This window comes from Hirundo rustica, chromosome 22 (genome assembly GCF_015227805.2).
Source record: "Hirundo rustica isolate bHirRus1 chromosome 22, bHirRus1.pri.v3, whole genome shotgun sequence".
Classification (NCBI taxonomy): Eukaryota; Metazoa; Chordata; class Aves; order Passeriformes; family Hirundinidae; genus Hirundo; species Hirundo rustica.
In genome coordinates this window covers 754,140-895,114 of record NC_053471.1, presented here as the reverse complement: position 1 = coordinate 895,114, position 140,975 = coordinate 754,140, and the positions used below count along the sequence as shown (strand labels likewise).

At 48.9% G+C, this 140,975-nt stretch overlaps 5 protein-coding genes across 8 annotated transcripts; 1 reads left to right on the top strand and 4 right to left on the bottom strand.

The window, feature by feature from the left end:
* Window positions 1-31,606: 31,606 nt before the first annotated feature.
* LOC120762435 (guanylin-like) lies at window positions 31,607-36,718 on the bottom strand. The gene is made up of 3 exons (XM_040084858.2): window positions 36,644-36,718; window positions 33,328-33,517; window positions 31,607-32,467 (listed from the first exon to the last, which is right to left on the bottom strand). Exons 1-3 carry the CDS (start codon window positions 36,716-36,718, stop codon window positions 32,403-32,405), a joined length of 330 nt encoding a protein of 109 aa, XP_039940792.1. The 3' UTR covers window positions 31,607-32,402.
* An 11,583-nt stretch (window positions 36,719-48,301) lies between these two features.
* On the bottom strand, window positions 48,302-94,452 carry CCDC30 (coiled-coil domain containing 30). Its single transcript, XM_040084319.1, has 23 exons — window positions 94,393-94,452; window positions 93,037-93,157; window positions 80,493-80,668; window positions 76,582-76,735; window positions 73,619-73,734; window positions 70,909-71,001; window positions 70,097-70,203; window positions 69,137-69,329; window positions 65,056-65,154; window positions 64,224-64,364; window positions 62,698-62,835; window positions 61,765-61,922; window positions 60,217-60,457; window positions 58,656-58,829; window positions 57,822-58,031; window positions 56,467-56,624; window positions 55,877-56,024; window positions 55,262-55,383; window positions 53,676-53,817; window positions 52,080-52,216; window positions 51,688-51,796; window positions 50,872-50,939; window positions 48,302-50,266 (listed from the first exon to the last, which is right to left on the bottom strand). The coding sequence occupies exons 1-23, from the start codon at window positions 94,414-94,416 to the stop codon at window positions 50,047-50,049; spliced, it is 3,249 nt and encodes a 1,082-aa protein (XP_039940253.1). The 5' UTR covers window positions 94,417-94,452; the 3' UTR covers window positions 48,302-50,046.
* A 2,754-nt stretch (window positions 94,453-97,206) lies between these two features.
* On the bottom strand, window positions 97,207-100,638 carry PPCS (phosphopantothenoylcysteine synthetase). Of its 4 annotated transcripts, none has more exons than XM_040084325.1 (3): window positions 100,096-100,638; window positions 99,329-99,432; window positions 97,207-97,843 (listed from the first exon to the last, which is right to left on the bottom strand). In XM_040084325.1, the coding sequence occupies exons 1-3, from the start codon at window positions 100,604-100,606 to the stop codon at window positions 97,520-97,522; spliced, it is 939 nt and encodes a 312-aa protein (XP_039940259.1). In that variant the 5' UTR covers window positions 100,607-100,638; the 3' UTR covers window positions 97,207-97,519. The 4 variants fall into 4 exon arrangements, with proteins under 4 accessions (XP_039940259.1, XP_039940260.1, XP_039940262.1 ...); XM_040084326.2 differs by having other exon boundaries at window positions 100,535-100,604; XM_040084328.2 differs by having other exon boundaries at window positions 99,329-99,405; window positions 100,096-100,201.
* Window positions 100,639-100,779: 141 nt separating this feature from the next.
* On the top strand, window positions 100,780-115,119 carry ZMYND12 (zinc finger MYND-type containing 12). The gene is made up of 8 exons (XM_040084683.2): window positions 100,780-100,864; window positions 101,916-102,057; window positions 107,061-107,232; window positions 108,597-108,766; window positions 110,809-110,931; window positions 111,754-111,874; window positions 113,426-113,571; window positions 114,876-115,119. The coding sequence occupies exons 1-8, from the start codon at window positions 100,782-100,784 to the stop codon at window positions 114,993-114,995; spliced, it is 1,077 nt and encodes a 358-aa protein (XP_039940617.1). The 5' UTR covers window positions 100,780-100,781; the 3' UTR covers window positions 114,996-115,119.
* Window positions 115,120-117,180: 2,061 nt separating this feature from the next.
* Window positions 117,181-130,001, bottom strand: SLC2A1 (solute carrier family 2 member 1). The gene is made up of 10 exons (XM_040084692.1): window positions 129,933-130,001; window positions 125,281-125,373; window positions 121,877-122,037; window positions 121,490-121,730; window positions 120,989-121,151; window positions 120,722-120,909; window positions 120,526-120,630; window positions 120,322-120,423; window positions 119,887-120,090; window positions 117,181-118,891 (listed from the first exon to the last, which is right to left on the bottom strand). Exons 1-10 carry the CDS (start codon window positions 129,948-129,950, stop codon window positions 118,694-118,696), a joined length of 1,473 nt encoding a protein of 490 aa, XP_039940626.1. The 5' UTR covers window positions 129,951-130,001; the 3' UTR covers window positions 117,181-118,693.
* Window positions 130,002-140,975: the final 10,974 nt, after the last annotated feature.

Here is a 140,975-nt window from a genome sequence, read left to right as displayed (position 1 = left end):
TAGGCTGCATGGTCTGGGACTTATATCCAGGGAAGGGGCTGGAGGCAGGGACAAGCCACTACCCAGTCAGGGATAAGGTGGGAGTGGAACAGGGTTGGATTACATTCCAGGAAGGGAACAGTGTGGGAGATGGGCTGGGGGAATGGCAGGGACAACCTTCAGGATAGTACATTTTCTAGGGGAACAAGGGGTATGGAACAAACCATTATAAAACCCAATATAAAAATGAAATACAATATGAAACCAAAGAACACACAGCAGCAAGATGGGAATAGGTGATAGGTTTGGAATTTACCCTAACCCTCACCCTAACCCTAATTGGGGTGGGAACAGTCCAGGGAAAACATTTCAGGGAAAACATTGCTCCCGAACAAAAAAAAAAGCTCCCAAATCCTGCCTAAAATCCATCCCCAGTCCTGCTTAAAAGAACCTCAGCCCAGCCTAAAAGCTTTCCCAGGCCTAAAACTCTGCTCAGTCCTGCCCAAAAGCCCCCCAGCCCCATCTAAGAGCTTCTCAGTTCAGCTGAAAAGCTTCACCAGGCCTAAAACCTCTCCCAGCTGAGCCTAAAACCTCTCCCAGTCCCACCTAAACCTCTCCCAGCCCTAAATACACCACAAGTCCCACCTCAATCCCCCCGTCCAGCCTAAGCTCCTCGCCTCCTCACAGCTGGGCCTGCATCCGGCACGTCCCGACCCCGGATCTGGCACCTCCCAATTTGTGATCCAGCACAACTCAATTCTGGATCCAACGGAACCTGACCACAGCTCTGGAATATTCTGATCCCGCAGCCCCTCGAGCATCCCACCTGCATTCCCGGGGTGCTGCACTCATTCCTGGGGTCCTATGCACATTCCCAGGTTCCCCCCACCCCCCACATTCCTGGGATCCCACAGTCTCCCCAAGTGTCCTGTACCCATTCCGGGGTCCGCAGCCAGGCTGGTGGTCACTGATCCCAGTGCCAATCCCAATCCTGGAGCCAAACCTGATCCCGGTGCCAATGCCGATCCCGATCCCATGGATCTGCTCCTTGTCCCTGAAGGGGAGGAGAAGTCCCGGGGCTGCCCCGGCCCCAGCACATGCTCTGGGTTCCTATTGTTGTCCCAGGATGAGGCCAGCACCTGTAATTGGTGATGGAATTATTGATGGGTTACCCTGGAATGCGGCAGCTCCAGGAAGGAGCGGGAATTTAGAATGGGAATTTGAGGGGGGCCCAGGATGAGAGGGGGAGTTCTGCCTCAGTTTCCCTAGGAGTTCTGCAGCTCTAGGAAGGAGCAGGAATTTGGAGGGATCTGGGGAGGGGGGACGGGTGGGACTGATATGGGAGACATTTATGGATATGAGAATTCAGAGTTTTAAAGCAGATTATTTAGTGATGTGAAAAATAAGGTTCACTTTCCTGGTAAATTTTAAGGAATAGGTTTAATAAAATAAAAATAAGGCTATTAGGGGACAGATTAAGCAAAATTATGGCCAGCTGGGTGACTTGGCATTCAGCCAAGTTCACAACCTGCTATTTCAGAGATACTCTTTAAATACTCTTTCTACTGCATTAGTCTGTTGCATATTCATGTTTCTTGGCTGTGTTTTCATTATCACCTCCAGTCTGGACCTTGGTCCATACTTTCTTCAGATAGTCAATGCTGATTGTTGGTATATCAATAGCAGGGTCTTCTTTACATGTTCACTGGATGTTATCCCAACCAGACAGTCAGTTTAAGCATACTATATCAACTACTACCACTATGCCTAATTTTTTACTAATAGCAGAAATAAAAACTTATATCCTTACAACGAAGTTATTAATTATATAGCACACATCTTGCAAAAAGCCAGCTTTATAATATACACTTATAACAGCAATTATGTAGAAGCAGAGAAACAGCCTCTACCAGAACACAAGCAAGGATTCAACTGCCGAGCTCAGTTGCGGGGCAGAAGTCACAAAGACAAGGTGTGTGTCGGTGAGACTCAGCCCAGCAGGACTGGGGCTTTGCCAAAACCCAACAATGCGGAACCAGTGGTTTGAGGAGCCAGCGAGCACTGGGATCCTGGTTTTGGCCAGGACAAAATGACCTGGGAATCAGCCAAATCCCTGCGGCGTCTACCCAGCAGGAGAGGTCAAACCGCCAACACCTGGAGGAAGACTCCTTATTTCATCAGGAGACGCCTGCCCACAACCACCAGAGAGTGCTGCACAGTCACAGGAGGATCTTCCAGCTCATTTTAATACGAGGCGAGGCAGGGCCAGGTGATGAATATGTAGGAGTGTATTAAGAAACGTCATGTGTTGTAATGCACCCCTTAGCCCCGAGTAGGCATTTCTGTATAAGGAAAAGGGTTTCAGTTTACCTGAAACATATAAGGAAACCAAACTAGAAAGTTCTATGTCATTTTGTAATTGGCTCAATGCCAAGAGAAAAGCACCTGTTGGACCTTGTCACTGTCCTTTAAAGTCTGTACCTTTCCTTATTGGCAATTTCCCAGTGAAACCCACCTAGACTATTAAGTACTAAAGGGACTATACAAAAGACCCAAAGAGCTTTTTGGGACTGCCATAATAGTGTCAGGATGTTCCCTGCACTTTGTTCTACCTCCATTTCTTTATCTGTTTATGTTTATTATTTTCCTTGTTGTTAAAACCTTTTATTTTACAAAGTATTTCTGGGGAAATTGTCTCACTACATGATTTAAGCCATTTCTCTGAACGGGCTGTATCCTGGGAGGTATTGGAAACTACAGTAGTCATGCATATGGAATTCTTTAGAGGATAAACAGGGAGATAGAAATCGTGAGAGGCACATGTGCCTTGGGAGGAGCAATTCCCCCGTGCCCAGCGTAGAACAAACAAACTGGCTTGACACCTCTCGGGAGTTGTGGGATCTTTTACTGCAGGTCAGTTCCTCCTCATCATCCCCATCCCAGAGAGTTCCCAGCTGCTGAAGCTCTGCAAGGCTCAGGCTGATCCCAAATTCCAGCCCCACTCTGGGATTTCCCAGCTCAGGGATCAGAGTTTGGCATTCCTGGGATTGAACCCCTCCGGGATCTTTTCCCACCTCAGCTATTCCAGAATTCCCAGGGTTTGAGCACCAGAGGGGCTTGGAGAGCCTGAATGGGGAAAAAACAGGAAAGGAGGATCTGGAACCTTTGGAAGGAGCCTCAGGAAAAGCCCCCAGGAAGCACAAACTGGGATTCAGCCCCCCAAACATTCCCTGAAGCTGGGACTGGATTGGAGGAGGAGGAGCGACCTTGGAGCTGAGGAGTAATCTCAATGAATTCCCAGTGACCTCCCCATTCCCAGCCCCCAGGCGCTCCTGGGATTTAACCCCATCCTGGCTGGAGCCAGCAGGGAACAGGACGGGAAAAGCAGGAAGATTTGGCAGGGCTGAAGTTTAAATCCAGTTTAATGAAGGCAACTGTGAGAGGCAGAAAAAGAGGGAAAACATTCCAGGGAAACATTCTACGCTGCTGGGAAGCACTGCTGGGCTCCAGAGCCTAAAGCCCCTCCCAGTCCCACTTAAAATTCTCTCAGCCTGGCCTAAATGCTTCACCTGGCCTAAAACCTCTCCCAGCTGAGCCTAAAACCTCTCCCAATTGTGAAAAACAAGGTTCACTTTTCTGATAAAACTGAAAAGGTTTAATAAAAAGACAAAAAGACACAAAAAAGCAGAAAGGTTCCTGTGCATTTTCATTTGCATTTGCATTTCCATTTCCATTTCCATTTTCTTTCTTTCTTCCTTTCTTCCTTTCCCCTTTTCTTCTTTCTTTCTTTCCTTCCTGGAACATGGTGCCCTTGCCCTCCCAAAATCACTGCCATTTCACCTTAGCCCTCCACAGCTCAGGATCTTTACCTCAGCCTTCCCCATTTCACTGCAACCTCCCAGAAGACACTTTTAGAACTGTCCCAATCGTGCACCCCAAAACTGCTAAAACCACCAGGAGCTCCTCAAAAGTGCCTCTTTCTCACTTTCTCTTTCTTTCTTTTCTCTCTTTTCTCTCTTTTCTCTCTTTTCTTTCTTTTCTTTCTTTTCTTTTTCTTTCTTTTCTTTTCTTTCTTTTCTTTCTTTTCTTTCTTTATTGTCTTTTCTGTCTTTCTATCTTTTCTTGCTTTTCCTTTCTTTCCTGTCTTTCATACTTCTTTCCTTCTTTCCTTCTTTCCTCCTTTTCTTCTTTCTCTCCCTTTCTCCCTTTCTCTCTCTCTCCTTTGTTCCTTCGTTCTTCTGTTCTTTCCATGGGAAAAAAACCTTAGTTCCCCAGGTTCCTGATGTCCATTTTTAAAGGTGTACTTGGCACTCCAAGGGCAGCCAGAATCTTAGGTACTGACAGATTTGCTCTAGGAGAAATCCTGCACCATTCATAATTTTCACAGGAAGAAGCCCACTCCTGGCCATGGCACCCTGGACACAAACAGTGGCTTTTTTCAATGGGAAATAAAACTCACATCCCCAGGTTACTTGTTAGAAATGACCAGGGCAGGAGAACAAGTTCACTCCTTTCAGCGCCTTTATTAATCAGCTCTTTTTTGAAAGGGGTAGCTCGGGGAAGGCCTACGCCACCGCTGCTCCCGATGGACACCGCTGAGGAGGAGGTCTGGACGAATCTGCGCAGCCGCAGAGTTGGGAGCCTTGCCTCACGGGAGTCCCTCAGGTCTCGTTCCCAGTGTGTTTTGGGCCAGGGGGTGTCTCCCAGTGGGTGCTTCTCAGGTCAGGGTGAGAACATGGATATTCGTCTGACCGGGCCTGCCGGTGTCTGAAGGTCTCCCTCACCCGTTGGTACCTTTCATTTGGTTGGAAATTATGCCGGCTCATTGTGATTAGGGGTTGTTGGTATCTACCGCACTTCCCGCTGAGAAGTGCACCTTGGGAGTCCCCCTTATCTCCGTATTGGGTGGTACTCGATGGAGGGTGGTCGGTCTCTGGGCGGTGCCTCTAGGCTGATGGACAGTTGAGGTGGAGCTGATGGGAGGCAGGCGGTGTCAGTGTTTCGGTGGGTGTAGACATGTGGTGTTGCTGACTCAATGGGCCAATCGGGGAGCAGCGGATACTTAACTTGGGATAAGGTAAGGGGAAACTGGGACTGAACAATGGAGTTTAGGGGCCTCACTCGGAATAGGGTAAGGGGAATGCACAAAACTGGGGTCTGGGGTACATAGAACAGGTTTCTGGGGTACATAGAACAGGTAACAAAAACAGATAACATTAATGCATAACACTGGTAACAAGAACAAGCAACACACAAACAACTGTTCAACTTAATACGGACTCCTAATACTCTGCACTTTGTTTCATTTTATTCTTCACATTACTGATGTCACATTGGAGGAGGCATGGTGAAAGAAAGTGGTGACCATGAACGCTGGCCCTTTTCTTTCTTTTTCTCTTTGTTTCTTTTCTTTTCTTTTCTTTTCTTTTCTTTTCTTTTCTTTTCTTTTCTTTTCTTTTCTTTTCTTTTCTTTTCTTTTCTTTTATTTTCTTTGCTTTTCTTTCTTTGCTTTCTTTATTTATTCCTCCTTCCTTCCTTCCTTCCTTCTTCCTTTCTTTTCTCCTTCCTCTCTTCTTTTCTTATCTATTCCTCTCTGCATCTACTTGTTTTCTTTCTTTTTCGTCTCTTCCTCTCTGTCTTTCTTTCTTTTCTCTTCTTTCTTTCTTTCTTCCTTTCTGTTTTCCATATGGAAACAAAACTTACACCCCAGGATCATGATGTCAGTTTTTAAGGAGGTGTTTGGCACTCCAAAGGCAGTCAGAGTCCCAGGTTTTGGCAGCTCGTCTGGGAGAAATCATGCACCATTCCTAATTTTAGCAGGTTCATAATTTCAGCAGACAGAATTCCACTCCTGGCCACAGGCCCCTGGACAAGAACAGTGGCCCTTTTTAATGGGAAACAAAACTCACCCCCCAGGTTCCTGAGGTCAGTTTGGAGGAGGCATTTGGCACTCCAAGGGCAGCTAGAGTCCCAGGTTTTCACAGCTTTGGTCTGGGAGAAATCCTGTGCCATTTGTAATTTTAGCAGGTAGAGGTCCACACCCAGCCACAGGTCCTTGAACAAGAACAGTGGCCCTTTTCTGTGGGAAACAAAACTCACCCCCCAGGTTCCTGATGTCAGTTTGGAGGAGGCATTTGGCACTCCAAGTACAGTGAGAGCCCAAGGTTTTGACAGCTTTGGCCTGAGAGAAATACTTCACAGTTCATAATTTTAGGAGGCAGAAGCCTACTCCCGGCCATAGGCCCCTGGACATAAACAGTGGCCCTTTTCCATGGGAAACAAAACTCAACTGCTGTTGCACTGCATTGGGTAGATGTTTTCTGTATAAGGAAAAGGGTTCCAGTTTAACCTTAGGACTTTTAAGTAAAAAACACTAAAAACTTCTTTGCTCTCCTGGCACCAGTTGGCTCAATGCCAAGAGGAAAACACTAATAGGTGTCTTTAGCTGTTCATCAGAAGTCTAACTGTTCCCTATTGGATTGTTTGTGGAAAAAAAAACACCTAAATTTTTCGATATTTAAGGAAGAACACAGTGCATTTTCGGGGTGTTGTAGCAGGTGGATGTTATGGAGGGGCTTGACAGCTGGCCTGCAAGCAAAACTGAGTTGGTAGAAGAAATAAAAATTAATGATTTCCAAGTGTATCCCTAGCAAGGAAGGAGACAAGGCTGTCAGCATGGAAACTGATTTTAAAAGATACATGAAAGATTAGTTAGGCTACATGCATAAGTAAACATGTATACGTGCCTTATTAACTTTTTGCAAAACTTTTGCCAATTATATTGGTGTTAATTGCTTTGCACCAATGAATATGTTATTGTGATGTAGTCAATGACTTAAGATCATGCTTTGTTAAGACTATATAAACTGGAGAACACACAGAATAAAGGAAGGAGACGCCATTATTTTCCTGATTTTGTGTGTGTGTGTATATGTCACATCCAACCTGACAGTGACATTTGGTGCTACCCGATGTGATGAACTGCTGGGCAAGGGGCAGTAGGATCAGAGCCAGCAAAGCTGAGGAGTAGCTGGGGAAGCTATTGGAAGTCCGGACCTGATTCTGACACCTGGAGAAAAGGTGAGCCACTGGGAACAATGGGAAATAATTTAACAAGCGCAGAACAGACTGTTTTATCTATATGGAAATCTTTCTTAGAAAGAAAAGGAGTTAAAACTGCTTTTGCTGATTATGCTCTTCGTAGTATTTTTATCTGGGTGAAGTCTCAAAATTTTAAGACTGATGCAACTACTGCTTTTAGTGTTAGAGCTTGGAAAGAAGTTTGAGAAAGATTGGGATGTAATTCAGAAAGGGGATAAAGCAGCTGCAGATTTATCTCCTACTTGGAGGTTGCTTTATGATACCCTAAAGGAATGGAAAACGGAGCAGGATAAGAGAGACCTGGAAGAGGTGGTAGAAGGGGAATCAGAGCAACAACTCAAAGTATTAATTCTTCTGAAGTAATGTAATTAATTTGTGTTATTAATGCAGATCCCTTAGCTCCTTATGATATTATGCATTTGGCTACAATTCTGTTTCAACCTGTACAACATGGAGTATTTCAAAACTCCTGGAGGCAACTAGCTGAAAGAACAGCTTTGAATAACATGCAGTTACTCCCTCAGGACTGTCAACATGCTGTAGGAGTTGATGTTTTTCTCAGTAATGGGCCTTTTTCTAATCCAGATTTACAGGCACAGTGGGATCCTCTGGTTTTAACACAGACTCAGCAATTAGGTATGAATTAAAACAATGGAAATGGCAGCTCCAAAACCAAGATATGTCACTGTAAGACAAGGTATTAAAGAGCCTTTTTTGCAATTTGTAGAAAAAAATGATGTAGCAATTGGAAAACAGGTAGATGATGAAAATTTAAGACAAATTCTATGTAAGTAAATAGCCAGTGACAATGCAAATGAAGACTGCCAAAAAAATTGAAGCTCTGCCAGGAGATCCCTCTGTCCCTGAGATTTTTCACTCCCCTGAGATTTTCACAGCCTGTTCAAAGGTTGGCACAGTCCTGTATGTCTGCATTGGCAGCAGCCCGGAGACCTCCTCAAAAATGTTTCTCTTGTGGGGAACAAGGACACTTAAAAGCACAGTGTTCTAAAAATGTTCAACAGAAAGTGAAATCTAAAATTAATCCGGGTAATAAATTTACTTGTAATCGTTGTGGTAAAATTGGGCACTTTGCAAAACAATGTAAATCAAAATATCATGCAAATGGACAATTATTGAAGGGAAATGGGAAGAAGAACTCAAAGGGGCATGTGTGGACACAAATACCTCAGCAACCACAGGCTCTCCCAGCACTACAAATTTACCATTTGCAAACAACACTCAGAGGCAAGAATTGGTTCAGCAGGAATTGATATACCCACTGCAGACACAGTAACTCTTAATACTCACGATATTGTTAAAGTACCCTTGCAAGCAAGGGGTCCTATTGGCAAAGGTTTCACTGCTCTTTTGATTGGAACATCTAGTGCCACCTTACTGAGATTTAATGTACATATTGGAGTAATTGATGCTGACTATACAGGACAAATTTGTGCTATGATTTCAACTAACTATCCACCAGTCGCTATACCTAAAGGAACTTGCCTTGTTCAATTCGTTCTTTTTTTTGAGTTGCGTTCCCAAAACAGAAAATCAACTATGTTCCACTGGAGGCTTCTGATCTACTGGGACGCCTCAAGTTTTCTGGGCACAAAGAATGACAGCTCAGCAACGTATGTTGACTGTGATCGGGATACGCAAAGCAATCACACAGAGACGAGAGATTTCACAGGGCAGAGTTGTTCCTCCGAGAGAGCCCAAGGCTGAGCCAAGGCCGAGAGCCCCTCTGCTTGTTTATTTCTTACTTTTTATACATTTGTGGGTCTGGCTGTGGATTGGCTTCTGGAGTTTTCACCTACCAGCCGAATGGCCAGACCAACTGTCAGTTACAATTGTTTTCAGGTTAGAAATATGCAAACAAAGGACAGAGAATGAAAAACAAAGGGTTTGTTTATGTTACATGTGTGAGAAAAGGCAGAAACTGCTCCTAATATTGTACAGTAGCTAAAAAGTCTGACTCCATCTTATGAACGATCAAAAGGCTTTAAAAATCTCAGAAAAACCAGGGTGACAGTTGACCTGTACCTTGACTTCCGAAAATGCAAGATCTCGACAGATACAATTGAATTGTTTGCTGGACACTGGAGCTGATGTGATAGTTGTGTCTTTACACTCATAGTCCCCACAATGGCTGGTGCAACCAAGTGACACTGGGGTGGTCGCTCTGGGGAGCACTACAGTGGGTGGAATTTCAGTTAACACTATTTTGATCACAAATCTTGAAAGGCAAAAAGCAACTGTAAGGCCATATGTTATCTCTGCTCCTTCGAATTTATGGGGTCAGGATTGCCTCAGTCAATAGGGAGTGAAAATTACTACAGATTTTTAACAGGGGTCACTTTGTTGCAAGGTATTAAACAACCCACTCTTGCCTTAACCTGGTTAACCACCCGTGTAGTTTAATTGGTTTGTGGATTGATTAATTGGTGGCCCCTGACTGGTGAAAAATTGATTGCCCTGCCAACATTTGTTCAGGAACAATTAGCCACAAGTCATATTGTACCTTCACACAGTCCATGGAACACTCCTGTGTTCGTCATAAAAAAGAAATCTGGCAAGTGGAGGCTTTTTCACGACCTGAGAAAAATTAATGATGTAATGGCTACAATGGGAGCTTTACAACCTGGTTTACCATCCCCTATGATTCCTATGGAATGGAATATTGTTGTGATGGCCTTAAAAGATTGTTTCTTCACATTTCTTCAATTCGTTTAGCAGAACAAGACAAGGAGAAATTTGCATTCACAGTGCCAACTATTAACCATTCTGAGCCAACAGAAAGGTATCAGTGGAGATACCTTCCCCAGGGGATTAAAAACTTCCCCACTATTTGTCAGTGGCTTGTAGCACAAGCCTTATCTCCAGTAAGAGAAAAATATCCTGACTGTTATTGTTATCATTACATGGATGATATTTCGTTAGCAGCTAAAGAACAGGAGCAATTGACCGATTTGCAATCTTTTGCAATAACTTCTTCACAAAATTATGGCCTGTGTTTAGCCCCAGAGAAAATTCAAACTGTTGAACCTTGGAAATATTTAGGTCTCACTGTATCTCTAAAAAAAGTGAGACCTCAAAAGGTACAGTTACAAAACAAGGTTAAAAATTTGACAGATATGCAGAAGTTAATGGGATCAATTAATTGGACAAGACCTTATTTGGGACTTATTAATTCACAATTACAGCCTCTTTTAGAAATGCTGAAGGGGTCAGAAAATCCTTCTGATGTCTGTAAGTTGACCCCAGAAGGTCTTTCTGTTCTTGAGATGGTTGAGAAAGCTTTGTGTGAGAAATTTTTCTCTGACATTGATCTGACACAAGTAGTACAACTATTTATTCTGAATGACAAGATGATTCCTTTTGGAATTCTTGTGCAATGGAATGATCAGTGGAAGGATCCTTTACATATTTTAGAGTGGTTGTTTTTACCTTTCAGACCCATAAAAACTGTTCCTGGTCTTTTTTAATTAATTGCTGAAATCATTATTAAGGCTTGAAAACAAAGTGTTGAATTAATAGGCCAAGATCCTGAAAGAATTGTTTTGCCTGTTCAGAATTGGTATTTTGAGTGGTGTCTTGCCAACAATTATCAGTTGCAAGCTGCTATGGCTGCTATCACAGGGCAGGTGTCTTATCATTTACCAAGTCACCCCTTGTTGAATTTTTTTCAGGAAGTGCCAGTTGGCCAAAAACAGTTAAGTATGGAAAGCCCTGTTGATGGACCCACTGTTTTTACAGGTGGTTTTGAAAAAACAGGGAAAGCTGCAGTGACTTGGAAAATCAATTGTGATTGGCAACATGTGGTCAAATTTCAATCAGGCGACCACTTTAGGAGTCTCCAATTCACCAGTGACAGAGGTCACTTCTTCTGAAGGCACCTTCTGGAACACCCAGAGTTGATGTCACAGTCCTGTGCAGAGCTTCATCAGATAATAAATGTTAACATTCCTCAGCCCTGGCTGCCAGCATGTTGCTGGAATGGATTTGTTATTTTTATGAAGGAGAAGATGAAAGACTGGTTGGAGAGAAAGCCTCAATAACCTGGATACCATCTGACTGAACACTCACATCCTCTCATAAAACTTCACCTCAAATGAGAGTGTTTTATACCCAGCCCTTTGTCAGCTTTGAGTGAGCCAGCCATAGGAACCAGGATCTGCAATTGCCCCTATTTCACACGGAACAAACATTATTCCTGCCATAAACTCTTTGAGGCAGAGTTCATGTTTTATTTGCACTCGTTTGTCCAGCCTCTTTTCCAAGCCAGCTGTCTCCTGACATCATGTACTCACAAACCTCAAGAGTGCTTTGTAGTGGTTTTAATTTAATAAAACCAGGCATAAACACTAATTAATGTAGGGAGTTTAGTATTTATTCTCTTTTTGTGGGAGGGAGAGATTAGGAGAAAAAAACAAAGCAGGCTTAAGCTTAAAATGAACAGAAATAGTTTTATTAACATACACTAAAAGAATGAAAGAAAAAAAGTTGAGAAAAAGAAAACAAACTAAAACAGAATAACACTTTAAAACACGCTTCTCTCCTCTTACAAACTATTAATTTTCTTATTAAACAACATAGAAAGACACAACTTAAGATTTTCAGTCAGTTTCACTATTTAGACATAATTACTCATTATTTTTTAGGAGAAGAGTCTCTCTAAGATTTTTTATGAAGACGTTTGCCACAAGACAAAATAGTCCAGTGCTCCCAATGTCACACATCTGCTGCCGCCTGGAGTTTTCACAGACTGTGATGTTCTATCAGCAAAGCTTCTCAGTGTATCTGGGGTACTATCTATGAATACTTCTAGTCTAAAATCATCTTTGTCTCAAAGGCTGCTCCTTTTCACTTAGGAGCAGGGCCTTTAAAGTTCCCAAATAAATCTCAATTACTTCAGTTCTCAATTTTTATTAGAATAGCATTCTACCCAACAACACTAAGATGCTGCAAAGAACAGTCCATTTCTCCACAGTTTACCTTAGAGAAGTCCGGTTAAAAATGTCCACTTCTTCAATCCTATTCCAATATTGGTTCTTTCACTTCTAATCTAACTGACTTCATTCACTGTCTGTTCTACTTACCCTCTGTTTTCTTTCTTCTTTCTCTTAAGGAAGAATTGTGCTTTAAAAGTTCCATGTTGCTAGGAAAGGGTTAAATCCGCCTGGGTTTGCAAGGGCCACGTGCAAGCACCGGGCTACAGGAGCTGAAGAAAATACAAAGCTGTGCTGATGGAAGAAACTGGTAGATGTCCTTTTTTCCACTCCTCGGTCTCATCTAGGGCGGCTCAGCTTAAAGTTGTTATGGAGCTGCAGGCTTTCTTTCTCTGCTGCTAGAGGCGATTAAGCTGGGCCATGTTTTGGCCCCTTCTGCTGCAATCTGAGCACGTGGACAGCACTGCTGGACTGCAGCCACCCCTCCTCCCTGCTGGCAAGCAGGGAAAAGGGGCTCATCCAGCCCTGGCCCTCCCTGTGCTGGCGGCGGCCCTTGGAGGCCCGGCTGAGCCGCCTAGAGGGACAGCAGAGGCCCGAGCCAGCCTGCGGCCTCCAATGTTACCGCATGGCTGATTCCAAAGCAAGAGAGCAACCGATCAGCAGCAAATTAGTTTTAAATGTCCCCTCCAAAGTCACGTCAGAATTTCCCATTGGTCAACTTAGCTGCCAATATCCCAGCCAGCTTTTTGATCGGTCCCTGTCCTTCCCCCCCAAACGACTGCACAGTCAGGGCAGGGAAAAAACATCTCACATTTCTCTATAACCAGAAAACAAAATTGTGCCAACCTATGATACACCTCTAAGAGATGACAGTCCCTGACTGATTTAACTGATGGCTCTTTTTTGATGTTGCTTCTCACGGGGAGCTGCAGAATCTGGGACCCCAACAAAGGCAAGGCTGCCACAGGCCCACCAGGCTCAGCAACACTGAGTATCTCCAGTAGCTGCACATCAACCCAGTAGCTCCTCCTGGATCTTCCATTGCCCCCAGAGACTCCAAGATCTCTCCAGCAATTGGCCAGGGCCCTCTGAGCCTCTGGCAGTCAAATCCTCTGTTTTTCGTATCCTCACGCACATGTAGACTCCTGTCTCCCAAGGCTCTTACCCAGATGGTCAGCTCCTCTGGCTGGACACTCCCTGGGATCACATCCCTAACACGCACACAGTTCCAGCCCCTGGCACACAAGCCATCCACCCACAGTCCTGCTTTGTGGGGGCTCTCATGCCTCCATTCAGAGGGAATAAACAGTCCCTGACCCGGGAAAGGATTTAGGAATGAAGGTTAATGAAAAGCCATGTCAGTGTGCTGATCAGGATCAGGATCACACTACCCAGTAAACTCTTCACACAGCATTGGCCATTCTTGTCCCCTGAGCTGTTACCCTGGTTTTTCTGAGTTTCTTTATTAGCCTTTTGATTTTCATAAATGGAGTCAGATCTTTTAGTTACTGTAGAATATTAGAGCATTTTTTCTACCTTTCCCACAGAAGTAATATAAACAAATCCTTTGTTTTTCATTCTTTGTCCTTTGTTTGCATATTTCTAACCTGAAAACAATTGTAACTGACAATTTGTCTGGCCACTGAGGCTGAGGGGTAGAAACCCCAAAAAGCCAATCTTCTGCTAGACCCACAAATGTATAAAAGTAAAAGAATAAACAAAGGGGTCTCTTCTCTCCGCCCTTTCAGCTGGAAGCTGGATCAGAAGAACCTCTGCAGAAATCTCTTGTCTGCGTGTGATTTCTTTGTGTTTCACAGTGACATCTGGTTACCCCGAGTGTGGGTGAACAGTTTGGTGAGGTTTTTCCTTTCTCCTTTTCCCTGTTTTGTGTTTATCATGGAGGATTCTTTAGTTTTGGAACTTTGGGGAGATCTCTTGGAGCGGAAGGATGCTCAGATATCCCAGGAGGGACTACAGGATCTATTTGCATGGGGCAGGCGGCATGGGTTCTTTCCCACGCCTGCGTCTGTGCTTAGTCGAAAGGAGTGGCGCCTCCTGGGGGACTGTATGTTAGACTCCCTTGATATAGAATACGATGAAGACATTGCGGAACTCTTATTGCAGTTGAAATTATTTGAGAGAGCTGTATTTAAGTCGGCTCCTTACAGTTCGAAGGCTGAGAGCCCCAGTCCAAAGCGGGACGGAGAGCTGGGAGGGGGCGGGGTCGTTATGTCAGACCCGGAATCTGAATTTCAGCGGCTTTGTGATGTGGATTCTTCCCCTTCTTCCCCCGTTCCTGCGTGGGGGGCTTCCCCCCCCTCGGGTTCTGGCGCTGGTCTCGGGCAGAGGGGGGGCAGAGCCCTGCCGAGCCTGGGGCCGGCCCCGCCGGTCCCGCCGAGCCCCGCGCAGCGGAGCCGCCGGAGCGGGGCGGGGCCGCCCCCTCTCCAAGCCTTTCTGGCGTTGGTGGGTGAGGGCGCCCCGGAAAAGCGGGCCCCCCTGTCTTTTGGCCGCGATTCGGTCACGGTACATTGTCTGTTTTGTCGCACGACCATTACGTATCCGATGGGGTCGGGCGGTGTGGAGTTCCCCGCTCTGCCGCCTGGGCCGAGCCCAGAGGCAGCTGCATTGGCTGCCTCTGCCCCTGCGCCACCAGCAGCGCGGGTCGGGGATGTGGCCGAAGGCAGAGCCTCGGTCAGTCCCTCAGCGGGCGCCACCTCCCTGCATGGGCTGACAGCTTCGCCCCCCTCCGGGGTGGGGGGGGCTGCGGGCTCCCGGGCCCCCGCGGGACCCCTTCTCGCGGGGGTTCTGGACACTCCGCCTCCTGCGCCAGCCCCATGGGCTGCAGGCGGTGCTCGCGAGGCGGGGAGAGGCTCTGATGCAGCTAGTTCTAAGGGGCTGCCAGCGGGGACTGGCGCGGCACCCCCAGTCATGGAGGCGCCGTCGCTGCCTCCTCCTGAACGCAGCACAGGCTCCTCAGGCGCACAGGGATGCGTGTCTGCCGCGGAGCCGTCGGACCGGTCTCCAGCAGCTGGTGCGGGCTCCAGCGACGCTGAGGATGCGGCGGGGCCAGCGCCAGTGGCTGGTCCGACCCCGCCTCCGCTTCCTGCTGCTAGCGTTGCGCCGGCTGCAGGCGCCGAGGTGTTTAAGTTCAGCGCAAACGGGGACACGGCCGAAATGCAGCCGGTCTTTGACAAGGGCAGAAATTCTCGCGCTGTTGGCTCTTCATCAACAGTTTGGACGCTACCCCCTTGTCAGGTGACCATAAGGCTGAGAGACCGCGGCCAGTTCTGGGACGAAGTAAAGGCTAAGGTTGAAGGACTAAGTGGAGATGCTGATGCTGGTGCTAGACTTGCCATGTCTGATGTTCAGCTAGTTCCCAGTCGAGTGCCTGCCTCTGACCCTGTGGGGTCCACAGGGCAGGATAGGGCGGGTGCTGCTGCTTCATCTGAGGGTCTTCAGGCCTTCCCTGTCCTTCAGGGTGCTACTCATAACACCTATCAACCCTTGGCTTGGCAGGCCTTGTCAGAGCTGCGTGATGTAGTCGGGAAATATGATTTGAGCTCAGCCGAGGTGATGCAGGTTCTCCGTTATTTTAATGCCAGTCTTTTGACACCCTTTGACATTCGGAGCTTGGCTCGGGCCCTTTTCCCACCGGTTGAATATGACTTCTTTGAGAATAGATGGACTCAGTTGGCAGTCAGAGCGGTGGAACAGAATACGACACTGGGTCCAGGAGATCCTAGGCGTATGGTTAATATTGATATGCTAATGGGAACAGGCAATTATACCAGGGCCGAAGGGCAGGCTGGTTATGAGCCCTTGGTCCAGGAGCAGTGCCAGCAGATAGGCATGGCAGCCCTGGTTCAGACCTTACAGCTGGCTACTCCACAGCAGCCCTTTGTGACTATTGTCCAGGGAATTGATGAGCCTTTCCTGTGCTTTGCAGGGAGGTTAACTGCTGCGGTTGAGAAGCAGGTGAGTGATCCGGCAGCAAGGAAGCTCATGATTCAGTCCGTTGCTCAGGGCAACTGTAATGCTGCTTGCAAGAGGATAATTGAGGCGCTTCCCGGGGAACCATCCATGTCGGACATGGTTGGGGCCTGTGCAAAGATATCCCCTTCCAGCCAACAGGTGCTTGCCGTGCATACAGCTGTGCAGCCAGCTGTGGCTACGATTGTCCAACCGACGGTGGCTACAGCGGTCCAGCCAGCCGTACCTGCGGCCGTGCAACCGGCTGTGGCTGCTGCTGTGCAGCCTGCTTGGGTCGTTCCCCAGGGGGTGCAACAGCAGCAGTGGGGTGCTAGGGCCAGGAAGAAACAGAGCGGTAAGGCACAGAAGCCTACGGCTGTCTTGTTTTATTGTGCACGATGCGGAAGGCCGAATCACGCTGCGAATGCATGTAAGGCGACCGTGCATGTGAATGGTCAGCCATTGGACAGTTCGGGAAACGCGACGCAGAGCGCGAAGGTGAGACGCGTGCAGACACAAATGTCTCTGCCTCAGCCCCAACCAATGGAGATCTGCTCAGCAAGCTTGCAGCCAGCACCCGCGGTTCAGCAGGTGTTGATGTCTGCACAGCCGAGTCTGTCATGATTGATTTGGACAAAATACACAAGGTTCCCTGGATGCCTTTGGTCCCTTGGGTGATGGCATGAGTGCTTTCCTGATGGGGAGGTTCAGTGCCACCATTCAGGGTATCATAGTGCACCTGGGACTGACTGATGCAGATTTTTCAGGGCAGATTCATGCAATGGTCTCCACACCCACCCCCCCCCCGACTATCCCAAAAGGCACACAAATTGCTCAACTTGTTCCTTTTAAGTCTTCTGTTTCCAGGACCGAGGACCGGTCACGGGGAGACGGTGGCTTCGGCTCTACAGGGCCACCTCAAGTGCGCTGGACTGCTGTCCTGACCAAAGACCGTCCTGAGACGCTGTGTACCGTGTCCATGGTTGGTGCCACGCCATCAGAGATTCACCTTCGTGGCCTCCTAGATACGGGGGCCGACGTGAGCATTCTCTCCCTGGCTGCTTGGCCCCCGCAGTGGCCTTTGACCCTGGCAAAGACATCGATCTCGGGCTTAGGAGGAACGAAACAATGCTACGTGAGCCAGAATCCCGTGGCCATCACGAACCCGGAGGGACAGATGGCCATCATTTGGCCTCATGTTACTGAGATTCCTCAGAACCTCTGGGGGAGGGATGTTTTGGCCGCGTGGGGGGTGCGATTGGGGATGGATTTTTGATTGGGGCCACTGTGATGAAGGGCACAGAGTGTCCCACGCCTCCTTTACGGTGGCTGGTGGACAGACCCATCTGGGAGAACCAGTGGCCCCTCCCTCATGACAAGCTAGTCGCCCTTCGTGAACTCGTACAGGAGCAGTTGGATCAGGGGCATTTGGAACCATCTACCAGTCCCTGGAATACTCCTGTCTTTTGTATCAAAAAGAAGTCTGGGAAATGGAGGTTGCTACAAGACCTCCGAAAGATCAATGCCGTGATGGAAGGCATGGGGACATTGCAGGCTGGTATGCCATCACCTACCACGCTTCCTGCGGACTGGCCGGTCCTCATTGTGGATCTGAAGGATTGTCTTTTTACGATCCCTCTGCATCCTGATGACAGACCAAAATTTGCCTTCACGGTGCCAACAATAAATAATGCCGAGCCCGCACAGCGGTATCAATGGAAAGTTTTGCCTCAAGGAATGCGGAATTCGCCAATGTTATGCCAATGGTATGTAGCCCGTGCCTTGTCTGGAGTTCGCAGGCAGTTTCCTGATGCTCACGTCTATCATTATATGGACGACATTTTGGTGGCTACGCCCACCCAGGATGAGCTGCTGAGGATACAGCCTCAGTTGTTGAATGCTCTGCATTCACATGGACTGCAGGTGGCTCCAGAAAAGGTACAACAACAACCTCCCTGGAAATATTTGGGAGTCAAAATTCTGGAACGGACAATCCGTCACCAGGAGGTGCAATTTGTGCAATCGGTGAAGACACTGAATGATGCTCAAAAGCTGGTAGGTGTTATCACTTGGTTACGTCCTTACTTGGGACTGACCACAGCACAACTGTCTCCCTTGTTTGAATTGCTGAAAGGGGACACTGATTTAAAGTCACCTCGTGAATTGACCCCTGAGGCACGAAAAGTGCTGGAGGAGGTTCAGCAAGCTGTTTTGGCTTGCCAGGTGTACCGCATTGAACCTTCCATTGATGTCACTGTGTTCATCGCCACTCCTGATTTACATCCTACAGGTATCATCGGCCAGTGGAATGATGATTGGACTGATCCTCTGCACGTCTTGGAATGGGTCTCCTGCCTCATCAGCCACATAAGACGGCGACAGCGCCATTTGAATTGATTGCGCGCTGGATAATCAAGTGCCGGCAACGCTGTTTGCAACTGATGGGTGCAGATCCCTCAAAGATCATACTCCCGGTTCAGAGGGAGGAATTTGATTGGAGCTATGCGAACAATGTTTCGCTGCAAAGCGCTCTCGAGGGTTTTTCAGGGCAGATCACTTATCATCTGCTTAGCCACAAGCTATTGCAAGTGGCCAAAAATACTCAATTTTCTCTACGACCCAAAAGTAGCCAAGAGCCAGTGCAAGGTCCCACCGTCTTCACTGACGGTTCAGGCAAAACAAGAAAAGCCATTTTTACCTGGCAGGATGGATCTGAGTGGCAGGTTTTGGAAAGCTATGAGGATGGGTCAGCCCAACTGGTTGAACTAAAGGCTGCTGTCATGGCATTTGAGAAATTTTCCCAGGAACCTTTCAGTTTGATCACAGACTCCGCCTATGTTGCCGACATCGCACAGTGATTGAGTTGTTCAGTTTTGAAGGAGGTCAGTAACCCTGCCTTACTTAATTTACTGAAGGCCCTGTGGTGTGCAATTCAGGCCAGAGTTCATCCATATTATGTTCTGCATGTACGGAGTCACACTAACTAGCCAGGGTTTGTAGCGGAAGGTAACGCGAGAGCTGACAAGTTGGCTAACCCAGCGTGGGTAGCCCCTCAGCCTGACGTGCTCGCGCAGGCCAAGGCATCGCATGGGTTTTTCCACCAAAATGCGCATACGCTGCAGAAGCAGTTCCAACTGACGGCCACTGAGGCTTGTGGAATTGTCGAGTCGTGTGTTGACTGTCACGCCCTTGGTGCGCCATTGCCGGCAGGGGTTAACCCCAGAGGCCTTAAAGCCTTGGAGCTTTGGCAGACCGATGTCACCCAGGTCGCCGAGTTTGGCCGGCTCAAGTATGTGCATGTCACGGTGGACACATTCTCATCTGCGATGTGGGCTTCTGCTCACACAGGAGAGAAAGCCCGTGATGTCATTGCCCATTGGAGGCAGGCCTTTGCTGTTCTTGGCATACCTTCTGCTGTGAAAACCGACAATGGTCCTGCTTATGCCTCACAGCAGGTACGGCAGTTCCTACAGTCATGGGGTGTGTCACATAACTTTGGCATCCCTCATTCTCCGACGGGACAGGCGATTGTAGAACGCAATCACGGTACACTCAAACATGTTCTTCAGAAGCAGAAACGGGGAATGCAGGGTGAAACCCCACACAGTCGGTTGGCAAAGGCTTTGTACACCATCAATCACCTTACGGTGCCGCAGAACTCAAATAATCCTGTCATTTTGAACCATCATCTCTTGTTGCAGGCTTTGGACGGTGAGCAACAGCCTCGAGCGAAGGTACGGGTCCAAAATTTAGTCACCAAGCAATGGGAAGGACCCTATGACCTAATCGCTATGGGGCGAGGGTATGCGTGTGTGTCCACAGACACTGGGACACGCTGGCTACCTTCAAAGTGTGTCCGTCCTGACCTGCGACCACAGAGGCAGAATTCAGCTGACAGGCAAGGTGGAAGCCGTGATCAACTTGAAAGCCACCAAGTGGATGAATCCTCGAGTGATCACTCTGATGATTCCTCCACAGACAGTGATTGAACTTGTATATATTCCCTTTGTAAATTTGTTCATTTTTCTTTTTCTGTTTTTTCTTTTTTTAAAGTTAAAAGGGTGAGATGTTACCCTGGTTTTTCTGAGTTTCTTTATTAACCTTTTGGTTTTCATAAATGGAGTCAGATCTTTTAGTTACTGTAGAATATTAGAGCAGTTTTTCTACCTTTCCCACAGAAGTAATATAAACAAATCCTTTGTTTTTCATTCTTTGTCCTTTGTTTGCATATTTCTAACCTGAAAACAATTGTAACTGACAATTTGTCTGGCCACTGAGGCTGAGGGGTGGAAACTCCAAAAAGCCAATCTTCTGCTAGACCCACAAATGTATAAAAGTAAAAGAATAAACAAAGGGGTCTCTTCTCTCCACCCTTTCAGCTGGAAGCTGGATCAGAAGAACCTCTGCAGAAATCTCTTGTCTGCGTGTGATTTCTTTGTGTTTCACGGTGACACTGAGCTTTATTTTTGTCCTTTGTTTGCTCCTTGTTACAATGTGCAGGGGCAGCCACAGGGTCCTAAAAAGCAACTCGTGCCTCTAAGCCTGGGATCATGGGATTGTAAGGGCACAACTGTAATGACACTGACAAAGTGGCGAAGAGATAGGTTCTCATTTGAATATCCAAAGACTGTTTATTCAGGAACACAGCCAGGGAATATCAAAGGGATCAAGGGATGTCAGGGATCAAAACAGCTTTGAATAGAATCCAGGGACAAGAACAAGGAGGGGACTGAGGGCACAGGGTTATAAATGAAATAAATGGGGTGGATCTGAGGGTCAAGGTCCAATAGGGATAGGGAAAAGTGTTGCAGAGAGGTAAATAGGAACCAGGGGAGACCAACAGGGCAACAGGGGTGGAGTACTGTGGCAAAACAGATCCAGTGGGGTTCAATGGAAGGAAGAACATTCTAAGAGGTGTGCATATAGGGTGAACAGGGGCTGAACAGGGTAACAAACTTAACAAACCAATAGAACGGTGAAACCCAAGAGATATTAACATGGCTGCCAAGACCCATGGGTGGAAGGCTTTTCTCACCCTAACCTAGAGGGGTATTTACACCTGTTCTCATTGGTCTCTCCAGGACTGAGATATAGCTGCCTTGGTGGCAGGCCCCTGGGCCTCCATAGTTCCTCTCCAAATTTCATCAACCCCTCCATTTCCCCACCTTTGGTTCTTGCCCTAAGCTTCCTACAGCAAATCTAATAGGATCCTGTGCTTTCCTTCCCCCCACATTCATAATATTTCCTATATAACTGTGTAGGGAGAAAGGGAGAAGAGAGAGTTTGGCTGGAGGGACCTTAAACTTCACCCAGTCTACCCCTTGCCATGGGCAGGAACACCTTCCACTATCCCAGATTGATACAAGCTCCATCCAACCTGGCCTTGAACATTTCCAGGGATCCAGGGGCAGCCACAGCTCCTCTGGACAACATGTTCCAGGGCCTGAACATCCTCACAGGGAGGAATTCCTTTCCAATATCTCATCTAACCCTACCCTCTGACAGTGGGAAGCCATTCCTCCTTGTCCTGGCACTCCAGGACTTGTCTAAATTCCTCTCCAACTCTCCTGGAGCCCCTTTAGGCACTGAGAGGAGCTGTGAGGTCTCCCTGGAGCCTACCCTTCTCTGGGTGAACACCCTCAGCTCTCCCAACCTGGCTCAAGAGCAGAGGGGCTCCAGCCCATAAATCATCTCCATGTACCTCGGAGACCTTTGTTGACTGGCAATTACAAGGTTTTGGTCACATTTCCAATGTGCATGAGATGTCCAAAGTTACCACAGTACACTCCCTTGGCACCATCTGTTTTGTTCCTGGAATGCAACTAGAAGAGAGTCCTTAGTGTGATGTTCTGTGAATTTTGCACTCTCTGGCAAAGTTATCTGAGTTATCTCTGCTGTTGACTTACCAGGTCTCAGACCTTCCACCCTTCCCAAAAACAATTTATTCAACCGCTGGATTGCTGGAGTGGCACTTTTGTTATTCCTGCAAGTCTCTGTTGTCCTCTGTGCTTTGTGTGCTCACTCAGCCACATTTGCTGACTTCATTCAGAGCTATCACAAGAGCTCTGTTGAAGGCCCTTGTGGGAAATCCAGGCACAGAAAATTCTCAAAACCTTGTGCATGCAGGCCCAAACATGGAAATGAGTACCCTGTTTGACCTGAGACCTTGGAAAAGGCTTCCAGATTGAGAGACCATAAGAAGAATGTGGATTTGCAGTTTAGATAGAAACATATTAAGCTAGGTAGTGGAAAGTTTTAAGGTTTTAAAGTTTGGATTAAAAAAAAAGTAGTTCAAAAAATAGTGAAAAGTTTCAAGGTGTAGCAATTAGGTTTGTGTTTCAATATATGATTGGTTAAGAAGGTCCACACTGCAGCAAGATGTGCGATACAATTTAATTAGCCATTGGTGTGAAAGTAGAAACAATCTTTGTGCCAGTAGTTTATTGGCTACTAAACCTTTAAAACACCTTATAACCAGTGGTCTTGTGACTGCTGACCACAGACTACTGAGCTCCAACTTAAGCAGTGAAGACGTTCTCACTCCTTCATGAGACTGTAGAAGAAAACAGAAATAAATCATGCTTTAAAACATCTCTCAGTGGTCCCGTCTCTCTTATGTAAGCCAAACAGAACCTTGAAAGTCTGAGTTAACAAGAGATCAAAGATAAGGAGCAGCTTTACAGCATAAAAAGCCAAATGACAAGGGGAATTTAGTAAAATGATCAGGCAGCGGGTTCAGAATAATCATAAGTATTCCTTTTTCACCAACAGATATGCACCACACTGGGCACAAGCTTCCAAAATAATAAATGTCTTCCAGACCTATTAAAAGCCAGTGTGGCTCATGAGCAAACTGAGACGTGGATCCTTGGAAGTGTAACAGAAGTCTCACTGGATGTGCCCTTGTGAAGGGTCTGAAAATGAGAGACCCATCCATGATTAACCTGTTTCTCACAATTGCCCCCTTCACCCTTTTCCTCTCCTTGTTCCCAGATTAAAGTTCATCTTCCCCCACCCGATGTGCCACAGACCCCTCATCACCTCAGTCACCCTGCATTGGATTTTCCAGTTTTTACACAGATATGTCCCAGGAGAGAAGTTAGGCATCTATCAGGGGATATCAAAAAGTTAAAGAAGTCTGGGACAACTGGCAATTCCCAGCTGGGAGACACCAAACTGTGGGGTATTTGCTATTTAAAGCAGTTGAATGCTAACAGGGATATTGGGGTTCACTGTGTCACCTCATCCACTGAAACAGCAAAGCAGAACTTTTACTGATCTGATCAGAAAATGTCTCACCATGACAGGAATGAAAACAGCAATAAAATACTTTTATCAGCAATTCTGATTCCAGTACCTGATAGTGTAAATATCCCAGGAAGAGGAAAACATGGGATTTGTCTTTCAGATTCTTGGGAGGGGGAAAAGAAAAAAGAAAAAAAAAAAAAAAAAAAAAAAGGTTAAGCTCCTGGAAAGTTCTAAGAATGTTTCTATCTCTACCCTGCTATTTTTTATCAGAACATGCAAAATATTTAATGCAAATTCTCCCTGGGTGTGTCATTGCTTTTATGGACTTCTTATTGCTTATAAACCAAATGACGTCATCACTGGTACTTTCTCTGACCCTTTAGTTAAAATGTTACCCCAAGGACAATCACATCTTTGTGTGCTCAGTGTTTGCTGAGAACTCCAGGATTCTTGGATTTGCCCGGGGTGGGAGCAGAGGCCCAGCCAGAGGTAAGACCAACCCCATCAACACTGCCTGCAAACATTCCGCATTTTTTCCAGGAAAATTATTGACATTTTCTCAAAAAAGAACTTCATTTGAAATTAGCAAATACTTCTGTTCTTGTTTTCTAGGTGAGGGTATGTCAGAAATTCACTGATATTACACAAAAAGACAAAAAGAAGGTTGACTGAGCACTGGAATGGGCTGCTCAGAGAGGCTGTGGAGACAACCAAAAGTTATCTGGAAACAGTCCTGGGCACTCGGGTCCCAAGGAGGTAAGAGTGGATGACCCAGTGTCCCTTCCAACCTCAATTACTCCAGGATTCTGTGAAGAAATGAGTTTCAGCCTTCATATCTTTGTACATTTGAAAGGAAGAAAGTTTTTTGGGGTTTTTTTGCTGTTAAAACAACTTCTTTTCCTGCTCGCCTCAAATACTGTCTGGATTTATTCTTTTATGGAAAATTAAAATAAATAAACAAATAAATAAATAAAGGTGGGGGGGGTGGGGAGAAAAAAAGCAAGAGTTAATAAACATTATGAAATGCAGGAAGAATATGGGCAAACCAGGATGTGATAAATGCCAGATGGGTGGAAAGCCAGTGATTAATGGCAATAGAAGAAGATAAACACATTTCTGGATAGAAGGGATACAGGGTGGGAATTGGAAAGAAGCAATGGGATTAGTATTTTAATAGGATCTAAAGCTGGTTGTTTGAGAACACTGGTGGCTAGGACTAGAGAAGAAAGTAAAAATATGAGAAATATGTAGAAATTATATATTTTAAAGTAAGAAAAAAATTATCAGTCCAGGGAATTTTGAGTTTCGGCAAAATAGAGTGAGAAATGGGCAGGGAAATCCCATAACGACCAAGAGAGTTATGGAGCAGGAATGGAAGAGGAGGAAAAATGAAAGCTGGATAAAGAGCCACATTATAGAATCAAGGAAGAAAAAAAAAAAAAAACTGAACTCCAAAAATTAGAGATAAGAGCCTGGGGATGGTGCCAGTAGGAAGGAACAGAACTGGCAGCCAATAAGCAGAACAAATGGATGAATCAGCCAGGCCTGGATAATGTGGAAATGTGGAAAAGCCAAGCAAAGTGAAGAGAAAGGTAAGAGAAATTCATGGGGGGAAATGAGGCAAATTTAAGGGAGAACAGGCACAAAAGTCTGTGCATCCAGTAACGGTGAGAAAGGGGAAAATCCCACCTTCCTGATGACTGTGAACATCATAAGACAGAATTACAGAGTGACAAAAAGACGAGGGGCACCAGGGGCTGGGAGTGGCAAGTGCTGGACAGAGGGAAGAGCTTCCAGAGTCTGGATTAACCACTGCTTCGAGGAGCTCTTGGAATTATGGAACTGATGGAATTTGTCATCTCAGTTCTCAACAGCTGTAAAAAAGGAGTTAGGAGCTGACAATAAAGGAGTGTTAGGGTGAGTGAAATCTCATATGAGGCAAGGAGAAATAAATCAGCACCTGGCTGACGTCTGTCCTCTCATTAGTGATTAAACATTAATAGCAAATCATAAAATCAATCATATCAGAGAATCTCAGATTGGTCTGGGCTGGCAGGAACCTTAAACCCCACCTCATCCCACCCCCGCTGTGGGCAGGGATACTTTCCACTCCAACAGGTTGCTCCAAGCCCTGTCCAACCTGTTCTTGGCTCTCCATTCCCACAAAACACTGGGATTCTGGAGTCACTTACAGAATACAAGTGGAGAAAAGTAATTAACTTTTTAATAAGTGGAATAGGGAAAATAATGGATTTAGAAATAAGAAGGGGGTGTGAGGTAGCACAAGCCTGATGATTTGGTGAAAAATAAGGGAATCAACATGATCTTTTCTCAAAATACAAATTAGCCAGCTGAATTGCCAGTGAGACAATTCATTGTAGCTCATTTTCAGGGATGGAGGTGTTGAGGAATCATTGTCTGAAAAAGCCCTTTTAATTTTCTATATTATAATAACTCAGAGGGAGGGGATTGGAATTCCCCCATTCCTAGAGAGGCCCTGCCCCTCCCTAGCAGATACCTGTCTTCCAAACTTAGACAGGAGGAAATCTCCTTTAGGCGTTCCCAGTTCTGCTCCTCCCTGCTCAGATGAGGACCTCTGGAACTGGGGGACCTGACACCTCGATCTGCAAGGACACGGGAATATCTCTCCATGTTGTCTTTCTTTATTTCTGCTTCTCTTTCCACCCCCTGGAGATTTCACCAAGATCAGATGTGGGTGTTATCTACTCTCACCCCCTCTTAGCTCCCTGAGAGCCAGGTTCACATGCAGGCAGGACAAGGTAGGACTTTGGAACTCAGTCTTTGGAGAGGGGCTCTCCTCCCCACATGCGTCCAGGATGTAGGATAGATATTGCTGCCAGGCTTATGTGCTAGAAGAAAAGCCAGCTTCAGTTCTGTACTCTGGGGGCTTTAAAAATGCCCTGTTCACCCAGAGTTGTGTTTCTGTGGGCTGTGAAATGCCCTAAACCAGGCAGCAGGTTCCAGGCGGAGAATGTTCCAGGGTTCTCATGCATCAGGGCCCACTGACCAGTGCCTGGGATTTCCCTCTGATGGCTTTTCATTCATGTGAAGTGATGCCTCCACTCTCACCTGTAGCAGCGTGGCAGGATGCTGAAAGTGCTGCTATGTTCTCTAAATGTCTGCTTCAGAGGCTGCTCAAATAGGCCACAGGAACAATCATTTCAAGTCCATGCACACACACATGCCACAGATAGCTCAGCAAAGGTCAAACAGGGAGGACCTTCTGTATGAAAAATTCCAGGGAAGGTTTATTACATCCACCACACAGAAAGGATCAAGGAGAAAAGACAGAGACCGCGTGGTATTCAGTGGTTAAGGGGTCAGAGGACAATGACCTGAGGGCACAGGGGCGGTACAAAGGGCAGGGCAAAGGGCAGCAACCTATAGGGGGTATTAGGGATGAACAATTGCAGCAGACAAGGTCATCTGGCCAATGGGGAAGCAATCTGAAGTAGACTGGCAAATAGTGCTGCAGGGCACCATGGGGGAGAATCTTTTCTTTCAGCCCAGGCAGAGAAACTCTATGGTAGATTCTTCCAGGGTAAAGTCCTGGAGGTTCCCCTGAGGGGTTCAAGGGTTTCCACACTCATCAATCCTGATCCTGGCCCACCAGTTCTCAGCTTTCCTTAAAATTATAAAATTCTGACATTATTTTTCTCCAGTGTGTGCTCAAGACACAACCAGAACCTTCCATCCCTAATCCAAAATCTTAAACCCTTTGCTTTTTCGTATTCAAGCAAAGTAAAAATCCTCTCTAGACCCATGGATTCAGGAGGTGGATCTTTCAGGAAAACCCCAAATCTCAATGGATAATTGACAAGATCACAAAAGAGAAAACTCCTCAAACCCATGCACAGAAGGCCATGTATGACCTGTACCCAGTTTGGGTAATCCCAGGTTCTCGAAAGATTCTTGCATTTTTATAGAACAGCACCAAAATGAGTATTTCTTGGGTGCTCTCTCATTTTTATTTTTAAATCCACTATTGGACTAAAATTTAAATCCCATATTAAGCTCAGAATTAAACAGTGCAGTAAAATCTGTTCTTGTTCGATTATCCTTTTTTCTGACCTAGAGACAGCGTTCTTGAGAGGCATTTTAAAGACCTTTATTCAATTTTCAGTCTCATGTGAAGGGTGAGATGGTAAAGATGTTACAATTCACACCATCAAAATCAGAAGCTAAACTATTTCCTAATTACAGTACATTATAAGCGTTTCTTGGCCTATCGACTTTTGCCACACAATACTGCTAATGCCTTTTAAGCCAATCATCTAAAAATACCTCTTGTGGGTCCTACTACAATACATCTTTTATAGTTCTATTTCTCTAAAATATCTAGTCTATTTGCAAGGTCATAATTTGAAACTAGTTGCTAGTTCCATTTCTCTCTCAACAATGTCTGTCCTATTCCATGGCCTTTCTAAGTCAGCATGTTTCATCTCAGAGTTTGCATACAGATGCATACCATGTGAGCCTTCTGTCAGGTTTTCAGAATTCTCTACAAATCCATTTGCCACACTTAAAGATTGTGAACATTAAACAGAAGCATGAGAAATTCATAGAATTCGTTCTGTGAATTCTGTAGAATGGTAGAAGAGTTCACTGCAGGAAAATCCTGAGTTAAATTCACCTTTCACTAATGAGTTTCCATCTCTGCTGTGTGCATTGGCATCGCAGGGAGCAGAGTAAAGGAGAAAATTTCAATTCTGTAAGAACCATTAATAGGAAAGGAACACAGAGCTCTGACAAAACCCACTGTGCAGGCCAGCAAGTCCAGCCCTGTCACTGGGCTGCTCTAAAGGCTTTTAGTGGATCTTTGTGAGGCCCTGCATGAAACTGCCCATGCAAATATCTTCTGTAAGCCAAGAGTGGTTGAACTGGGGGAAAGGCTGGGGGGGAGTGGTGGGGGGAGGAAATACTAAAACTCAAGAGTGAACTTACCTGACTATTGTTAATTCTTTTAAACTGGTTTTATTTAAGCTCTCATACTACATCTCACACTGTTGTGAGGTTCTGGCCTTGATCCTGAAAAGTCTCTTTAGGATTTTCTTGTTGTTTTTGTTACAAGTCTATTTATTTCCTCTCATGGATGAGGATACTGGGACCAGTTCATAATATTGTTCTCTACAATCTGTGGTGCTACAGACTCATCTAAAGAGAGAACAGGTGGTTTTAATGTATTTTATTTCAAACTCAATTAATTTGCTTATATATTCAATTTAATATTAAATTTAGTATCAGGCTCCTGTGTCACAAAGGTCCTCACAAATTCATGCTCTAAAAATTATGCTTTTGTCCCTTGAGAGTTGCAAATCAAAGAGAAGAGAAAAAGTAGCTGACGTCTGACTGTTCTTTCCTAAACAGGATCAGTATGTTTATAGATGAAGTTGTGTTGCAACCTGAACTTGAAATGTGCTTTTTCAGAACACAGTAATCACCTCTTTGGAGTTTCTTTATGTTAACCAGAAAATTTGAATGATCTTATACATTTGCTTAACACTTGTTACTTTACCCAGGTTTCAATCCAAGAAATCACGTGAAAATTCAGTTTTTACACCAGTCTATGGAATTCCCAGCTAATAGTGGTCCAATAGTGGATTTAAGAAGAAAAATGAAAGAACAGCCGTGAAATACAGATTTTGATGCTGGGCTATAGAAATGGAAGAATCTTCCAAGTACCTGAGACTTTGTACCTGGGTCTCACAAATTCCCAGCTTGGTCTCAGGACTCTGATCTGTTTTCCCAGCCTGGTCTCTGTGCTTTGGAGCAGGCAGGGATACAAGGTAATTCCCATGCCCAGACTTTCCAACAAAGGTTGTTTATGAGCACCTCTGTGGCTCGGGACAGAGCATGGGGCTCTGAGAAAGCAGGTTTGCACAGATTCACAGACATCAGCCATAAATCCATGATGGTCCTTGAACTACTGAGAGGTTAAGGGAGAAAAAAATAGACAACAAATACACTGCTGATCTCAGGGTACCTGACAAAGCCGGGGGAGGCTTGCTGATGCTCCAGTTCAGGGTCTCCCCTGGCAAGGGACAGTCAGGTGAGATAACAGCCAGCAGCTAAGCTAAGCCAGCAGCTCCTTGCTGTGAGCTGTCATAGCTGAAGGCTTTGTCTTACCTCTGAAATAAAGGTAGGGAAAGCCAGCAGATATTTCCTTGAGATTCATCATCACTTTCCTTCCCTCGGTGTTCATGTGCATTGAAGGTGATGGTGGTGGGAACAGGGTTGGAGGAGGGCCAGCAACTTCCCTGTGCAAGAAGCACTTTTCACATTTTCCTAAATAAGTAGGAAATCCTAAATAATAAATCCTAAAGCCAGAAGTTACTTCTTAAAGCAAATAAATCTCCTTCAAAGCAGCAATAACCAGTTGTTTAACACAGATACCCCTCCAGAACCTGGTACATCCTAATGTTGGACTCACTATCCCTTCCAGCTTGGGACATTCTGTGATTCTATATCCCATGATTAACATTAGCAGTTGATCACATCAGCCTGGCACTCCTGCACAGAATGAGACCTGCAGGGTGTGGCTGGTGGTGGCCCTGGCAGTGCTGAGTTAATGGTTGCACTCCATGATCCCAGAGGGCTTTTCCAGCCTTAACAATTCCCTGATTCTGTGATTCTCACAGGCTCTGCAGGTAGCTGAGCTGGTAACCAGCCTGATGAAATCCCTGCTCTGCTCTGAGCCACAGCTCCAGTTCCCAGAGAGAGATGGGAAACACAGCCCACAGTGTTTGGGTTCTGGAGAGGCTTTCTAAGCCTAGTGTGAAATTAGATCTCCACTCCTGGCTTTTGGCTTTCTTTATTTGTCATCCTTTCCATATTTTCTTTATCCAACCCGGGCCAATCTATGTTTGTTTCTTTTCCCCCCACCCCTTCTTCCCCAGGGACACAATCTCCAGCTGTTAAACCAACTCCCCAAAATCACAAATCTCAGCCAGCAGGGACAAAATGAAGGGGTTTTGCCCTCATTTATCCCCCTTTTTTCCCTCTGCAGTGCTCTACACACCAGGCTAAACAAGGCTAGGGTGTCACTGGGGATGGCCCAGGATCCAAAGGGGCAGAAGATTCGTGGGAAGGTCACCAGACCAGTCCCCTTGCCCCACCTGAGCACTGGCAGTGTTTCAGCAGGAGATTGGTTCTAATCCTGTTTCCAACAAGTGTCCCTTGCAAAATTCATAATCTCTTTCTCTACAGGAGCTGGTCCAAGCTGCTGTGCTGGGACCTGAGGATTTGTCGCATTAGTTCTAAAGGAAAATAGTAAGTCCCTTCTCTATTTGGAGAAATAAGTTCAGGTTTAAAAGAAGCCCCTGCAGTGTTTGAGTCAGGAAATCTCATTTCCCAGAGGTGCCAACTTTAAGGCAGCAGGAAGAGCCTTAGTGAGAGACTCTCTCTTTGGAATTTGCTCTGGATGTGTTTTGTCCTGGGGTAATCAAAATACTGGATGTAAGGAATCCTCTTCTACACCCTCACAGTTTTCCTGACAAAAGAAGTAGGAATTTATGCACCTCATGATAATTTTCTAACATCAATTCTGGATATACACTCCAAATGCTGGGGATGAGGATACAGATTTGGAGCACTGAGAGTCTTGGTGGAACTTGGTTGCTGTGTTGAGGGCTCAACATATTATCTCCATTTCATATATAAAAATGGAGATAGTTGTTCAACAGTTACAAATAGGAGGGGAAAATTTTAAATCTCTGATATGGACTTGTATTACTATGACAAACCTGAGGGTACTCAGCCTGGAGAAAAGGAGGCTCGGGGGTGAGCTTCTGCCTCTCCACAACACCCTGACAGGAGCGGGCAGCTGGGGAGGTCAGGCTCTGTTCCCAGGGAACAGGGACAGGAGGAGAGGGAAGAGCCTCAAGGTGTGCCAGGGGAAGGACCTCAAGAGGCTGGACACCAAGATAAATTTCTTCATGGAAAGGGTGGTCAGGAATAGGAAGGTGCTGCCCAGGGCAGTGGTGGAGTCCGCCTGCCTGGAGGCGTCCAAGGAAGTACTGGGCATGACACTCAGTGCTCTGGGCTGGGTGACAAGATGGGGATCAGGCGCAGGCTGGACTCAGTGATCCTGGAGGGCTTTTCCAACCCAAACAGTTCTGTGATTCTGTGACTACAAATTGGTTTAAGTTCAGGACGTTATTAAAAGATATCTTTTATTCAGGGAAGCCACAGACATGAAATGCCTTATATGGGGAAAAGAAAAGAGGCAAGAAGAGTATCCTAAAACAAAATCCACCCCAAAACTCAGCAATAACAAACAAAACAAAACAAAAATCAGAATTATTACTAGTTTTTATTGCCTGTACAGCACATAAACATGGGCAGATCATTTCTTCACAATCTTGCCACCAATAAATAAAACAACAGGCAATGCTTTCATTTCGCTGTGACTCTAGCACTGCACTTTGTAATTCCTTTCTCCCAAAGAGAGTTTAAAGAACCTTGATATCCAACCAGGGAAGAAGTCTTCCTGTGCTCCTCTACGCCCACTCCCTAAATCAACAACAATCAGTACAAGGAACAGTCTGATTTGTGGCTGTCAGAGTGTTCCTAAACACCAGGAATTTGTCTCAAGTTATTTGTTGCAGTTCTGCTACAAACTCAAAAGTGTCTCCTGCAGACAGGTGGAAGGGAAAGGGATCCAACACACTGGGAAGGAGGGACTGGAAAAGGGAACAACCCAGTGATGTTGTGTAGGGAAGGCCAAATCACAGGCTGATATTAATGATTAGATACTACTTATGGGACATTAAATAATAGGTATTAAATATTAGCTATTAAAAAGGCTTCAGGTGATGCTGAGTTTCACTCAGCTTGTTCAAATCCAGGCAAAATAGTGGGAAATGAAACACAGGGCATTTCCATTCCAGCGTCACAGAACTTCTGCTGCACCTCCACCTTTCAGAGGAGTCACAACCTCCGTGATGGCAAAACTGCTCTGGTAGTGGCACCTGATCCAGGTGCTGCAAGAGTGAAGGGATGTCCCCATGAGCGGGGAGTTCCAGTTTGGCTGGAGTGGGAGAAGAAGCCCAGGAATATTGATTGGTGAAAGTACATGATCTTGTCACAGGAATGCACAAACTTCCCAAATGGTCTTGTGTGGGTTTTTCCACTTTCTCAGAAGCAGCCGGCACAGGCAGCATTGGCACAGATCTCACACAGGTCATCCTCGGCAGCCAGACCTGTCCAGGAGAAAGGAAGGATTCAGTCAGACGCCAGGAGGGCAGAGACACCTGTCAAAGCATTTGGAGACGCCTTTGCATTCCTATTTTATCATTTGAAAGATCCTTGTAGGTAATACTGCTCTAAGTAAAATTAGCTCATACTAAAATCTGACTGAAGGAATGAAATCAAACATAAATTCCTTGGGAAGCAATGGGAATATGTGGAAACAAGAGGACAACAGGACATGGCAGCATTTAGTCCTAAAGTGCCCCTTGTACTGGACAGTAGATAAATACAATATAATAACTTTAAAAAACGTACACTGCAGTAGCAGCCCATGGCAGAGGGACTTTGGACAAGAAGGAATGTCTTAAGCTAGAGAAGGGTAGATCTATATGAGATATTGGGAGGAAATTCCTCTCTGTGAGGGTGGGGAGGCCCTGGCACAAGTTGCCCAGAGAAGCTGTGGCTACCCCATCCCTGGAAGTGTCCAAGGCCACGTTGAACGGGGCTTGGAGCACCCTGGGATAGTGGAAGGTGTCCCTGCACATGGCAGGGGTGGAACGGGATGAATTTTATGGTCCCCCCAACCAAACTATTCAGTGATTCCATTATTCTACTTCGATGAAGTTTTCCATGGTCACAGCAGTGGAATGTGACCAGGGAACAGCTCAGCTCAGCACTGCAGGAATTTACCTTAGGGGATTCCTGAAGCCCAACCTTTGCTGGAGAAAGGACAGTACAAAGGCAGCATAAACCCTCCCAGCTGCCCTAGAAGTGACACAGAAGTAGTTCTGTGGCTTTGCCTCCTGCTATTGGAATGTTTAAGGTTGAAAACTGTGGTAAATATGAAAACTACGAAATATGAACAACATACTCAGCCTCCTAAAAATCATGGGTGCATCTTCCCTCTTGCACACCGGCCAGAATTCCTCAGGGAGGTGTTTTTCTTGGCATGGGGAATAGCTGGCCATGGGAACCATCATGCGAGGGTTGATGTGTCTGTTCCCATCCATGAGCTCCTTCAGCTTCTTCACAGATTCCAGGGGGAATTTCAAGTCTCCATCCTGTGCAGAACCACAAAAAAGAGGTGTCAGAAAACCAGGCTTTTGGCAAATCCATTCCATTTCAACCAAGAGCTCTCCCAAAAAATATAACACAGGGAAAATATGGTGTTGAAAGCCCAGATAAAACCTGTGCTGAATGGAGGCAGTGGACAGAGGGAGAATTTGGGTCTGGCACATCCCTACGAGACAGGCCTATAAAATCTGGGATAGGAAGATCCAGGCTGGGAATCTTCAGCTTAGAAAAGAGATGACTGGGCAATATCACAGAATCTGGAATGGGTTGGGTTGGAAGGGACCATCTCATTCCCTGCTATGGGCAGGGACACCTTCCACTAGACCAGGTTGCTCCAAGCTCCATCCAGCACTTCCAGGGATATGTGATAGAGATCTACAAAATTATGACTTGCATGAGGGTAAATGGAAATTTATTTGGCTTAACCCTTTCTCCTAACACAGCAATGGAAGTGTCAAGTGTTGGCTGTGACCTGGCAGGGTGTGACCACACAAAAGCAGCTTTTCTTTCACGCCACACATTGTTGAGGGCTTAAACCCTTCACCCCAAGACATTGTGGAAAGTTTCCATTAATTTAGAATCACAGAATCTCTTGAGCTGGAAGGGATCCACAGGGATCATTGACTCCAGCTCCTGGCCCTGCACAGATGCCCAATGATCCCACCCTGTACCAATTTAAAACTTGCCCACACAATTTCTGAAAAACAAGTTTTTGGAAGCATAAATATGACACTTCTGACTCATAGATCCCACCAGAAACTTAAGAAAGCTGGGACAAGACTCTGAGAAATATTACTCTGTGTTTTGGTTGCTTCTCCCTGTGCATCAGTTAAGGGTAATTTCCTCAGTTTCAAGACCTTTTTGAGGTCATAAATTTGAGTTGCAGGTGTTGCAGCTGTTTAACCAAATGCACAACATCTGTAACCATCTGCATGCATCTGCAGATAATCAGACTTTGGCCTAGAAGACAAATAAGCATTCTCAAATGGATTTTTATCTGCTGTTTTAATATGGTTTCATGGCCAACATGTAGTCAGTAAGGCGGTGTGGGAGGTTCCAACCCAATAGCAGGGTTTGGAACAAGATGTATTTCAATGTCCCTTCCAACCCAAACCATCCTGGGATTCTGGGATCAAGTAATAAAATTCAGTGACTCTGATACAGCACAAGACCAAATATTAGCATTTGTTTCACATCCCCATGAGTCCAGTGGGGAATGGTGTGAGATAAGTGGGGAGGGGATTTGATTCTGACTGGGGATTTAGAGGGTCTTTTACAGAATCACATTATTTTGGTGCTAAAGGTTAAAAAACCCAATCAGATAGACTTTGGATATGCATTTGCTTAACTAAGTCAAATTCTTTTCTCTTGCAGTCAGTTTATGATCTTAAGTTAATTTATCAGTGGAACTCAATGATCTTAGAGATCTTTTCTGACTTTAATCATCTATAAAGGTTAATCAGGCACTGGCACCAGCTGTTCATGAGAGTGGTGGAATCACTAGCTCTGGAAGTGTTACAAAAACGTGGGATGTGGTACCTGGGGACACGGTGGATTTCTTTGTGCTGGAGGAACAGTTGGATTTAATGATCTTAAAGGGCTTTTCCAACAAAAACAACTTTCTGATTCTGTGATCAGCCCTGGCTGCCTATGAAAAATTCACTTTTCCTATAAAGACAGCTCTAGATTCAGCTGTTGGTCACACAACTGAGAACAGAACCTCACAGAACTAAAAAAAAAAGAGTGGATTTCCAGAGGCACAGTTTCAGAGGAACCAGGAAGTGGGAACAAACCCTGTGATCTCCAGGTCTTGGAGACAAAAAAGAACAAAGGACAAGCAAAAGAGAGACAAAACCCCGCCACCCCAAGTAAAAAAGATGTGTTAGAGAGAGCTAATATTTGACGTACTATGGGACAAGGAGGGGAAGTCTCAGGAACAGCTTCAGGGAAGAAGAGTGGAAGCCGACTTTGTTCAGTGAAGAATCAAAGAATCAGTCAGACCTCAAAGACCTCAAGTGAAAGGAGTGCAATGCACTCAGAATTCACTGCAAATACAGTGCGGAAAACACAGATTTAATGATTAATGAGAGAAGAATTCCAGCTCAAACTCCAGAGATTCACTTCCTGCTCTTTTATACAATCTAGAAGCAGCCATTCTCATTTATTAATTTTTTTTTTTATGGCTACCAGTGGAAAACCGAGATGTTTTTCACTGTGTAGGAAGCTGTTTGCTACTCTGGAGACTGTAAATGTTGAAGAATGGTTTGAGAGAAAGGAATAGCTTAAACCTGCTACCTCTGGATATCTCTGTCATCCAAAGGACAAAAAAGAAGATAGTCCAGGATACAAAGGTACCTTATCCCTGGAAACCTGCTGCACACACATAGAGACAGTCAATAATTTTTAACAGGTATTAGTTTTCCTAGCCCACAGAGGAAGTTGTTTGCATTGCAATCAGACTGAAATCTCCCACACTGTCTCTCAGGATGAGTGCAGAGAACTCCAAAGCTCTCCCAAAGACAGACCAGAACCCTGAAGTACCTTCTTAACCTCTTCTATGCTGGATGGAATATCAGCCACAGGTGCTGTGGCTTACAAATACTTGTAAGATTTCACAGAGGCTCCTCTAATCATTTCTCTGCCTATTAATATTTAATTGGATCCAGCTAAGCTCTTCTTTGCCCTTTTTTTACAGACTTCATCCCATAAACTCACAGATCATTTCCACAAAGAATTTCCTGCCTAGAACCAGGTAACACAAGACAATTTCTCCGTTGTCACACCTTGTTGGCATCACTCTCTAAAGTCAGCACCTTCACCGCATGCAGTTTTAGGTCTAGGAGAACCAGGCATGAAACACCTCAGTCCCTAAGGGATTTCAGAGCAGAGATATGGCTGGAGAAGTTCAAAAAACAGCAGGAGCATTTAGTGATACCTGAAGTGTTTTACAGAACACCCAGAGCACAGGGGGATGGAGAGGGAAATCAAGGCAGAGCAAAGCAAAAGTTGAGGTCTGTTAATTTAGTTCAAGATTCCTGTTGCAGCCAGAAGTTTAAAAAATATCATCACTTTGTTGAATTTGTAATACCAACAAGTGAAAGATAAAAACTCACCTGAACATAGACTGCCTGGGAGATGTGCACCAGGACAAGGACTGTCAAGACTGTCCAGGAAAGAAAGCTTTTCATAGCGCCTGCAAAGCCAAGCCTCTCCTGACCTGGACAGATTTTATTTCCTCTGCCTTTGGCCTTTCTCTGACTTTTTTGTGTCTCTCAGACTTTCTCTCTTCTCTTGAGCTCTCAGACAGCCCAGCAGTCAGAGATTTATAAAGACTTCACATGGCATTAGGTTGGTAATCCATTAATCCAAACTTTTTATTGACATATCATAAACCCTGAGGGGACTCTCAGTTATCTGCTCAGTAGCACAGCTGGTCAGTCACACCCAGGCAGCTCCTGGGAGTTATGAGTTGTTCCCACTTTGAGACACTGGCTGTGACATGGGCAGGCAAAACATCCCAAACTGCAATAAATAAGTGGTGGAGATTGAGCTCGGGCAACACCTGAAAGTCCACATAATTCTCACCACTTTCTGCAGAACTGGTGAGTAAAAAAAGAAGTTGGAAGAAGATAGAAAAAACCTAATCCAGTTAGTTGCCTGTTCTGGGAGTTCCAGGAACTAAGAGTGTAATCAAAGAATTATGGAATCATTAAAGCTGGAGAAGCCCTCTAAGATCATTGAATCCAACCATCAACCCAGGACCTGGTGGTAGGTTGTCCACCATTAACTTTGTCCCCAAATGCCACATCCACACATTTTTTTAACATTTCCAGGGATGGTGACTCCACCACTAGCCTGGGCAGCCTCTTTCAGTGCCTGACCACCCTTTCCACAGAGAGATTTTCCTAACATCCAACTTAAAGCTCCCCGGCACAACTTGAGGCCATTTTCCCTGGTCTTGTCCCTTGTGACCCCACTCCTGTCAGGGTTTTGGAAAGAGCTAAGGACCAAGGCAGAGAACCGTAGGCTGTGCCTGCACATGCCCAGTTCTAAAATGTCATGTCTGCTCTTTGCATCCCCTAATTAAAATGCATGTGTCAAAAGGCATAGAGAGTGTCATTATGGGCACAGACTGCCAGGAATCAAATCCATTTCTCCATGACTTCCATGATTATATGGAAACACAGGAAAGCCACACAGATGGAGAAAAACCAACAAGCTTCAGGTCGGTTTTGACATCAAGCTCATGTCCTCAAATCTGTAAATGATTTCTGGAATTTTGTGGGTTTGGATTAACACAGACATGAGAAGAACAATGTTCCTGATCCCAGCAGAACAGGAGAGGGCAACAGTCACCCACTGAGCACCTTCTTCAAATCTCAGCAGTGTTCTATACACCAAAGGCTCCAGTTCTTGTTGTAACAGTGAAAATCATGTTTCTGCTTGGAGTAAAATTCCAGAATCCAAAGCAGCCAAGTCCCCAGTCAGGGTGCTTGGAGGGAGAGAATGGGACTTTTCTGATTTAGTATAACCCAAAAATTACTGTAGAGGTGAAGCTGAGCTGACAATGCAGACTGTGAGCTGACAGACTTTGCTTCTCTCCTCTCTAGCAGCTTCATCCACAATATACGAACCCCTGGAAGGATATTTATTCCAACAAAACAAGCCCGTTTCATCTCCTGTCATGATTTCTCTGCTTTCTGCTGCCCTGACCAGCAGCCAACAGCATTTTCAACCCCACATCAACCCAAGTCTCTGCTCTTAATTACTTTAATGTGGGTCAGGGGTGGAACAGCAAAGGGCAGAGCAAAAATCTCCTCTGAGAACATTTCCCTTGGGAATTTTTACAACCATTTTCTTTTCCAAAACCTGGTTTATCCTCAACTCTTTAAGCTCTGACTAAAGCTTGGTGGAAACTAAACAACAGATTAAAGAGGCATTGAGGGAACCAGAGAACTGTTAAGATTGAAAATAAATAACAAGATTATCAAGCCCAACCTTGGAGAGAATCCAAAAAGATGGACAGGCAGTTTTGGAGAGGTGTCGCAAGAACACTGAACCAACAGACCCAGACAGATTTGTGGTTCTATATCCAGTGAGGTGTGGTGTACCTCAGGGTACACACCTTGGACCAGTGTTCTTTGATACGTTATCAAGGACACAGTGAAGTGGAGCACACCCTTAGCCTGTTGGCAGGTGACAGGAAGCTGAGCAGGACTGGTGACACACCCAAAGGATGGGGCCATCCTGGAGGACCTGGCCAAGCTCGAGAAGTGGGTCCATGGGAATCTCATGAGGTCCTGCACATGAGTTGGGAAAACCCCCAGTCTCAATCCAGGCTGGGAACGTAGGACTTGATAGCAAGACTTGGGGTAGAAGAAGGACAAGAGAGGGACAAGCTCACTTCTGGACTGATACTGAAGTTGCCACAACCCATGTTTCAGGACATTGTGTTCAGCCACCCTGATTGTCCTGAGATTCCCCTGGGCCTACTTCTGGAATTTGTCCAGGTCCCCCTGAATTGCATCCTGTCTCCCAGGTGTGTCACCTGCACTGCTTAGCTCAGGGTCGTGGGCCTGTGTGCTGAGGTTGCCCTTGACCCCACTGTCTGTGTTGTTTATGGAGACATTAAAAAGCACTGGTCCCAGCATGGACCCCTTTGTCTCTGAGCTCCATCTGAGCCCTTCACCACTACCATGTATGTGGCCATCCAACCAACTCCTAATCCCCTGAGCAATCCATCCATGAAATTTGAATTATTCCAATTTAGAGAAAAGGGTGTTGTGGCTTTGCTGTGCCCCTTTGCCCCTCAGTGTCATGGTGCAGGTCCATGTGAGGCCACTACCCCATACTGTTGTAATGCATTAATTGGGTTTATATTGTGTTTCATTGGATTTGTAATCGGGTGGTTTGTCCTTGCTCAGCTGTAACCCAACTCTGTTCCCCTCCCACTTTATCCCTGATTGGATGATGTCGTGTCCCTGCCTCTGGGGAAAAATCCCCAGCACAGGCAGGGCCTCACTTTCTCTGGCACTGGTGAGCCACTGGGAAAGATCTCCAGCCAGGCAGGGCAGGAGTCAAGACTAAAGCTCTTATATCCCACCCGGTGAAAGAGAGCAGACTCTTTTCCTTTTGCCATTGGCGGTTGTCTAGTCTCATAAAGAAATACCACACCATAACCACATCCACATCCCAGTTCCACTTCCCTCCGGGGTCGTGGAGCTCCAGCAGATTCACCAAGCTCAGGGGGGATCAGAAACTGTTCAGTTGGAGGTATAGGGAGGAGTGCAGAGACCTGCTCAACGGGTTTGCTCCTGGAGGTTCTGTGGTCTCCCAGATGCCCCTGCCCTGCAGACCCAGCCCTGCCAGCCGAAGACTTGGGAGAGGCCAGGGCCAACACCAGAGGAACCCTGCCATGTTCCCACCTGCCCCGTCCTGCCTGTGGCTGCCCTGGGGCTGGAAGGTGGGTCTGGTTGTCCCAGTCCCAGGCTCATTTGCTGTTGTGCAGAGCCAGTTCCCACCCCTGGAAATATTGTCATTTCCAGTTTGTGCACAGCAGGACCTGGGTGGTTCCCACAGATGTTCGCTCCCCATTCAGAGAAGCTTTATGTTATTTATAAATTTTTGTAAACAAAGGTCTCAATATTCATTGGCTGCATGTTACAGAGTTCTCTTATTAATATTCTGTCTTCCACTGGTTAAATTATTATCTCCCTTCGCACACTAATTAGTCCATGGGCTCAGTCTTGTCCATATTTGGAGTCAGTGGGATTCTGGAGTCAGTGGCCATGAGTCAGTTGTCATGATCCCCTCCTGCCATAGTCACCTTGAATAGAGTGAACACCTCAGACTGATGAGCCAACGCTGTTTGTCCCTCCTCAAGATCAGCCTCAACAGCCCTGATGTCTGTGCAGCTCTCAGAGAGACCTGAACAGGCTGGGGAGATGGGCAGGGAAGAACCTTCTAAAGTTCAACAAGGGAAATGCAGGTACTGCATCTGTGGAGGAGCAACCCCAGGTGCCAGCACAGGCTGAGGGAGCAGCTCTCAGGGAAGAGGGTCTGGGGGTCCAGGAGACAATGAGCTGTCCCTGAGCCAGCAGACTGTCCTGGCAGCCAAGGCAACTAATGGGATCCAGGGGGCATCAGGAAGAGGATTGCCAGGGAGTGCTCCTGCCACTCTGGTCAGCCCTGGGAGGCACATCTGGAGTGCTGTGTCCAGCTCTGGACTTCTCAGGACAGGACGGTCATGGACCTCCTGGAGTGAGCTGTGGATATGATGAAGGGCCTGGAGCATCTCCCTGCTAAGGAAAGGCTGAGGGACCTGGGGCTGTTCAGCCTCTAGAGGAGACACAGCTGAGAGGGACCCTCATCCCTATCTGTCCCTGTCTGCAGGGAGGGCTCAGAGCAGGGACCAGGCTCTGCTCCAGGAGGATCAGTGATGTGACAAGGGGAATGGGCAGGAACTGATGCCCTGGCAGTTCCAGCTGAGCATGAGGTAGAATTTCTTTGCTGTGCAGTGATCGAGCCTGGAACAGATAGACCAGAGAGGGGGTGGAGTCTCCCTCACCAGGGATATTTCAGACCATCCAGACACAATCCTGCACCATGTTCTCCTGGGATGGACCTGCTAGAGCAGGAAGGTAGGACCAGATGAGTCACTGGGGTCCCTTCCAACCTCACCCATCCTGAGATTGTGTGACTGGAGTCATCCATGTCCACCAGTCCTGTCTGGGTCACCAAACACTGTGCTCCCAATCAGAGGCTCAATCCCTGCTGTAGAGCAGCAATTCAGACACCAAGGTGATGGATTTCTAGGTCTTTATTCCTTTTTGCATGGTCCCATGTGGCTGCCCCCATGTCCCCGTTCTGCTGTTCTCTCTTCATGGTCCTCCAGCTGCTTCACCAAGCTCAGGTAGATCCAGGAGCTGTTCAGGATTCAGAAGGTACAGGGAGGAGGGCAGAGACCTTCTGCTCACCAGGTCTGCTGCTGGAGGCTCTATAGTCTCCCAGACACCCCCATCCTGCAGACCCAGCCCTGCCAGCCCAAGACTTGTGAGAGGCCAGGCCAAATACCAGAGGAACCCACCCATGTCCCTACCTGCCCCGTCCTGCCTGAGGCTGCCATGTGGGGCTGGAAGGCAGGTCTGGTTCATGGACAGCTCCAGGACCCCTCGTACCCACCCAGCAGCACAGACAGTGCTTCCTGGGGGCTGCTGCCAGGCAGGGGAGGAATGTGCTGCTACAGGAAAATGCATCCAGTGCTTGGAAATAGTTATTGAAGGAATTGTCATCAGGCCATTCCCGTAACTTGTTGATCTGCAAGACCTTCATGCTCTGCTCCTGGAGAGCTTTGTATGACTGCAGATTTAGCAGGACTTGTTTTGCTCGTGGGGTTCTGAAAGGCAGGGACATATTCCCCTCTCACTCCCTGGCTAGAATCCTGCCTGACCCAGCTCCTGCTGCTCTTGTGTCCACATTCCCTTTGGCCCTACCACTCCCTTCAGCATGGGCCCCAGGATCAGGGGCTACCCCAGATTATGCCCATGTCAGGGGATGTCCAAGGGACCATATCCAACCCAGGGCTCAGGGCTCCTCTTCCTTGATCCCAAAGGGGTCCCTCCCACCTCCTCAACCCCCCCTGCCCTGACAGGTGCTGCCACATTCTTACCTTGGCTGTGGTCTTCCTCCATGAGGGTACAGTGTCTTCTCCTCCTCCTTTCTCTCTGGGGACAAAGCAGCAGCCACTCCTGCCACAGCAGCCACTCTCTCCTCCCTTGGACTTTTAAATCTTCCAGGAGAGAAGGCAGCAATCTTCTCCAAACTCATCTGCTCTGCCAAGGATGGAAGCTGTTACATGAAGCAAAGGGAAGACAGCTCAGACATTTTGACAACAATACGGTCCCATCCTGCAGCCCATGACCCAAAGGACAGTTTGGATCCCTCCTCTCTGCCCCAGAGTTCTTGGCAGTGATTCTCTGGTTCCTGAAGAAGTTTGGACACTGTAGAGGTTCAGTTCAGAGAAAGATTTCTGGCAACACAGTACAGAATGATGAAGCTGTTCCCAGGACTGAATGGAGGACCCAAAAGACATCCCAGAACAGACAAATCCAAAGGGATCCCTTCAACAGCCTCCCTGCAGTGATGGAGGACATGATCCTCCATCCATGTCATATACCTGGACATGTTTTTCCTGCCTGGTGGGAGCTGCCAGCCCAGCTTTGGGTGCTTCCATCCCCTTGGTGGCTCTGCCCTTCTTCACAGAGTCCTCAATTGGAGGTAGCAAACTGCAAAGATGCCGCACAAGCATTTTGTCTGAGAAATGTGAGAGCATCATCTCTGGTGTGTTTTCCAGGCCTCTCCAAAACACTGCTGTCCACTTCCCATTCCATGGGAAGGGCCAAGGCCTTAGGCATGTGCACATAGCTGCTCTCCATAAGCACAGTCAGCATGACCAAAGGTGACAGCTCCTCACACCTGTCCAGGAGCACGGAATCACCTAAAGCCAGGGCTCCCAGACTCTCACCTCCCTCTCTGCACTCTACCATCAGCCTTTTTCTTTTCTCTTCCCATCACTTTCTCATCATATATCCAACTTGGAGAAAGACGTGGACAAAGGAGGTGTTGGCTGGGAAGGTTTCCTGAAGAAAAAAAAGAGGAAGCTCCTCTCAACTACATCTCCAGAACACTTGGGACATGAGAGATCTCCCAGTCTTCCTGTCCCGGCCCAGTCCCCTTCTCTGAGGGCTGTGCTGCTCCATGGTCCTGTCCCACTGCTTCCTTGGGTCCCCATTTAGAAAAAGAAGGACCTGATGGGACAGTTTTCTGGCAGGAGACAGAATTCCATTTGGCATGGAGGATGTGAGTTCCTAGGAGGGAAATTACCTGGAGTTGTTTGGCGCTTGGTGTTGGTATTTCTTGTGGTTTCAGTGCCTTGTAAGGAAGCACTTACAGGATGTGGCTGGTACTTCCCATCTCCCTGCACAAAGCTGCAAAGAAGTGGTGACGCCAGTTTGGATAAGGGCAGAAGAGTCCATGGCAGCCTCTGGGAAGAAGCTGTTCCCAGGCATCCAGTTTTCCAAACGAAACATAACACTGGAGCATGGGCAGAAGAGTCTCCCTCCACAAGGCTCCTCTCAGCCAAGTCTGGGATCCCTCCTGTCAGAGATGCTTTCCAGGGAAAACAAACCAGCAGTGACTGAGAACATCGCAGGCTCTTAGGCCTGTCGGTTCTCAGTCTTTCTCAAGTGAAAAGGAAGGAGCTGGTGAAGCTGTCTGCTCCATGGCCCCCAATTGTGCCTACAGAGTCATTCCCACAGAGGTGGGAAGGTAAAGCAGGGAATCCCCTCTTCCCAGGGAATCCACCTGAAGATACTCCCCAAAGAAGCCAGAATGGCCATGGAACTTGCACAATTTCAATTCCACCTCCAAAATTAAGGATAATAAACGATGTAAATAAGGATGTAAACATACAAGGATTCTTCCCACATGGGAGAAGCCAGGACCAAAAGGTGTAGCTGGTTATCACCCCACCATGCACAGAAACAATTGCACTCACTGTGGCAACACAAAGACACCTCCAGGAGGAATCTGGGAAAAGTCCTTTTTCATGTGGGCTATGAATAATGGCTGCAGATTTGGTGACTGCAACAGGGACAGAGACATGGCAGTATCCACAGGGAATTTACAAGGCACTGCTGTTCACAAGGCACAAAACCCCTCTTCCACTCCCAGCCTCAGCTGCCCCTCCTCACCCCCAGTCCCAGCTCTCTCTCCACCACCCTGTGCCCCTACATTGTCCCAAACCCATGAACATCTCCAGCAGCTTGGTATTTTGGGACAAGGCCACGCCAGCAGCATCTCCACAGGGGCCAAAGCCAGGGCTAATTCCCTGGCAGCAGGAGGGGAGGCTCACCTACCAGGACCACTGAAAGCTGCCCAAGGCCACGGCTGTGTCCCCACGAGTTTGGTGGCACATGAAATACATGCCAGACTCACCTGGAGCAAGCCCTCTGCCAGGCGCTGTGACTGAGCCACCTCTCAGATCAAGTCTTCAAAGAACCTCATGACCACATGGTTTCCCTGGCAGACCAGGACTACAATGTCCTTGAACACAAAGTCAAAGTTCTGGCCACTGGACAAGGCCCACTCACAGATCTTTAGTGTGGCCTTGATGCACATCACAATGGTGGCCTTGGGCTTGTGCAGGCACGAGGCCACCTCAGCACAGACCAACTCATCAGCTTTGGAGAGCCCTATGGGGAAACCACCCAACACAAAGTCACTAACTGAGCCCTCCTGTGGCCCCTTGAGAGCCCACCAACCCGCTCCCACCACACTGACTCTTCACTCAGCATTCATCCTGATTTTGTGCCATAAGCCCATCCCTGCACTGCCAGCTCAACCACCATGGTCCAGCTCCACAGAACCTCTCAGGTGTCTGCAGAAGCCAGCAGGAATGCTGGTTCCTGCTTTCCCAAGGTGGTGGGGATCTCTTTGGTGCCAGGAGATTCTCAGAAACACCTCCAGGAACTGTCCAGCAGCAGACAGCACACCACAAGCACCCAGAGGGCCCTGGAGAGGCTCCTGGATGGACCCATCCATGTCCAGGGAGGGCACAGAGCTTTTCCCATGGAGGAGCTTCTTCCCCACTAGAAACAGCTTGTTCAGAACAAATGCCAGACTGTCCACCATGAAACCTTCCCCTTCTCCATGCCAGATGGGTCTTTTCATAATGTGGATGGTACCCAGGCTCATCAGCCCAACTCTCTGGAAGCAAAAGCAGGCAATCAGAGGGCAAACAGGAGGGAAGGCTAATGGTGATCTTTGGCCTTTCCATCCCTGCAGGTCCAACGACAGAGATGGAGCCCCCAGGAAAGCTTCAGAGAAGAGCCTTTCACTCCAGATGGTTCCTCACTCCCTCCTCTCCAGGATCTGCAGCGTGCAAGATATGTGGGAGAAACTCTGGGGGCCTGGGAAGGCCCAGGGAGTACAGCAGCATTGTCTGGGTGTCCCTCCTTTCCAGCCATCCTGGGGAAGACTCCAGGAGGAGTCTCCAAAGAAGAAATACAACATTCTTTTACTCAAGCGCCGCTTGACTTACTGTCTTGTGCTCACAATGGGTCTCTGGGTAAAATGCAAGGTATGCCTGGGACACTTCTTCTGCCCTCTCGGCTGGGTGAGGGCCAGGCAGGATGGGGAAGGATCAGGAAACCCCCATGGTCTGAGGGAGAACCATGAGGAAACCAGTCACACCTTCTTCAGCAGCACGTTTTGGTGATAGCACTCAGGCACAGAGTCCCAAACTTTAGTGATTTCTCTCAGAAGAGAAAGGGCCATGCTGAAGTTATGAAGTTCATCATCCCTCCCTTCACCTTCCTAATGTCAGATCCCCTTCTCCAAAGGGACCCTCTCCCTGGTCAAAGCCACCAATACATTCCCATCCCCAGGGGTAGGAGGATGCCTGGACCTCGGGGGATCTCAAGGCTTTACCATCCTTGTGGAAGTACACAAGATCTGGAGACGGTGCGAGGAGGAAGCCAGGGAAAAGCTCTGTCATGGCTGTAGCTCCTCCTGACCAACTTCTTCCTCTCCTCCTGTCCATCCCACCATGGCCTTAGGACAGGAGGCCTGGCGGGACAGTGGAGCACCACAGCTGGGCTGGTCTCTGGCTCTTAGAGAAGTGGGTGTTATAGCAGAACATCCCATTGTGACCTCACATGTGACACCAAGGAGCTGCAGAACCCCACACAGACACCCCCCTGCCCCCAGGCTTCACCTTACAGAGGAAAGAGGCTGCCCTCATCATTTTGAGGGGCTGTCCTCACCCAGCCACTATCCTTTCCAACAAGTCTCCCAGAGCTGCTGCTGAAGCACACAGGAAAACCAGATGGAAATCAATTTAGAATGATTACACGGATCCTGCTGTGTTACCAGTTAGAAATTTGGCAGAAAACAAACCTAGTCCTGAGGAATCAGAGGGGCTGGAGGCAGCAGGGCTGAATTCCTGATAGGAGCCAGTTCCACCTGGCAGGTCTAGTCACATCCAGTGCTAACTTTCACAAACACAAATTCACCAACAGTGCAGTTTATTGGAGGTTACAGACTCATCAGACTGAGTGATAAATGCACTGGACCCAAAAAAGCTGCAGGAATCCTCTGATGCATCTGGAGGCACAAATCTTTACTAAGGGGTATCCATGCTTTGGGGAGGAGGGAGGAGCATTCAATTTATCTGGAAATGAGAGATATCAAGAGTTGTAACAAGAGAGATTACAAAGGCTCTGGGTCTTGGCAAGGGCAGAACAGAACGTGACACCTGAGCAGCACTTCATCTTCCACCTGGCAGATTCCAAGGATTCCAGCTTTTGCCTGATAACCCATCAGGTGCCCAGCAGGTGATCACATCCAGGTGACATTTGTGATACTCCCACCATCATGTATCCCATGGAAATCCCTTATCTCAGACTGTGGGCCTCATTCCTACACAGGCACAGAGCTGCAGCACAAGAGACCTCCAAGGCACTGGTGTTTGCAGGGTCAGGAGATGACTGGCTTCAGTCATCAGTAAGTTTCCATCCTGGCCAGAATACAAGTTATCTGAAACATTTGGAAATTGTTTCAAAACTCCACCAACAATGGTGCGATTCCACTCAGGCTCTGACTCCGGTAGGGGCTGTTCCAAGGCTGTCAGGGAATTTTCCTTTGTTCCTCACCTTGGGCAGGCAGCTGCTGTTCCCATTACACTCGAGAGCTCCTGGCATGGTCAGGGGACACTTCACTCTATCAGGTGCTTATTGGGAGCTCCTGTAGAGCTGGGGGAGGAGGATGCACAACAGGTTATTGCAAAAACAGCCATAGGGCTGATGCTGGATGCAGGAATAGTCCATGCAGTATAGTTCTGGTGGGGTTCACCCAGAGCAGGGTCCACTGAGTGTGACACACAGGGCAAGTGATCCCAGTTAACTGGATCCACGACTACCAGTTACAGGGATTTCAGTCACCCCCTACCAGATCCATTCCTATGCTGGGCATAAGGAAACCAAACCTGCAGCACAGCCTCAGAGAGCTCCAACGATGCCACTACAATCACAGATTCATTTCCTGTGTCAAGGAAATGTGGCCACTCGATGTGACCTTACCCAGGGATGTACCCAGGGATATCCCTTCTAGGCAGGATGAAGGGGACAATCCCAACAATCTGTCTCTCCAAATTCCAGGTTGAACTCTCATCCCCTAGTACAAAATTGGGGTACATTTCATACCTTATTAACCACTGCTGTGCAAGTGCTGTGGGTAGGGTCATGGTCAAATCTGCTGTTCTCTGTGGTCCCAGTGTATGGAATATTCCTTGGCAGGAGTTGTTGGGCATCAAGCAGAAGAATGAGGCCATACCCTGCTTCATGTTCCTCTCAATGCCAGAGCACAAAACACAGGACTTCCCTCTGGTCCCGTATGTGCACCATGGGCCCTGTCACATTTGGAGCGTTGCATTTTCTTCCCTCTTTTATGTTTCCAGCACTGGGGAGGTGCCACCTCAAGTATTGTGGTTGTTTTGGGCCCCCCGCTACAAGACAGATCTTCAGGCACTGGAGGGTTGTGGAAAATTGTCCATCCTGTTGTATGTGCACAGAGCTGCTGTGAGGTAAGGGAGAACTGATGGAGCTGTTCCAAGCCATCTCTGAGGTGGGGTAACCCAGGCTCTTGGGTTAATAGATTCCTTGGAATGGATGAAAGGACACTGAATGATTGATGTTTGCACACATACATACATATATATTTATATATATGTCACATTTATTTTAACACTTTGGTTGCAATGGAAGTCACCTATGTACCCATTTTGGTTATTTCCTTTAGAAATATACATATATAATAGTATAAAAATAACACTTGAGGAAATACATGAAGGAAAGAAAGAAGAAAAAGAAAGGATCAGAGTAGAGTGTGGAGAGGAAAGGTCTCACACCCATGGGTGCAGTGACAAGACTTGGTTGTTGCGATTTCAGAGTCTGTGGTCAGAGTGATGGTCACAGTCTGGATCCATCAGGGGTGGGGGAAGCTCCAAAATTGCAAAGTTCAGTGAGTTAATACAGGCTCAGGCTCAGTGGGAATACCCAGGTGCCTTCCCTGCCATCAGGAGTTTTACACTGTCCGATGTAACACTGGGATCATGCCCAGTCGTCTGGTGGAGGGCCCAGAAATGAGTCTGTTGGCCCTTCAGGGTCTCTAATGGTTTGTGCCTAATACCTGACTCTGCCTCTCCCTGAGTGTGGCTGAGCCACTCCTGCCCCATCAGAAGGGATGAAACCCCTCAGCCCTTCATGGGAGTATTCCTGATACCTTCCCTGGGGTCTGTGGTAGCCAAAGACTCAGTAGGGTAGCCCAGGGCACAGCCAGAGAGCTGAGGATGCACAAAACTCCCCCAGGCAATGCTCACACACACTGGGTGTGCAGAGGAGCCCAAAGGCACACCCAGGACTCTGTGACACAGAAAATCCCATGGAGAGGTTCTGTGCACCCCAAAAGGCTTCTTGAGGGCTGTGGAGAGCCTAAAAGGTACAGCCAAGGGCCAGGGGCACCCAAAGGCAGCACTGGGGCCTGCACATGGAACAAAACAAACCAAGGGATGGGGATACCCCCCAAAATGGACATCAGGGCCTGGGATACCTTCTAAGGGACAGCCAGGGTGCAGAGGGGGCACACCAAGGGGTCCTGAGCTCCCCAAAACACACAAGGAGAGCCCAGGAAGCACAGAAAGGCCCACGGAGATGAGCAGCTATGTTTTGTTCCCACCTGATCTGCAGACCTGATCCCGCTTCTTCCCTCTTGGCATCCTCAGACTCCCTCCACTCTCTGTTTTGCATGGCCTGATCCCTCCCACTCCCACCCAAGCATCCTCAGAGACTGTCTGTCACAGATGTATCTCCTTTCCTGTCCTGGATGCTCATATCCCTCCTCTCTTCTGCCCCTATTCCATTTCCCTTTGCCCTTCCATCTCCCTTTATCTTATTTTTGACCCCTCTGCTCCCAGAGCTTCTCTTTCCTCCCGTCTTCCTTCCCTACACATTCCCATCCTCTCCCCAGTGCTCAGATATCCCATTCACCTCTGCACAAAGCAAAGGGAATGCTGAGAGCATGGAAAAAGGGGAATGACAGTGTGTGGGCATGGATTGTGGGTACAGGGTAAAAGGGAACTTCTTCAAATTTTATTTATAAAATTCATAGATTTGGTCTGAACAGGGAATTAGGGTTGAGGGAAGACACTCTTCACCCCATCCCTCTACCACTGTACTGAGTTTATCTACAAATTCCAGTCTCCAGTGGATCTGGGATCACACACACATTTACAGGTGGGCAAATAAAAAAAATAAAAATGCTGTGGAATCATTTAGTTGGAATATATTCAAGAAATCATGGAGTCAGTCCATTTGGCAATTCTCATTGCAGACTTTGTCGTCCCATGGCCCCAGGAGCCCAAATCCTGCAGTTCAGGTAAGCCTGCACCAACATTCCCAGCTCAGTTCTCAGAGCCAAGGCTCTGGCTCCCATCCTGCAGCAGTGAGGCTGTGGGGGCTGTGGTATCCCCAGGAGAGGCCACATTCAGGTACCCAATCTCCGAAGGCTGCAAGGGGGACAGGCAGAAGGAAGAATCCTGGCTCTCAGCCTCTCCCTCAGGCTTGATGTTCTGAGGGGCCTTCAGGGTGCCGAGGGGCTCTGGGAGATCTTGGGGTGTGAAGCTGGAAATAAATTTCCATTTTTTGTCATTCTGTGGAGTCTGGGAGACCCTTACCCAACACCTCTGAGCAGCACAGGATGATGTTGATGCTTTTCTCTGGGATCAAGGCTTGTCCTCCAGCCAAGGAAGGGACACTCAGCCCAGAACCTACTTGGACCATCCTTCACCCCAACAGTGCCTGGGGCTGTGACCAAACCCCCCGAGCTGCATCTCCAGAGCTGCAGGGTCCCTCTGCCTTTCCTTCATCTGGTCTGGCACTGATTGAAATGGAGGAACACATCCCAGGGCAATGTGGGACACAGTTCTGGCCGTACTAGGGCTCCAAGTCTCACCACCTCTTGTATAAAGACTCCTCAAAGCCCCTGGGCACCAAGATTCTTAAATCCCATGGTGTTCTCCAAAATATTCTGAAAATTTGACTTCATCCCATCTGATGACTGGTTTTAATACCATTTTAATGTCATTTTAATACCATTTTAATACCATTTTCCCTAAAATTTGACCAAAAACTAACAAAAAAGGCCTCTGGAAGGTGAAAGCACAGGGTGGAGCAGCCAAAATGCTCAAGTGGCTCCTCCCTGGATCCTCCTCCCCCCCGCACAGTACCTGGCATGAGGAGGTGGCAACACCTTACTCTGTGGTTGGAGCTCAGAGCCAGAAATTATCTTCGAGTCCTGGAAGGAGGAACAGAGATTTTGAAAGGAAGAGCTACAGGTCAGACCCTGAATTCCAACAATTCCTGGTCTTCCAAGCTCTGCCCCAGCTTCACTGAGAGTCCTCTTCACCAACTGCAGCCTCACAGAGGTGCTAATCAGGGATGTGGTTGTTCTTGGGTATAAATTTGTACTAAAAAATCCAAACCCAAACCCCACCCCAAGGCCAGGTGAGCCCAAACAGCACTTCCCCCCTCCACAGCTCATTTCCAACCTACCTGGGTTCTCTCCAAATTAAAAGTCCCAATAAATCCTAAATCCACCTCGTTGATTTGAAAACTCTGACTTCCTGGATTTTCTCCTGCCAAAGTTCTTCATTAACATGGCCAATACTTTCACTCAGCTCAGGCATTATTGCTCATCCTTGCCTGAGGAAGGAATATTCCTCCTGGCAGAAGGAATATTCCCAATCTCACATGCAGAGTTGGTTCTCCTTTGCTAGAGCCAACTTTACAACTGAGGCCTTTGCACAGCTCTAAATGTGCCAAGTGAGATTCCTGTTGCTGTGGAAGGGGATCCCATGGGCAGCAGCTCAGGGATGAGCAGGGGGTGAGTGTATGGAACCTTCAGCTCCTCACAAAGCCTCTCTTCACCACCACCCAGCATGTGGGAGCCCTTTCCATCTCAAGGGATAGATCCAGCTCTTCCTCTGCCCCTCAGAAATCAGGCTCTGTGATTCCAGCTGATCCCAGCCCTCAAGGGGTCTCACCTCTGTGTTGGGAGCAGGGCTGCTCCTGGCAAGGCGCTGGGAGATGGCCACATGGCTGGAGAGTTGGAGCTTGTCCTGCAGCCGGGCGTTCTCCTCCAGGATCTTCCCTCTGGGCATGGCATAAAGCACAAGTAATTTTCCTTCCAGCCATGCTCCATTTTCAAATGGGAATTCTTTTCCACCCTCAGAGCTGTTGCTCTCCATAGCCTCCAGCTCAATGGTGAGGTCTTGGATGGGAAAACAGGGTAATTACATCCCTAATTACAGTGATGAAAGCCACTGCACCAATGGCTGGGGTACAATCCAGACTTTCCTCTGGAATTCTTAAGAAAAAGAGACACAAAACCAGGAAAAGGGAGAATCCCAGGGGATGGACATCAGCAGGAACCTACCTGCTCTGCAAGGAAGGAATTCCAGACCGGAGGCTCCAAGGGGCCTCCTCTTGGTCTGATATTTTTTGAAGGAGCCGTCGCCTTTCCTGGAGTAATTTCTCATTCTCAGCAGTGATCTGGGCAATCAGCACCTTCCCCTTAGGGTGATGGAGAAGAAAAAAACAACCAACAGTTACTCTTTGACTCTTCTCTGTCCTCTGCAAACCTCAGGGCTTTCCCAAGGGACCACCATCAAGGGTGCCAGCTCCTAAAAGCTTGGAGTCACCACCCCTGCGAGTGCTCAAGAACCGTGTGGATGTGGCACCTGGGGACATGGTTTAGTGGTGGTGGGTGCATTGTTGGACTTGATGAACATCCTCATCTTAAAGGTCTTCTCCAACCTCAACGATTCTGCAATTCCATACCCTGATCAACATAAAACACCCCCAAAAGAGGCTCTGGGGTCACTTTCCAGCAGGACTTGCTGGGGCAAAGAAACATGGAGCTCAGCCAGCATCAGACTGCAGTTTGAGGATGTGGCTTCCCCCAAGGGCAATCCTGAACCAAGAATTTCCTTTTGGCTTTTTGTTACTACAGGTTGGTGCCCCTAATCCCTTCCTGTAAGGAGGGACTTTAGACAAGGGCCTGGAGTGCCAGGACAAGGGGGGATGGCTTCCCACTGCCAGGGGGCACAGTTAGATGGGATATTGGGAGGGAATTGTTCCCTGTAAGGATGGCGACACCGTGACTCAGGTTGCCCAGAGCAACTGTTGCTCTCCCATCCCTGGCAGTGTCCAAGACGAGGCTGGACGGGGCTTGGAGCAAGCTGGGATAGTGGAAGGTGTTTCTGCCCATGGCAGGCAGTGGGACGAGTTTAACTTATGTCCCTTCCAACTCACACCATTCCCTGAATCCATGATTATTTTCACAGAATTCGCAGAATCACAGAATGTCTAGGTTGGAAGAGACCTTCAAGATCAAGTCCAACCCCTGCCCTAACACCTCAACAAAATCATGGCACTGAGTGCCACATCCAGTCTTATTTTAAACACATCCAGGGATGGTGACTCCACCATCTCCCCAGGCAGACCATTACAGTACTTTATCAGTCTTTATGTAAAAAACTTTTTCCTAATATCCAGCCTATATTTCCCTTGGTGCAGCTTTAGACTGTGTTCTCTTACTCTGTCAGTTGCTGCCTGGAGAAAGAGACCAACCCCCAGCTGACTGCAACCACCCTTCAGGAAGTTTTAGAGGGTGATAAGGTCACCTCTGAGTCTCCTTTTCTCCAGGCTAAACAACCCCAGCTCCCTCAGCCGTTCCTCATCCAGCTTGTGTTCCAAGCCCCTCACCAGCCTTGCTGCCCTCCTCTGGATGTGCTCAAGCATCTCAACGTCCTTCCTAAACTGAGGGGCCCAGAACTGGACACAGCATTCAAGGTGCAGCCTCACCAGTGCTCAGTACAGGGATGGATGGCCTCCCTGGTCCTGCTGGCCACACTATTCCTGACACAGGCCAGCTGCTGTTGGCCTTCTTGGCCACCTGGGCATACTTTTGGAAGCAGCGATGCCCCTGCAGCCTCCCCTTGCAGGAGAAGCCCTGGATGTGTCCTCTCACCTTTTCCACTTGGAGCTTTGACTCGCTTAGCTCATTTTCCAGCTGTTTGATCCTGTTGTCCCTCTGTTTAACCTCGTGGATGAAGGTCTCCTTGGCCCTGCGGATCTTGTCCTTGTGCCGGAGCTGCATCTCATTGTATTTCCTGGGAAAGCAGGGGCAACCATCAGGCTGTGACAGGAACTTTTGCTCAGGGTCACCATCCAGGCAAGAATGTCTTGGGTTTATTCAGGTTCCTCAAAGTCCAAACTCAGAGTCTAAGCCATCCCCCAGCTCCTCTTTCCTGCCCAGAATGAGCACATGAACTGTCTGGACACTTTCACTGATCAGTTTGGGAGTGTTTTTGTTGGAAATTTTAATTTTTAAGTGTCAACCAAATGGAAATTGATAAAGGAAAAAGACCCAAAGCATTTCCAAAAGTGACTCCCAGCTTTACAAATCGTTGTGCTCATCCATCCCAGGTGTTTATAACAAACAGGATTATAAGAGCACCAAAACTGGAAGTTCCAAGGCAAGGATAAGTTGGTTTTGTTGGTGGGCATGTGGATAATTAAGGGAATGACATTTGAATGGGAAGAAAATTTAGGAAAACCCTCTAAGATCCTCAAGTCCAACCATTCCTCCAGCACTGCCAGGGCGACCCACTAACCATGTCCCCAAGGGCCACATCCCCACACTGGTTTGAAAATTAAGAAATCTAAACAGCAATGGACAGGCCAAGAAGAGCAAGAACTGGGAGCTTATTTGAGTTAGGACACTGGAGACAAATATTTTTCCCTCCTGACACTTCTGATTTTTGCTCTTCCCCTCTTGTCAATTTGGGCAAAGTTTTTGTTTATTTTTATCCAGTTGGGATAGAAGGGAAAATAACATCAAAAAAGAAGAGAAATTTCTATCATATAAGGGATATTTGCCCATGTTTGCTCAAAATTCGTGATAAAAGAAGCTACTCTACTTCAAATTAACCAAAAGGGCTCTGGGGAGAAAGGAGCAGCACCAGGGACAGTCTTTGCTGACACCAGACCCAAACCAACAACCAGACCACCCTCCTGTGCTGCTTTCACCTGCCAAGGAGGGCAGGAAGGCTGGGAGAGCTGGGGGTGCTCACCTGGAGAAGAGTGGTGCCAGGGAGACCTCAGAGCCCCATCCAGGGCCTAAAGGGGCTCCAGGAGAGCTGGAGAGGGACTTGGGACAAGGACCTGGAGTGACTTCCCACTGCCAGCGGGCAGGGTCAGATGGGATACTGGTAGGAAATCCTTCCCTGGGAGGGTGGGGAGGCCCTGGCACAGGTTGCTCAGAGCAGCTGTGGCTGCCTCATCCCTGAAGTGCCCAAGGCCAGGTTGAGCAGGTTGCCTGTAGCAACCTGGGATAGAGGAAGGTGTCCATACCCATGGCAGGGGGTGGAACAGGATGGGCTTTAAGGCCCTTCCCACTCAAACCTTTCTGGAATTCTCTGACAGCAGACATGGGGGATGAGCTCACTGCACACAGGTCTAGTAGATTTAGTGCTAAAAGCCTGAACGTTGGACAGGAAAATACACACCATAGCCAAATCCAATAGCAGGCCCAGGCAGGTTTTTGGGCATTACCTGACATAGAGATCCTTCTGTTTCAGGAGTCGGACACCTTCCTCATACAGGGCTTTGTTCTCCTCCTTCAGCAGTGCCAGCTGCTCTGAGAGCTTCTGGTTCTCCTTCTGGCACTGCACATGCTGGAAAAGGGCTATTTTTAACCTGTGTGTGGCCCCAGCTAGAGGGGCCCCTCTGCCTCCCATCTGCCTGGTCTTCAAAGCTTCTCTCTCATCAATCCCAGTGGTTCCCACTACAGCCAACATCCAGCCAGCCAGCCCCCAGACCACTCCCCTCCTCCCCCTAATAAGCTGTGGGATTTTGTTGCAGAGAGAGACAATGAACCCCCCACGACAATGGACACTGCCAAAGTTTCGAAGCAAAAACTCCAAGCTCTGCAAGACAAAGGGAAGGAAAAAACATCAAGCCTTCCTGTGCCCTCAGAGTTGCATCTCAAGAAACCAACTGGCTTTAGGATGCTGCTTTTCCTCCAGCTCCTGCTGAAATCAGTGAAATCTGCAAGGGCTCAGCCCTTGATCAGATGTTCCCAATTCCAGGAGCTCCCAGGAGAAGATTCCTGCTCGTGATGGTCCTTGTATGATTTGTATGATGAGGAGCCCCCTCACTCTCACTCACCTCACCAGCATCCAGCTTCTTCTCATCCTCCAGGACATGCAGGGTCTTGGCCTGGAGCTCCACATGCATCTTGGCCAGCGATGCCTCCGTCTCCCGGGAATGCCGGAGCTGCTGTCGCAGCTCCTCCACCTGCTGCTCCAGGAGCCTCCTGGAAACACGATGGGGTGACAGTGAAAGCTGGAGGGGAATGTGTCACCTGCCCCCAAGGTGTCTATCTGTAACCCAAAACATCCCCTGCTTTCCTCTTGCCCCGGCTGACATGGAGGGGACAAAGGGATCGGCACATCCCAGTTGTTCCCATGTTCCAGTGACACAGAAAGGGTGGATAATATACTGGGATCATTCCCAGCTGCATAGGGAAGGGGGCTGTTGGCATCACTGCACTGACAGGAGAGGCCACGGCCAAGGCAGATGAAGCCTCCAATACTGTTTTAAATCTCAGGAAGGGGGAATCGCTGGAGAACTCCAGGGATAAGGCAGGTCCAAAGGGAAGACAGGAGGTCAAAGCAGTGGTTTGGGTCTCCCTGAACCCTCCCAGAGCAGCCAAGAGCTGCTGGAGGGCTGGGACAGACCCTACACAACACAGAGACCTTTTCAGCTGCTCCTCGCGAAGCTCGTGCTGCACACGAGCTTCATTTTCCCGAGCTTCCTTCAGCTCCTCCTCCAGAAGCTTCTTATCAGAAACACAGGCCTGTGCCAGCAGTAGCTGGTGCTGGGAATCCTTCAGCTTTTGCTGGAGTTTTGAGACCTTAGAATAAAATGGACATAGATTAAACTTTCTTAATGTACAGGCCAGTGTCTGAACCAGATCCCTCTGATTCCCCAGTGTCTGAGGCATGGGAAGGAAAGATTTCCTTGTTTTGACTCTAAGTCCACTAAAAGCAAAACCTTTGGCTACCAGATTTTGGAGCAAACACTATGTCATGAATTCCCAACAATCTTCTTTTGACCCAGTTTTATCCTGCTGTCATGGGGTGACTGTGTATCCCCAATCGTCTGTTGGGTGCAGGGGGGAGGGCAAGCACGGTTTGTTTTTCCCCAGGAAAACCCTGCTCATCGGAGTGACCTTGAAGCGGGGGAGCTGGAACACGGCAAGACAAAAGAAGCTCTGTTGTTTTTTTCCCCGGCAGTTAGTTAGTTTAGTGCTAGCGTAGTTAGACGCTGTAGAATAGCTGAAGCTTTTTGCTTTTTTTTTCTTTTTTCTTTTTTTGTCCTTTTTTCCTTCCTTTTTGCTTTTTTTGTCCTCTCCTCGGAACTGTTCCAACCTCTCCGGACTAAGGACCTGGGGAAGCACCGGGGGCCTCCACAGGGGATCCACCCCACCAAGATCAGCCCTGCACATCTCCTTTTCTCCCAGCGTCAGCAGAGACGGAGCGGTGGAGCACAGTGACGACCCTCGAGGAGACTTTCTTTAAGTTTGTTATCCCTCCGTAAGCGGCACGAAGCTCTTGTCATCGGGTATTGTGCTGGGAGTGCTTTGCCTGTTTAATAAACAGGTTTTTTCCACTTCTCTCTGAGGAAATCTTTTTTCCCGAACCAGTTGGAGGAGGGGAGGGGGGCCCTGTGGGAGGGTTTCTCCCAAAATCTGCCTGAAACCACCACACCTGCACACTACAAAAGAGAATACAATCATTTCTTCAGGAGTGTGGCAGAATCAGTGCCTGGAAAACACAAGGTTTTGGAACTTTCCAGACAGTAAAAAGTAGGAAATTGCCTCACCAAGAGTTGGGGTTCCCTGTGCCTGCCAGCCCCACTATCAGTATTTCAGAGATACCAGATTATCAGGCATGTCTTCTATTGCCTTGATTATGCTCCCACTAATTACAAGTTTTTACCTACAATATTAAGCCAAGGGATCACAAAAAGGAATTTGGGGAAGCAAATCTGTTTGCTTTCTGCACTAGAACTGCACAGAACTGTCAAACATACCCCAGTTTACACTCACCTTCTTTTGTGCTTCTCCTGCTCTGGATTTTTCCTGGGCCAACCTCTCCTGGAGGCTGCTCTGGAGCTTATCAGCCTGGGAGCACTTGGAGAGCTCTAGTTCCAGCTCCTTGACCTTCTGCTGGCTCCTCTCCCACTTTGCTGAGAGCGAAGAACATGTTTCCGTGGTGTCTGAGAGTTTGGCCCGGGCCTGCTTCAGCTCAGCTTTGACCTGAGATCCCAGAGAAGAAATCAGATTTGTAATTCAGCATACATCAGTGGGAATGGCTTGGCTAGGGAAGGGGAGCAGGATTCCAGAATGAGCAAAAGAGAAATCACAGAGGAAGTAAAGCATGTTTTATTTGGATGCAGTCATAGAAACCCAGAGCAGCTTGGGTAGGAAGGGGCCTTAAGGATCTCCTGGTTCCGACCTCCCTTCATGGGCAGGGACACCTTCCACTATCCCACATTGCTCCAAGCCCTGTCCAACTGGGCCTGGAACATTTCTGGGATGAGGCAGGCACAGATGCTCTGGGCAACCTGTGCCAGGGCCTCACCACCCTCACAGGGACAGATTTCCTCCCAACAGCCAATCTGACGCTGCCCTCTGGAAGTGGAAAGCCATTTCCTCTTGTCCTGGCACTCCAGACCCTAATCCCCAGTCCCTCTCCAGCTCTCTGGATCTGGAGCCCCTTCAGGCCCTGGAAGGAGCTCTGAGGTCTCCCTGGAGCCTTCTCTTCTCCAGGTGAGCACCCCCAGCTCTGCCAGCCCGTTGCCAGATGGTCTCCAGCCCTCATGGCCATAATTCCCAAGAAGCTGAGGCAGAGCACACTGGGGAGCCTGGCTCTGTCCCTACCTTGGTGCACTCCTGCTGGAGCAGTAGATTTTGCCTCTGGAGGTCAGCATTCTTCTCCCTCTCATACCTGAGCTCCCTCTCAGCGGAGCTGCACAAGTTCTGCACCCGCCGCAGATCTTGGCGCAGCTGCTGCAGCTTCTCCTCCTGCTGCTGAAACCTCTCCTCAGACAGACCCTGCAGGAACAGCAGAAGTGACATGGAAATTAACTTTAAGGCAGGATAAAGGTGATTAAGGAAGGCAGAAGCCAGTAGGCTTTAAGGGCATTTGGGCAGATGCCTAAAGCCTGGCTTTTCTCTGTCCCTACACCATGTCCTGTTCCCTTCCCTGTCCCTGCAGGGTTTTAAGAGCCATGTGGATGTGGCACTTGGGGACATGGTTTGTGGTGAACATGCACTGCTGGGTTAATAGTCACACATGATGATCTCAGAGGCCTTTCCCAAGCTCAATGACTCAATGATTCTCTCCATCACCTCAGAGAAGCCAATGTAACTCCTGAGGCTGAGGGGAAGAGGTGATAACCTGGATGAGGGAACAAATCTGTATTAAAACAAACCTGTCCAATCAAAGTAAAGCCACTAGGTCACTTTGGATTCTTGTAAGAGTCTCACTCAGGCATCCAAGCAGGAGTGACACAGCCAGCCCAGCTCCCAGAGGGATCAGGAACAGGAGAAAGGCGAGTCCTGGCAGCGGGACAGGAACACAGCAGAACAGAGCCTGGACACTGGGAGATGTCACTGATGGTTTGCGATGGCTCTTGGGAGATAACTGATCTTGGCTCACTCACCTTCCTGGCACACACACCAAAGCCTGGACTGTACCAAAGCCTTTCTTTTCAGCATCACTCTCAGCCATCTCTGGATCTGCATTCCCACTTTGCATCTTCACCTTCTGCTCTTGGGACCAGATGGAATTCACTGAATACCAAATCTGCCTCTCAGATAATCCCCAGGTAACTTCCCAAGCAGGGAAACGTCTTGATCCAACACTGTGGGATCTGTCAGTGTCAGTTGTCCTGGAGGTCCATTGGCTCCATTGGTTTTGTGGGGTTTTCCCCACCTGTTTCTATCAGGATCTCTTCCCACATCCACTGCACTCCTTCTGTCTTGCTCTGCTCCACCCCGATGATTTGCTGCTTCTTGGATACAACTGGACCCCGATCCTCTACTTCTTATTCCTACCCTGGCCATAGAGACCCCCCTGCCATTTTTTCTCTCCCAAAGCTTTGCATAGAAACTGACCTCATCCTCAATCACCCTATCTTGAGTTCTTCCATCATTTTCTCCCTGTTTGGCAGGGACACCTGCACCTCTCTTTCTCTTTCAGCTCGCAAGGTGAGAAATGTGAATAAATTCCATTTAAATCACTCATTTCTGCCGTGTGTAATCAGTTCTGTTTATCCAAGTCCCCACCACATCCAAAAGCACAACACAAGGAAACAAACACGTCCCTAATTTCCAACCATTGCTCACACCACAGGACTGGCTTCCAGCCCACTTTAATTATGTTTTGCCACTCAATTCATGACAAAAAGCAGGGTACAGATGGCAAAGCTGCCCATACCTGTTTAAGGCTCCCCTCTAAACTGCCTGTCGAGCTCTGCCATGGGAGAAACCTGCTCTCCTTCTGCTCCAAGCCTGCGGTCATCCTCCTCGTGTCTCCACTGGGGCCCTGCTCCCAGGCACTCCGGACATCACATTTGAGCTGAGCAATTTCTTCAAGCAACGTCCTTTTTTCTTCATTGCTCTCTCTGAGCTGCTTTTCCAGCTCCTCTTTCTTCCTGTTGCTCTCTAGTAATTCAGAGCTTGAAGGAGAAATAGTAAAGGAGAGATAACTAAACAAATCCAAGGAAAACACCCTTCAAGGGGAAAAACTTGGAAGATGAGAGTCCAGCTAAACACTCAAGCGCTTTGAGAGGCTCCAAAGGGGATTCAACCCTGGGTGCAACAGTTCTGGGCAAGGGTCAGTCTCCCTGGGACGCTTCCCACAAAACCACGTGTGTCCAGAGGCTCAGCTCTCCCTGGGGGGAGGTTACAGGGAGATGTAATGGCTAAGGAATTCTCACAAAAGCACAGGAACTGCTCTGGACTCAGAGTCACAGGGAAGCACTGGAATAGAGGCTTAGATGTCCCAGTGCAGCTGTCTGACTTATCTTCACCCAAACTCCATCTCCATTTTCTCCATCCAAGATCAAAGCTGTGGCTGCCCCATCCCTGGAAGTGCCCAAGGCCAGCCTGGACAGGGCTTGGAGCAGCCCAGGATAGTGGAAGGTGACCCTGCCCATAGCAGCAGGTAGAACAGGATGAGCTCTAAGATCCCTTCCTCCCCAGAACAGTCTGGAATTCTGTGATTCTACATCCTGGATGTCCGGACACTGGCACAGGTTGTCCAGGCTGGAGTCACCATCCCTGGAAGTTTTAGAAAAATCTGTGGATGTGGCACCTGGGGACATGGGTTAAGGGTGAATATAGCAATGTTGGGAAATGGTTGGGCTTGACCTTGGAGGGCTTTTCCAGACTGAACGATTTCATGATTCCTTAGCAGCTCCCTACTGCTTTTTCCTGGTTGTAATTTATTTCAGTACCAGTAACCCAGGTCACTGTAACCATACTGGATTCAATCCAAGCTTTTATTTACTAAGGACAGCCTGAGCCTAGATGCTCCAGCTCTAAATTTGTCCTGATGTACTCAAAAAGGGGAGTCGAACCAACACCTGCTGACACCTCCCCTCCAAAGAGACCCGAATTCCAAGGACTACCTAAATCTCCAGTGGAACTAGGACCATCAGCTGCTGCCAGCAGTGAGCCCTGAGGAGCCCAAACCCACAAGAGGACCCCTTTAGTCAAACTTCATGGGAAGAATCCTCCTCTCTAAAGACAGCTCCCATTTAGTCTCAGAATCTGGAAGAGCTGTAGAAAAAATCTCTAATCCTGCCTGATCCTGATGGCACTGAGGAAAGTCACCAAAATCAGAGATGCTGACCGAAGAACAACATGAAGATGCCAGGCCCATTTTTGCCAGCAGCAGCCCCATGGGGAGCTGGAAAAGACTCGAAACTTAAATTGGCAAAGACAAGGAGCAGAAAAAAACACAGGCTTTTTTAAGGTTTACCACAGCAGTTCTTGTTCTTCCCTCAGGTTTTTGACCTGTTCTTCCAAAAACACTACTTTTGCCATTTGCTCCTCATAGATCTTTGCATCTGCATGGGGATCTTCCTGTTTCTGCTCCACTTTGGGACTCTGTTCTCTGTCTTGCAGGATTTTAGAGGCCTGTAGGGTCAGAAAACATCACAACTTGGATTTCCTTTGCTCTGATGGAAACCTTTGGAGCCATACAGGGCAATCTGGGGACTCCAGCAAAACATGGCTTGTGATCCTGTGGCTAAATTATCACAATTCTTTCCCCTCAAAGACACATATGAGTCCTTTCTCCTGCATGGAAAGTAGCTGTGTCTAAACTACCACCAAGCCATGGTTCTTTATTTGATTTCATCCTACTGTGGCACATCTGCAGCTCCCAGGGATTTACAGCACGTGCCAAAGCTCTTTACAAAAGCAGCAGCTCTTGGCAAACCAGGAGGAGTGCAAGGTGTGGGTTCAGGTGGCCATCACAGTGGTGCTCCAACTCTACCCCAAACACCTCCCTAGGGATGGCTCCTCTGCTCCCAATGTCACCTAACACTGTAACACCAGGTAACAGCACACCCTGAACCTGAGACTTGAGGAGAAGATGCCAAGAAAATAAAAAGGACAGAGGAACTCGCAGCTGAATGACAGCTGGAGTCTGCCCAGTGTCAGATCTGCTGCTCGGCTGTGATGGACCCAAATCCTTCAGTCACAAACACCATTATCCTCACTAAACACCAACTTTGATTGCTAAAACTTTTTAATCAACCGCTCTTCCTGAGCTTTCAATCCCAGGTATTTCCTGGTATTTCAATTCCAAGGCATCTTATCTACACCAGGATAAATTTGCTCATATTTGAGCATCACAACCCAGCATCATCAAGTATCACAGGAACTGGGAATTCTTTCCATGTCTCACCTCTGGATCTAGCAAAGCACTGTCCTTGGGTAGCTTCTCATGGGATACATCCACAAGATCCCTGCTGGCTGATGTTCTCTGGAGACTCGGGAAGGTGTTTATGTGGCTTGTAAGCTCTGAGTGGGAGTCAGGCAAACCCTGGAGAGGAAACAACAGAGTCAATGGATAAAACATACCCTGAAGGACAAGCTCAGGGAAAGATTTCTCCTCTCAAATGTCCAGAAATCTCTTAAAAACAAGAAGATATTTCCAGGTGACAGAACCCAACTATTTCATGTAAAGTTTGTTTCCAGCACTGTTGGGAAATGATTCATTGCAGTACAGCTCCTCCATCCAAAGGGAATGAGCCCATGTGGGAAGACAGGAATTGACCAAATATGTGCAAAGGTCTCTATGCTAAAGGCTGTTCCAGTCTAACACAGGGCTTTGGATTCCATCTCCTCCTGATCCCCTTGCTGGGAAAACAGTCCCTCCTTCACGGAGACCACGGGTCAGTAGGTGGCTGAATTCCAACCAGACTTTCAGGGATGGATGATTTGGATTCAAAGGTCCCTGGATCACAAGTAGGCTGAACTACTGGGAGGCAAGGGTTAAAAAAGGACTCTTCCCGTTTTCCCCACCATCCCCCAGATCAGACAACTCCTTTCCATGTGTGTATTGACAGACTGATGCAGCCTTTCTCCCAGTAAGGCTGTTTTCATCCCAAGCTTTGATCACGAGTTTCAGTGTAGATTTGTTGCAGCACGACTAAGCCCTGGCCTCTAGATGCCACTGTTCCTCCACCAGCGCCTGAGTCTGTGGCGTTGTGCCAACAGCTCAGGACTTCTATGGATTCTTGCTTGATTTCAAGGAAGTGACAGGACTCACAAACAGATTTAAGGCCTCTCAGAGTGATAAAAAATGAGATTTATCATGCCTGTGCCCCACCCCATTGCCAGTCTTCCATTGCCAGGTCCCTTTGTCCAGGCCACAGATCTGCCAGTCTCCTAAATTTTGACCCTAATTTTCAGCCCTGGTCCTGGCAGACCTTGGACAATTTTGCTGGCACCACTCACTGTCTCTCCTCTGTGGCCCAGCTGGAATACAAGAGTTACAGCAACAGTCCCAGCAGGGAAATCCCCAGGAGCTGATTTAGCACCTTACTTGGTTAAAGCCAAGTGTGCGGAGCCCCTTGGGAAATCCCACAAGTGCTGGGATCCCAGCAGGATGTTCATTTGACACTGGGGTGTTCAATTCCTGCAATTAACATCTGAGTCTGAAAACTCGCACTCTGCCCTCCGGAGAATCAGGGTTTGGCTACAAAGTTGGAATTACTGAGCTGGCATTAGATTCACTGAAACAAAAGTAAATTCTGGAGTTAGAGACAATGCCATGAGAGCAACTGGATTGAAAGCCCTCCACTGAAGGTTTGAAATGCATCAAGAGATGCCAAGGCAATGAGTTTGGGGGGCAGCTGGGGATGCTTCATGGAGCATCCAAAGGCAGCTGGCTCCTGCAGGGAGTCCCACCACAGGGGCTAGACACACCTGGCTGCCCAGAACCACCTTCTCAGCCTTCAGATCTTCCCGAAGCAACTCCAGCTCAGATGCCAGTTGCTTTCTCCATTCTCTCCTCTCTCCCAGCTGACTCCCCAACTTGTCTATTGTTTCCTGACAGCTTTCCAGTATCTGAAACAAGAAATGTTCAGAGTCATGACAACAACATTGGTTTTTTCTACACAGAGAGAAGCAGATTACAAGAAATGTGTCTTCTAGGAAACAAGGAGAGGAGAAAAACGGTTCTCAAATGTTTCCAGTTGAATTCCTACACCTCTTATTCAGGGCTCATTGAACCTCCACTGACACAAAACACCTTGGGAAGCTCCTCTCCCATCTCTGTCTGGCTGACACACCAAGCAGATCTAATTGTTGGGCTGGCAAGTAACAAATGGACAGGAAAGTTAACCCAGAACCTGATGGGAATCAGCCTTAAATGTACCTACACATCCCTTGGTTTCACTAAACCCTAAACAAGAATTGAACACCTTCACACAGGTAAAAACTTCACATTCATGAGGAGACAAAAAACTCCTCAGCTGGCAAAGCTGAAGGCAAGACATCTTCCTAAGGGGAGCATTTTCATGGAGATCATATTGGCTGCTTTTCTCCAAAAATCCATCCATCTGTGTGAGCTGGGGAAATACTGATCCTCCAGAGAGGGTGACAAAGAGCATCCCCAGGAGAGAATCACTTCAGATGGGTGTCTGTTCTATTCATTTTCCAAGCCACATGCACAAGTGATGCACAAGATGCTCATTTAAGATGCTAATTTAAAACATTTCTAAACAGAACAGTTCATTTCCCGAGGAAAAGCTCTCACCTCCTGCATCTCCTGAGCTCCAGATGCCACTTGCTCATTCCCATTCATCTCACTTTTGTTCTTCTGCACCTCAGATAACTCTGTTTCCAAACTGGTGATCTGAACATGGACAAATCCCAAGTTAAAACCAAACCAGGACTCACAAGTAAATGCACAACTACATCTAGAGTGCTCCTTGTGCTGCTGTTATAGGATAAGGCCCATGTTGGAAGCAAGTAACAGGAAGGGAAGTGCATGGCCAGCTCCAGCTCATCCCTCATCCTGCTGCTTCCAAGGAGGAAGGAGACATCTGGACTCAAGCCAGAAAAAGATGGAATTCTGCTTCTCAAAAGGAGTGGAATAACCCAAGCACGTGGTGAAAACTCAAAGCTTCCACACATTGTGGTGCTCCCCCAGCAGGGAGGACCCCAAGACATTCCAGTTTAGGTGCTGGGTCATCCTTGTTCCCTGTGCTTGGAGTGCTGGTCTTACCCAAGCAGATGTTCATCCTGGTCCATCTGGACTCACCCTGGTCCCTGCTCACAGGAAGCTCATTCCTGCTTATAGGAATTTTTCAGTCCCTCCAGAAGGGCTCCAAGGATTTGGGATTTGGGACAGCAAAGCACTGACCTCTGTGACCACTGACTTCTGCTCCTCCTGGCACCTCCTGGCAGGTGAGAGTTTGGACAAGGTCTCACTTTGCTTTTGGATCACCCCCCCAAAGGCAGATGCCTTTGGGGAAAAGTTATTGGTCCTGAAGCTATAAAGGGCTCAAAGGAGCTCAGAGCAGCCCAGATAAGAATCATCCCAGAGAAGCAGTTCAGCTTCTCTTCCCCGTTAGGGATCCCACAGACCCTTTTCCAAAATCCAAGTCTTTGCACTGGCAGGCCCCCTGCTCCACTGCCAGGAGGAGCCTGGACAGCTTCCTTTTCACTCCTTAGGCTTGAAATCCAGTTTGGGCTTATTTCTAAAACCCCAGGCTGGACTGTGTAACTGCCTGAGCTTGGCTCTCCTGAAATGAGCTGGGACACTGGAGGCAGATGAAATCCAGCTGCACAGAAGCCCAGACTGGTTTGTGTTGGAAAGGACCTTAAAGCTCATGCAGTTCCACCCTTGCCACAGGCATGGACACCTCCCACTATCCAGGTTACTCCAAGCCCCATTTAACCTGGCCCTGGACACTTCTAGGGGTGGAGTAGCCACAGCTTCTCTGGACAACATGTCCAGGGCCTCCCCACCCTCACAGCCAAGAAATTCTTCCTCATATGTAATCCCAAAGCCAAAGAAGTGCCAAGTCCCTGCCAATCCCAATCCATTTCCAAAGCAGCACCTCAAAGCCCCTGAGCTTTGCTCTCCCTGATGAGTTCCTGGCACCAGCTAGGTCTGCTGGAACTCCTAGCCCCTGCTGGAGTGGTCTCCAACACACAGGAAAGCTGCTGCTACACTGCTTTTTAAATCATAGATATGAGCTCGCCAATGAGTTAAAAGGTATTAAAAGTGGGGTGAAACACTCAGACCTCTCACAGAAGAGCTAGAGGACAACAAACCCCTCTCCTTTTGCACGACTGGATGATAATTTGGGGTTCAGCAAGACTTCTGAGCTCCAAAAGGAATCTCAAATGCAAAACATACCTCCCTGCCTCACACCCAACCAGCTTTTGGTCAGAAGTTGATACGCAGCAATGCATTTCTTTATTCTCCCTCCAAGCCATTAACTTTTAAGCACTTAATTTGTGCTCCAAAATTCCATGCCAGCAGCAGAACAATCCTTACTCTGTATCCTGCTGTCCTGGTCCTGAGTCACAGCCTGACCAGCCAAGACTTCTGCAGCTGTGCCAGGACCAAAAACTCTCCCAAGTCCTTCCCAGCTGGGGCAGAACTGGCAAACACCCAGGAGCACTGCCTTCCCCAGGCTCCAGCCCCTTCCCTCCTCATCTCCAGAGCTCTCAAAGCCCCCTGGGAATGCAGGACACAGCTCAGCAACCTCTATCCAAAGGCTAAAACCCATCTCGTCATCCATCCCGCCTCTGCTCCATGGCCCTGCATCCATCAAAGTGGTTCTTTTCCAGCTGCAGCAGCTGCCAAGCCTCTGCAGACAAAATGCCTCACATCTCCTTGTCTCCTGAACATGGCATTCCCAGGGATCTGTGTGACAATCCACAGAGCAAAGCAGGGATTTGTCTGAATTGAAAACATACCGCGTTTGATTCGCGGAGGGCTGTGTTCACTCTGGTCCAAAGGGGAAGAGTTTGGTGTGAGCTGAAAAAGCCCCAAGTGAAACCAAAGCACTGCCATGGTAGACAGACCCTTTTCCATCCCAGAGCTGGCCATTGGCTCCTCCGAGACAGGAGACAAACGTGGTGCCACTGGCACCCTCATTAAGGTAGTTGAACTTGGCTTCAACCTGTTTTTAGAGGTGTTTCCAGAGGCTACTGACTGGGAATTCCTCATCTCTTCCTTTGAACAATTCAGCTTGGAGTTGTGTATCCATGTGGGATACTCCAGCACCATCTCTGACACAATGCTTTAACCCAACACCAGTGTTAGACACGTCATTCGTCACGGAGAGCCGGGCAGCGCATGCTAAAAACCTCACCTCAGAAATCTTCTAGGGACACTCTGGACTGATGCAGCTGCCAGTCAGGAAAGATGGATAAATCCAGGCCCACTGCAGAGGGAATTTCCAGCACAGACAGAGGACAGAGGGCAAGAGCCACAGCAAGGAAGAGTTCCTGGCCAGGCAGCGGAGCCTCAGCCCATGGGAAGGACCTCATAAGCCAGCCTTTGTGGGGAGAATCCCACCTATCTACCTGGCCAGACCAAGGTCTGTTTTCCTCTGTTCTCTCTGGCTGCAAATTCCCTAGCTGCTCTCTCTGTAAGAGATCAGGTGCCCTGGCAGTGATGCTCCACATAGAATTTTCCCTGTAGTACCAGTGCTCCTCACAGAGCTACTCCGGAGGGATGGAGAGCCCCTCCAGAAAGCTGAGGCTAAAAACCACCCTGGCAAAGGCAGCATCAGCCCGAGAGGCTTTGGCCACAATTTACTCCTTGCTCAGAGGATGAATGTGGCCCTGCAGGTGCTCAAGGAAGCCCCCAGTGTTGCCATGGTTCTGGAAAACCAGATGTTCAATAAGGGTTTCCCATTTGTGATTTCCCAAAGGTTCTCATTTGTCACATGCAAATAATAAAGAATTTCTATCCACCTCCTGAAGTCAAAGCATGATTTGAGTGGACTTGTCCTATTAAGGAATAGATCAAGACTACCTTGGGATTAGGGTACCCAAAATCAAGTAGGACCCAAGCTAGGAAGATGCTGCTGAGGTCACATTTTGAGCAAGATTGAGCAGAGCTTCTCAAGATGGATCTCAGAGCTCTTCCAAGAGAGGTGACCAGCCCCACTCACAAGCGGCCGCTGCAGCACAGGATAGGAAAAATTCCCTGTCCCTAAATTTGTGTGTTCAGGGGGAAGTTCCCAGGCACTGCAGCTCCTGGGTCTTCACACTCAGCACTGCTTGACACATCTCCAAGATCCTGTCCCTGAGGAAAAGCCAAAGTGCAATCTTCTGCCACCAGAACACTCAACAGGTGATATTTCCTGGGATCAAGAAGCATCAGTGTCCCAGACAGTAGGGTCAGATGTGATGTTGGGGAGGGTGGGGAGGCCCCGGCACAGGCTACCCAGAGAAGCTGTGGCTGCCCCATCCCTGGAAGTGCCGAAGGCCAAGCTGAACAGGGCTTGGAGCAACCTGGGATAGTGGGAGGAGTCCCTGCTCATGGCAGGGGGTGGGACTCGATGGGCTTTATGGTCCCTTCCCAATCAAACCAGTCTGGGAATCTGTGAGGGGGAATAGGAGATGGAAAAGACAACGCTGCCATAACGCTGGGGAATCTGCATTTCCAACCAAGAGTAATTTACTCCCTGCTGGGATATTTTTCTTCCTCCTCTCTCCCAAACTGGCAGGTTTTTCAGGCTATTTTTCTTGTCAAACTAAACACAGCAGAGTGCAGGGCCAGGTCAAACATAATTCTATTTTTCTAATCAGTGAGAAAAGCAGATGTAATGAAAGAAATTCAAACCTTGTCTCTCCTATTCCTTACTCACTTTCTGGTGCAGTCCCTCCACCTCGCTCTCCAGCTGTTGCTTCTCTTGCTTGGTTTGGATCTGTGTCTCTCCCAGAATTGATTCCAGCTCCTCATTGCGCTCAACCAAACCCTCATGTTCCTGCTCCAGTTTTTGAAGCTTGTGAAGGAACTGGGAATTTCTGCCCTCAATGTTCTCCATGGCTTCACAGCACCTGCACACCAAAACCCAGCATCACCAAGGCTGGAACTGCATCCCAACTGCTCCCCACGAGCAAGCAAAAGCCGAGGTTTTCCTCACACTCTCCTGCTGATTTCCAGTCTCACATCCAGCATGGCCTGTGCCTGTTCTTATTTAGATGGAAATTAGGGGTGATGGGATCTACACAAGGAATGGTGAAGGTCTGGGCAGGAAACAGGTCAAGCATGAGGTTGCCAACAGCAGAGAGACAACAGCAAATTCAGCTGCCTGAGGCAGAGAACAGGCTTGAGAATCTGAACGGAAAAGAGCCAGAGAAATGGGATCAGCCCCCTCTTTCCTTCCTGAACCTGCCAAAAGAGGTGTAGCAGCTCCTGAGCAGGTATTGAGAGAACAAAGCTTTGAATTCCCTTAGAAATCCCTGTTTACATATTTATGGTGGAAAGCCAGGTGTTTTGGTGCACTGCTGGAGAGCAACCAAATCCAAAGAAAACTTCCCAGCACCAAAACAGGTTTAAAAACATTTTTGTCTGCGGAGAGCCCAAAAAACCCAACTCTATTCTTTTGGAAAAACAACAAACTGGAGGAAGTCTCAGCTTTTAACTGGAAGAAGTGATTCCTCAGGACTGCAATCTCCTCCAGATTTCCCCATTTGAGAGCAGAAGAACAAAGTCCAAAAGAGTATTTAAAACAATTCAGTAATCAAATAATCCTGCAAGAGAGAGCACCAGAGGCATAGCACCAGTGGAAGTACAAGGGGTGAAGGATTTCTACATCTCTCACCTTTTGTGGAGAGATTCAACACCCTGATCTCCATATTCCTGATACAGGGCAGTTCTGCTGGCACCAGTGTCTCCATCAGCTCCTGCTTCTTCCCATGTGCCCTGTGCCTGAGAGAAAATCAACATTAGCACAGAACTAGGACCAAGATCCCAGAATCCCAGGATGGATTGGGTTGGAGGGACCTTCAAGCTCATCCTGTTCCATGGGCAGGGACATCTTCCTCTCTCCCAGGTTGCTCCAATCCCTGTCCAACCTGGCCTTGGACACTTCCAGGGATCCAGGGGCAGCCACAGCTTCTCTGAGCAACCTATGCCAGGCCCTCACCACCCCCACAGCCAGGGATTCCTTCCCAGTATTCCATCTGACACTGCCCTCTGGCAGTGGGAAGCCATTCCTCCTTGTCCTGGCACTCCAGACCCTTGTCCCCAGTCCCTCTCCAGCTCTTTTGGAGCCTCTTTAGGCACTGGAAGGGGCTCTGATGTCTCCCCACAGCTTTCTCTTCTCCAGGTGAACACCCCCAGCTTTCCTGGCCTGGCTCCAGAGCAGGGGGGCTCCAGCCCTTGGAGCACCTCCCTGGCCTCCTCACACAGCTCCAACAGCTCCACATCTTTCCCATGTGAGCACAGAGTGATTCCAAGGCCACCTGTGTCTCTCAGAAATAAAACATGTGAGCCATGTCAGCTTCATCTCTCGGCTTTAGGAGCAAAATCCTCCAAACCCAGAACATCCAGGTTCTCATGGACAGCTAGGGTCTGGGATGCAGAGGGGACCCTGTTTTTCTGGAATGACAAAGAAAGAGCCCTTGGAAACACCTGCAGTGAGGCCATTCTGACTCCCTCGGCTGGTGGAGGCTCTGGCCTCTCGCTTCGCTGGTACTCACAGATCTCCTCCTTGAGCTGCTCCACCTGCAACACAAAACAGCTGCTTTGAGTTTTGGTGTACATTCCATTTTCATATTTGTTATTAATTTATTACTATTCCATATCCGGAGGGATTGGTTGAGATCCCGTGGCTGCTCCAGCTTCTGAGTGGCCTCAGACAAGGAGCAGCAAAAGTGGGAATGCTGATGCTCCAATCCATTAAAGGGTGATTTTCCTGAATTTATTTCACTTCCTGACCACACCCACATCGGGTTAAATTCCAGCTATTTCTGAGGACACCTTTCAGTGTATTCCATCCATGGGATCAATGGAATTCCATTAACAGCAGCAGCTCTTCACCCCAGTCACAGCTCATCCCAGGCCAACTGCCCAGCCTGTTCCTCCCCTACTCTTCGTAACTCTTCATAAAGGCAAGAAAACACCTCTCAGGTACTGTGGTTGGTAATAAAGCACATTTTCTACTACTATAAATTAAAAATTAGGTGTTCCCAACTTCTGTGCCTACAGTTAAACCCCATTCCTAAGGAATAAAGGGAATTTGCCTATAGCTTAAAATATGGCTGGAACTGATCTCAGTCTGGCTACATTTTTACCTGTTCAGTGACCACAATATGTTACATATGTCTTACATGGTTTTTTGTCTATATAGACCTATATATAGATATATAAATAGATTTTTATATTATGTTTCTACTTCTTTGTAAGCTATACATACACTTGTGTATCCATAATGACTGAAAGGAGCAATGTCCTACAGCAAGGAAAACATTGTTTGGAATAAAAAATAAGTAAACGGAGGAGTTTGAACCAAGTTATGGTTTTCTTCAGCTTCAAAAAGAGACTGTGCTGTAAATACAAGGTTTGAGGTCACAGACATGGAAAAACCAGCAACTTTTTTAAATGCAAATGTCTTGGGTTATATAACCAAAAAGTGTGCATTCTATTTCATCTGTTGAAAGCCGTTGGGGAGATGTTTTGTCCTTATCTCTTGTAACTCCAGTGGGGAGGGGGGTGGATGCCTTCTGATAATGGCCCACCATTCAAACCAGGTGGGGCAGTGTTTGTTACCTCTTTCACCACCCCTCCATCCTCCAGGGGGACATCTTCTGATAACGGGCCATTAGGGCCCACCAATGACATGACACATTCCATCATCCCATTGGGAGATGCTCCACACAGTGAGGGAGGAGCCAGCTGTTCCTAGCTAGATAAAAACTGTGACTGAAGGACACGAGGTATCCTGTTGTTCCACTGGATTCCTGGAGGAAGACTGGACCCATCTCGTCACCACTGGATTTTCTACAGGACCATATTTACTCCACAGAACCACATCTGTTATGCCAGGAGGACTTATTTGGACTGCTTCCAACACCCTGACCAACAAGGTGCCAGGTTGTAACCCTGAGCCTGTCAGGGTTTTTTCCAGGATTGCTTCCTTGCTTGGTTTGTTGTTTGGTTTTTTTTTTGTTTTGGTTTGGTTTGTTTTTTTTACTACTACATTTGTATTTTCTTTTCTTTTCTTTTTTTAAATATTCCTAGTACTCTTATTCCCATATCTTTGCCTGAAAGCCCCTAATTGCAAAATTATAATAATTTGGAGGAAAGGGGGTTTACATTCTCCGTTGCAAAGGAAGCTCTAGCTTTCCCTGGCAGAAACTGTCTTCCAAAACCAAGACAGCAAAGAACAAAGCTACAAAAAAATTTGTACTACAAAAAATACATTAAAATTCTGAACACCTCAAGATATTATCTGATTAAAATTATTTGAAAAATATCTTCTCAGAGGTACTTCTATTAATTTAGCAAAACTCATTTGACATGAGAGGACTGCAAGATAGCCAAGAGCTCTGAGTGCTGGGATGGCAGAGGCAATTCCAGGTTTGCAAAGGCTGATCTAAGGAAATCAGGAGATAAGAACAGCTGCAGATTTTGTGCCCAATGATACATTTTAATAGGAAGCATCCCTTCAATCCCCTCCCTGTTGGCAACCTTAGTAAGGAATTATCTAGTCAATAGTTCAATTGTTCCTTAATTCTAGGTGGCATTTAGAGAATCCTGGCTGTATAATAACAAGCACTTAACTAATAGTAATGTAAGAGTAATGTAAGTCATTCCATTAAGAGAACTGACAGAAAACAAGAAAATCAATCAATGTGGCTCGGTTAAAAAACAAAGAAGCTGAGACGGATCAAAAATAAGCATAAATTTCAAATGGATTTCAAACCAGCTGGTAGGGGTTTTAGGCTAAACTTAGGTAAACTGAACTCTTTAATCCAGTCCAGGGATTAGGCACATGTGTTTCTTACTCTGTTTTTACACACCTGAGTTGGGGTAAACACCAGCTAGGAGCAGGGAGCTGATCCCTCTCCATGAGCACAGGAAAATGTGTCCCAAAGTCCTCAAGCCACCACTCAGCTGGATTCCCTCAAACTCTTCCTGCATGGAAGGAAGTTCCCACAGCTGCATTCTGTCTATTTCCTGAATTTTACTGCTCCATGAACCATGACATAGCCAAACTGCAGCTCTGGAAAGACTGGGCATAAAATAAGCAGGGGAAAGGGGAAGGCAGGGCAGGTTTGCGATCAGGGATGACTTCCAGGAGCCAGCCCAGGATCGTTGGCTTGGCTTGGTGGATCCTCACCAGCTCCAGGAATGCTTTCCTCTCCAGGTCGAGCGTCTGGACCCGTGCCCGCAGCGCCAGGATCTCCTTGTCCAGACGGCTGTTGTGCTCCATGGCCCTCTGGAGCTCAGTCTTGTCTGGAGACAGCAGCACCAGGAAAGCGGTCACTGGCTTGGCCCTGCCTGGTCCACACTCCAAGTATGGATTCCAGGCTGATCCCACACATGGGAAAGGTGGGAAGCAGCATGGATATGTCCCACATCCACTGGAAACACATCCCACATCCACTGAAAATACATCCCACATCCACTACGAATACATTCCACACCCACCTGCAAATAAATCCTGCATCCACTGGGAATACATACCACATACACGTGGTAATACATCTTCATGGAACACATCCACATGGGACACACCCATGTGGGAACACATCCCACATCCACGCCCTCTCCCTCCCACAGCAAAGGCTGATGTCCCTGGAGATCCAGGTTTCCAGGTTCAAGTCTCTATCACTATTCCAGGGATTCAGTTTACCTCTGGATCACAGAGGTAAACCTCATTTAAATCACTCACCTCATCTAATACGGGTTTCACTTTCTCTTTGGAAAACCCCAAGGACCGCATTTTAAATTTTCACCATAAAATCCATTACTGCCACAAGCAGGGACACAATCCCAGCCAATGTATCTGTGTTGTCCACACATTAAAATTCAATGGAATGCCCATCACTGAAAGAACTGCACATCAATTTTTCAATGGATCAATTAATAAATTAAACCCAACACCAATTAATGTAGATTCCCAATATTTCCAGGGCAGGAAAAGTTGTTTGTATTAGGAGCACATGTTGCGGACACAATGGTATCCTCCTGTCTTGGGAGACAATTTTCATTATAGAAAAGGGAAGAAATATTTTCCCCTTTTCAGCTTAACACTGGGAACAGGCAATTTTAGTTTAAGCTTGACTTCTATTCAGGCAAAAAAAAAAATCTACTTTTTTGTTTCAATTTGGAAAAAGCAACAAATTTGTTTTTCAAACAGGGATTCTGATATTGAATTTTCAGTTGTGTCATTTAAAATAAAACGCAAAGAACATCTTCACAGAATCACAGAATGGGTTGGGTTGGAAAGGGACCCTGAAGATCATCTCGTTCCAACCCGCATCTTCCACCAGAATGGAGACTTTACTCAAAAGCCTGTTGTCCACTACACAAATTGATTATAAAATTATAATAAAATTATTAAAAGGTAGGTGAAAGGATAATAAAATTCCAGCTCTTTTCCTCTTGTAAAAATCCTGACCACCCCCTATTTTCCCATTCCTTCTCCTGTTTTTCCCTCTCAGCTGCATTCAGGGCTGACCACAGGGATGATTCCACAAGGACAATAGTGTGGCAGCACAGTTCTGCTTTGGAAAAACCCTGCAGCATTCCTTATGCACTTTGTTAAATACCATTTAAAGCCCTTCCTCACCAAAATCCCACTAACTGGGCTGAAACTGGTCAGAAATTCTTCCCTCCAATGCAAACAAGTTATCACTGAACCAAAATATGCTGTTTAAGGGGGTTTTACTAAAGATGAGTGACCCCGGTTTAGGTTTTTAGTAGCAAATCAATTGATTCCCAGAGCAGTTGGCTCTAAGCTCGCTAGGAGGAGAAGCCGTGCAGAGATACAGAAGTAAGGAAGCCACAGGAATGCTGTCAGCCTCATTTTGCACACACAGCACAACAACCCCAAAGACAAAACAAGCATCAAACCCTTACTCACATTTTGTAAAGCCTTGTATTCATCTAACACCTCAGAAAGCACAGATTTCCCTGCGCAGGCTACGACCCATGGGAGTCCCAGGCTGGAGCCCGTCCGTGGTCCAGAGTCAGCACTGGAGCTGCCACATCACTCACTCCATCCCTGGGGACTATGGATCGATCCCAACCAAGTACGGGGATGAAAGGGCTGGGAATGATGGGGCTGGAGGCTGGAGAGGAGTTGACAGAGCTGGAAAGGAGCTGATGGGGTTGGATAGGAGCTGATGGGGCTGGAGAGGAGCTGACAGGACTGGAGAGGAGCTGACAGGACTGGAGAGGAGCTGACAGGACTGGAGAGGAGCTGATGGGGCTGGAAAGAAACTCTCAGGTCTTGGTGCTGTGTGTGAGCTCCAAGGGGAGCCCGAGAACCTGGAATTCTGCCCCAAATCTGACCCAGGTAGTGCCAGTCTCCTGAAGGGAGTTGGTCCCTGCAAAGGCACATGGGGCTGGGATGAGACACCTCATCCCAGTTCCGGTTCTCCAAGGAAAATCTACATCACAGATTTGGGGACAATGCAAGGAATCTCCCAAAAGAGTATCCAGACACCTGTGTGTCGCTAAGGACATTTTCCATGGACACTTCATTTCAAGAGCAGCTTTACCACATCTCCCTCCAGAAAACTTTATTTCTACAGCCAGAATTTATTTTAAAAATCCTACTAATAAAGATGGCTTCAGGGCTGGTCAACAGTTATTTCAAGAAGGAGGTGAAAGAAATATTCTCAGCAAGGGCAATGTACCCAGACAATTTCCCACTGCTGCACTTGCTAAGGATCCTATGAAGGCAACATCCCAAACTGTACCTGGAGAACCCTGGCAATAAGAGGTGCAGCTCTAACTAACCCTGCGTACATGGTTAATTCAGCTACTCTGCTTCCAGACCAAGTCATCATTCCCTCTCCATCCCCGCCCAGGGCATAAAGCTCTCCCTGGAGAAGAGATAGAAAATTCCCAGGGATAGGAAATTTTTCCAGATTGTGCAGCTGCATCACAGATCAGAGAAGCCCAGGCTCAGAATTAATGGATTTGTGACTGTGAATGACTGTGTTCCCACCTCCTAGGGAGCAGGCCGACTCCTGAAACTGATTTTCCCACATTTCAAGCAGAGGACAGACTGCCCCCCCAACTCCCCAGGGTTAAGAGCAGGCCAGGAGTGGCCACCAGAGCAGCACTTACCTGCTCCACTCTGCTCTTTGCTCAGTGTATCCAACCCCTCTGCCACCCTCTGCATATCTTCCTGGGACACCACCAGCCTCTGTGGGGCTTCATCCAGATCTCCCACAACTCCTGCAGGCAGTGCTGGTTCCCCCTCCAGCTCCTTCCTGCAGAACTGACGCACAAGGGTTAATGAACCAATGGAAATGAGGAACCCTGCGTCGATGTGACCAAGGCAGAGCTGTTTGTCACCCCTTCCATACTGGTCCAATACATGTATTGGAGAAAATGTGTATTCCTCATCTCCAGTGTCAGTTCTGGGACAAAGCAAAGGCGTGCCCCGAAATGTGAGTTGTTCCCTGGCTCTCAGTAGAAGGGATTATTTACTGCCCAGGCTGGGCACAGCCTGAGGATGAGGTTGTGACAGTTTGGGCTCTGGGTTTTTTACTCTAAACCAAATAAAAACCCTCCCAACCTGCTTAACGACAACTCTGAAATGAGGGAGACCACAACTGGGATGAGGAGCAGCAGAGGGGGTTGGGGGGGCTCAGCCTGGAGAAAAGAAGGCTTGGGGTGACCTTCTGGCTCTTCACAACTCCCTGACAGGAGGGGGCACCCAGCTGGGGGTCAGGCTCTACTCCCAGGAAACAAGGACAGGAAATGGTGTCAAGCTGTGCCAGAGGAGGTTTAGATCGGATATTGGGGAAATTTCCTTCATGGAAAGGGTGGCCAGACATTGGAATGGGCTGCCCAGGGCAGTGTTGGAGTCACCATCCCTTGGAAGTGTTCAAAAACCTTGTGGATGTGGCACTTGGGGACATGGGTTCATGGTGGCCCTGGCAGTGCTGGGGAAATGGTTGAACTCAGCAATCTTGGAGGGCATTTCCAACTTTGATGATTCTATGAATTCTCAATTATGAGCCAACAGGAAAATGTGTATTTCCTTATTTCTGTCTCCCCAGGAAGCTGTGTGCATTCCTGCTGCTGTGGGTATTCAGCTCCCAATGCCTGACAGATGTAAGCAGAGCCAGCCTTGCACACAGAGATGTACCTGAATAACAGCCCCACCACCACCACACGGCCATGTGTCCCTTGGCACTGCCACGTGTCCCTCAGGATCAGTGAGGGGGATTTTTAGTTCCGACATATCTTGACTAAAAAGGGGGTTTTTTACCATGCCTTGTACTTGGCAGGAATGTTTCAACCAGAGTTGTCCCAAACCCTTGTGAAAATCCCTCCATTTTCCCACTCCTTCTGGGAGCTCTGTGTGTTCGCTAATTTTTAAGACCTCTGATTTTCTGGGCCTGCCCACGAGAGCTGGAGGGCTCAGTTTCTCCCAAAGTGTTGCCACTGAGTGTGATTGGTTCACTTTGTCAGAGTAACACTGGGAGACTCAGAATCATGGGATCACAGAAAGGCTTGGAATGGGAGAGACTTTAAAGCCCATCACATTCCACCTCCTGCCATGGGCAGGGACATCTTTCACTGTCCCAGGTTGCTCCAAGACCCACCCAACCTGGCCTTGGACACTGCCAGGGATCCAAGGGCAGCCACAGCTTCTCCGGGCAGCCTGTGCCAGGGCCTCAACACCCTCACAGCCAAGAATTCTTCCCTCATTACCCCTTGTCCTGGCACTCCAGACACTTGTCCAAAATCCCTCTCCAGCTCTCCTGGAGCCCCCTCAGGCACTGGAAGGGGCTTTAAGGTCTCTCCAAAGCCTTCTCCAAGTGGACACCTGCAGCTCTCCTAGCCTGGCTCCCAAGGGGCTCCAGCCCTCAGAGCATCTCCATGGCTTCACTCCAACAGGTCCTTCCTGTGCTGGGTATCCCGGAGCTGGAGAAGCACTGCTGGGGGGGGTCTCTTCAGAGAGGAACAGAATCACGATGCTGGTTGGCCTTTGAGGTGCAAACGCATACTCCTGGCTCATGTCCAGCTTTTGATCCACAAGAATGCCCAAGTCCATCTCACAGGGCTGCTCTCCATTAATTCCTCCCCCAGCCTGTGCTTGTTCTCAGATTGCCTCAACTCAAGCACAGGAATTTGAACTCCAAGAGCTTCCCTGGACCACTGCTCCACATCCCTCTTTTTTTATGGAGTTACACATTCCTGCTCTACTGCATCTGCACTGAGGGGGTCCTAGGGCTCAGCACATTGGTTGCCATTGATATTTAGCACTTCAGAGGGTGAGCGAGCTAGCACATGCCATGAATCCAGAAGGCATTTCCCTATGGATTTCTCAGAGCTGACCACAGAGAGAGGCAGATTTGTATCCCACCTTTCTGCTTTCCTCGGGATGCAATAAATCAATTCTGCTTGGCTAAAAGCTGAATTCATCCCTGTACCAGACAGGAATGTGTCCGGCCCTTCATTCCAAGAGTGAAACAGGTCAGCTGGGAACAAGCAAGGCCACACATTCCAGTAAACAGCGTAAGAGGAACAATTAACACATTAACCTGTAACACTAATGATTCTGCAAAACAAGTGGGATGCTCCCAGGAACAATGGAGTGTTTAATCAACAGTTTCAGCTCCACAGGCACAGACAGCAATGACATCACTGGAGAGAGTGATCAGACCTGACAGGGAGACTGTTTTCTGGGAAAATATATCTCCAATGTGTCCTTCACCTGATTAAAAACACAGAAAGGGTGTAAGAAATGTGGAGAAGCTGTGGTTGATTGTAAACAAAGAGCATTAGATTTGTTGCAATTCATGGAAGCGTTCAAGACCAGGTTGGAGAAATCTGGTCGAGTGGAAGATGTCCCTGGTCACTTCCAATCCAAACCATTGCGTGATTCCATTCCTGTCAGCAGGAAGAAACAGAAAGCAACAAGAGAAGCAGCCCTGACCCATGTTTGAAGTCTTGCTCCCTCCTCACTGCTTGGAACCTTAAGGACAAACAGCAGCTCTCAGAATCCCAGAGCATTCCTGGACTCCAGTTCCGTGGAGACATGGCCATAAGTCAGGAGTAGGTGGAAATTGGTGGCCTTGGAACCATAGAATCAGAATATCCTGAGCTGAAAGGGAACCACAAGGATCAGCCAGTGCAGCTGCTGACCCTGCACAGACACACCAGCAATCCCACCCTATGTCTCAGAGCATTGCCTAAATGCTCCTGCAGCTCTGGCAGCCTTGGGTCACGCCCATTCCCTGGAGAGCGTCCAACCACCCTCTGGGGGAAGAATCTTCTCCTGATCTCCAGTCTAACCCTCCTTGGCACAGCTCCAGCTGCTCCCTCAGATCCTGGCCCTGCTCACAAAGAGTAGATGTCAGAGCTGCCCCTCAGGAGAAGCTGCAGCCCCCAGTGAGCTCTGCCCTCAGTCTCCTCTGCTCCAGCTGCACCCAGAGAAAGTCATTCTTACCCAGTGAAGATCCTTACACCAACCACATCACAAACTCCTCAGCACAGGATTACAAATAATCCATTTCACTGTCCGGGTGCAGATGGGGGAGTAAATCAAGTGCAGTGTGAGAATTAAGAATCTGACTTAGAATCATGGAATCCCAGACTGGTTTGGTGTTAGAAGGGATCTTAAAGCTCAACCCATTCCACACCCTACCATGAGCAGGGACACCTTCCACTGTCCCAGGTTGCTCCAAGCCCAACCTGGCCTTGGCCACTCCCAGGGATGGGGCAGCCACAGCTGCTCTGAGCACCCTGTGCCAGGATCTCACCACCCTCACAACCAGGAATTCCTACCCAATATCCAATCTAGACATATTCTGTCAGTTTGAAAACATTCCCCCTTGTCCTGGCATTCCAGACTCTCGTAAATACTTTCACTCCATCTTTCTTGTAGCTCCTTCAAGTATTTCAGTTCCGAGACTCCAGTGGCCTCAGAGACACGAGACACAATTTTCACTACAGAAATATGCCAAAGATATTCCTTTACCGCAGCTCTCAGGCAGCCAGAGCCACGGAGCAGGAGGTACCTGGAGCCCATCAGTTATGCCGTGGGATTCCAGCTGCCGGGCTGCCACTTCCAGCTTTCCTAGCAGCACCGCCCGCTCCACCAGGAAATATGCGACCTGCTCACTAGCAGCACTGCAGGAGATCTGGGATAAACCTTCCTGCTTCAGCATCTCTTCCACCTCCTTCAGCTGGGTTTCTGCAAGGCAAGGCAAGGCTTGGTGTCAGCAGAGGAGAAACAAAGAGCAGGATTTCTTTGGTATCTGTCCCAGCTCCTCTAAACAACTCCTCACTGCAACAGCCCCATTTTTCCTGGAGCCCAACAGCTTCTCGAGTCTCTCCTGCTTCCCACCTCCCTCACTGGTTCCCATTCTCTGCTATCCATTATCTCAGCCCTATTCCCTCTCTCCCAAGGCTTCTCTTCACATACCCTTCCCTGCCTGCTGAGCATGTGATAAGCCCTGCTCCCCCCAGGAGGAGTTCTCTCTATCTGGTTTATCCTCAGTCCCTTCAACTGCAAGTACAGCTTGGTGGAAAATAAACAGGTTAAATTAAACAGATACTGAGAGAACCAGGGAATCATTAAGGTTGAAAAGACTTCCAAAATCATCAGTTCCAACCCTCAGATCATCAAGTCCAACTTTGGAGAGAAGGCAAACAGACAGACACAGAGTCACAGATGTTTTCTTTAGCAGGAGACACACAAAATACTATATCACTCCTAGAGAACGTAACTATTTTCCCAAGGAATGTCTAGGAAGGAGGCAGATCTGAACACCTTTAAGAATTAAATTGCCAGTGCTTCAACATCTTTCCAAAAATTATAGCCAGGAAGACTCTGTTCTGGGAAAAACTTCCAGACTCAAGGGTCTCTAAGACAGAAAGGTGACAAGAAAACTTGCAGGAGTCAGTTTATGACTGGGCACCATTGTGTTTGGGCAATCAACAGTTGTTAAAAAGACCCCCTAGTTGGTGTGGTTGGAATTTACCTCCCAGGAGAAAATAAGAACCTTTGGTGTCTGGCATGATGAGGGCAGTATCCAACTCCTGCATTGGATCCAGCAGCTTGTGGAACCAGGGGAGGGCTTTTCAAACCCCCCCTGTGTAATTCATATTAAAACCAAAACCAACAGACCAAATTTCTAACCCAAACCAAAGGCTTCTAAGTGTTGTAAGATGGGAAATGCAGGGAGTTGTATAGAGGTAGGAGGAATATTCACACTCTTTCTCTGCTCAGGGATCTAGAGTTGGACAGCAGAGGTTCATCAGAGTAAATATTGCTCAGGCACAGGACATACAGAGCCCTGGACAAGCCTGCCCCTCACTATGATGTACTGATTTAACACAGGACCCAGCGCAATCACATCCTGAGGCTCTGATCGATCCCATGTTTCCACTCCACGCTTCACAGCCAGCTCCATCCAGTCCTCTGGATGGAAAACACCCTGCGGTTTCCCAGGCATCTTCCCCAGGGAGACAAAGCACGCCTAGTCAATACAGGGTCAAACAGGGCTCCCCAGCAGCTTCCTCCTGCAGCAGAGCAAACAAGGCAGGATCAAAACTGCTCTGTGTGCCTCAGGAAGAGCCCATGGATTGCACTAAACTGAACCCCAACCTGCCTGGCAGCTTCCCTCCCATAGTTCTGCCAAATCCCAGCTAAAATGAATGGAAACTGCTTTGGTTTATGCACAGGATGGGACCCCCTGTGCCCTGAACCACCTCCACCTGCCAGTGCTTCCCTTGACCCTAGCCTGCAATGCAGGATGAAGTGGAATCATTTTAGATCCCAGACATATTCCAGAGGCTGGAGAAGAAAAAGGATTTGTGAGACGAGGGGGGGAGTCTGCCCACAGAGCACAGGTTACCTATGAGTAAACCCCACTGATTCCTTACAAAGCCCTTCCCTCCCTCATCCAATGTCTGGGAAGAGCCAACCCCTGCGCCCCAGGCACTGTCACACAATAGCTCTACTGGCATCTCCCACCTGTGTCCATGCTTGTTTGGAAGCAAATTTTATATTAATATTTGTATTTTCCTACCCCAGGAATACTTTCAGAAACAGCAGCCACCTAACCCCACCACAGCCCTACATCCTCCAGCCCTGCTGGGTGTGTTTAACCAGCCCGGCTGTTACAACAAAGAAGCTCAGACCGTGAATGTTTTTACTTTTTATTCCACTTTTTAAACAAATCCAGGCAGCTCCCCCAACACTGTGTTTCACTGCCATTCCAGTTGTTTTTCAGGAAGGCTTTTGAGAGCGACATCGATCTGCCCTCCAACAACACCCAGCGCATTCAGCGAGAGCATCAGAAACAGATCAGGAATTGCCTGGAGGGAAGGAAAAATGTCACTCTGGGCAGAGATATCAGATGAGGTGACACTCAGCTCAATGGCCCAGCATCAACCAGCCTTGGCTGCTCCCTGAAGGAACCTGCGAGCCTGGGATGGGCAGGAAGCAAATATGTGAGCAGAGATATACTTTTTATCTTCAGAAACTGCTTAGTGTCAGTCTCCAACACTATCCCCAGGGTGTAAAGGAGGGCTGGAGAGAGACTTTAGTCTAGGGCCTAGAGTGCCAGGACAAGGGGGAATGGCTTCCCACTGATATAGGGCAGGGTTAGATGGGACACTGAGATTAATTTCTTGGCTGTGAGGGTGGTGAGGCACTGGCACAGGTTGCTTAGAGCAGCTGTAGCTGGCCCTGGAAGTGTCCAAGTCCAGGGTGGATAGGACTTGGAGCAACCCGGGACAGTGGAAGGTGTAGGGGGTAGAATAGGATGAGCTTTAAGATCCTTTCCAACCCAACCCATTCCATAATTCCAAGATTTTATGAAACACCTTTTAACAGATCAAGTTGCTCCAAGTGATACCAGACCAAGCAGAGTTTCTGATCCATTTGCCTGCTGTTGGAAGGAGTATTGTCTTGGGTTTGAAAGACAGTTTCTGCCAGGGAAAGCTAGAGCCTCCCTTGAAATGGAGAATGTAAACCCCCTTCACTCCAAATTATTATAATTTTGCAATTAGGGGCTCTCAGGCAAAGATATGTGGATAGGAGTAACAGTTCTTTACTAGGAATATAAATAAATAAATAAATAAATAAATAAATGTAGTATTACCAAAAAATAAGCAAGGAAGCAAACAAAAGTCCTGGAAAAAACCCTGACAGAGTCAGGGATACAACCTGGCACCTTGTTGGCCAGGGTGTTGGAAGCAGTCCAAATAAGTCCTCCTGGAGTAACAGATGTGGTTCTGTGGAGTAAAGATGGTCCTGTAGAAAATCCAGTGGTGATGAGATGGGTCTAGTCTTCCTCCAGGAATCCAGTGGAACAACAGGATACCTTGTGTCCTTCAGTCACAGTTTTTATCTAGCTAGGAACAGCTGGCTCCTCCCTCACTGTGTGGAGCATCTCACAATGGGATGATGGAATGTGTCATGTCATTGGTGGGCCCTAATGGCCCGTTATCAGAAGATGTCCCCCTGGAGGTGGAGGGGTGGTGAAAGAGGTAACAAACACTGCCCCACCTGGTTTGAATGGTGGGCCATTATCAGAAGGCATCCACCCCCCTCACCACTGGAATTACAAGAGAAAGATAAAACATCTTCCAAAAAAGCTTTCAACAGAGGAAATAGAATACACATTTTTAAGTTACATAATCCAATACATTATCCAGCCCTTATTCTATTACCATCTGCATTATACCTAAATCAATAAACTCTATTATACACAATGAACTCTTACACCCAGTTTTCACTTAGGATTAGGTTCCCCTGTGGTACACAACTGGTTTCTCTATCTTTCTGCATTACTTACTAAGTGGAACCAGGTCCTTGAGCAAAAACAATCCCACAGATGGCTCTGCCTTTGCCTGAGGTAGGGTAAATCCAAATAGTCTTTCTTAGAATACCTTTCATGTGTACTACAGGGACTTCATCTACTGTGTGCAGGTGTTCAGACTAGGCAGGACTAGCTCGATTGATAGAGCCTCTTGTGTTCACGATCCAGGTGGCCTTTGCTAAATTCACTTCTTAATTTTTGAAGGTCCCCTCACCAAGTGCCTTCAGGGTAGTCTTAAGCAGTCCATTGCACCATTCAACTTTCCTGGCAGCTGGTGCATGATAAGGGATGTGATATATCTATTCAATGCCATGTTCTCTAACCCAGGTGTTTATAGGGCTGTTCTTGAAGTGGGTCCCATTGTCTGACTCGATTCTCTCCGGGGTGCCATGTCTCCACAGGATTTGCTTTTCAAGGCCCATTATGGTGTTCCGGGCAGTAGCGTGAGGCACAGGGTAGGTCTCCAACCATCCAGTGGTGGCTTCCACCATGGTCAGCACATAGCGCTTGCCTTGGCGGGTTTGGGGAAGGGTGATGTAGTCAATCTGCCAGGCTTCCCCGTACTTATACTTGGACCATCGCCCGCCATACCATAGGGGCTTCACCCGCTTGGCCTGCTTGATGGCAGCACACGTCTCACAGTCATGGATAACCTGAGAAATACTGTCCATGGTTAGATCCACCCCTCGGTCTCAGGCCCACTTATAGGTGGCATCTCTGCCCTGATGGCCTGAGGCATCACAGGCCCATCGAGCTAGGAACAACTCTCCCTTGTGTTGCCAATCTAAATCAATCTTTGACACCTCTATTTTTGCTGCCTGATCTACCTGCTCGTTATTTCAGTGCTCCTCACTAGCCCGACTCTTGGGAACATGGGCATCCACATGGCAGAGTTTCACAGGTAGCTTCTCTACCCAACTGGCAATGTCCTTCCACTCATCATCAGCTCAGATTGGTTTTCCCCTACGCTGCCAGTTGGCCTTTTTCCATCTGTCCAGCCAACCCCACAGAGCATTGGCAATCATCCCCGAATCAGTGTAGAGGTAGAGTTTGGGCCACTTCTCTCTTTCAGCAATGTCCAGGGCCAGTTGAACAGCTTTGAGTTCAGCAAGTTGGCTTGACCCATCTTCTCCTTCAGTGGCTTGTGCAACCTGTTGTGTGGGGCTCCGTACAGCTGCTTTCCACTTCCGGTTCATCCCTACAATACGACAGGAACCGTCAGTGAAAAGGGCATAGCGTGTTTCTTCTGCTGGCAGTTGGTTGTACAGTGGAGCTTCTTCAGCACATGCCACTTGCTCCTGCTCCTCTTCATCTGTGACACCAAAGTTTTCACCTTCTGGTCAGTTGGTAATTATCTCCAAAATCCCAGGGCAATTTGGGTTTCCAATGCGGGCACGCTGAGTGATGAGGGCAATCCATTTGCTCCATGTGGCGTCGGTGGTGTGATGGGTGGAGGGAACCTTTCTTTTAAACATCCACCCCAGCACCGGTAGTCGGGGTGCCAGGAGGAGTTTTGCTTCTGTGCCAATCACCTCTGAGGCAGCTTGAACTCCTTCATAGGCGGCCAAGATTTCCTTCTCTGTTGGAGTGTAGTTGGCTTTGGACCCTCTGTAACTTCGGCTCCAGAATCCCAGTGGTCAGCCCCAGGTCTCCCCAGGCACTTTCTGCCAAAGGTTCCAGGACAGACCATGGTTCCCAGTTATGCAGTAGAGCACGGTCTTCACATCTGGTCCCGTCCTGACTGGGCCTACGGCTACCGCATGAGTGATCTCCTGCTTGATCTGGGCAAAGGCTTGTTGCTGTTCAGGGCCCCAGTGGAAATCATTCTTCTCGTGGGTGACCAGGTAGAGAGGGCTCACAATCTGGCTGTACTCAGGAATGTGCATTCTCCAGAAACATATGGCACCTAGGTTTGGGTTTCCTTTTTGCTGGTGGGTGGAGACATCTCGGTGATCTTATTGATGACCTCGGTGGGAATCTGATGCCATCCATCCTGCCACTTTACTCCCAGGGACCAGATTTCTCGGGCAGGTCCCTTGACTTTGCTCCTCTTGATGGCAAAACCAGCTTTCAGGAGTCTGGATGATCTTCTGTTGAGTTTCTTTATGCATTACAACAATCTTCTTTCCTTTCTCAAACACTTCCATTGCCATGTTCCCCCACACAATGATGTCATCGATATGCTGTAGGTGTTCCGGAGCCTCACCCTTTTCCAGTGCAGCCTGGATCAGTCCATGGCAGATGGTGGGGCTGTGTTTCCACCCCTGGGGCAGTCGGTTCCAGGTGTACTGCACAACCCTCCAGGTGAAAGCAAACTGAGGCCTGCATTCTGCTGACAGAGGAATGGAGAAAAATGCATTAGCAATGTCAGTTGTGGAATACCACCTTGCTGCCTTGGACTCCAGCTCATACTGGAGTTCCAGCATGTCTGGCACAGCAGCGCTCAATGGTGAAGTCACTTCGTTTAAGGCACGGTAGTCCACAGTCAATCTCCATGCTCTGTCACACTTGCGCACAGGCCAAATGGGGCTGTTGAAGGGTGAGTGGGTTTTGCTGACTACCCCTTGGCTCTCCAGCTCACGGATCATCTTGTGGATGGGAATCACAGCATCTTGATTTGTCCGATACTGTCGGCGGTGCACCGTCAAGGTGGCAACTGGCACTCATTGCTCTTCTACCTTCAGGAGTCCTACTGCAGATGGGTTCTCCAACAGTCCAGGCAAGCTATTCAATTTCTAAATGCCTTCTGCCTCTACAGTAGCTATCCTAAAAGCCCACTTGAGTCCCTTAGAGCCTTTGTAATAGCCATTCCGGAAAAAGTCTATGCCCAGAATACACAGGGTCTCTGGGCCGGTCACAATCTGATGTTTCTGCCACTCCTTCCAGTCAGGCTCACCTCGGCTTCCAACAGAGTCAATTCCTGTGATTCTCCCCGTCACCCCAGCAATGGAAATAGGTTCTGTCCCCACATATTCCGATGGCATCAGTGTACACTGCGAACCAGTATCAACTAAAGCTTCATATTTCTGTGGCTCTGATGTGCCAGGCCATCGGATCCACACCGTCCAATAGACCCAGTTTTCCCTGCCTCTCCCTGGCTAGAGGCAGGGCCCCTCTAGCACCGGGCATTATTCCCTTCCTGGCCACACATGGTAGAGGTTCCTTCACAGGGATCTGACATATCATCCTCACTTCTATAATACCTGGAAGCTTGGTCATGGGATGCTGAGGCTATCTTCATCTTAGTGGGAACCCCTCGGTGAGTGTTTCTCTCCTTGAGCTCATGCACCCGTGCTGCCAGGGCAGAAGTGGGTTTCCCATGCCACCTTCCCATGTCTTCCCCATGGTCACTCAGAAAGAACCACAGGTCAGCTCGTGGGGTGTACCCTCTCTCTCTAGCTGGGGGCCACTGAGCTCTGACTCTGGGGCCTGTAACTCGCACCGGTGCCACATATGAACTGTTCCTCCTCATCTCCTCCATCTTCTCCCTTATCTCCTCTCTGAGCTCCTTAGCCAGGGCAGAGGCCTGAGCCTGCAATGGGCCACTGATGATACTCTCATAATTTCTGAGCTTGTTGGCTACAGAACTCACTGTCTCTCAGGTGTCATCAGGATTAATTGTTGCAATGAATGTGGCGTATTGAGATGGTCCTAGAGCTGCCAGATTCCACAGCATTTGCCCTGTGCACCTGTCTTGGTCGGGGTCATTATCATGCTGTCCACCCCTCCCAAAGAGTACCTCCAATACTGCCACTTCTCTCAGCTGTTGGATCCCCTCCTCAAGGGTCTTCCAGCGCATCCTATGATGGTGCTCCTGCATTCTGTCTCTGTGGACAAACCTCTCCCGTACACTCATTAAAAGCCGCTCCCAAAGGGAAAGGGGCCGTGGCTCCCTTATGAATACCTGATTCTGCCAAATTCCTTGCCTCACCACTATCTAGCTGTACGCCTGTACCTATAAGGTCCCAGACCCGAAGTAACCAGGCTGTGTAAGCCTCATGTCCTTGTCATGCAAGATCTTTTTGCAGATTATGGAGACTTTCATATGACAGGGACTCAGTGATGATCTCAACCTCTGACTCCCACCCGGGTTGTGAGGGCCCTCCTTTCTTATCCTTGTTGCCTGGGTGCTCTGATTTCACCTTATACTTTTTTGTTTCTACAAGGGCAACTGCTGCTGGCTGTGGCTGCCCCTGTGGTTCAGCTGAAACCTGAACAGTTGTAACGACTGTGGGTTCTGCTGCTGCACCATCAGACTCTCCTTTGTCGGGGCAGGGGGAGGGTTTCCCACCAGCTGGGGCTAATGAGGCTACTACAGGGGAAATGTACTCCCTCAGCATCTCACGTATCTCCATCACCAAATCTGAGTGGTTTATTCCTGAGGCAGGCTGTGGGGCAGGGTCAGGCTGTGGGGCAGGGTCAGGCTGTGGGGCAGGGTCAGGCTGTGGGGCAGTATCCTTATTCCCTAGGGTAGGTATCAGGGTGGTTATCCAGGTTATCCAGGTCAGTCTCCCCTTATCTCTAAATGCTAAACAGAACAGGCATACCAGCAACACCAGCCACTGTATGATGTCATTAACATTCAGAGATTTAAACCCTTCAAAGACTGGTGGGGTAGGCCCAAAGAGCTGGGTGAAGGGTTGGGAAAAAATTTCCCCCGGTGTCATTTCCTCACAGTAGGTACCATTGTTAAAGTAACCCCAGAAACACACAGTTAGTGTAAGATAGCCCTGAATCCATGTGCCTGCCTTCCAGAGGAAGTATAAAATCCATTAATTTCTCACCTTGTTAACCCATATAGCAAACTGGATAACAGCCACAGTAGCCTTAGTTACAGGGCCCATGTTTAGGTAAGGGCCTGCAAATGGGAGAAATACGGCCACCACCACATGCCACCCGAACCAGGTTAAGCCAGACCACATGATATCCACTACACAACAATGTAGGCACTTAAGAACTGTTATTCCCTTTTCTCTCAATGCCCTTGTGCCCTACATTGGGTGCCAAATTCTGTCTTGGGTTTGAAAGACAGTTGTCTGCCAGGGAAAGCTAGAGCCTCCCTTGAAATGGAGAATGTAAACCCCCTTCCCTCCAAATTATTATAATTTTGCAATTAGGGGCTCTCAGGCAAAGATGTGGGAATAGGAGTAACAGTTCTTTATTAGGAATATTAATAAATAAATAAATAAATAAATGTAGTATTACCAAAAAATAAGCAAGGAAGCAAACAAAAGTCCTGGAAAAAACCCTGACAGAGTCAGGGATATGACCTGGCACCCTGGTGGCCAGGGTGTTGGAAGCAGTCCAAATAAGTCCTCCTGGAGTAACAGATGTGGTTCTGTGGAGTAAAGATGGTCCTGTAGAAAATCCAGTGGTGACGAGATGGGTCCAGTCTTCCTCCGGGAATCCAGTGGAACAACAGGATACCTCGTGTCCTTCAGTCACAGTTTTTATCTAGCTAGGAACAGCTGGCTCCTCCCTCACTGTGTGGAGCATCTCACAATGGGATGATGGAATGTGTCATGTCACTGGTGGGCCCTAATGGCCCGTTATCAGAAGATGTCCCCCCGGAGGATGGAGGGGTGGTGAAAGAGATAAGAAACACTGCCCCACCTGGTTTGAATGGTGGACCATTATCAGAAGGAATCCACCCCCCCTCCCCACTGGAGTTACAAGAGAAGGATAAAACATCTTCCAAAAACAGTTTTCAACAGATGAAACAGAATATACATTTTTAGGTTACATAATCCAATACAAGTATGCTCAGACCTGAGAGCCCACACGGGCATCTCTGGGCTCCCCTCCGCAGCTGTCAGCTCAGGTGTATCAGCACAGATCCTGTCCTTCACCCTGCATCATTCACAGTTCAGGCCCCTCTTTTGTATCACTGGCTTGAACCAGACACTGTCCCCAGCTGCCCCTCCCCATTCTCCTTTCAGTGCTTCCAAAAGCTACCAACTACCATCCTGTCCTCTTGCCTTGCCCACAATTTACCATCCCAGCATATCACAGTCTTTCCACAAGCCCCTTCTCCAGCCCAGTTCACTGGATCATCCTATGCCAGCTGAGACACCCGGGTATCCTGCAAAAATAACAGGGGGATCAAGACCTGGAGCACAAATTCTATGCGGAGCAGCTGAAGGAGCTGGGAGGTGTCAGCCTGGAGAAAAGGAGGCTCAAGGGGGACCTTCTGGCTCCCCACAACTCCCTGACAAAAGAGCGCAGCCAGTTGGGGGTCAGCCTCTGCTCCCAGAGAACAAGGGACAGGACAAGAGGAAACAGCCTCAAGATTTTCCAGGGGAGGTTTGGGTTGGATGGTCATTGAAAGGTTGGTCAGGCACTAGCACAACTGCCCAGAGAAGCAGTAGAGTTACCACTCCTGGCATTGTTCAAAAAATGTGTGGATGTGGTGCATGGGGTGGACCTGACAGTGCTGGGAGAATGGTTAGATTTGATGGCCCTAGAGGGCTTTCCCAACCTAAACATTCCCATGATTCCAAGAACTCTGATGAAAAGCAGAAGCCTGGGGAACAGACACAGGGATGCAGCATAAGAACCCTGCAGCAGGGACACGTTAAAGTCTTGGAGGAGCCCAAGAGAAGCTTTTGGGATTCTGCAGCATCTCCAGCACAGGCATATCCAGCCACTCCATACTATAGAGATAGCCTGGGAGATTTCATTTTTGAAGAGGCTGACCTAGAACCATGGAATCACAGAATATCTTGAGCTGAAAGGGACCCACAAGGATCACCCAGTCCAACCCCTGGCCCTGCACAGGACACCCCAACAATCCCACCCTGGGCATCCCTGGGAGCAGTGTCCAAATGCTCCTGAAGCTCTGGCAGCCTCGGGGCTGTGCCCATTCCCTGGGGAGCCTGGGCAGTGCCAGCACCCTCTGGGGAAGAACCTTTTCCTGACATCCAACCCAACCCTTCCCTGACACAACTCCAGCCGTTCCCTCATGTCCTTTCCCTGAGAGAAAGATGAAAAGAGAGCAGAGATAAAATCCTCCTCCAGAGGTACTGCAGCCTGGGATGAGCTCTGCCTTCAGGTGACCCTCAGCTCCTCTGCTCCAGCTGAACAAACCTGGATAAAAGGACCAGTTACTCAATAAAGTCCCCTACGAGGACCCAAAACATCTCAGGACTGGCACCTCTCCCTGCAGGTGACAGCCCAGAGGGAGCAGAGCTTCTAGATTGTTAAATTATCCACACACATCCCAGGACAGCAGCCAATGCCAGCAGTGAGTCAACAAGTCCTCAAAATCTGAGTGACATCCCAAAAAACCTCCCTCCAGAAACACTCTACAGTAGCAAAGCCACACAACTCATTCAGGGACAACACACTGGGAACAACTGTATGGCAACCAGCAAAAAAAATATCTTGATAAATGGCATCTGTGTGTGTGAGAGAGAGGGAAAATCTCCTTAAATTAGTGGCTTTGTCAGTTCTGACAGGAGCAATCCATTATTTGCATCAATAGGAATGTGATATTTATGTCTGTCCATGTTGGTGCATGGTCAAGGATTTCAGCTTCCAGTCCACAGGTACACACTGCTCAAGAGCCTGAGGAATCCCTAAGAAATGGAGAAAGCCCAGAGGAGCAGAGCCACCCGGAAGAAATTACCAAATTACCCCATTCCAGCTTTGGGGACATTCTGTCTTTCTTCTGCCACCTTGTGGGAAGGGAGAGAAGCAAGAACAGAGTTTTGTGCCACAGCGAGACTCCAAAAAGCTAATTATTCATTTTAACCTTTGTAAGCAGCCTTTTCACCACAAACCACAGCTTTAAGTGCCCAGAGAAATCAAATTTTTAGGTAAGTAACTCTTTGGAAAGTCACACCACCAGGTGTGCTCCCTGAAAACCCAACCAATGTTCAAAAATTTCCCCAAACTCCTGTATTTGCTGCCCCAAAGCCTGAATCACAAAGAAACTCTAAGTTTTGCTATCACCCCCAATTTTATCTTAGGACCAAAACAATACAGCTAACAAAAGCAGTTAATGGTGTCATGGGCTATGAGGACCACTGAAAGAGCAACAGAAGACTGAAGAAAATCAAGAATTAAACCTAACAAAAGTGACCCTAGAGTTTGAAAATAAATGACTTGAAGTTAAATAAGTTAAATCATTTATTTAAACAAAATTACTGAAGCTCTGAGGGGGCTCAGAGCAACTTGGTCTAGCAGAAGGTGTCCCTGCCCATGACTGGGGGTGGAACTGGAAGAGCTTTAAGGTCTCTTGCAACCAAAACCATCCTGGAATTCCACGACAATGAGCACCCAATTTTTGAATTGCCAGAACAAACAATTCCAGGCCCTCACATTGCTTAAAAAAATGTGGAGTTTGTGTAAACCAAAGTCAAGAGCAAATTCACTGACTTGGGGGGAGCAACAGATAATTTAGAGCTGAAAACCAAAGAGCACCATCAGTTCTGGTCTTGAAACAGCCTCTGGAAGATGCTTTGTGCAACAACAGAGCTACATAGAGAACCTGCCAAACTCCCTGAATAACAGCAGCAAAAGCAGGCAAGAACCTCTAAATCAATTACAAATCTGTTTGAACAGCTCATTAACACTTTTAGCAACTTCTCAAACAACAAACCACTGAGAACTCCACGAGAGCTCCCTGACAACTCCCCAAAAAATTCTGCTCAGCTCTCCAAGCAGCTTTCCAGACCCAAACACCTGCCAATGCAATCCCGGGGCCCATACTCCAGAGGGAAGGGATTACCCTGCTGCAGCTGTAGCTGTGCCAGCCCCAACCTGAGCTGCTCATTCTCCTTCTCATACTCAGAGGCAATGGCATCCCATTCTTTCGTCAGGGTACGGACATGGCCCACATAGCTTTCCACCTGGAATAAAGAAAATCCAGTTATTCCCATGTCTGCCAGTGCCTCCAGTGAGCCAGCAGCATAAAAAGTTCTCCACCTCATCATGTTTACAGGATAACCTCAAATATTTGCAGGACAATATGTCTTATGCCTTTTGAACACCTGGGAATGGCAAAGCCTTGACTGGGAGATTAGGAGGTCATGCAGCTATTAAGGGTGCTGGGATGTGAGGAGCTTTTGACCATGCCTCTGGGGGAACTGCTGGACTCACCAGGTGCTTTTTGATGCCCAGTATGAGGAATGGGGACATAAACCCCAAGATACCGAGAGCAGCAGTGTGGCAATGACACACCTGAACCTGCTGCTGCAGAGGGTGGATCAACGGATACAGGCCTGGGTGGGTTAACCCCGGGGGTATCCCAGAACCTCTACGGTTGGAAAAGGCTCCCAAGTGTCCATCCTGTGACAAAACACTATCTTGTCACCAGACCAGAGCACTGCATGCAACGTCCAGTCATTCTTCAGACACCTCCAGGGATGGGGACCCCACCGCTGCCATGGGCAGCCCCTACCAATGCCTGACCGCTTTTTCAGTGAAGAAATTTCTCCTCATGTCCAACCTGAATCTCACCGGGCAGAACTTGAGGCCATTACCTCTTGTCTTGTCCCTGTTCCCTGGGAACAGAGCCCAAGCCCCCTCCCAGCTCCAGCCTCCTGTCAGGGCGTTGCGGAGAGGCAGAAGGTCCCCTCGAGCCTCCTTTTCTCCAGGCTGAGCCCTTTTCCCAGCTCCCTCAGCTGCTCCAGGCGTCCCAGCCCCGTCCCCAGCTCCGTTCCCTTCCCTGGACAGGCCCCAGCCGGGCCCGCTCTCCGGCCCTTACGTCTCTCATATCCTGGGCCTGCCGCCGCTCCAGCTGGCCCAGCCGGGTCTCCGCTCGCAGCAGAAGCCGCCAGGCCAGATCCAGCTGCTCCTCGGCTGGTGCGGCAGGGTCGGCGCCCTCCGCCCGCAGCCAGCGCTGGATGGCGTCCGCCGGCACCGGGGCCTCCGCCTGCGGGGCAGCGAGAGGAGCCGTGAGAGACGGGGAGGCCGCGGGTACCCCGAACCCCTCGGGCCGCTCCTGGGGGTACAGCCGACCACCCGAAATGCCCCCCGGGCCGGCCGATGCCGGGGATACAACCAATACCCCGAACCCCACCCTGGGCTGGTCCCGGGGATATAACCCGCCCCCGATACCACCAGACCGGTCGCGGACACCCACCGGGGCGGCGGCGACCGCGTCCATGCGGCGGGACGGATCCCCGGCGCCATGGCGACAGGCCGCGCCCCCATCAGCAGTGCCGCGAATGGACCGCGTGAGGCCACGCCCCTGGATGTCACGTGGGGTGGGGAGGCCGCGCTGCCGCCACGCCCCCTCCTCGCTCCGTGATGCCCCCTGGTGGCCGACAGCGGGCGCAGCGCCGTTCCCGCCAGGGTCACCGCTGGGTCAACAAAAGGGGCCAAAAGTTTTCCCGATTTTCTTCTGAACCCCAGGTGAATCTGCCCGACCTGATGGGGAAGAGGGCAAGTACATGGAGCCAAGCCAAGAGGAGGCTTTAGGAAGACCTTAGAGACCCCATGCCGGTTCCTACAAGGGACTCTAAGAGAGCTGTAAATGGACTTTGGACAAGGACACGGAGTGACAGGACAGGACGGGATGGTTTCTCACTGCCAGAGGGCACAGTTAGATGGGATATTGGGAAGAAACTCTTCCCTGGCATGGGCTGTCCAGAGAAGCTGTGGCTACCCCATCCTGGATGTGTTCCAGGAAAGGTTGGACAAGGCTTGGAGCAACCTCAGCTAGTGGAAGCTGTAATGAGATGAGCTTTAAAGCCCCTTGAAACCCAAAAATGACTCCATGAGATTGAGCAACCACACTAAGTAGATCCATCCTGCAGAACTGACTCACTGGCTGAAGACACTGCACAGGGGGATGGTAGAGAAAGGAGAAGACCAGGACATGGAGAAGAGGGACACGGCAGAGTCCAGCAAGGACCTTCCACTGAGTCCTCTAGGATCCTCAGACAGCAACGGACAGATTCTGTACTTGCAAGAGCCACTTCCAAATTAGGCACCACAACCACCATCCCCAGAGTGCTGGTGTCCAAATGCTGCCAGTGTGGGAGCACTTCTGAGCTTGGTTTAACCCCCCACTTGGAACAGGTGCATCCCTGACATGGGATCAGGATGGCTGTGGCTCAGTTTGAGCTTAGGGAATCTCCCCAACTGGCACTTTACAAATAGGGGCAGACACAATGCTGGAAGCCCCCAGTGTGTTCCCAAGTCCAATGAAGCCCCAAGATTCCCTAAGCCCACTGCCCCAGTCTGTTCCTCAAAAAGCTCCGATTATTCCTCTCCTTCCCAACCACCTCTGAGAAATTCCAGGACACTCTGAGGACAGTGTTGGTGGCATTTCTCCAAACCTTTGTCCCAACACTCCTGCAAGGGCATGTTCAACTTACAAAAGTTTTTATATTCTCATCCCTGCTGGCCCATCCATGCTGTCCAGAGGCTCCAAACACAAGGGAAATCCCAGACTTGACATTCCCATCAATTGTATACCAGGAGATGAAGACGGGCAATCCTTGGAGCTTATTCACCCTCTTTATCAGTCCTGGCCACAGAGAAGTTGTGAGTTCCTTCTCCTGACCCAGTTATGAGCTGGATCTCTCCCCTCTGACCAACATGGACTTCTTCCCTCATTGATGGGATCCATTGATCCCATCCTCGTGCTCTTTTCTTGCTCTACTGGATTTATCTTGTTTGCCAAGCACCCCTCACTTTCAGAGGATTGGTGTTATTACAAAATCACTGCTGCATCCTGAACACTCTGTGGTTTTACCTAGAGCAGTCTTGCCTCTGGAAATGTTTCCAGCAATCCCATGTGCTGTTGTCCTTCCTTCCAGGATCCCAGTGAATTTGAGGACAGCCCATGAGCAGACACACAGTGGACAGGAGAGATGCCGTTAAGTTTCTTCCAGGCATGAGGAACACACACTTTGAAGCTGGTAATCATCAGAAGAGGGTTTAGATGAAACCAGGAACATTCCAGTCCTAAATTCACACAGTAAAGAAGAATCTTTCCCTTCCAGGGTCAATCACTGCCACCCCTTTTGCTGTCAGAGAATCATGGGATCACTAAGCCTAGAAAAGCCCTCCAAGATCATTGAGTCCAACCACTCCCCCAGCACTGCCATGTTTACCCTAAACCCTGTCCCCAAGTGCCACATCCACACTTTTTTTGAACATTTCAAGGGATGGTGACTCTGCCACTGCCCTGGGCAGCCTGTGCCAATACTTGAACACCTTTCCATTAACAATTTTCCCAATATCCAACCTTGGACCTCTCCTGGTACAGCCTGAGGCTGTTTCCTCATCCTCTCCCTTGTTCCCTGAGAGCAGAACAAAACCCTGCCCACCCGCCCTCTCCTGTCAGGGAGCTGTGCAGAGCCACAAGGTCCCCCTGAGGCTCCTTTTCTCCAGACCAAGCCCCTTTTCCAGCTCCCTCAGCTGCTCCTGGGGCTCCAGACCCTTCCTCAGCTCCATTCCCTTCCCAGGACACCATCCCCTTCAGTGCCCACTCCCCTTCTCCAACCTTGGCCTCAAGCTTGGATCCATCCTCTGTGGTCTGTGCCAAATGCGGCCTGGCCTCTGTTCACAGAGCTCTGCAGTGACACTTGAGTCTTATTTGGTGAAAGCTGCCCAAACACTGCCTTGGGAAACTTTCTGGTGTCAATGGAATATGAAACAAAGCAACCTTCAAATAGCTGGGATGGAAGGAAAACCTTTGAGACAGCTGCTTTAGGGACACTGCTGCAGCACCTCAAATGTAGGAACATGGGATTTCTCCCAGGATCTCTCCTGGCACAAAAGCTGCTCCCCCTAAGCCACTGTCACCTCATTCTCCTTTTTGCTACCCTGGTTTCACCATCCACTCTCAACACCAGATGATTCCCCACTCCAGTCATAAAACCAGCACATCTTTCCTGCAAAGCCCCATTCCTTCCTCCAGCCCTTTTAAAAGACACTTCAAAGAAGAAGATTCAAGAAATACTTTATATACAGAGACCTTCATCATTTCTTGCCCTCCCAGTTCTCCTAGCCCACAGGACAGAAACAAGCTCCTTTCCTCCTTTAGACACTAGGACAAATATCTTCTGGAATGGTTTCACTTCCATGTATTTCTCTTTCACAAAGCCACAACAGCCATGGCCAAGCTGTAGAAAAGTGACAGTGTTGGACGATCCTCCTCACTGTTCTGTGGGGATTGCTTTATTTACCCGGACAGGCAATCGCTCCTGTCCCACTCCCTCTGCAGCACAATTCCCTTGTTTCCTCTGAGCTGCTCCTCAGCCTTTTCTCTCTATAAAGGCCATGTGCTGGCCCTGGAGGTAACTCACAATCTTCTCCTCTATTTCCATGCCTTGTGCTATTTCCTCGTCAGACAAGGATAAGGGAGTCTGTGAGTCCCTGGTGACAATGATGACAGAGGTTCTCCGGGATTCCAGGACATTGGCCACCACCACCTGGTGCCGGTATTTCTCCAGAGCCTGCCGAGATTTATCCAGAAGGATCTGGGGATCTGTCTCCAATTTGAAGGAAATCACAAAGGCCTCAGGGGCCCAGTCTCTGACCAGGGGTGACAACATTTTTGGCACCAACTTCATTGTGATCTGCAGTGAGGAAACATAAAGAAAAAATCAGTAAAAACATTACAGGGAGTTTTAATAAGAGATGAGATGGGAAAGAGGGAAATTCCAGCTTTGTTTCATATTCCATTTACATCAGGAAGTGTTCAGGCAGCTCTCACCAAACAAGGTTTGAATGACACTAAATTTAAATTAAATGATCCATGTCATCCTGCTCATGGTCAGGGGGTTCCGAGGTTGGGCCACAGGAACACTGCATTCTCAGAGCGAACCACACTGGGGGAATATAAACATGAGGAGAGAAGATTTTAAAAAGCATTATTACTGCATAAATCTGAGTTTTCAGCTCTTCAGAATCCAGGTAGTTTATCCCATCTTCACCTTCCCTTCCATCATCTCCTTAACATGCATAAGGCATAAAAGTGCTAAAGCATGGGGAAAAACAGCAGGAGATTTTTTTCTCCAGCTTCCCAACCTCTGGATCCATCACTGGGAATCATGCCAGGTCTCATATTTCCAATGCTAACAATAAAGAATGAAGCCCAGCAACTTCTTAGAAAGTAATTAATTAAATAAATTTGGTACTTGTTACATAAAGAATTCCAGAGCCACCTGCTCCCACTGCTGAGAGGGACCTCAGTGCTGCAGTGTTGGACTGTCAATCACACAAGCAAGATGGATCCCAGAGCCATGGAATAGTTTGGGGTTGGGAGGGATCCTAAAGCTCATCTCATTCCATCCCCTGCCATGGGCTTGGACACCTTCCACTATCCCAGGTTGCTCCAAGTCCCACCCAACCTGGCCTTGGATGCTCCCAGAGATGAGGCAGCTACAGCTTCTCTGGGCACCCTGTGCCAGGGCCTCACCACCCTCACAGGGAAGAATTTCTTCCCAATATCCAATCTAAATCTATTCTGTCAGTTTGAAACCATCCCCCCTTGTCCTAGCACTCCAGACCCTTCTCCAAAGCCTCTCTCGAGACAAAAGGCAGCAACTCAAGTACTCTAGGAGCTATTCTTGGAGCACTTCAGCTCTCTGAGACCCACCCTCTCCTCATCTCCATGGAAGCACAGGCAGCTTTAAAGGACAAAGCCAGAAGAGCAGGAGGCACTTTAGGGGCCCCTCTTCAACCACACCACAACTGAGACATGTTGAAGCTGCTCCACTGACCTCCCTGCAGATAACCCATGGCACCACTCACTCCCTCATCCCACCCTAAAAATAAACCTGGATCAAAGGAGAGCAGGGCTGATCCTGCCCTGCCCCCTGACCTGGGCCCCTTGGTGCAAGATAACAATAAAAAAATGCAACTTCAGGATTTCCACAGGGTTCTGTCCCTCTGGGACATCACCCTCCCAATTCCTCTGACAACATACATGAGATGCTGCTTTGCAGCTTTCCACCTTTCCCAGGTTTCATCCACAGCCAGTTGTCAGGAGAAGGACCCTGGAAGCAAAGAGGGGATGGCTGAGGGGCGTGGCAGAGGGGGCCATGCACAGGAGGTCTCACCTGCAAGGGCCCCTCCGAGGACTGGATCTTGTGCTCTGGCATCTCGGAGACAGGGATGTAGAAATCCGACACAGCAGCTGCCAGGTAGAACATGACACTGGAGCCTGTGGGAACATGACTGCTGTCCCCCACTGCCATGGCCCGTCCCTGTCACACCAGAGCTAGCCGAGCTGCCACCCACACACACCAAACAGGGGAGACCAGGGCCACCCTTAGGATCCCCCAGCACAATCCTGAGCAGGGCAGCACTGACCCTGCCCTGGCGTCCCCTCAGATACAGTGTTCTCCACTGGGGACTGTCTTGTCCCATCCTCCCCAGCCCCAACAGCCTCCAGGGACAGCCCAAACCTTCATGCCAGGGCGCAGGAGCCCTCCAGGCATGGGGACCCCCTTGTCCCCTCATGTCAGAGCCCCACAGGCCCCGGGATCACCTCATACCTGGACCGTGGGGCCACCACAAGGGGGTTCTATCATCTACCCCATGCCGGGGACCCCTAGACCTACCCCCACAACCATCACATCCCCTCGTTCTTGGTACACCAGTCCCCTCACACTGGAGACCCCCATGAGAGTCTCATCTGTTCCCATCCTGAACCTTTGCACAGGACCACCCTGTTCCCTCATTCCTGGGCTCTATCAGACTGGATATACCCCCGGGGGCTTCATTCACTCTTGCATTGTGTCCCACGAACCGGTGGCCACCCTGTCCCTCATTCCTGGGTCTCCCCGGTTTCCCGCGTCCCCTCACACCCGGGCTCCCCCCGTACCGAGGGGCGCCAGGGCTCGGGCAGCCGCACGCAGCAGAGCCAGGTACTCAACGAGCCCGGTGAACTCGATGGCGAGCAGCGCGCCCGCCTCGGTGGCGCGCTGGTACTCGCGGAGCGCGGGCAGCAGCGCGGGCAGAGCGGCGGGGTCGGCGGCCACGCCGGGCGGCGGCCCCGGCGTGAGGCGGAGCGCGTCGAGCAAGGCGGGCCCGTGCGGCGGCAGGGCGCGGGCCCAGGGGAAGGCGGAACGGGCGCGGTGCAGGAAGCACACGCCGTACCCCGCCCGCACCAGCTGCTCGGCAGAGGCGGCCCCGCGCCGGCCGCTGCTGAAGTTCTCCAGGAAGCGCACGGCGCGCGCCTCCAGCGGCACCTGCGTCCCGCCCGACGTCACCAGAGCCACGCGCCGCCCGCGTGCCGCCTGCGCCTCCGCCCAAGCCCGCACCCGGCCCTCGGTCGCCGCCGCATCCAAGTCGTTGTCCTCGTCCTTGCCCTTCTTCTCCGGCGCTGCCGCCATGACCGGCCCGCACGGTCCGCCGGAAATCACGTGCGTCACCTTCCCTGTACCGGAAGCGTTGTCCCGGCAACGGAACGCCAGCGCCGGCTTTGGCGCTTATCGGAAGTGACGTATCTCGGCTCACCGGAAGTGTCACCCCGGCAACCGGGGACGCGTCAAGGGTTCAGGGCCGGCCATGGCGGGGCCCCCGCGTTGCGAGCTGTGCGGGGCCCGAACGGCCCCGCTGCGTTGCCCCGGCTGCCGCCTCACCTACTACTGGTGAGAGACCCTGGGGCGAGGCCCAGCGGGCAGGATGGGGCCTGGAGCACGGGGACAGGGCAGGAGGCAGGGATTAACTCCAGGGTGAGGCTCGAAGCCCAGGCAGAAAGCTTGGGATAAGGCTTGATATTCAGGATGAGGCCCAGGAAGGAGGAGGCAGGAACAGATTTAGGACAGGACGAGAGGCAGGGTTTGTCCCACAAAAAGGCTCAGAACACGAGGCCTAGGGATGAGGCACAGAGTATGGGAAGAAGGCTCAGGGTGAGGCCCAGGAAGTGGGAGCCAGCCACAGGGCGAGGCTTAGGACACGTAGAGAAAGCCCAGGATGAAACGTAGGAGGCAGGAACAGGTCCAGAACAAGGGCAGAGAGACAGGGACAAACCCTGGGGTATGGCCTCGGACACAGGCAAGAGGCAAGGATTGTTCCTGGGATGAAGCTCGGTACATAGGGACAAGCCTCACAAAGCCCAGGACACAGGGATGAGATCTGGGACAAAGCTCAGCAGGCAGGGACCAAATGCACGATGGAGCCTGGGAACATGGAGAGGGCCCAGGTTGGAGCTCAGGCGGCAGGACAGCAGGAACTGAAGCAGGCACATTCACCTGGAATGCTCCTGCTGCCTTCCAGCAGCTCCTGCATCAGGCAGGGAGCAGAGTAGGGAGATCTGGAGTGTCACACAAACATCCCTCACGTCCTCAGAGCAGTCACTGAGTTCCAGAACATTCTCTCTTCTCACAATGACCTGGGGTGGGTTGGTTTGTGGGTTTTGTTTTTCCAGGGTTGGAATCCAGGGATTTGTTGAAACTTAGCTGTATCAGGAGTTCAGGGAGTGATTTAAATAAGGATTTTAACACAGAGAACTTTGGGGATGTGGCAGGACACAGCTGTGAAATGGAAACATTTGGAAATACCATGTATTGGACACCCTGTAAGCAACCCAGGGGCTCTGGGGAATTGTTGTGGAGAAAGTCCTGAAAGACAGCAGGGAATAATCTTGCCTTACATAATATCCCAACAAATACCAGTATCCTTCTCCCCTCCTTTTGCCAGTGATGTCTCCCACCAGAAAACCGACTGGGTCAGCATCCACAGCCATATCTGCCACCTGCTCACTCCAGTCCTTGGGCCACAGCCCTGTTTCCATTCTGAAAAAGACAGAAAACATGGCAAGGAGCAGCTACTGAAGAGGCAGGTGGGTGCAGAGGAACAAGCACAACTTCAAAGTGCTTCCAGGGAAGGAATTCCAGCTCCTCTTCCTACCCTGGCTTTACATGGTGGAACACACCAGGGACAGACTGAACTCACCTGGACTTTTCAGACACACAGGAGTCTCCAAAGCAACCTGGGCTGTCACTGCCCAGTTACTTTAAAATTGAATGGAATTTCTTGCCTAAAACCAAGCAGGGCTTTTGCCTTCACAGGATCCACCTCTTTAGAATTCCTCCCTCTGGGTGCTCCCAAGGAAGAGGATGGCACTTCCTTGGTTGATTTGGGAGTTGGTTGCAGAGCTTTGGGTTGTTTTTTTGTTGTGCTGTTTTGCTTTTTTTTAAACAAACTCTCAAAAATAAGGGGAGTGGAAGCATCCTCTTTGTCATTCTTGAGCCTCCAGCCTTTTCCTTGGTGTCCTGAACTTCCTCAAGCAGCAGCAATCCTGGATTTCCGACCTTGCCAGGGGGTTGGTCCATCGCCTGGTTAGTCTGGGATCCAGCTGGCATTTGCTTCTTCCAGGCCATTTGATGGGAGGGTATCCCCTTTCCCAGAGCAAAGGGGCAAAGAGACCAAGTCCTCTCCTTTTGTTTTCCTGGCCATCTTGGAACACCCCTTCCCACTAAGTGCAGCCTTTTATTTCCATCAGGCCTCAGGAGATGTGCAGCTCCTTTCCAGCCCCAGTGGTTTCTAACTAATTTTTTCTGTTTATGGAGTGGCAGAAGCTGCTGTTCTACATTGTTGCTAAAATAACCCACCCAGGTGCATCTGCTCCTGAAAATCCTTCCTATGGAAATACATTTTCCCTCTATAATAACTCCCAGACACAGACTAATGGGGCAGTACACAGTGGGCTTGGAACAATTCAATGGTGCTGGTGAGGAGAACATTCCTCAAATTTTTGAAATTTACATGAATTATTATTTTTAAGGTGTTTCTGGCCCAATTGTGGGGCTTTGGTGACCATATCATTGCTGTCACCTTTCTTGGGAGCTTCCAGAAAGATGAAGTCCAAAGGCAAAAGTCCTGCTTGGTGACAGCTTGTGACGGTCTTTGGACAGCAGATTCCTTTCGGTTATACAAGAATTGGGCAATGACATCACAGGCTGATTTGGAAACTCCTGTCTGGCTGAAAATCCTAGGTGAGACTGTTGAGCAAAGTCCACAGAAGGTGTGTCAGGCCAGTGTGTCCCAAAGGGAAAATGCAAAATTTCCTTAGTTCCAGATTCTATTTAAGTTGTTCTTTATAAAACCTGTAAGGAAGGTTAAAATGGGTGTCATGGGGGTGTGGCAGGATTTTGCATCCAGAAGTGCTTGAAGCTGTTCCAAGAAACTCCCCTGCTATTGAACACTGATGTTGACACTGATTACATCACTGACTTTATTGCAACTAAAATTATCCCCATACATTCCAACAGGCCACGTGGCTGCCAGCTGAGGGAAGTGCTCCTTCATTAGCTGGAAGTTAATCTGCTGGTTTAATTAGGTGAAGGAAAAGACAGCAGGAAGATGGGGCTGGTGGAGAGAAAGTCACTCTTGATTGGGATTCACACTGGCTTAGCAAACAGCAACCTGGAGCTGCAGTCTGGGCTGGGAATGTCTCTATGGGCAAGGCAGGGAGTGAAAACTGGGGATTTTTTGAAGTGGTGATTTTTATAAGCTCCTTAACAATCCTTAACATCATCTGCTCTTTGATCTTTGTCTCCAGCCTATTTAAATAAAATAGATTTTGAGAATGGTCTGTGCTTTGCTTTCCTTCTCTCCAAAGAAAGGAGGGAGACAGTGGAAATCCTTCCGTTACCTGCTGGCTTTCCCAGTGAGAGGGAAAGTTCCTTTGTGTCCAGCAGGATTTGGAGCAGCCAGGTTGGGCCTGGGCTGGCTCAGAGATATTGGGAGAGGGGGAGATCAGTTATTGCCTTGTCTCACTGGCTGCATCACATTCCTATTCCAGATCAAACAAAATTGCTTAAAAAGTTCTTCCCTGTTAGGGTGGGGAGGCTCTGGCACAGGTTGCCCAGAGAAGAGGTGGCTGCCCCATCCCTGGAAGTGTCCAAGGCCAGGATGGGTGGGGTTTGGAGCAACCTGGGATAGTGGAAAGTGTCTCTGCCACTGGCAGCAGGGTGGAATGAGGTGAGCCTTAGGGTTCCTTCAAGCCAAGCCAGTCTGAGATTCTATGCAAGAAAGGCCTTTGGAGTTGAGGGAAAAGCTCTATAGTCTCATGGTAACCAGAGAGAAAACCTTCTACCCAAAGCCTGCCTTGGATTTGCTGCGTTTTGAACATTTCTGCTGTACTTCACCCACTCCTGCCCTGTGTTTGTTTAGAAAACACAGAGCTCCAGCCCCAGTCAGGACACAGGGAAATCTGGGCACATCCAAATGCCCTGTGGCTCAAGGAGCAGGGAGCTGGGAGCCAGGAGATTTTATGAGTTTCATTCCTTGTCTGTGCTCCAAAGTTTATTGATAGAAATCTGCTTCTGTCAACATAGCCAGCGGGGTGCCGGCAGACAGCACCTCCAAACTGACAGAGCTCCAAGTTTCTGTTTGGAGAAGAGCCTCACCTGCCTGCATGATGTCAGCTCCCCACAGCTCCTGGGCATGGGAAAAGATCCAGCCCAGCCAGCCCCAGCACTGGTCTAGCTGCAGGTTCAGCTCCAGCTCACTGGAGCCTTCCCTCTTCCTAAAATCCTCATTTTTTCAGACACACCATCGATTTTGGTGCCTGAGAGTGAATAATGGATGTGGCACTGGACCCTGTGTTCCCAACCCCCTGCTCCCACCTGGAGCAGACCTGGGGTCCTCAGTCCCCTCAAACCCCAAAACCTGTGGGGGGCATCTTCAGAGAAACCTCAAATTGTAACACACCTGGAAAGAGCCCAAAGTGATAGGGCCAAGGATGAGGGGGAAACCAGGGCAGGGCCAAAAGGAACCATTCCCCCAGGGCTTTTCAGGGCCAAAGAGAACCATCCTCCAAGGCTTGGAACTGTGGTTGGAAATATTCACTGCTCCAGGGCTCCTCTTGCCTCCTGCCCTTCCTTCTCCTCCTGGAAGCTGTGCCAGAGTCCAACCCCCAGATTTGTCCTCTCTGCAGGTGTTTCAGACCATGGAAAGCAGTGATGATAACATTGACAAGAAGTAAAAAAAGAATGATCCCGATCTCCAGCACCGCCCAGATGCCAATCTGGGCAATGCCTACGCACTGGTTGCACCAGACTGGCACAAACAGAAGAAGCCTGAGAAATACCAGCTTTTCTTGCTGCTGCCCCAAGCATGTGCTGGTTTTCTCCTGGGCACCACCTACTCCCCAGATACAGCTCCCCAAAGCTTTGGACATCCTTGTTTCGTAGAATCCTAAACTGGTTTGGGGTGGAAGAGACCTTAAAGTCCACCTCAGTTCACCACTGACAAGGGCAGGGACACCTTCCACTATCCCACGTTGCTTCAAGCCCCATCCAACCTGGCCTTGGACACTTCCAGGGATGCCACAGCTTCTCTGGGAAAATCTGCCTTTCCCCTCTCAATATTCTGGTAGCTCAGGAATGGGTTCTGTGTCTTCTGGCTCTTGGCTCTTCTCACTGGAGCAGGGGCTGTTGCTCTGGGCTGTGTTCTTTGGTGATCTCATTTATCCAGAAAGGTGTCTCTTTACCTCAGCCAGGATCTCTGGGAAACACTCACAGGCTGTCCTGGATCTCTCTGTCCCAGAATTGCTCCTTCACCCATGGCACAATTCTGCCACACTCCAAGAAGTTCAAGCTCAACAAAATGCCAAGGCTCACTGGCCTCCAGTAGCTCTGAGAATTGGTGTGTCTGCCCAGCTCAGCTCCAGCTGGAGGCAGAGTGTGATAAAGGGGTGAACTGGTGTTTTCTGTGTCCCACTGCTGCACTCTCCTGTGGCACCACTGATTCCCAGGCAGTTTTCCTGCTTCACCACTGCTAGGAAAAGCTGAAGGATGGGGCTCTGAGCAACCTGGTGTAGTGGAACATATCCCTTCCCATGACAGGGGGTGGAAAAGATGAGTTTTAAGAACTCTCCCAAGCCAAACCTTTCTGGGATTCTGTCATTCTGCAAGGATCCTGGTGCTTTTTCCTTAGCATCCCTGTAAGGGCACAGTGTGCACAGCTCCTGGCAAGGAGCAGGCATTGGGATGGAGGTCTGTTTGTGGAACTGGGGATTACATCAGCTGCTGCTAATGGTGGAGAGGCCAAATGGTGTGGACTGGTAGGAACCGCAAAAGGCAGGGAGCAGCTATGCATGGATAAGTACAGGAAAAGTTCCGGATTCTGACAAACCCAAACACTGCGGAAGCTGCTGCACCACCAGCCCCAGTTGGCGATGGATTTGCTGAATGTAACACATTCTGATTTTGACCAGTTTTCAGACTCTGCACATAAAATCCCAGCCCTGGACCAACCAGGAGAGGGTGGGATGAAGCTGCAGTTCCCAGTGAGGAGCTCTCTCCTCACTCTCTGGCCATGTCTCCACAGCAGTTGGAGCTGCGCCACGCTGGCACCATGGGGCTTGGCTGGCTCTGAGTCACGCCAGAGCCCCTGGCTCTAATCTCCTTTCTGGTCTTGTGATGATCATTTTCTGTGCTTCACAGCTTTTATTGCTGCAGCCTTATGAGACCTTGTCTGGAGGCGTAAAGGATTCTTCGTCTGGGAAGGCACCATGTGACCTACGAGGATGTCCAAAGCTGTTCCTGCTCAAAGCAGGAATGAAGCCAGCCTCTAATACACTCTAATATGACAGCTTTAATATCTGTCTATTAATTACAGCCACAAACTACATTACAATTGCTGCTTTATAATTCGAAAACTGATTTTATAAAGAGCCTGAGCATCTGTAACCACCTGGTCTAGTGAAATGTGTCCCATGGCAGGTGATGTGATGAGATGGGCTTTAATGTTCCTCCAACCCAAACCATTGTGGGGTTCTGTGATTTCTCTTCTCCCTGTCTCTTCTCACTCTGCCCCTGCTCTGTTTCCCTGCAGGAATCCCTCATTGCTTTGGCGTTGAGCACAGCCCAGGGATTTGTGTGGGCAGGGAAGCCGCTGGAAGCAATTCCTGCAGCGCTGCAAGCACTGCGCTTCAGCTCCCGAGTGTTCGGCTCTGGCTCCGCGCAGCTCGTGCCCATTTATCTGCTCCTGGCTGAGGCCTCCACGGGTGAGCATTGTCAACATGGGAATGCTGGCAAGGGCAAGGCCTCCTGGGTCAGGTTTCTTGTTTTCTTTTGCCATTTAACTGGAAAGGAGCAGCTCTGGGCCCTGCTCTGCCTCCAGGGCACTGCAGAGATTTGAGCCATCCCACACACACACCCCCCTCACACCCCTTTTCTGTGGCTCTGGGGAAAAGGATCTCTCAGCACTCAGGAGATCAATGAAATCAAATGAAATGTTTTCTCCCTCTCCACCAATTCCCACAGGAGAAGCTGTATGAAAGTCTCTTCTTCACCTCCGTGGTCTCATGGTCTCTGATGACTCTCCAAAATATTAAATTCCAGAGGGTGGTTGGTTGTGCTCTTATCTCAGGGAACCAGCAAACATTTCAGAGACCATTAACACCCAAAGAACTCCCCAGTTCATTCACAAATCTTGCTCTGCCTGAGCAGAGCTTTTTCTCATTGTGTGGTTTGGAAAACATGGCAAATGAGGGCATGGGAGCTGCTCTTCCTGCAAGAGAAATCCCTGTAAATCACTGCTATTCTAGGAGCACACACAGTGCTATGCTGGCACAACGGAGCTGGCTCAGGGGTTGTCGTAAATGGTGTGATGAGAGCAGAGAGAAAAAATGCTGTGAGTAATTCCAGTGTGATAAGGTGAGAGTCATCAGTGCCTGTCTGGAGCGAACCTGTTTAGGCCACGTGTTCCAGAGCGATTGTGTGCAATGTATCCTCTGCCACGGAACCAGGCTGGGAGAGCTGGGGTGTTCACCTGGAGAGGAGAAGGCTGCAGGGAGATCTCAGAGAACCTTTCAGTGCCTAAAGGGACTCCAAAAGAGCTGGAGAGGGACTTGGGACAAGGGTCTGGAGTGCCAGGACAAGGACGAATAATTTCCCACTGCCAGAAGGCAGGGTCAGATGGGATATTGGGAAGGAATTCCTGGCTCATGGGGGTAGTTAGGCCCTGGCACAGGTTGCTCAGAGAAGCTGTTGCTGCCCCTAGACCCCTGGCAGTGTCCAAGGCCAGGTTGGATGGGGCTTGGAGCAACCTGGGATAGAGGAAGATGTCCCTGGTCATGGCAGGAGGTGGAACTAGATGAGACTGAATGTCCCTTCCAATCCAAATCAGTCTGGAATTCTGTGATTTCTGGCTCCTTTTGGAGCTCTCTACACATTCGCCTGTCTGTAAATGAGACTTCAGACACCTGGACAACTCAGAAGCACTTGCGAAAGAAGTGGGGAATCCCCAAACTGAGTCTCCATATCAAGCTACCCTGAAGGGACAGCCAGCAGTATTCTCTGAATTTCTAGATTAAAAAATGCTCCTTGTCCTCCTTGTTTCCCCGATTATCCCTGTATGTCATTCCAGGCACTGGCCATCTCCAACAGGCAGCCAAGTATCTCTCCCAAGCCCAGTGGATCATCCTCCAAACCCCAGACTGCAGTGCTGCTCTTCAATCTAAGTTACACCGTGGTCTGGGACTTTTCTCTATTGCTGAAGGAAACCTGGACCAGGCTTTGTATCACCTGGCCAATGAAGTAAGTCCCTTGGAATACAGGAACAAGGAACACTTCCCTTTTAATTCCTTCTCTCCTCCCAGATTGATATGGAAATGCCAACAGGCAGATTTGGGATACTGAGAGGGTTCACATCACAGACACCTGAAATGGATAGATCTGAGACACCTGTGGATCCACGTGTGAGCAAAAGACGTGTTTTACCAATAATCCCTATTCCCTTGAAGTGACAAAGAATCATGGAATCACTACTGTTGGAAAAGCCCTCCATGATCATCACATCCAACCATTCCCCCAGCACTGTCAAGTCCACCCCTAACCCATGTCTCAAAGTGCCACATCCACACGTTTTTCGAACACCTCCATGGATGGTGATTCCACCACTGCTCTGAACAGCCTGTTCCAATACTTGAACACCCTTCCCATGAAGATTTTTTCTCAATATCCTACCTTGAACCTCCCCTGGCACAACAACTTGAGACTCTTTTCCTCTTGTCCTGTCCCTAGTTCCCTGGGAGCAGAGCCCAACCTCCCCCATGCTGCACCCTCCTGTCAGGGAGTTGTGGAGAGCCAGAAAGTCCCCCCTGAGACTCTTCTCGAGGCTGAGCCTCCCTCAGCCACTCCTCATATGTTCATCACATTCCTTGTCTTTACGGCTTCTTCCTATAAATTTCTCCATCAGCTTCTTCACAGTGCTGAGATCCCCAGACATTCTTGCCCCAAAGTGATGGAGTTGCCTTTTGTTCCACAGATAATTTACATTTTGGCTTAATACTTTCTGAGCCCTGTCACTCATTATTTAATTAATGCCTTATTTCCCTATTTCAATATCTGGTTCAATGACGTTTTCTCCAATTCCACCCCTTTAGCCATGTAAACCGTTTGTTACGTTGCCAGCTCTGTTCCTGAGGATGCTTTGACTGTCATTTGATCCTCCAAAGCCAGATGAACTTCTCCACATCCTATTTCTGTCTCATGTAGACTAAATTTATCCAGTGCTGAGTGAAGTATACCCACTTCTGTGGAATTTGATAGTGGCTTTGTGTGGGTGTAAATGATATAAAGAGGGAAGAGTTAGACCTTTTGTGTTATAACACACAACCCTGTCTCTGCTTAGTCTAGTAGCCTTTTGGGCATTTGAGAATCCAACAAAAGAATCTGCCAAAAGTCTTTGGAGATTCCCAAAATCCTTTTGTTGTTGCTGTTGGGTTTTTTTGTTTGGTTGGTTGGTTGGTTGGGTTTTTGGTTTTTTTTAACATTCCCTTAATGTGGTGCCTGAAAGGGCAGCAGGTAAGGAGTTTTTAACTCTTAACAAGTTCAGGACCTGCCTGGACCTTGGCTGCATGTCTGGGATCTGCTGAGAGTCACACGCCAGCTCAGAATAGCTGGAATGCTCCGCTGCCTTCCCACTGCTCCTCCGTGGCTCCAGGGGAAGAACGGGCTTGTCTGGGGGCTGGGAAAGCAGCAGGATGGGCTTTGGGAGAGGTGGGAGGGATGGGTGGCACAGGGAGAGGGGGAGAGGTGGGACTGGACTTTAGAGAATGAACTAAGCAGGTGCTTCTGCCCCAGTCAGGGGGGATTTAGGGTGTTGCATTCCCACAGGTCAACCCCAAAATACAGGTTTTTAGTATGTTCCTATGGATAAACTCTGTGAACTAGGTATATTCCTATGGATCCTATGGATAAACCCCAAAATACAATTCTTTATTACCTCATTCCCATGGATAACCCCAAAATACAGAGTTTTTATATCTTATTCCTTTACATAACCCCCAAAATACAGCTTAATACCTCATCCCTGTGCATAACCCCCAAAATACAGCTTGTTAGTGCCTCATTCCTATGGATAATCCCCAAACAGAGGTTTTAGTACATCATTCCTTTACATAACCCCCAAAAACCAGATTTTAAGTACGACATTTTCCAATCACTACCAGGCATAATTTACATATAATTTTTTAAAAAATCATTTGCAATATTATTAATCCACAATGAAAGACTTCCCAGGTTTTACATGAACATCAACCTTCTGGGCTTTATTTTTTGTTTGATATTGATTTCAGGTTTACCTGGCTACTGCTGAGTTTGGACTAAAATCTGTTGAGGTCTCTGGAGGGTACTTAAACATGGCCAACATCTTCTTCCACCAGAATAAAATGGATGCAGCAAACTCACTCTATACTGAGGTTGGTAGAACCAAAAATCATCCTCTGAGTTTTTCTCAGCTTTTTTTGGTGCTCTTTCCAAAGTTTTTTCCATTTCCTTTCAATGGGATGATGACCATATCAAGTGTCAGTGTTGCCTTTTAGGATCAATCCCGGAAACCCTTTTCATACATAAATAATTATCTGACTTAAAACCATGAGATATTATCCTGTAATCAGTTCAAAAGTCTTAATAAACTGTCCTCTGGGCAGCCAAACCTTGTTAAACCCAGCTTTGCTACCAAATTTCCTGTGCCAGGGGTTAAAGTTCCACCAGTACAGAGGGTCTCTGAGGGGTTCCTAAATCCAGGGAAGAGTGGGATACAAACAAACAACCTAAAATTTACACTGGGGATCAGTGAAATGCCACACCGATAAAAGATTTTCAGAATGGATTGATCAAGCAAGGAAAGTAATAATTATGTAATTGATTTAATAACTGAAAAATATTAGTATATAATAACTGAAAAAAAATGAACTTTTATTTATTTAAATCAATTTCTGTGGAACTAAGGTGCTGGGAGCTGCAAAATCCTGCCCCAAACTTCAACTGTACTAGCTTTTGGTGAATATTTTGGTTAGATTTGTTCAAGTTAGGTGAAAATCCCTAATCAGCTGGAGAAGCAAACTGGAGAAGTGAGGGGCTGTATGGGAGAGGAGCAGTGCAATCTCTCTGGGAACATCCAGCCCAGCTCAGTGACCTGCAGGCATGCAGAGGGGACGGGCCGTGCAGGGACATTGTTTGGAGAACAACTGAATACCAGGGATTCGCCGGAGTGAAATAATTCCTGTGCTTCCTGCCAGGTGAGCAGCCTCTGGCATGACTGGCTGCTGAGCTTCCTTCAAGGGCACCAGCAGGTCCTCCAGGCCCAGACAGAAGCATCACCGTTCTCCGAGGATGAGGAAGGCATAGAGGACGGGATGAGTAAGAGCTGCTCTTGCTCCAAAACCTTTGGGAAGTGGAGGGTTAAAGAGTCCCTGCACCCTACACATTTTGTTGGCAGTGTTTGGGTTGGCATGGTGTTTCCAGAGGCTGAATTTAATGGCAATGCCAAGTATTCTGGATGTCAGTGCTTGGCAGATTGCCACAGGCTGCTTCAGGAATGAGGGTGTTCCGAGGAAACCCAGCTTTGCCCTTGCTACTTGCATTCTCCGTTTCACAGCTCCCTTGGCACTGACTGGAGCAAGGCAAGATTTGATTCACGGACTCATGGAATCTTTTGGGTTAGAAAGAACCTTTAAAAGCATCAGGTCCAGCTGTTCCTCCAGCACTGTCCTGTTCACCACTAACCCACATCCCAAATGCCACATCCACGTGTTTTCTGAACACTTCCAGGCATGGTGACTCCACCATCTGCCTAGGCAGCCTGTTCCAATGCTTTATATGCCTTTCCATGAAAAAAAATTCTTCTTAATATTTCAAGTAAACCTCCTCTGGTACAATTTGATACTTGGACATTCTCATTTCTCTGCAGCTCCTTTGTCTCCCTTTAATAATGGATGTGACTTTTCAGCTCACTTAGGCAGGGTTACAGCTCCCTCCTGGAGGGGCAGGACATGATGGAATAGCCTGTACAGATAATTGAATGTATTAATTGGGAGAGTACTCTTGGGAGAAAGGCTGGGGAGGCTCTCATTGGCACATAAAGGTGCAAAAAGCAGCAGTGTGCCCCTGGTACTACCGCAGGCTCCCCTGAAACCAGATCAGACTCTGGTTCTTGGCTCCTTTCTACCATCTGTGCTAAAAAGGACATTGTCAGGAAAGGGAGTAAAAATTTTTCTCCCTGGAATGTTCAAAGTCAGGTTGGACAGGGCTTGGAGCAACCTGGTCTAGTGGAAGGTGTCCCTGCCCATGACCAGGGGTTGGAAGGAAATAGTCTTTAAGATCTCTTCCAACCCAAAGCAGTCTGGGTTTCTGTGATTATAAGAGAAACATTTCTGTGAATCCTATTTCCTGGCCCTACCTGCATCAGGAGTTCCCAGAGTAGAAAGAGCACTAAGGCAGGGCTACAGGAGACCATCTTTGGTGTGACAGGAGTAGAAAAATAGTTCTTTTCCTGCAACTATTGTGGCTCCACATCCTCTCTGAAGGCTGATCAACACAAACATTGGCTGAATGAAAAGAGTCCTGTTCATGGGCATGGAATTTGCATGAAGCTGGGATCATAGACACCCAGACTGGTTTGGGTGGGAAGGACCTTGACTTTCACCTAATTCCACCCCCCTGCCATGGGCAGGGACACCTTCCACTATCACAGGTTGCTCCAAACCCAATCCAGCCTGGCCTTGGACACTTCCAGGGATCCAGGGGCAGCCACAGTTTCTCTGGGCCCTATGTATCAGGGCCTTCCCACCCACAGACCATGTTGATGTTTGCAGTAGAAATGCTTTGCTGTCTAGAAGAGCCAGTTGGGCAGTTTTGAATCTATTCTCTTGCACAAATCCATCCATCAGGATAATTTCTTTCTCCACGCAGCCAAAGCTCAGCGCGAGGAAGGAACACGGGTGCTGTGGGCAGTGCTGAAGGTCCGAGAACAGGGACCACTGCAGCATCCCAAGGAAACAGTCCGAGTCCTGCATGCCTTGGCCATGATCCACTACCTGGGCCTGGATTTAGCCAAGGTAGGTTGTGTCTGAAAGGGTTCAGGAGAACTGGCCATTTGCTCTGGGGATCATCCTATCTCCTGGTCCTCTTGTTCCCCTGCACCTCTCCTGCGGCCACAGGTGACCAAGGACAGAGTGCCTCACAGCTCTCAAACCAAGGGCTTAGGTGGGATATTGTGGGGAAATCCTTCCCTGTGGAGGTGGTGAGGCCCTGGCACAGGTTGCCCAGAGAAGCTGTGGCTGTCCCATCCCTGAAGTGTCCAAGTTGGACGGGACTTGGAGCAACCTGGTCTTGTAGAAGATGTCCCTGCCATGGGACATGAGATCAGCTTTAAAGTCTCTTGCAAGCCAAACTATTCCATGATTTTCTCACCTGCAAGGCTGACAATTGTGGTGGATATGTTTTCCTCTCTGCCAGGCCAGTGGATCCTGCAGTTATCCACATTTTCTGGCTTTATCCTTATTCTGGGCTATTCCTGGCGGTGTAGCTGCCTTTAGACCTGAGCTCAGGAATTACACAGAGCAAGACCTGGAGCTCACAGACATCCTTGAGCCAGACTCCCCTGAGTTCAAGGTTCAGTCTAATTGAGTCTGTAAGTCCAGTTTGGAATCTGCATTCCTGTATCTTTATGGCTTAAAAATTCATGGGTGACTGATAACTTCCGTGCTTTACCAAAAATTGATTTTGAGGAAGTGCTGAGTAGAAACCATCTGGAAATCAGGCCCCTCTGTTTGGGATCAGAGCTCAAAACCCTGAGTTTCTTCAGCCTGGGTTTTGAGGAGTGAAAATACAGGTGGTGAAAAATACTGTATTGAAATATTAATGGTCTCTTAATCGTATTATAGAAAGCCACAACTTGGGAGTGTTTGGGAGACAAAAACAAAATTGAAGTTGTTTGAAAAAGGAAAAGGACAAAGCTTTATAACTGTGAGAGTGTCTAATCCCTGGAAGAATTACCAAGGGAAATTATATACTTTCTTATTAAGATAAATTAAGGATTTAGTTGAGAGTCTGTACAACTGGGGTTTTTTCCCCTGACATAGCTTTGGGATTGTTCAGAGGAACTGTGTTAAACAGGAGATGATGTCCAGCACAGGGGTCTGGGGTCAGTAATCTCCTGTCTGCACCACTGGATCCTAAATATGGGATCTGCTGGCAGCTTTAGGCTCTCTTGTAAAGCAGCTTGTACAGGTCACCTCAAAAAGGGAGCCTGGATCTGCTCCAAGCTGCTCCAGCACTGAGCCTCAGCAGGTATTTAACTACGCCATGAGAAAAGCCAGATTCCTGACAATTCCTGGGTGTTTCTTCTGTCCCATTCCAGGCCCGGGAGCTGGGGATGAAAGCCTTTGACCTGGCCAAGCAGCTGCCCCAGCAAGACTCTCTAGAAACCATCGGTCACCTGCTGGAGTTAATTAATGCCCAGTTTTCCCACACCACATAAAAACTGGCTCTGCCTGACCCAGGTGTTTGGCCAGGTTCTCTCTTATCCAGGTTCCTGGATCAGCGTCACAAGCCCTTGATCCTTCCTGCTCCTGTCTCTTTCCAGGTGCATCCCTGGCTGTCTCAAACTGTTTGGAAAATAAACATTTTGGTCTGAGTTAGTCTTCATGTGCTGCTCCACCTCTGTAACTTTTCAGAGAGTAACAGCACCAGGGTGAGAAACAAAAGCACCACAAACACACTGAATAAATCATTTATTGGCCAGGTTGGGAATAAGCAAACAGCCTTCTCACAGCCTCATGGTAGTTGTCCAGGAGCCAAGACAAGCTCAGGTGTGTTTCTTACTGGTTTCCTGGCTTTGCTTGCCAGTTTGGTGAGGGAGATCCCATGGAGGGATAGGAGAGGGACACAGGGAAGGGCTGGGGTGGTGGACACCTGCTCCTGGGGAGCTGGTTGAGCTTGACAAGGTGTTGCAACTCCTTGCAGACCCCCTCTGTCTCCAAACCAATTTCCAGAGAATCCCAGCCTGGTTTCGAAAACCAGCCTGGTTCAAAGCTCATCCCACTTCACCTCCTGCCATGGGTAGGGACACCTTCCACTATGGCAGGTGCTCAGAATTTTCTCTTTCTGCAGAACTTCCTGTAGCTCTGGGCACTGAGAGACTCCTTTGTTCCACTTCCACGGGTAGAAGTTCCACGGGAAGAACTTCCATCCTGGAGGGACCACGGGAGGCATGAGGGACTCTAAGCAGTCTTGAGGGAAAGAATTAAAAGGCTCCAACAAGGGATTCTAACCTGGAGGAGAGGTAGTTTCCTCCTAGCAGAGAGCAGACATCCCCTTGGATCTGCCACCAGCCTCGGGAGGAGGTGCCACCCCCAGGCCCATTCCAAGCTGGCTCCTGCCCCAGGGAGCAGCGAGAACCCTCAGGACACAGGTGACCCTGCTGGGGAGGTACAGGGATACTGGAGCAGGGCCAGGCACAGGAGTGTGGGAAGCACAGTGCAGCCGCCAGATTTTGTGATCCCTCACGGCTGGGAAAGGGGAGAAGGGAATCGGCCTGTGCCGCGCTGAGCCCTGAGCTCCGATTAAGGCTCATTTACTTCGGGAGGATTTATGAGGGTGTTTAATTGCCTTGCCAAGTTGGGCTGGAGTCAAGTGCGTTTTGTAAATGCTTCGTCAAGCTGGGGCCTGAGCAATTAGCAGGGATTGCTGCTGCTGGGGAAGGGAAAACCACAGGTTCAGCCATGTTCCATTCCAGGGGGTGGGATAAGGCCGCTTGGGGTGCACAGCACAGGCCTGGGGAAGGGCTTAGGAGACCTCCCAACTCTACTGTGGGAGATGCTGGTGGTCTCTCCACCTCCGTGGGGTGGGATATGCTGAAAGGGGCTGGAATGATCACCTCTGTGGGATGCGGGATGTTGGGGGACAGTGCCTGCTGGCACAGTGCCCCAGGGCACAAGGAATTGGGTCACCAGAGATTTGGAGCTCAGTCACGGCTGTAATCCTTCCAGTGTTCCCGGGCTGAGCCTGCGGGGCCATGTGGCTGCTCTGGATGTTCAACAAAACAAACCCAGCCTGGAAATTAAGGTTGTGCAGGGCTGAGCATCTCCTGGAGCCAGGAACGAAACAGCAGAGAAGAGGAGCCCTGGGCACAGAAAGAACATTCTGGAGAGCTTTTAAAGACACTATAAGAGCAATTTCCTACAACAGCCATGCCCAATGTGTGCCCTGCAGGGCAAAGAGCTGCTTCAATAAATAGAAAAAAGCTTGAAGTGACCAAGATCAGCATTTTTTTTGCCCGAAAGTGTTCAGGCTTGCAGTTCTTGGCATCTTCTCAGCTGAAGGGGAAAAAAAAACCAAATCCACAGAGCAGCAGCAACCTTTTCCCGTCCCTTGCTCAGGTAGTCATGGCATGACCAAGGCTATGTCCTGGGCAAGAGGCGCAGGTTTGGGATGCACACAGCAGGACAGCTCCAGCCAGGTCCTGTGGTCACCCCCACCCCATGATCCCAGCCCAGGCTGCTCCAGGCAATTAAAATCTAGTTGTACACCCAGAACAGGTATTTTGCAACCAGGTGAGTCGTTCTCATGGAAAAGCTTTGCAGGGACACGCACTCCCCGACCCCCCACCCCCGGCAGGGTAGGGCAAGTGTGGTTCCAAGAAATAAAGGCACAGGACACCGGGGCTGGGTGGCTGTTCACATTCTCCTTTATTGTTCATACCACACACCTTCCCCTTGGCACTTTACTTCAGGGATTTGCTTAAAAAACCACACACACACACACCCCCACAGCTTGGCGCAGCTGTGCCACAACCAGCTGAGAATGGGCTTTTTTAAAGAGGTTTATTTTACTCCCTCCCCCCCCCTTTATTTTCTTTCACGTGTGGTCAAATGTCATCACTTCCAAACCAAACAAATAAATTTTAAAAAAGATACTATTTAAAAAAAAAAAAAAAATCAAAACAAAACACAAACCAAAAAAACAACCCTGCCTGTGGCTTTGGAAATGTGCAAGGAGCTCGCACACCAGCTGCACTCAGGGAAATGGGTTATTTTGTGTGTTTTCAGTTTTGTTTGAAAAGGACAGTATTTCTCATGTGTACTTTTTTTAATATACTACAGCCTGAAATTCAGTGCAATAGATACAACTACAGTGCAGAACTATACAAAAGTCATCCTAACCATGTACAAGCTTTTTTCTGTTGCTATAGAAACTATAACCTGTTTCTGTACCTTTTGTATGCATTATACAGTGTGAATATACTCCAAGAATATTTACAGTACTTGGCTTGTCAAATCAGAAATGCTATAACTTAAATGTCTACTATTAACAACCATTGAACAAAAATATATATAATATAAATATCTTCCAGTCTATACACAGAGCAGAAAACGGCTGTATCCATGCGGTGCTGGATTTTGGTGAGTCCTGGGATGGGGGTGGTGATGGAGGGGGATGTTGTCGTGTGCGGCTGCCGCTGGCGCTTCACTGTCGGGCAAATATTGCCGAGATTAATCCCAAAATTCAACAAGAACACATCCCCCCCCTCTCCCCTTTTCTCCTCCCAGCTGGAATTCAGGTGAAAGGAGAGGAGCCTGCGAAAATGGATTGACCTTTCCAACTGATCCATCCGGACGGCTCTGTCCTCCACGCTGCCCCGGGCGGGAGGTCCCCGTCCACAAACCCACCACGGGGCTTGAAATCAAGGAGACTTTAAAAAAAATGACTCATTTTCTTGGTGGTTTTTTGTTTTGGTTTTTTTTTTAAATATTAGATTTAGTCAATTTACGTGATTTTTTTTTTCCTCTATGATTAGAACGTTAAAAAGTAAGTTTCCAGCTTTTTAAAAACTTCGTCTACGTGATTTTCCGTTAAATAACTATCGCGTCATTAATAAAAAACAGGGAATTGCCCTCCTGCTGGTGGGGGCTGCGTGGCTGGGTTTTAAAACACCTATTGGCTTTGAAATCTTGGACGCGAAACCAGCTAAAAAAATGAAATAAAATAAAATTCGTTCCTATCAGAAAAAAAAAAAAAATAATAAAATAGGTCAGTCTGTCCCCAGTAAACCACTGGAGGAGGCTGGAGAAAGGGCATCGGAGCCAGAACCCCCCCACTCCCTCCTGCCTGGGGTCTGTACAAAGTGTTTTAAAAAGTCCCCCCGGATTCGGGGAGCGGTGGCGCCGGGGGTCCAGGTTACACCTGCGAGTCAGCGCCCAGGCTGTGGAACTCATCCGGGGTCTTGTCACTCTGGCCACCCCCACTCTGCCGGAAGCCTGAGGCAATCTCATCAAAGGTCCGGCCTTTGGTCTCCGGCACTTTGAAGTAGGTGAAGATGAAGAAAAGCACGAGCAGCACCGTGAAGATGATGAAGACGTAGGAGCCGCAGAGTTGCTAGGTTTGAAGGGAAAGGGGGAGGTGAGCACATGATGGAGGCCACAGAATCATGGAGTTGTTGAGGTTGGAAAAGCCCACCAAGATCAACTCCAACCACCAACCCAGCACTGCCAGGTTAACCCCTAACCCATGTCCCCAGGTGACACATCCAGGGATGGCAATTCCACCACCTCCCTGACCACCCTTTCCATGAAGAAATTTTTCAAATATCCAATCTAAACCTCCCCTGGCACAACCTGGGGTTGTGACCTCTCATCCTGTCCCTTGCTCCCTGGGAGCAGAGCCCAACCCACCCCCCCGGCTGTCCCCTCCTGTCAGGGAGTGTGCAGAGCCACAAGGTCCCCCTGAGCCTCCTTTTCTCCAGGCTGAGCCCCTTTCCCAGCTCCCTCAGCTGCTCCTGGGGCTCCTGACCCTTCCCCAGCTCCATTCCCACCTCTGGACACAGCTGGTACCACCCTGCCCACACCTTGCTATGGCCATCCAAGACCCAGATCCTCCTTTCAGGAACATCTCGAGTTCATAAGGAACAATGAGTTGGGTTCCTGCTCCAGCTCCATGTCCTTCTTCCCAAGGGATCTTAACCCAACCAAACCACCTCAGCCCAGGTTTTAGGACTCAAGGATGTGGCCCTAGAATTCAACACTGGGATCCAGCAGCAGGATTTGGCACCAAGATCTGACACCAGGACTCCACACCAAAATCTGGCAGAGACCCAGTGCCAGGAACCAGCAACCAGAACCATGATTTGGATTTGGCAGCAGGATCCAGCAATGGGATGTTGCACTGGAGTCTGCCACTGGGATCCAGCATCAGGATCTCGGCTGGACACTGCTTCCATCCCTGGTCCAGAACTGGGATCTGGATCCACCCTGAACCAACAGTCTGAGAGGCTGGGACTGACGCCCCTGGATCACTGGGATGCCCTGGGACTCCCAGATTCCTGTGTCCCCTGTCACATCCCCCACTCCCCCCAGTACTCCAGCCACAATTACCGCAATGTACTGGAAGCCCATTCCCACAATGAAGTTGGAGGTCCAGTTGGAGAGCCCAGCCACGGCAAAAGCAGCAGGACGGGGGCCTTGGCTGAACAGCTCCGCCACGATGAACCAGGGGATGGGGCCTGGGCCGATCTCAAAGAAGGCCACAAACCCAAAGATGGCCACAATGCTGAGGTAGGACATCCAGGGCATTTGGTCCTAGGCCAAGGGAGAGGGAGAAGGTCAGTGCCGTGAAGGGGACACAGCATCTGGACACCTCAGCTGGTTCTGGCAGAGGAGCCATGAGCTGGAAACTGGATTTGTGGGAGCTCAGGAGAGATGTGGCAATGGGGACTGAGTGCTCAGCCATCGCCTCAAGGAGGAGTAAGTCATTCCTCCTCTCCAACCATCCCTCCTCAACCTCCTCCTCCCAGCCTCCCCAGCACTCACCAGCAGCGTGAGGGCAATGGTCATGAGAATGGCACATCCAGCCATCCCTGCCAGCCCAATGAGGTGCAGGGTCCTGCGCCCGGCTCGCTCCACCACGAACAGCTGTGGGATGGACATGATCCGTCAGCACCTCCCCAGCCTGTAGGAAGGGCCCCTTCTCCCACCTCCCCTGGAGAGATCCCGGCGGCAGGGGGCAAAACTCACTGAGACCACCGTGAAGGCCGTGTTCACCACGCCAGAGCCAATGGTGGCATAGACAGGCTGCTCCACCCCCGACTTCTCAAAGATGCTGGTGGAGTAGTAGAAGACCTACAAAGGGCAGGGAATTGCCACAGGTCAGGTCCTGGAGCTCTGCGTGAACCACGCTGACCCCTGATATTCAGACCGCACCCAGACTCACCGCATTGATCCCTGAGAGCTGCTGGGAGAGCTGCAGGACAATGGCGATGAGGATGGGCTGGCGGTACATGGGGGAGCGGAACAGCTCCATGATGGTGACCTTCTTCTCCCTCATCATCTGCCGGCTCTCCTCCTTCATCTCCTGCAGGTCGCTGCTCACGTCCGTCGTGCCTCGCAGCTTCTTGAGGACTGAGAGAGAGAGGTGGCATCAGGAGATGTCGAGGACCCTCCAGAGTGCCAGGATGGGCCCCGCGGAGGAGTCACTCACCACTCTTGGCTTTGTTCTCCTCGTTGCGGTTGATGAGCAAGAAGCGGGGGCTCTCAGGGGCAAAGGGCAGGATGATGCACTGCAGCAGGGCAGGAACGAAGATGAAGCCCAGCAGCAGTGGCCAGAGAGAGTCGTTTCCCATGATCAAGTCCAAACCAAACACCTGAGGAGAAGGAGAGGGATTGAGCCACCTATCCCAGCTGGAAAGTCCTGGCTGGACACAACTCTGCAACTCATGGTGTGCTCCAAGCTGGAACAGCCGTTGGAGGACTCCTGTGCAAGTGTTTCCAGATGGCCAGCAGATGTTAATATCCGGATGCTGCCCATCCCAAACCTTCAGATTCCATAGCATCCCTGCTCCTCTGAGCTGCAGCTTCACCCTCCCTCCCCAGCTCCACCTGAAACGTTTTGCAGATCCACGGCACCTCATCCTTGCAGGCCCTGATGAGTGTCAGGATCTAAAAAAGGGGAAACCCCCCCTAAACATTCTCCACTGCTCACCTGTGCAATGAGGATGCCCAGGACAATGCCAAGCTGGTGGAAGGTTCCCAAGGCCCCCCGCAGGGCAGTAGGGGACACCTCACCCACGTACATGGGCACAAAACCCGTAGTGAGGCCAGAGTAGAGGCCGATGATGAAGCGGCCAAGGATGAGCATCTCAAAAGAGAAAGCCATCTTGGAGAAGCCCATGAGGACAGCTGACACAAAGGCAAGGATGTTGGACATCAGCATGGAATTTCGTCTGGAGAGGGATGGAGGAGAGAAGTGAGGAATACCAGGAGAAGCCCAACATCAGCTCTTGGCAGTCCTGGAATGCCAGGGTGGGGTAAGGCAGCACAACCTCCCCACTGAGGGATCCACCAGGGAGCCAGCAGGCTCAGTGCTCACCTTCCAAAGCGATTGACAAAGAGACCCACAGAGAAGGAGCCGATCATGCCCCCAACAGAGAAGATGGCAACTGAGAGGGACCAGAGCGTGGTAAGAGTGGCGGGGCTGATGGGCTCCTCATATCGGTACAGCCACGTGCGGTTGTAGAAATCCTCAATCACCTGGAAAACAAGGAGAGAAACCAAAACACGTGTCAAACCCGCCCCTGCTTCATCCTGCCCCCGAATGGACGAGTCCCGGTGGCCACGGCAGCTCACAAGACGATGTGTCACCGTCACCAGAGCCGCCAGCCAAGGGAGGGAACCTGCTGGGATACACGGGGGAAATGCAGCCAGACGGGTTCTGGGCTCACCCTGCCCAGAGAGAGAGAGAGACAGATGGCGCTGCCAAAACTCGCCGGGCAGGCACGGGGAGGTCACACTGCTCCCCAGGGCAGGGCAGGAGCCAGAGATGCACCAGCCCTGCAGAGGAAGGGGAGGAACACAGGGCAGTTCCCATCCCCCTTGGATACTCCTGGAGTTGGATTTCCAGGTTTTTCTCCCCCAAGAATTCCGTAACACACAATCTCTGCCATGGTGCCGACACCCAACACAGGCCTTGGTCTGAAACACCAAGAACAGCTGGGTTTGTGAATATTAGGTGGTTTTACATGAATTTTGTATCTTTTTATACACAAAACATATACACTTACATACAAAATAGATACATTTTGTACCCTTTTGATGTATTTTTAAAGCCAGCCCATCTCTGATAGCTTCACCAAGTTCCTGTTCCTGCCCATGGCTGGGAAATGGCCTAAATGACCCTCTAAAGGTTCCTTCCAACCCAAATCTGACATAATACCATGATTTAAAGGTCACCCATCCCCAAACCACCACAGCAAAGGGCTCCATAACACCCCACCAAGCCCAGCTGGAAAAAGCAGAAATTCCAGAGATTCCATGCTTTGGTGGACCTCAAGTGGCTCCAAGATTTCACTGCCCTGGGGGGGTTTCACTCCCAATTCACTATTGACAACACTGTGCTTCACCTTCCACTTTTCCCATCAATCCAAACCCAAACAGTAGCCCTGGCAGAGACAGCACAAGAAATACACACAGAGCTAGGTACAAGTCCCACTAGTATAACTATTTTTCCTAGTTGTTCCTCTTCCAAAGCATGTAGACCATTAGAATTTCCATATTTAAGTGATTTTGTTCCCTCCTGTTTCACCCAGAGGTTTGGATGCTTTTCCCCCTTTTCCCAGTATTCCCAAAATAAATAATTGGTTGGATTATTGGAGAAGTCCGGGCTAGCTCAGGCTCTCAGTAGGCCCAGGGGGTATCTGAAAATAACACCCTCTCCTGCACCTTCTTCCTGAAATAAGGAATGCTTTGAAGAACCCAATGGTTTTTTGGGAGGAGAAGAGGTGAAAAATGGGTTTAAAGGGAGAAAGGTGAAGAAAAAAAATTGCTTTTGCCTGCTTTTCAGCTGAGTGCTGTGATGCATCCCCATCCTGCATCTCCATGAATCCCAATACCAGTGCATCCCAAACCTGTGCCCTGATGCATCTCAACGCATCCCCATCCCAGCTTTGCATCTCTGTGCATCCTCATCCCGACACTTCACTCCAGTGAAGTGCCAGGGCATCCCTATCCTATGCCTCAATGCATCCTGAGGCATTCCTGTCCCAGTCCTGCACCTCCATGCATCCCCATCCTGCCTCCCAACTCTGTGTCCCAGTTTATCCCAATGCACTCCATTCCAAGTCCAATGCACTCCAGTCCTGCACAGTAACGTGCCCCTATCCCAATACCAACACTTTATGTGTCCCCATTCTTAAAGCTGGGATGATGCCCTGCGTCCAGCACATCCTGCTGCCAAGGACAACCCTCATCCCACCGCCCCTCGTGCTCCCACAGGGAGCATCCCAAATCCTTCCCCTCTACACTGGTGACTTGTCCAGCACCACGTGACTCTACCTGGCCTGAGCCCAATGGATTCATCCCCAAAATTATTCAGGAAAACTGTGGCAACACCCATCATGAGAGTCTGGAATTGCTGGGGGCTGCGGGCATCGGAGCTCAGTCCCACGGGAAGCTCACAGCTGATCCCTGACCATGTCACTGGCTGGAGCAGCCAGCTGGGAGAGGATGGAGAAAAATCCTCCAGTCCACAGAAACAAAGCTCCTCCTGGGATGTGGCTCTGATCAGGGTGGTGATCACAGCATTCCTTCTTCCCACAGTGCCAGAGCTTGGGAAAATGAGGGCAAATGCCTGGGAGCAGTTCCCCAGTGCAATCCCAAGGATTTCCCAGCTCCAACAGCTCAAACACTGCTCCACTGCCCGTCTCTCAAGCAGGCTGCTCAGGGCCATCAGAGAATGAACATTCCCAAGATCAGACCAGTGCACGTGAGGGCAAGGAGGCATCAGGACACTTCAGGAGCCTTCAGCATCACCCCACAGGTTCTGGGTGGGAGCTGCAGCCTCCAGCCACGGCAATTGAATCCCAGGATTCAATACTATGTAATGCAACACCTTGAATGAATTCCTGGCTTTTTTCCTCTTCCCATACTGACGGGGCCTGGGTAGTTTTTCCACAGGGTCTTCGACCCCAGGAGGAGTTTTCTCAATGCTTGAGGCACCATTCCAGAGGCACTCACTGGGATGGGATTCAACTCTGGCAGCTGGATCCTGCCCTGGTGGGTTGAATTCTTTGGGGTGTTGACACTCGGGGACAGCTTCGCTCCCACCAGAGCCCAGGCTGTCCCTCCACACCTTATCCCAGCACAAGAGCTGTGCCCAGGGAACAACACAAGCACCACACAGGAATTCTGAGCTAATTTTCCAAGTGTTTAACACCTTAAACAGCCACCAAATCTGGGAAAAGCCATGTTTTCCATGGACCACGGGTACCTACCAGCAGCTAGAGGGTCCTGGCAGTACATGAGGGGAGGAGCCAACACCTCCTGCACTCTGTCCCCCTTACAGCACTTCCCAGCCAACCCTCTTTCCTCCCAGGACATTGTGCCGGCACGAAAAACTCAGAAATAGAGCTCTCAGTCAGAGCAGCCACTCGGGATGACTCAAACCTTAATTAACTGCCAGACCTTCATTCAGAGCCGAGGTTAAAAGTTCCACCGGCCACACCCAGAGAGCATCCTGCAGGCACTGCTGGGATTTTTCCCAACAAAAACGCCAAGCAAGGAGGAAACAAATTCTCCCGGGAAGGCTGGAGCTAAATAACTCCCTCTCAAATCCCATTACAGCCCTAAGCTGCCTAGCGGGATGTACTATTTTAGCCAGGCTGGCAGTGGAGGCTGGTTTGTTTTCAGACACGGCGGGGGAGGTGAGGGGCAGGGGGGGAGGGAATTTTGTGACAGAAGGATTGGGATTTCCCTGCAGAGGGTTCTGGGTTCACTCACCTTCTGTGGGGCATTGATGACACCGGTGTTGTATCCGAACTGGAGGGAGCCCAGCACCGCTCCTCCCACAGCCAGCATCAGGCGAGCCGTCATCTGCCGGAAAACAGGGAAAGGGGTTAAATCTGGGATCCCTGCAGAACTGTCTCCCCAGCTGAGTGGTACCAGGGCACTGCATGGAATGCCGGGAAGGCAGGGGGTACAAATATTCAGAATAAAAGAGGAAACTCACTTTTTTGGCTCTAAGGGGGAAAAATAATTACAAAAATTTTGAGTGTTTAAAAAACCCATGGTTTGGGGGAATTCCAGGAATTTTGGCCCTGGAGTGGGCCGGAGGTGTTATCAGGGCTCCGAGGGTCCCCTTGGAGGCTCCAGTGACCAGCAGGCTCCGAGCCAGCACCGGCCGCTCCCGGGGCACAGCAGAGCCTCCGTGCGCTCCCAGCTGAGGATGCTCCGAGAAGCCACCACTAACAACGGTTTTCCATGGGAGTCTAATTAAGAGTCGCTGAGCAAAATCCTGGTTAGTTGGCAAAGCCTTCCTGGGCCTCCTCTTCCTCCCGCCTGAGCCGGCCCAACAATCAGAGCCTTGTTCAGGAACGGGGTCAGGGCAGGCCAGCGCTCGGGCCACCTTTGTTAGCGGCCCAATTATCCCAGGCAGGAGATTTTCCCGGCACTAGAACCAGGATCCGACATTCCCAGTTAATCAGCTTTGGGATGAGCCACGTGAAATTTATAAACCCGTTAATTTGGGGGGGGTCGTCCTCCCTAAGTACCAACATGCCACCCCAAGGATGCTCCCAGGGTGTCATGGATTAATATTCCCAAGAGATCAATGCCTCAGATCCCACCTAAATGAGGAGGAGTGACTCTAACTCTCTCCCCAAAAAGGATATTTTTTATATTGAAGAACCATTCTCCACTTTCTTTTAATAAATAATGGAATTAATGCTGCTCCCTGACCACTCTGGCCACCTGCATGAAAAGTTCTCAGGAAAAAAGCAGAGGGAATGAAGCCAGGCCCGTTAATGAAGCTCATTAATTAGGCTTGGCCCCAATACAACTAATCAGGGAGGTTTGGGCATTTGAACTTGTTTGGTGCTTCGGAGTAAATCCACCCTGGGGAGAAAACACCTCTTCCATGGCATGACCACGCTGGGAAGTTGCTGGTGTCCCAAAAGAAAAAAAAAAAAAAAAAAAAAGCCCCCAAAACCCCCCAATTCTAACTGTGACTTTATCCATCCCCTAAAAACCTAGGATGGGAATGCTGAAAGCACCTGCTGCTTGGGGAAACCTTATTTAAAAATGACGGATTTGGTGGATTTGAGGGGGAATTGGGAGGTTTGGGGGATGGAGTGATTTTCCTTTGCTTTTGGAGGATCACCCTAATTTGTTTGGGTCCCAATTTTTGCCCTTTCAGGCTAAAGGGCACCGCAGGAGCTGCCACGCGCTCCCCTAGGTAGGGCGAGCACAGGTGAGTCATGGCTCCAGGGATGGGGATGCGGCAGTCGGATGAACTTTGCTCCAGGAAGGTGAGAGGTAACAACACCTTGATGCACCCATACCAGCCACTACCCAAAAAAAAAAAAAAAAAAAAAAAATCAAATTCATTGTTTCATTTTAACATTTGGAAAAAAGAAACTTTTCATGGCTACTCCAAAAAAAAAAAAAAAAAATTAAATTCCAGCAAAAGAACCCTTGTATTTTGATTACATTCCAGCAGTTTGAAGATACGAAAGGGTAAAACTGGCAGGGAAATTGCTTTTTGGAGGCTTGTCCCGAGTAGGGTCAGGGTGAGTCAGCTCCTGCTCCCTTCCCAGTTCCAAACACGCTGCCCGGCTGCGATCCGGGAGCCTTTCGGCTTCAACTTCGCCTTTAAAGGCAAGTTGGGGGGCGGAGGGGGGGGGAATAATTAAATAAAAGGGAAAAGTCGATTTTTAAGGGCAGCTTTGCCCAGGCAGCTCCTGCCAAACCCCACGTGGGGCTGTGGGGAGATTTTTTTAACTCCTTGCAGCAAAAAGCATCTTTATCAGGAATTTTGGCACAATTCCCTCTTATTTCAATAAAATAAACTTATTTAAGACCGGCTAGACCCCAAACTCCTGATTTTATCCCTAACAATTCCTCTATGTTATAGGAAAGAGATTTTTAATAAATTTACAGTATTTGTTTTCTTTTTAGCCGCTTCCTGTTTCCTCCCCAGCTCCAACACGGAAGCCAGGACGCTCCAAGGAGGATGGGGGGGCAACAGGGGCACCCCCAAACCCGCTGCCTTCGGCTTTACAACTCTATTTTTAACCCTGGTTTTTTTTTTTTTATCCTCCAGCCTTGAAGGACTTTGGGATACAGTCCACCTCACAGATCAAGAGAATGAATAATCCCTTTTAAAGCAAAATAATAATATTAAAATATTAATATAAAGATGTTAAAAGAGAAGCCCAGCAGGAAATCCCAACGTTTTTCACTTCAGCGTGGAGGATTTTGGGATGCTGCTTCCTCACAAAAACAAGGGAATTCACAATTCCTTCTAAATAATACTAAAAAAAGTGTCCCAGAAGGGAATTTCAACTTTTTCGACTCCAGTGCAGGAGGATTTAGGCAATTTGGGGATGCTGATTGTTTCACGGATCACGTGAATTAATAATTTCTTTAAAAGAAAATTAGCAATAACATGAAAAAACAACAAAGGTCCCAGGAGGACATCCCATTTTTTTTTACCCCAGCAGGAGGGTTTCAGGATGCTGTCTGTACCGTGGAGCAAAAAAATTAATAATTCCTTAAAAACCCAAATAATAATTTTAAAAGGGCATCCCAGGAGGGAATTTGGGAAAAACCCACGTGACAAAGACACCGTGAAAATGATCCATGAGAATTCAAGGAGCAGCCCAGAGCGGTCCCATCTGGGGATGGAAGAGGGGATGTGGGCAGCTGGTGCAGCCCCTTCCACTCATTTGCACACTTCTGGGAGAAAGGGCACACGGAAAACACGGCTGTAGCTACCTCCCAACTCGGGAAAAGCTCACATCCCCACCAAAAATCAGGAAAATCCACTCCAAACCCACAGGAGGGGATTTAAAGCCACAGAATTTGGGGCTCACACCGGCACCGTGGGGACCGGATGGGATTTGGGCTGAGGGAGAGAACCACGAGGATGGAAAGAAGCACTGGAGTGGCGGAATTTGATTTTTTATTTATTCTTCTTCCCTAAAGGTCATCCAGGGACGGCGACACAATCCCAGCGACTTTTGCAACTGCGACCAGCATGGGAGAGTTTTTGCATAGAATGAGCTGGAAAAAACACACAGAATGTGCAACGCTCCCCCCGTCACACATTCTGGGTTAATAATATTAATTATTAAATATAAAGGGGGTTGGTTAGGGGAGCTTGTCCCCCACCTCCCAACTGCTTCCATGAAAAGTCGCTTTTTTTTCCCAAGCAAAATGCACTCTGGATGAAAGTGTCACCCATCAGCGCTCGGCAAATCATCCCTGCAATTAATTACCTTGACAAAAATTAATCATTTCTAACCCAAATCCATCCAAGGCGGGGGGGTTGCGGAGCTGGGAAAGCGACTCCGGCTCCGTTCGGGAAGCCGGGAGTTAAGTGCGTCGGATTTCTCGGGTATGAGACGAAATTTGCGTTTAATTCCTGCCCCCATCACCGCGCTGCCGGCCGGCACGTTCCCGGCTCCCACCCCCGATCCCACCCCTCACCCCGGGAAACAGGCGCTGCGGCTGAGCCTGCTCGGAATAAAAGAACTTTAAAAAATAGGAGATAGATAAATAGATAGATAGGTATCCTTAAATTTACGAAAATTGGGTATTTCGTGCTCCAAATGGGGAGGGGGAGGAGGAGAAGGAAGTGGGAGTTGTTTCCCGGGGTGAAAACACCAAGCGGGATCGCTCCCGTCACATCTTTAATTAGGATAAAATCACGATTTGGGGGGTTAATTACACTTTGTGCTGCCAGGCAGCCAATTCCCTAACACTACCACCCCCCCCCCCAAAAAAAAGCCAGTGGGATTTAGCCCAACCTTTCCCAGATTGGAATATATTGGGGGGTGATGTCGGTGACCCCCCCCGGAATTAACCACCAGGATCGTCCTGGGCTTTTATTCCCCCCAAATTAATTATAAATTAAGTAACACCATAAATTAATCCATTTGGGATAGGGTGTTGGGGGATCCCGGCCGCCGTCGAGAGGCCGGGAAAGCTGAGAGCATTTAATAACTCACAATTTGGGATAAATTAATGGGAATTGGGTCAGGAGCTCCAGGCGGGATGCGCCCAGCCGAACCCAAACACCGCGGGGATCCGAGGGGTCCCGGCGGGGTCACCCCAACCTCGCATCCCGCAAAGGCCACCCCGGCCCTTGCAGGGTTCTGGGGCCGCCTCCCTCCCCGCTCCCGAAACGGGGTCAGAAGGGACGGATTGGGTCGGTCCACGGCGGTTCCGCATTTCAGGGGGAAGGGGGAGCCCAAAAGCGCTTGCCGGGCGCACCGAGCCGCATCGGCCGCTCTTCGGGGAGCGTTCCGCTCGGGCTTAGGGTACGAATAAAAAAAAAACCAAAAAGGCGTTCGCTGCGGGCGGCAGCAGCCGCGCGTGTGCGGAGGCGGCCGGGGGGCGCGGGCGGGGGCGGCCGGGGGGCGCGGGCTCACCTTGCTGCCGGTGTCCATGGCGGGGCCGGGGCCGGGGCCGGGCGGCGGGGCCGGGACGCTGCGCGGGGCGCGGGGCGCGGAGCGGAGCGGGGCGGAGGCGCGGCCGCCGCCCGGGCATTGGAGCCGCTTAAGAGCGCGGGCGGGGGCGGCGCGAGGCGGCGGCGCCCATTGGGCGGTGTGAGGCGGGGGCGGGGCCGGGGCGGGGGGCGGAGCGGAGGGGCCGCGAATGGGGGGCGTGGGAGGGGGCGCGCGGGGGGCGGTGGCGCGTGCGGGGCTGCACGTGGGCGGCGGGGGAGGGGACCGGGACCGGGACCGGGAGCGGGACAGGGACAGGGACCGGGACGGGGACGAACCGTGCGTGAGAGACAGAGTGAGAGTGTGTGTGTGAGTGTGTGTGTGAGTGAGTGAGTGTGTGTGTGTGAGTGTGTGTGTGTGAGAGTGTGTGAGAGTGTGTGAGTGTGAGTGTGTGAGAGAGTGTGTGTGTGAGTGAGAGTGAGTGTGAGAGTGTGTGTGTGTGTGAGAGAGAGTGTGTGAGTGAGTGTGTGTGAGTGTGTGTGAGTGTGTGTGTGAGTGTAAGTGTGTGAGTGTGTGTGTGTGAGTGTGAGTGAGTGTGTGTGAGAGTGTGTGTGTGAGAGTGTGTGTGAGTGAGTGTGTGTGAGTGAGTGTATGTGTGAGTGTGAGTGAGTGTGAGTGAGTGTGTGTGAGAGTGTGTGTGTGTGAGTGTGAGTGAGTGTGAGTGTGTGTGAGAGAGTGTGTGAGTGAGTGTGTGAGTGTGTGAGAGTGTGTGTGAGAGAGTGTGTAAGTGTGTGTGAGTGAGTGTGTGTGTGTGAGCGTGTGTGAGAGAGTGTGTGCGAGTGAGTGTGAGAGAGTGTGAGTGTGTGTGGTGTGTAGTGAGTTTGTGTGTTAGTGAGTGAGAGTGTGTTGTGAGTGTGTGCGTGCGCGTGTGTGGACGTGCGTGTGTGTGAGAGTGCGTGTGTGTGGCGTGTGGTGTGCGTGTGAGCGTGTGTGTGTGTGTGTGTGTGTGAGTGTGAGTGAGTGTGTGTGATGTGTGTGTGCGTGAGTGTTGGTGTTGTGCAGCGTGTGTGTGGGTGCGTGTGTGTGGGTGTTCGTGTTGTGCGCGTGTGTGTGCGACGTGTGGCGTGTGTGTGTGAGAGTGTGTGTGTGCGTGGCGTGTGTGAGCGTGTGTGTGCGAGCGCGTGTGTGTGCGCGAGTGTGTGTGTGAGCGTGCGTGTTGTGTGTGTTGCGCGTGTGTGAGAGTGTGTGTGAGTGAGTGTGTGTGTGTGAGAGTGTGTGTGTGAGTGAGTGTGAGTGTGTGTGAGAGTGAGTGTGTGTGTGTGAGTGTGTGTGAGAGTGAGTGAGTGTGAGAGTGTGTGAGAGTGAGTGTGTGTGAGTGAGAGTGTGTGTGAGTGAGAGTGTGTGTGCGTGAGCGTGTGTGTGAGAGAGTGTGTGTAAGTGTGTGTGAGTGAGAGTGTGTGAGAGTGTGTGTGAGTGTTTGAGAGTGTGTGTGCGAGAGTGTGTGTGTGAGTGTGTGTGAGTGTGAGTGAGAGTGTGTGTGAGTGTGTGAGAGTGTGTGTGAGTGTGTGTCCTTGTGTCTGAGTGTGTGTGATTGTGTGTGAGTGTGTCTGCGTGTGTCTGTGTGTGTCCTTGTGTCTGAGTGTGAGTGTGCTTGTGTCTGAGTGTGTCTGTGTGTGAGAGAGTGAGTGTGAGTGTGTCTATGTGTGTGTCTGTGTGTTGTGTCTGTGTGTGAGAGAGTGTGAGTGTGAGTGTCCTTGTGTCTGAGAGTGTCTGGGAGTGTGAGTGTGTGTATCTCTGTGTATCTTTGTGTCTGTGAGTGTGTGTGTGTCTGTATGTCACCGTGTGCACATGTGAGTGTGTGTATGTTAATGTGGGGGACGAGTGTGTGTGTGTGAGAGAGAGAGTGTGCAGGGGTGTGCAGGGGTGTGTGTCACTGTCACATGTGTGAGTGTGTGTGTAAACACTCACATATCCATGAGTGCAGCTGTGCATATGGTGGGTGGGAGGGGGTGAGTGTCGCTGTGCATGTGTGTGTGTGTGTGTGCACAGATCTGGGTGTGTGAACTGTGTGTCAGTGTTCATGAGTGTGACTGTGTGCGCACAGGTGTGAGTGCCCTGTGTGTGCACGTTTGTGTGTGTACATGTGAGTGTGCAAGGGGCTGTGTGGCTCTATACATGTTGCAAGGGTTTGCACACCTGCCTGTGTGTCTGTGCAATGGGTCTGTGTGCACACGAGTGTGGAAGAGGTGCATGGCTGTACACGTGTGCACAAGTGAGTGCACACCTACATGTGCCATCCCCACCCAAAACTCCCCTTTTCCCCCCAAATTCATATTAAAAAAACCCTTTAAAAACCACTAAAATCCTAAAAAAGTGGATGGAACATTCAATTCCCCTTGTTGTTCCTGTAAAAAAAATGGAAAAGAAAATTATCGGGAAAATGTTGGGAAAAGCAACCAAAAAATAAAAATAATGTCCCCCTTCAAAAAAAAAAAAAAAATCACAAAAAGCACACTAATATTGAAGAAACACCAGAAAAGCACAATAAATTATTGTGCAATATCTCCACCACAAAAAAAAAAAAAGTAAAAAGGGAAAAAAAAAAAGAAAAAAAAAAGTTAACTCTAAATTGCACAAAAATTGAAGAAAAGGGGGAAAAACCTAAAACCAACTTTTTTTAAAAAAAAAAGGGAAAGGAAAAATAAAGCACAGAAATGTACCAAAAAAAAAAAAAAAAAATTAAAGCCCAGGAAAAAGCCAAAGAAACAATGCAGATATTGCACCAAAAACAACCAGAAAAAGAAAGGCGTGAATGTTGGGCACCAAAATATATAAAATTTAAAGAATAAGGGGAAAAAAAAAAAAAAGGGGGGGGTGGGAGGGGGATGCAAAGAAAAGACACCAAAAACGCAAATCTCAAAAGCACCAAAAAAAGAGGCAAAACCAGAAATCGCACCAAAAAAAAAAAATCTTAATTTTGCTCCGAATTTCGTCATTCCGGGCAATTCCTGACCTGTGAATTCCACTAAATACCCGCTGGATCCACCCCAGCCCCTTTTCCCAAGGGATGCGGGTGGGGCTGGCGCTCCCGGCGCGACCCCGTCCCCGGCGCCGCGGGAATGCTGATGGAGGGAAACGGCCGGAGCGGGATAATCCCGGCGGGGCCGAGGGGCTGGAGGGGATTTAGGGGGATTTGCTCCGGGGAAAAGGGTTAAAATAACACGGGGGGAGGGCGGGGGAGAGGCCCGAGGCCACCGGGATGGGCTCAGCCGTTCTGAGGATGCGGGTTTTGCCGCGCATCGAGGCCACGAGCGCGGGCTCGGGGATTCCACCTGTGTCCGGGCCAGGTCCCGGCGGTGGGATCAGCTTCTCCATGGGCCTGGAGCGCTGGGAGAGCCGAGGCCACAGCGATGGGGTCAGGGAGTCTGGTGGTGCTGGAGGACAGGGACAAAGGGATGGGATCAGCCTTTCTGAGGAATCGGGGTGCTGTTGGGGACAAGGGGTCGTAGCGATGGGATTAGCTTCTCCAGAGACCCGGGATGTGCGGAGAACAGGGACAAGGGGATGGGCTCAGCTCTCCGTCCTCGCCCCCTTCCCCACCACAGATGTTGATTCGCCCCCACGCTCACCTCAGGGACCTCTCCCATGAACTCTCACTCCCAGCAGATGGGGAAATCCTGGCTCCTGATCTCTGTGATCCCTTCCTCACACGCATCACTCACGGTGAGTTGTTTATCTCACAGCCTCTCACATCCCGACCCGCTGCCACCCTCAGAAACATCAGGGACACACAAGTCTTGGTGTCACACCGGATTTGGGAAGGGCATTTGGACACAGCTCCCATTTTTTCAGGTGAAGTCCAGGCTGGAATCGCGTTTCCAGGGATGTTTTTTTGGGAAATAAAACTGGCCTTACGGAATGGATCATGGGAGAGAATTTGGCTTTGCTGGGACTTGAAGCCATGAGCCAAAAGTCCTAGGTTATCCATTAAAATATAGGGAAACCTAATAATTTGCCCCTCAACACTGTACAGCCTTGGGATGGAGTTAATCCACTCCAGGGGGAAATGTATTTCCATATTCCCAGTGTCTTCCAATATGTTTGAACCTCGAGAAGCTTTAAAATATTTCCCTGAGACAAAAAGTTGGGGTTTATCCTTTTGAAGTCCCCCAAAAATGACAGAAAAAAATATGCAGGAGTGCACAATTCTGGAACAGCAGCCCCAGCTGCCAACAGCTGGACCAGCTGTCAACATCTGCCCAGCACTACACCCCAGTGATCCTGCCAGCATTCCATGAATTGGGTGTTTTTGCTGGCATGAAGCTCTTTGGAGGAGTGGGTTGACCTGGGGTCAGGTCACCTGGAAAGCCTCAGCCCAGGTGATCAAATTGGGGATAAAGTCCATCTGGAAACAGGATTCGTCATTAAATTGGGTTGGGCAACATTGACACAACATCCACAGGGATTTCAGCCTTACTTAAAATGCTCTGGTTTGGCTTTTCCATTGGGATTTTGAGCTGCTCCCGTAACGATTCTTGGTTCCTTATCTGGGGGATGCTCCTGGAGCTTCCTGGTCCTGAATATCTTTAATATTTGGACTTAACAGCTGGAGCTCCTTGGATTTCACTTTTTATCCTTAAACCTGGATAAATTAAACCTCAGGATTAGTAAAACTGGGATTAAAGTGCATTAAACCCTCCAGTCCTTGGGTTAGAGTGGAATGCAGAAAAGTTCTACGTCTGAAAAAGCAGGAACACTGATCCAAATAAAAACAATTATTATAATTTCATGTATTCTAATTAATAAATAAAAAGTTTTCCAGACAGGCAGTGACTTCCTTGTCCTAAACTGACCTGGTTTTGTTGGCTTTTCACTCAATAAATACAGCAAAGATGGGAAAGCAGAGGGAATTTCTGGTTTATCCATTGTGAAAAGTGCATACATCCATGAAAAGGGGAAAATTACCCTCCAGATCTGGCTCTTCTGAAAGTGAGCTTTCCATTAGATTCCTTACTTTGCATTTTAAGGGCACCACAACGTGGATGAAAACTTGGGGAGAAAAGAGGTCGGGGCTAAAAATAACCAGGTGAGTCAGAGCTGACACTGGGAGCGTTGTGCCGATGGAGCCAGAGCAGAAACCCATGGGAAGAAGAGAGGAAAAAAAATCATTTTCCTTTCTGCTTCGCATGTTCGTGCATGAGGATCCGTAAAACTGCCTTGGATTTCCCAAAGAACCCCTGAAACAGCCAAAACAGCAGAAAAAAGGGGATTTCCCCCCCTCTTCCATGATATTATGATGAATTAATTCTGATTTGCCTATGATTTTCCCCTTGGGGAGCTATTTCTGAAGTCAAAGGCTGTTAATGACAATAATTAATCTTTAATGATAATAAGAGGATAATGTCCACTTCCATGGTTTCTTTTACAGGGAGGTTCCCTTTTTTAACTTTTTGGATTAATTCTTTGATTTTATTTTATTTTATCCCATTGCTATGATGTGGAGGACGCCATGGGGAAATTTTTTGGGGAGAGTTGCTGAGTTTTTGGGGTCCAGGCACTCGAATTTTCTCCACCTGGGGAGCAAAAGGGTGGAATAGGGAGGAAAAAAAAGGTGCAATAGGGAGAAAAAAATAGATGGATTGCAAAGAGAAAGTGTGGAAGGGGGAGAAAATTGGTGGAGTAGGGAGAAAGCCAGAAGAACATGGATTAAAAAAAATGGTGGAATAGTGAGGGGAAAAAAAAAAAAAAAGTGGGACAGAAACAAAAAAGGGTGGTGTAGGGAAAAGAGGTGGAACAGTAAATGAAGAAAAAAATGTGGAATGGAAGGAAAATAAGAATGGAATTAAGAAAATAAGTGGAATAGGGAGAACAAAGTGGAAAGGGGAGAAAATGTGTGGAACAGAGAGAAAAAAAGGGTAGAATAGGGAGAAAAAATGGGAGGATTAGAGACATTTTAAAAAAAAAAGGCGGAACAGAGAGTAAAAAAATGAAAAAAAAAAGTGGGACTGAGAAAAATGGTTGGATCGGAGACAATAAAGGTGGAATAAAGAGAAAAAAAAAGTTGTAATAGGGAGAAAATGGGTGGAACACGGTGAAAACAGGTTGGAAGAGAGAAAAAAAAGGTGGAACAGGGTGGGGGTAAAAATAGTGGATTAGCGAGGAAAAGGACAGAATAAGGCGGTTTTCCCTGTTTCTGCCGCTCCCGGCACATTCCCGAGGTCCCAGCCCCGGCCCGCGGTCAGAGCGCTCGGGACTTTGGGAATCCTGAAGGCTGGGGAGGGTGCCCGAAGCCCCAGTACCCCAAAGGAGCATCTTCTCGGCTCCGGCGTCACCAGCCCTGTGGGAATCCACCCACACCTGCTTAGATTTAGGAATTTTCCAAGTCTGGAATGGGAGGGGGGGGTGGGATTTGACAGCAGTCAATCAGAGCACCCCACCGAGAAACCCAATGTTTGCTCCCAGAGTGATGAATTTCTTTACAGGAAGATTTTGATCTTCCCATCCCATATTCCCTGTCAGGCTTGGAAAACCCCTAAGTCCTGATTTTTCACTCGAAATAGCCGAATTTGCCAAATGTAAGGCATCCTGTCAACCCAGTTCGGAGGGATTATCCTTCCACCCCCTGGCATCCCTGGAATGCCCGATCTTCCACGAGAAGCCTTGAAAAGGGCTGGAGGCGGACTTTGGAGATGAATTTTAGGGAATTTGGGGTCAGAGGGTGCATAAATGCCGGGTTTGAGGGTGGGAACGTTGTCGGGCTGTGAGCCAGGTGCTGCCGGGGGACACAGGGTGAGGTGCTCCCGCTGCGGATGGAGAAGCAGATCCCATATTTTGCGGTCCATTTTTGATTAATTAATTGAATAACGATTTTCCTCTTCCCGCACAAGGTATATTTTAGACCCTGGGCTCACCAAAAGCACGTGGGTGCAGGTGGCTCTGGCATTCCAAGCTGGAAAACACTAAGAAGGGAAAGAAAACTCCCAAAATCCTAATTTCTTCCATTTAAAATCCCCGGGGCTCCAGACAAAGTGGGCTTTGCCTCCCGATCCCTTGCTGGACTAGAAGTGCCCAGTTTGAACAGACTCCACGGGCGATTCCCTCCCCGCAGGAAGGAGTTTTAATCCCCATTACCTAATTAACTGCCTGAATAATAATGAGTCAGGTATTTGTGTGTCATCAGCCCCTGGCTGCAGGGACATGTTGGAGACAGCGAACGCGGCTCAGCAAATCCAGCAGCTAAAAATTCCTTCGATCCCCATTTTCCCTGGGAGGGAGCAGCTCCACAGGCTGAGACGCTGCAGCTCAACTTTTTGGGATCGTTGTCCTTCCAGGACGGGGCGGTTTTGCTTGTGGATATCATAATTCCAGGACAATGAAATTCAAATTTTGGGGGGATCTTTGTTCTCCCAGGACAACAATATTTGATTTTGAGGGGGATATCACTCTTCCAGGATGACTAGATTTGATTTTTTGGGGGGGGTCTCTCATCCTCCCAGAATGATACAAATTGGGTTTTTTGAGGAGTATCACCCTCACAATGTGATGCAATTTAAATTTGGGTGGGCAATATGAATTTTTGGGGAGCGTCACTCTCCCAGCACCAAGCAATTTGAATTCTGGGGAGTCATAACCCTCCCAGGACAACACAGTTCGAAATTTCGGAGGGATAACACCCAGCTGGGCTTATAATATTTGATTTAGGGGGCATCATTATCCTCTCAGGATAATGTAATTCCATTTGGGGGGACACCACCCATCCAGGATAATGGAATTCGAATTTTGGGGGATTATTATCATTCCAGGACCATGCAAATTGATTTGGGGAAGGGGGGGGGGGGGGTGAACTTTGGTTTTTGCAGGGATTTCTTGGGGGGTTATCACCCTCCCACAATGGTGAATATTGATTTGGGGGGGCCTAGTGGATTCCCAGGACAATATTATACACTTTGGGGGGGATCATTACCCTCCCAGGATGAGGCAAATGCACTTTTTGGAGGGTACCATCCTCCCAGGATGATGCAATTGGATTTTTTCGGGAATAGAACCCAAGACAATGCAACTCCATTTTTGTGAGGTTCTCCCAACCCCCCTCCACCTTCTACAGCCTCGCCCGCACTCTCCATAACCCCGTTCCCCAAACTCATGATTCAGCAGCTCCCAAAAAACCCAGGAGGCAAACAAACTCCTTTCCAAGTGGGAGAAGGAGAAAAGCCATGCTGACATCTTGCTTCCAAACATTGCCAAACCTCAAAAAAAAAAAAAAAAAAAAAAAAAAAAAAAAAAAAAAAAAAAAAGCTTTTTAAATAATCTGGAGGAAAATGTCTGATCAATGTTATTGTTGTTATTATTATTTTTTATTGTTATTGGTTTTGTTGTTGCTGTCACTGTTGTTGTCAGCATCAATGGGAGTGGCAGCACAGCTCTTCCAACCCTTTCCAAGTGGATTTGGGGATATTCTCCCTGTTTTGGGGGGTGTTTCAGAGCCATTAGATGAAAGCTAATGGAAAATATTCCCAAAAACTCTGACCTGGGTAGATTTTCTGGCGGTGCTGGGTCACCATCCCTCTGCTTCTCTCAATTAAAAGAATTAAGGGAAGGAAATTGGAAATGCGGCCCCTGCTGCCCCTTGTCGGGAGCAATTAAATCCTGTGGGTTAATGAGAAGGATTTAATTAGGAAAAGGGAAAGGCTCCACTCGTTAGATGGAAGTGGAGACAACAAGAGTGGGGGGCTCAGACCCCCCAGAAATGGGGGATGATGGGGAGGGTCTGGCCATGGAAAAGGGGGGGATCAATGGTATTTTTCATGAAATTCCCATATTTGGGGGTTTTCCCAGCTGGATTTGGCCAAGGAGATGCCAAGAGATTTTTTGTGCCATATCCAAGCATTCTGCAGGTTTAAGGATTTTAAACCCAAATTTGAGGCTCAAATGAGTCTGGAATTCACTGATGGCCAAACTGGCTCTGGTATCTCCCCAGGTGGATTTTCCATTCCCAGGGGTGTAAATGGGATGGGGGCAGATAAAAGCCCTGAGGATGCACCAAAGCTTGGCCAGCAGTGCCCTACTCCATCTTAAATATCCCTCTGCACCTTGATCCCACATTGTCCAATCCACCACACACCTGTCTCCTGCCATGTTCCCAAACCTCCCTTCCCACGCAGTCCTGTTCAATCCCATAGAACTCCATGTAATCCCAGTGGAATCTAATGCAATCCCATGCAGTCCTATGCATTCACCTGATGAAATGCTGTGCAATCCCATCAATAATCCCATTCAGTCATCCCAAGGAATCCCATTCAATCACCCCGTGGAATCCCATGCAATTCCATGGAATCCCACGGGACCCCATGCAATCACCCCATGGAATTCCATTAAATACCATGCAAGAAACCCATGCAATTCCTGTACAATTTCCTCAAGAAATCCCATTAAATAACTTGTAACCATCCTGTCTGAATCCCACGTAATCCACGCAATCTCATGCAAGATAATGAAACTGCATGCAGTCATCCCATGAAATCCCGTGTTATTCCTGTGCAATTCCCATGCAATCGCAAAATCCAGCCCCCACGGGTAGCAGCTCTGCCACATCCTGTGGGAAGGAGGGGATGGAGCCAGGGCAAAGCCCCCAGCACTGCTTTTTAGCATTGAATTCTTTGCATAAGAAGGAGATAGGAAAATGCTGGAAAAGTGCTTCCCAGCACGTCCCGGCATGCTGGGGAACCGGCCCAGCTGCAACCGTCCCAGTGGGATTGGGGGATGCCCAAAAAGTCTGAAAACAGCCCCCATCGGGGTTCCTTGGGTGCTTCAAGGCACAATTTTGGGAGCAAGGGGGTTCAGCAATGCACCCCAGGAAGATGAGCAATGACAGCGGGATGGATCCAGATTTTTTGGGAATGTCAAAGTGAGGTCACCCCAGATCTTGTCACAGCTTGCCCATTCCCACACAGCCACTTTGATCCCTCCTGCACTTTTCAGTCTCTGACATTCCTGTGGCTTTTAAATTTCACTCTGTGTTCCCCAACCTGGAATTTCAGATGGATTTTTTTCCCTCTTGTCCACATTTCCTGGCTCATTGAGGGGGATCAGCATTTTAGGGCTTCACCCCATTTCCCACGGACCTCCCAAAAATGTGGATCAGCCAAAAAACCTCTCCCTTCCCAAACCCCAAGGTCAAATCCTGGGAACAGCCTCCCAAAACTGCTCCAGCCCAGAGCTGTTGGGGCCTGCCATGCTTGGCCACCAGAGCCCCAAAATTTGGGGGTGGGGTCAGGCCAGGACTTGTTGCGCCCTGTTGCAGGCGTTTTGGCTGGCGTAGGAAGCATTGCTCTGGATTCAAGTGAAGGCTGAGTCCAGGGAATATCAGGACCTGGATAGGCACCATTTCCCAGCGGGAATGGGGAGGCATGGGGGATAAAGGAAGTTGCAAGGTGAAGGACACTCATGGGGTGAAGGATACACATGGAATGAAGGACATCTCTGGGGTGAAGAACATCCTTGGGGTGAAGTACCTCTGTGGGGTCAAGGACATCTGCAGAGTGAAAGATATCCACGGTATCAAGGACATCCACGGGGTGAAGGAAATTGAGGGAATGGAGAGTATCTGCAGAGTAAAGGATGTCCATGGGGTGAAGGATATGTGTGGGGAATGAAGGACATTCCATGGATGAATGAAGGACACTCCACGGGGTGACAATGGGCAGAGGTCCTGGAGCACCATTTGACCAGGGTCCCACCAAGAGGTCCTGCACTGGGGACACCCAGGGACAGGTTACTGTGGGGTAGGGTTGGATTTTGAGGTCAGACCCTGGCCAGGGTCCAGCAGTGGAGCAGCAGAAGCAGCAGGACGAGCAGGAACATTTCCTTCCTCATTCCAAGACCTTGCACAAGGGTGGGGAGGGCGTGTGCCAGCCTGACACAGGTGATGGGTACTGTCTTGCCTGGTAGCTGCCTCCTCTGTGCCTCTTCATCCCCTTTCTGCCCATTTTTTGGGATGCTCCAGAGCTGGATGATAGAAAAAAATCCCCC

Excerpts from the sequence above, each read along its gene's own strand:
- SLC2A1 (XM_040084692.1), bottom strand. Across the intron at positions 122,038-125,280 it reads TCATCAATGCCCCACAGAAG|GTGATTGAGGATTTCTACAA; the intron begins GTGAGTGAACCC and ends CTTGTTTTCCAG. Across the intron at positions 120,631-120,721 it reads AGCTCTCAGGGATCAATGCG|GTCTTCTACTACTCCACCAG; the intron begins GTGAGTCTGGGT and ends TGCCCTTTGTAG.
- ZMYND12 (XM_040084683.2), top strand. The coding sequence starts at position 100,782 with ATGGCGGGGCCCCCGCGTTGCGAGCTGTGCGGGGCCCGAACGGCCCCG. Across the intron at positions 111,875-113,425 it reads AGGCATAGAGGACGGGATGA|CCAAAGCTCAGCGCGAGGAA; the intron begins GTAAGAGCTGCT and ends TTCTCCACGCAG. Across the intron at positions 113,572-114,875 it reads TGGGCCTGGATTTAGCCAAG|GCCCGGGAGCTGGGGATGAA; the intron begins GTAGGTTGTGTC and ends GTCCCATTCCAG.
- LOC120762435 (XM_040084858.2), bottom strand. The coding sequence starts at position 36,718 with ATGAAAAGCTTTCTTTCCTGGACAGTCTTGACAGTCCTTGTCCTGGTG. Across the intron at positions 33,518-36,643 it reads CCCAGGCAGTCTATGTTCAG|GATGGAGACTTGAAATTCCC; the intron begins GTGAGTTTTTAT and ends GGTTCTGCACAG. Across the intron at positions 32,468-33,327 it reads CATGATTTTTAGGAGGCTGA|GTCTGGCTGCCGAGGATGAC; the intron begins GTATGTTGTTCA and ends TCTCCTGGACAG.
- PPCS (XM_040084325.1), bottom strand. The coding sequence starts at position 100,606 with ATGGCGGCAGCGCCGGAGAAGAAGGGCAAGGACGAGGACAACGACTTG. Across the intron at positions 99,433-100,095 it reads CCGAGCCCTGGCGCCCCTCG|GCTCCAGTGTCATGTTCTAC; the intron begins GTACGGGGGGAG and ends ATGTTCCCACAG. Across the intron at positions 97,844-99,328 it reads CCTCGGAGGGGCCCTTGCAG|ATCACAATGAAGTTGGTGCC; the intron begins GTGAGACCTCCT and ends TCCTCACTGCAG.
- CCDC30 (XM_040084319.1), bottom strand. The coding sequence starts at position 94,416 with ATGGACGCGGTCGCCGCCGCCCCG. Across the intron at positions 60,458-61,764 it reads GAAGAACAAGAACTGCTGTG|CTCTGAATTACTAGAGAGCA; the intron begins GTAAACCTTAAA and ends TTCTCCTTCAAG. Across the intron at positions 50,940-51,687 it reads GCCCTGCTCCCAACACAGAG|GACTCGAAGATAATTTCTGG; the intron begins GTGAGACCCCTT and ends TCCTCCTTCCAG.